The sequence below is a fragment of the Pongo abelii genome, chromosome 10 (genome assembly GCF_028885655.2).
Source record: "Pongo abelii isolate AG06213 chromosome 10, NHGRI_mPonAbe1-v2.0_pri, whole genome shotgun sequence".
In the NCBI taxonomy this organism is placed as follows: Eukaryota; Metazoa; Chordata; class Mammalia; order Primates; family Hominidae; genus Pongo; species Pongo abelii.
The window spans coordinates 32768065-32912243 of NC_071995.2; the positions used below are offsets into that span (position 1 = coordinate 32768065).

The following is a 144179-nucleotide window of genomic DNA, read 5'->3' on the forward strand; positions in this document are numbered from 1 at the left end:
CCGCCTCCCAGGTTCGAGCGATTCTCCTGCCTCAGCCTCCTGAGTAGCTGGGATTACAGGCATGGACCCCCATGCCCAGCTAATTTTTGCATTTTCAGTAGAGACGGGGTTTTTTTTTTTTTGAGACGGAGTCTCACTGTCTCCCAGGCTGGAGTTCAGTGGCGCAATCTCGGATCACTGCAAGCTCCGCCTCCCAGGTTCTAGCCATTCTCCTGCCTCAGCCTCCTGGGTAGCTGGGACTACAGGCGCCCGCCACCATGCCCAGCTAAGTTTTTGTATTTTTAGTAGAGACAGGGTTTCACCATGTTAGCAAGGATGGTCTCAATCTCCTGACCTTGTGATCTGCCCGCCTCGGCCTCCCAAAGTGCTGGGATTACAGGCGTGAGCCACCATGCCCGGCCCTGTGACAGGGTTTCACCACGTTGGTCAGGCTGGTCCTGAACTCCTGACCTTGTGATCCACCTGCCTCAGCCTCCCAAAGTGCTGGGATTACAGACGTGAGCCACCACGCCCGATCAATAGTTGTATTTTTTTTGGAGACGGAGTCTCGCTTTGTCACCTAGGCTGGAGTGCAGTGGCGTGCAATTGGCTCACGGCAACCTCTGCCTCTCGGGTTCAAGCAATTCTTCTGCCTCAGCCTCCCAAGTAGCTGGGATTACAGGCGCCCACCACCACGCCAGGCTAATTTTTTGTATTTTAGTAGAGACGGGGTTTCACTGTGTTGCCCAGGCTGGAGATAGTTGTTATATTGTTTAGGAAATAATGACAAGAAAAAAAAGTTTATACATGCTGTTCAGTACAGACACAAATTTTTTTCCCGAATTTTTTCAACCTGTGGTTGGTTGAATCTACGGATGTGAAACCTACAGATACAGAGGTCTGACTGTACTTATTCATTCTACAACATGCATGAAGAAAACATTATGCTCAATCAAAGAGTCAGTCACAAAGGACTGCATATGGTGTGATTCCACTCACAGGCATCCCTCCTTTTACTGTGCTTGGCTTTATTGTGCCTCACAGATATTGTGATTTTTACAAATTGAACGTTTGTGGTACCCCTGTGTCAGGCTAGTCTATTGGTGCCATTTTTTTTTCAAACAGAGCGTGCTTACTTCGTGTTTCTGTGTCACATTTTGGTAATCCTCAAAGTATTTAAATTTTTTTCATTATTATTAAAAGTAATGGCCAAAACAACAATTACTTTTGCACCAACCTAATATGATTATCTGTTCTGGTGATCTGTGATCAGAAATCTTTGATGTTTCTATTGTAATTGTTTTGGGGCACCCATGAAAGATGGCGAACTTAACGGATAAATGTGTGTGTTCTTTTTTTTTCTTTTCTTTTCTTTTCTTTTTTTTTTTTTTTGGAGACAGAATCTCTGTAGCGAAGTACAATGGCATGATCTCGGCTTACTGCAACCTCCACCTCCCAAGTTCAAGCGATTCTCCTGCCTCAGCCCCCCGAGTAGCTGGGATTACAGGCATGTACCACCACACCCAGCTAATTTATGTATTTTTAGTAGAGGTGGGGTTTTGCCATGTTGGCCAGGTTGGTCTTGAACTCCTGGCCTCAAGTGATCCACCCGCCTCCCAAAGTGCTGAGATTACAGGCATGATCCACCACACCCGGCTCCCACCCCCCAGCTTTTCTTTTTTTTTTTTTTGAGACAGAGTCTCACTTTGTCGCCAGGCTGGAATGCAGTGGTGAAATCTTAGCTCACTGCAGCTTCAAACCCCTGGGCTCAAACAATCCTCCCACCTCAGCCCCCCATGTAGCTGGGATTACAGGTGGGCGCCACCACGCCCAGCTAATTTTTGTATTTTTAGTAGAGATGGCGACTCGCCATGTTGGCCAGGCTGGTCTCGAACTCCTGAGCTCAAGCGATCCATCCACCTTGGCCTCCCAAAGTTATGGGATTCCAGGCATGAGCCACTGCACTCAGACCTGCTGTCAGAGGCCTTTGTACCAGAGCAACTCCATCTCGAATAGGGGCTGGTTAACCTGAGGCTGAAACCTGCTGTGCGACATTTCCAGTAAGATAAGGTATTCTTAGTCACACAATGAGATAGGAGGTCGCTGTAAAGACCTTGCTGATCAAACAGGTTGCAGTAAGGAAGCCAACCAAAACCCGCCAAAACCAAGATGGCAAAGAGAGTGATCTCCAGTCGTCCTCACTGCTACACTCCCACCAGTGCCATGACAGTTTACAAATGCTGTGGCAACATCAGAAAGTTACCCTATATAGTCTCAAAGGGGAGGCATAAATAATCCACCCTTTGTTTAGCATATGTCATCAAGAAATAACCATAAAGAATGGGCAACCAGCAACTCTTGGGGCTGCTGTGTCTTTGGAGTAGCCATTCTTTTATTTCTTTACTTTCTTAAACTTGCTTTCACTTTATGGACTTGCCCTGATTTCTTTCTTGCATGAGATCCAAGAACCCTCTCTTGGGATCTGAATTGTGATCCCTTTCCAGTAACACTACTAGAGGGTTTTGAGTGGAAGATTGAAATGACCTGACTTTTGTTTTTCTTTTTTTTTAAAGAATCACTCTGGCTTTTCTGTTGAGAATAGACCAAAGGAAGCAAGGAGGGATAAGGAGGTTAGTTCAAAGACCTTTGCAACGAAAGAGTTAAGGACATGCCACCCCCAAATATGCCAGTTTGGCATACTGATTATTTCAAGCTGAAGGTACTTGAGAGACTGTCATTGCAGGAAGAGCTAGCTCACTGTTTCACAGTGGGCAGGGTCTATGCAAACCCGCAGCCGAGGAAGCTGAGAGGCGGAAGAAATAGGCTGACACATCCAGTTTCTTAGGAAGAAACGTTTACTAGGGACTTAGAACAGAAGCCATGTCTGTATCTCAGGAAGCAGTGAGACAAGATGGTGGATCCCTGCACCATTACCCCTCAAACCCAGGGCTTATATACCCCAGGAGAGGAGTGATTCAGAAGGGATGTGGAGAACAACTTAAGTATGATAACATCAAGGCCACTTGACCTAAGGGCAGGATTTACAGTCAGTACATGCTCTTACACAAGGAACAATAGATAAACTGGAAGTCTTACAAGACTTCCTGGAACTGGCGTTAATCAGAAACCAAGATGGATTAGCATCCAGGATGGAGTTGCTTTGCCCTCCCCACTGACGTGTCCATTCCTACCTTTAGGAAGACATAAAAATTCCTTTGAGAAAGATGCCTTCCCTTTTTTTTTTTTTCTTTTTTGAGACGGAGTCTTGCTCTGTCGTCCAGGCTGGAGTGCAGTGGTGCAATCTCGGCTCACTGCAACCTCCACCTCCCGGGTTGCAGTGAGGCAACCCGGGTTCAAGCAATTCTCTGGCCTTAGCCTCCCGAATAGCAGGGATTACAGGCGCGTGCCACCACGCATGGCTAATTTTTGTATTTTTAGTAAAGACGGGGTTTTACCACGTTGGCCAGGCTGGTCTCGAACTCCTGACCTCAGGTGTGATCTAGCCGCCTCCGCCTCCCAAAGTGCTGAGATTACAGGCATGGGCCACCGCGCCCGGCCAATGCCTTCCCTTAGTAGAAAGAGAAAATAACCCTTATCTCCAGAGACTGGGAATTGATGCTACAACGGACCTATACAGATAAACTTACTAAACGAACACTTACCTTTCACTAGCTTTGCACTTCACTGATATGGGAGTTTAGAAGAAATCACTTAGGAAGATAGTAGGAGTATGGGAGTCCTCAGTAAGGCTTTTCTTTTTCGTGAAAAGCAGCCCCAAATCATTTTCTAACAAAGAGCATCCTGTAAAGTCGAGCTGCAGACACAGACAAGCAAGCTGGGAGCTTGCACGAGTGAACGCAGGGAGGAACTTCGGAGTACATATGTTCAAATTGGAGGCTCCATCTTCCCTTCCCTTTGTTAGCCACGTGTACTGTAAGGAGCAGACAAGACGGTGTTGATCAATTAGAAAGTCTATTTCCATAAGAAGATTAGGGTGGGGTAATCAGGCTTCCCCTGCGCACTATGTAAACGTCATACCTGATCAAACCAATCTATGAGCCCTATGTAAATCAGACACCGCCTCCTCAGACCTGACTATAAAATTCGTCGCATCCACTGCCGGCTGGTCCTTTCCACTCGCAGATCCATTTCTCTGTAGAGAAAGCTGTTACTCTTTCCCTTCTCTTCTGCCTATTAAACCTCTGCTCCTACACTCCTTGTGTGTGTCCGTGTCCTAAATTTTCCCGGCGCCTGACGACAAACCCCGGGTTTATACCCCAGACAGTGTAGCTGCTTCATCACCATATATTTCCTAGTGATTCCCCCACAATTTACTGTCCCTAGTCCAAATCTGTTTGTGTTATCATTTCTTCATAAATTTATCATTTCTTTGTCTAAAAGGTATAAAAGCTTTCTGTTCTGGCCATTTTCTTTAGGTCGTCGCCCCTTTCATCTTGTGAGAGTCTTCATGTGCAAGTAAAAATTAACAACACTTGTATGCTTTTCTGTTAATCTGGTTTATGTCCATTTAATTCTTAGACTTAGCCTTAGACGATCCCAAGGGAGTAGAGGAGAATTTATCCTCCCATCAGCAATAATCCAGGCTAGAGATGATGGTGATTTATATTAGAGGAAAGCAATGCAAGTGGTGAAAAGTGGTGAGATTCTGCATAGACAGTGTTTTGGATTTGCTAGTGGGTTAGTTGTGGAGTGTGCACGTGTGTATGAGAGAGAGAAAGATTGAGAGAGAATGTGTTATAGATTATACCAAATCTTTCTTAAGCTTTAAGCCTGAACTATTTATTACCAATGATAAGTATTTCCATCATATCTTACAACTAAAGAAATGTGCCAGGCCGGGCGCGGTGGCTCACGCCTGTAATCCCAGCACTTTGGGAGGCCGAGGCCGGCGGATTGCCTGAGCTCAGGAGTTCGAAACCAGCCTGGGCAACACGGTGAAATCTCGTCTCTACTAAAATACAAAAAATCAGCCGGCCTTGGCGGCATGCGCCTGTAGTCCCAGCTACTCAGGAGCCTGAGGCAGGAGAATCGCTTGAACCCAGGAGGCAGAGGTTGCAGTGAGGTGAGATCGTGCCACTGCACTCCAGCCTGGGCTACAGAGCGAGACTCCGTCTCAAAAAAAAAAAAAAAAAAAAGGTACCAGTGTGTAGTAACATTGTGGGTGAGAATCTTTGCTCTTTATACATAACTGTTTCAGTTTCAGTTTTGTTTTTGCTTTTACCATTTTAGCTGAAACACACTTGGCCAATGTTAAGCTAAATTATCAGTAGATGGCACCACAGTCTTAGTTAGCTGAAGATTTCTGGGTTTTGCAGGGAGTGAGGATTCCCTTTTGTAGCCAACTGGTCTTATATAGTGTCAGTTGTCGGATGTTTAGGTGTGACTTAGTGACCTGTGCTTAAAAGTTGGCCTGGTTACTAACTGAGGGAGCAACGAGTACAAACTGCAGATAAGGAACTGAAAAAAGGAAACACACAAATTTACGTAGACACGGTGCCATAGATTTGTTGCAAGGGCAGTTTGGTAGAGAGAAGCTAGAAGGAAGCTGAAGCTCCAGAAAACCCAAAACTACAAACTTCCTTCAAAAGTCTAGGGAGAGGCTGGGTGCGGTGGCTCAGGCCTGTAATCCCAGCACTTTGGGAGGCTAAAGTGGGTGGATCACTTGAGGCCAGAAGTTTGAGACCAGCCTGGCCAACATGGTGAAACCTGTCCCTACTGAAAATACAAAAAATTAGCTGGGTGTGGTGGCGGGTGCCTGTAATCCCAGCTATTTGGGAGGCTGAGGTGGGAGAATCACTTGAACCTGGGAGGCAGAGGTTGCAGTGAGCTGAGATAGCACTACTGCACTCCATCCTGGGTGACAGAGTGAAACTCTGTTTCAAAAAAAATAAACAAAAGAAGACAAATAATAGCAAATGTTGGCTAGGATGTGGAGCAATTGGAAATCTCATACAATGATGGTGGAAATGTAAAATGACACAACTATTTTGTTTTATTTTATTTTATTTCTGAGACCGAATCTCACTCCGTCGTCCAGGCTGGAGTGCAGTTGCAGGATCTCGACTCACTGCAACCTCCACCTCCCGGGTTCAAGTGATTCTCCTGTCTCAGCCTCCTGAGTAACTGGGATTAAAGGCACACGCCACCATGTCCGATTAATTTTTGTATTTTTAGTAGAGATGGGGTTTCACCATGTTGGCCAGGCTGTTCTCGAACTCCTGACCTCAGGTGATCCTCTCACCTTGGCCTCCCAAAGTGCTGGGATTACAGGCATAAGCGATGGTGCCCAGCAGGCACAACCATTTTAGAAAAAGTTTGCAGTTAATCATACACCTACCATATGATCTGGCCATTGCACTCCTAGCTATTTATGCAAAGGAAAGAAAGCGTAAGTCTGTACAAAGGCTTGTACACAAATGTTCAAAACAGCTTTATTTGCAATAGTAAAAGAAAGAAAGAACTCAAATGTCCATCAACAGGTAAATGGATAAACATGGGAGCTTATCTATACATACAATGAAACACTACTTAGCAATATAAAGGAGTGAATTATTGATGCAGGAAACATGGATGAATAAAAATAATTACTAGTGAAAGAAATAAGACAAAAATGGTATAAACTCTATACAATTGCATGCATATGAAAATCTAGAAAAAACAAAGTAATCTGTAGCGACAGAAAGCCAAGAATGGTTGTGTAGAAGGGAGAAGAACTGGATGGGTGCCATGGCTCATGCCTGTAAACCCAGCACTTCAGGAGGCTGAGGCGGGCAGATCACTTGAGGTCAGGAGTTAGAGACCAGCCTGGCTAACATGGTGAAACGCTGTCTCTACTAAGAATACAAAAATTAGCCAGATGTGGTGGTGCGCGCCTGTAATCCCAGCTACCCAGGAGGCTGAGGCATGAGAATTGCTTGAACCCAGGAGGAGAAGGTTGCAGTGAGCCAAGATCGCGCCACTGCACTCCAGCTTGGGCGACAGAGTGAGACTCTGTCTCATGAAACAAACAAACAAAGAAACAAAAAAACAGAACAAAAAGATTAAAAAAAAATTGGGGGAAGAACTGGAGGGAGGAATTACACAGGAGCACTGATATATTCACTATCTTGATTTTGTTGATGGTTTCATGAGTATACACTGTAAAGGAACATAAAAACTCTCAAAACCCCCAAACTCATTATGCCAAAGGGAAAGTTAAGCCTGCTTACTTCTCAACCTTGTGTCAAAGCTCTACACATTAGCCAGATCCCTACAAACCTACAAAAGGAAAAGGTCTCAGGCATTTCCAGATGACTGCCCTCACAAATCGTTCATAAGAAAATTCTTTCCTGGCTCCTAAACCTTTCAAGGTGTATAATAAATCCTCCCATAAACAAGGACATGTCAACTGTCACTTTAAGTCTGCGACTTAAGTCTAACTCCTTGTCCAGGAACCTAAAGTCTGGTAAATTTCACACTGACTGTGTCAATTATAAGCCTTATCTTCCCAAGTGCAAAAACAAAGATGAGATCCATTATTCTTCTACCTATCCTGAGAAGTCTGAATAATGAATTCTTCCTTTACTCCCTATTTTCGAATGTTTGCCTTATCTCATGTATAGCATAGATTTACTGGGCACTAATTAAAATCTCACAAGAATGTCATCATTTGCCTCACTGCCTATCTCCCTTTTCCTGCATGTCTTTTCTCTTAAAGAAATGTGTAAATACCGAGTCTCCTGAAGTCTTTCCCAAGGAGCACAGGCCACAGACTCATGTTTCTGTGACTCAGGGTTTTCCTGGGCACACCTTTAAGCTCTGGCTCAATAAACCTGGATTGATTGAGATTCTTGCCTCAGTCTCTCATTTGGGTTGACAATACATATGTCAGGACATTAGATTGTACTCTGTAAACATGCAAAGTTGCCAATGCGAAGTCAAATATACCACAATAAAGCTGTTAAAAGTAAATTTTTAAAATGAGATACTGATATGTAATGTTTGTTATTTTACTCACGTATTTGCCTTTTCTTTCATTTAACAGAGTTTATTGAGTGTCTGTGCCAGAGGCTAAAAGAGGAATGAGATGGTCTGCTTTTAAGTCTAGGCAGTGACAGTTCTGCTTGATATGCTTGTTGTACATGCCCATAGGAAGCTAAGAAAATAGGAAGATTAGTGTGTAGGCTGGCGTGTTGGGGAAGGCTTTTCAGAGGACCTTAATGTTGAGCTGAGTTCTGAAGGACGAGTAGGTGGTTTGGACAGTGAGGAGCGGTTAGGGGTGGGAGGCAGTGGCAGCTTTCTGTCTTCAACAAGGCCTAGGGATGAGAGAACAAGGCGCTGTGGGAGCAAAACAAATTGCAGCAGAGAGGGGAGAAGAGGAGTGTTTTGAAAAGAGGCAGGATAGGTTAAGTCGGGACGAATCAGCATGGTCCAGGAAAGCTGTGGTCAGGAATCCGGCTGTACTATTGAAGGTCTGGGGAGCTAGAGAAGGTTTTAAGCAAGGGAGAACACAGATAGCCTGCTGATGAACAGCACAGGCCAATCAAGTGGAGCAAGAGAAACCATCTTGCCCTTAGATTGGCTGGCATTACGGTTAAATGAGTGTATTTAATTAGTCTCCAAGTCCTGCTAATAGCTCATCCTTAATCATTTTCAAATGTTCCAATTCTTTCCATCCCTATTGCAGTTACCTTAGTTCTGTCTCCATTATTGTTTGCTTGGATTACCATAATATCCTCCAATGGCAGTTTTCTTGTCTTCAGTCTTGCCCCCCTTTTAACTCTGCTACCTGCAGCATAAAACATTTTTCTAAAATTCAAGTCTGATCCTCTCACCTTTAACTGAAAACCCTATCTGCTGCTCATCAACACTATCTCTGTGTTTCTAATAATGATCATCACTGTAACAGCACACTTAGCAAGCATTTACTACATGCCAGGAACTGGGCTAAACAAGATGTGCTTTTATCTTATTAAATCTTCCTAAAACATTATTATTATCATCACTATTTTACAGATGAACAAACTGATTATTAAGAAGGTTTAGTAATGTGTCCAAGATCATACAGCTAATAAGTGTAATTGAATAACTTGTTGAAAAACCAAAAAACTCTTAAAGACAAAGTTGGGTAGGGAACAGAATTTTTCACTTGCACCTGCAAGAGGAACCAATTATTAGAGAACTGGCTTTGTAAACAAAAAGGTAGGGCAGGTATTTAAAGTAAAAAAATCACAAGGATAGACAACAGCTCAAATTGTTATCAGTTCACAAGTCTGCTTGGATGTATGTGGGTCAATTTTGTTAAAATCTAGACGGTCCTTTCTATTAAGAAATTACAACGCATCAACACCAAACAACAGAAAAGAAAATCCATATATCCCTGTTTTTCATGCTTTATCTGGGACTACTGGAAGGGTAGGCCTTTTCTAGACTACGGAATCTAAGTTTCAGAAAAAAATCATTTAAACTGCAATATAAAGAATAGTCTTGGCCAGTCAAAGTGGCTGACACCTGTAATCCCAGCACTTTGGGAGGCTGAGGTGGGCGGATCACGAGGTCAAAAGTTCGACACCAGCCTGACCAACATGGTGAAACCCCATCTCTACTAAAAATACAAAAATTAGCTGGGTGTGGTGTTGTGCACCTATAATCCCAGCTACTGGGGAAGCTGAGGCAGGAGAATGGCTTGAACCCAGGAGGCAGAGGTTGCAGTGAGCCGAGATCGTGCCACTGCACTCCAGCCTGGGCGACAGAGCAAGACTTCATCTCAAAAAAGAAAAAAGAATAGTCTTAAGGAAGGCAGAATTAGAGATAGACAAGTTATAGGAACCCAGGCAAGCCATTATAATGCCAAACTAAGGCAATGGCAGGAGGGATAGAAAGAACTGGACCAGTTTTAAAACCATTATGGAACAGGAGAGGCATGCTGCAGTCCCTTCAGCCAAGTTGCAAGTTTTGAATGAGTTATCCAAACATTATTAAATGCATCTTCAGTGATGACTACCAAGCTTTTTACCAGGAGCCCTCTTGTAAAAATGTTAGGTTAGCCTGTTCGTTCTGGTTTCTTGGGCAGTGACTGTGATGTTCAAACTATTAATTGGGATAGAACACAGAAGCTGGTTAAAAACAATATTTCTTATAGAAATTGATCTTGAACATGGATCAAGGTTCACTGCTAGCAGGAGAATCGGAGAGTGTGTGGTAATGAAAAGTTATTATAGTTGAGAAAACAAGAGTTTACATCAGCAACTAATTAAGAAAAAAGCAGCTCATAAGTGGATGAATGCAGTTCATAAACACATTATATCAGTTATTACACAGGAAATCTAAGGCAGAATACTGTGAAATGCAAGGTGTATAGCTTATCAACAAGAATATAGCAAATACACCATTCAACTAAGAAGGAAATGATAAGGCTGCATCTGGGGCTGTTGATTGGAAGCACAAAGTTTCCTTTCCTTGTAGTAGTTCCTAAAGATTCCAGTTTACATGGAAAGACAGAAAGCTGTCACACCCATGGCAGGAGCGCAGAACCCAAGCGACAAATTCTAATTTTGAACAGGCAGGTGCCAGTGCATTTTTCAAACTGCAAACTAAAATGCAGAAACACGATTTTCCTATTTCTTAGTTTTGGACCATTTTCCCCCCTCTAACACGCCAGAGCAGGTGTTAATTGTTGTCAGGTGAGATGGTGAGTTAACTTTGAGTGTTGAGTTGAGGGGCTAGTGGGACGTCGGTCCAGTTGAAAGGTGGATATATGTAGATCCAGACTCGAGTGATATAGGCTGCAAATAAATTGATAGTGAATTTATGAATTATTAGAAAAGAAAGGACATTCATTATGATTTAATCGCAGTTGAATGTAGGCAGCACAAAGGGCTTATACTGTGTCTTTTTTTTTTTTAATATACGGTGTCTATTTTGCTCACCACTCTATGCCCGGTGCCTGGAAGTGCGACTGGCACATAGTAGGTGTTGCATAGTTTCAGAATGAACTTTTTAGAAATCAAAATTCTACAAACATTGCACACAGATTTAACGTTCCCTTATTTTCCAGGTGAGGTCAGGGCGCCCTTTGGTTTCGCGCTTCCGTCCCTTTAAGAAAGTGGAGGAGAAAGAAAGCGGTGCTGGGAAAAAGGGCGGGGCCGCGAGGGGCCGCCGTCCGTCCCGCCCCCTGCCGGGCTGCAGCCCTCTGCTGGAGCGTGGCTCAGTTTTGGTAGCGGGACCCCGGAAATGTAAAGCATGAGCGGGAAGAGTCGCCAGGGCGAGTGACAGGCGAGCCCTGTGCTTTACTTCCGAGGGCGGTGTCAGCAAAGCTAGGTAAGGAGACAGGGAGGACGGTGCCTGCCCCTTTAAGATCGACTCCACCCCGCCTCTGGAGGAAAATGACGCCGCTGTCTACCCGTTCTGGAACGTAACTCTTTTCATCCCGTCAGCTCTCCTTCTCATTAAGAGAAATACCAAGTGGTCACCACAGTCCCATACTTCATAACCCATGCCTCATCCGTGCTGGGAAGGGAGAGGGAAGCGCCGATCTAAATGACATGGGGTCCAAATCCCAAATAATCTCTATTTGCTCTGCGTTACCTTTAAACTGAGGCTGCGTTGTGTGATTGAAGTGACAGTGACAGCCTAGTACTGCTTAACAGAATTAGTCTAGTGGGATACCAGGCCCTGAGAGACCCCTACGATCCCAGGACACTGATGGGGGGTAACTAACACCCACTGAAAGTCTACGCTGAGTTCACAGGCTATGTATGACCTGACATGCATTTTGGCCTGCCCCGTGTTTTGATATTTGAATGAGTTGCTGATGTTTACAAGCCGAAGCTGGCCGGGCGTGGTGGTTCGCGCCTGTAATCCCAGCACTTTGGGAGGCCGAGGCAGGAGGATCGCTTCAGGTCAGGAGTTCCAGACCAGTCTGGCCAACACGGCGAAACCTCGTCTCTACTAAAAAAAAAAAAAAAAAAAATACAAAAATTAGCCGGGCGTGGTGGCACGCCCCTGTAATCCCAGGACTCAGGAGGCTGAGATAGGAGAATCGCTTGAACCTGGGAGTCGGAGGTTGCAGTGAGCCGAGATCACGGCACTGCACTCCAGCCTGGGCGACAGAGACTCTGTTTCAAAAAAAAAAAAAAAAAAAAAAAAAAAGGTGGAAGCTAATGTGTCAATATCTAGATTTTTTTGATGATTTTGAGAAATCGGAGGATCTGGCAGCATGTCCTGCCTAGCCGTTTTGAACTGTTTGAAAACAGTCTACAGCTTGCCACAGCCCTTCTGTTATTTTACAGCCAGCCTGCATCACTCATTTATGGTGTCCAGCCCCTTGTAGGGATTTGGATTTTTGACCCCTAAATACTTTAGTGGATTTAAGACCATTTAAAACATTTATGCAGAAGAGATCCGAGGTCCCCAAACAACTGGGTGTATAAGTTTTGTTTAAGTTGTTCCTCATTCTCATTTATTCTTATCCGGGTGTTTTTCTATATATATATATTTTAAACAAATCTTAGTGATCAATTGCACAGGTGTTTTTCTGTTGGAGCAAATCTTTTCAGTTTAGGCTTGTTAAAATGGAACCATCAGATACTTTTACAGAAGGAGATTTAGGAGTTGATGTTCTTTTATTACAATTAAATCCATACAGTATTTTTAAAGGAAAAAACCCGAGTCTTGATTGCATTGTTTTATGATACAACAATCTTTAATGAAATAGAGTAGTCAATATAATTTGTATTAATATATCTCTGCCCACAGACAATTATAAATTCATTAACCCCCAGAACTCTTGGCTAGACTTCATAAAGACAAAAACTGTTTGCCCTGTTAACTACTTTATCCCACCACTAGAATATAAGCTTCCTGAAGACAGAAGACTTCTGTTATTTTGTTCACAGTCACCAAGCGTGCCTACTTTGTTAAATTTATGAAAGAACTTTAAAGGTACAGTTGACCCACAGTAGAACAATATAGCAATACAAAATTACAACAATAAAAATAACACAAAAATACAGTGTAACAACTATTTATATAGCATTTATGTTGTATTAAGTATTATGAGTCATCCAGAGATGATTTAAAGTATACCACAGCATATGCCTAGTTTATATGCAAATATGACGCCATTTTATATAAGGGACTTGAGTATCCTCTGATTGTGGTATCCTGGAAGCAGGGGATACCAAAACCAATCACTTGAGGATACTGAAGGATGACTGTATGGCTGACTTCCTGTAAGAGGCATTTTCTTGAGGATTCTTTCAAAATCAAATGCTTGTATATTTGTTGTGTTAAATTACTAAAAGGATTCTGTTGTGAAAAGTATCATTAAAAAGATTGGATTTTCCCAATTGATGCACCAAAGCTTTCATCTGAAATGAACTTGCACATGTGAATCATCAGATACAGAGCTTACACTGTAATATTTTATTTTATTTTATTTTTTTTATGAGACAGAGTTTTGCTCTTGTTGCCCAGGCTGGAGTGCAATGGTGCGATCTCGGCACACTGCAACCTCCGCCTCCTGGGTTCAAGCGATTCTCAAGTAGTGGGATTACAGGTACCTGCCACCACGCCTGGCTAATTTTTTGTATTTTTAGTAGAGACAGGGTTTCACCATGATGGCCACGCTGGTCTTGAACACCTGACCTCGTGATCCACCCGCCTTGGCCTCCCAAAGTGCTGGGATTACAGGCATGAGCCACCACGCCCGGCCAATATTTTCTTATTATGTAATAGGATCTAGAAATATTGCTCTTCCTTGGAATTATCAGTATTACTTTTTTTTTTTTTCAGAGTCAGAGGTTCCGGTTGAGATCAAGTTGGGAGACACACCCTTGTTCATTCTCCTTGAGAAGCAGCCATTATCAACAGAACATTGACAGAACCTGTGTTTGGGGAAAGGACTGATGGCTTTGAGTCTAGGTTGGAAAGCACCCAGGAACCACTGTGGTCTCCTCTTGCAGGCTCTGCGAAGCAGTGGTCTTCTCTTGTTTCCCTGTGGCCATTGTCCCTGGAGAGGAGCTGGAAGCTTTTTGGACCCTGAGATAAAGGCTTTCCTGGAGGAGAACACTGAAGTCACCAGCAGTGGTAGCCTCACCCCTGAAATCCAATTGCGGCTTTTGACCCCCAGATGCAAATTCTGGTGGGAGAGAGCTGACCTGTGGCCCCACAGTGATCCTTACTGGGCAATCTACTGGCCAGGAGGCCAAGCCCTGTCTAGGTACTACCCTAATGAAACCTTTAAGGCACTACAGATCTTTGCTGTTTTCAGTTCCCTCCAACTCCAACCTCTACGAAAAACCAGAGCAATGCTGGGCGTGGTGGCTCATGCCTGTAGTCTCAGTACTTTGGGAGGCTGAGGCTGTAAGCTGTGATCCTGCCACTGCACTCTCACCTGGCCTGTCTCAAAAACAAAACAAAACAAAAGAGAAACCAGCAAAACTCAGTCTTCTTGTTTTTTTTCTTTCTTTTTTTTTTTTTTTGGTAGAGACAGGATCTTGCTATGTTGTCCAGGCTGGTCTTAAACTCCTGGTCTCCTCAACCTCCCCAAGTGCTGGTATTACAGACATAAGCCTCTGAGCCTAGCCTCAGGTTAGACATATTTTTTGTTTGCCTTGTTGCATAATTTCCCGTTGTAACCCAAGCTTATCAAGCTATTTTCCCAAGTAGCTGTCTCCCCAAGAGAAATCCTAGAGTCAGCTGTCAAGACCTTGGATAGCTGTAAGTGATCCAGAAATCTCACCTATTAGGAGGTTCATGGTTCATAGCGCATGACCATTGCAGAGTTCCTAGATGGAAGCTAAACACCCAGTCCTTCCGCTCTCCTTTAATTCAGTGAATGTCGCTCCGTAAACCTCACATTCCTTCCAGAGTTGCTTCTTTTCCCATAAAACAGGAGCTGTGAGTGAGTGGGCTGCTCAAAGTTTCCCTCTTCTGTTGGGTGCAGTGCCTGTAATCCCAGTGCTTTAGGAAGCCAGTGCAGGAGGACAGCTTGAAGTCAAGAGTTCAAGACCAGCCTAGGCAACATAGTGATACCCCTATCTCTACAAAAAAAATTTTTTTTTTTTTTTGAGATGGAGTCTCACTCTGTCACCCAGGCTGGAGTGCAGTGGTGTGATCTCGGCTCACTGCAAGCTCCGCCTCCCGGGTTCACGCCATTCTCCTGCCTCACCCTCCTGAGTAGCTGGGACTACAGGCTCGTGCCACCATGCCCGGCTAATTTTTGTATTTTTAGTAGAGACGGGGTTTCACCATGTTGATCAGGCTGGTCTCGAACTCCTGACCTCATGATCCACTCTCCTCGGCCTCCCAAAGTGCTGGGATTACAGGCGTGAGCCACCGCACCCAGCTTAATTTTGTATTTTTAGTAGAGACAGGGTTTCACCATGTTGGCCAGGCTGGTCTCGAACCCCTGACCTCAAGTGATCCACTGGCCTCAGCCTCCCAAAGTGCTGGGATTACAGGCATGAGCCACTGTGCCTGGCAGTAGCAGCTATTTAGACAGGGCATGTATACCTCTACTTTGCCATAGTGTTAACTGGTTGATGTTGTCAAGTCCCAGGTTCTTGGTGCCATGAACAAAGAATTGGACATGACACACATACAAGTAGCAAAGCAGCAAACAGTTAAGCACAATGTGATCAGCAACGGATCAGGCTGACCTGCGAGTGGTATCAGCCCCGGTTTGTTACAGTTCATGGCCTTTTATATGTTTTTTCCTCATTTGCTTAACCTTACTTGATCTTTCATAAGTTGAATTGCTCATCCTTGCCTTTCCCTCATTGTGCCTAAACCGCACTTTATTTCTCATAAGCTAATTGTGCATCCTTGCTTAACCTTATTTTATCTTTTCTGACAAAATTGCTCATCTTTACTTTTATTTCTTGTAACCAAATTGCTACTGCAAGCCCTTTCCACTTATTTTCCTTATCTTGCATGTTCCAACTTATTGCTTACTCCCTTATCTCTTACTGCTTACTGTCTTATTTAATATGTCCTGTTTCTGCTATCTTGTATGTTTTGCTTTTGGTATTGCTTCAGCTAGCCTATGTCCAACGGGGTCCCCTTCACCCCTGACTTCCTCTGCCATTCTCCTGCCTCAGTAGTACCCACTGTTCCTTATTACTCCAATCCTAAGATCAAGAGTCAGCTGAAATTTGTTATTTCAGCGTTTCCCCATCTATCTTCACTTGCTTGGTAACTATTTAGCTCCAGTCCAAATCCCTTGGTTGAATTGGACTTTGAGTTTTACCAGAGAGGTCATTATACTACATTTCAAGCGGCAGGAAAATCACTCTATGATGGAGTCAAGAGGAGACAGTGACTCTTGGATTGAGTTTACTTAATTTTAGTCTTTGTTTTAGCAGTGTTTTGTCAGTCTTAATTCCTGGTGCTTGGTAGTTTCTGGAACATACTAAGTATTCAATACTTTGTCAGCCCAAATGAGAGACTGAGGTATGAGTCTCAACCAGTCGAGGTTTGTTAAGCCCAAGAAAAATACAAGTCACAGAAAAGTTTGTGGCCTGTGCTCCTCTAAGAGGTTTTTAGGAGGCACAGTATTTATACATTTCTTTTTCTTTTTTTTTTTTGAGATGGAGTTTTGCTCTTGTTGCCCAGGCTGGAGTGCAATGGCACAATCTCGGCAGACTGCAGCCTTCCCCTCCCGGGTTCAAACGATTCTCTGCCTCAGCCTCCCGAGTAGCTGGGATTACAGGCATGTACCACCATGCCTGGCTAATTTTATATTTTTAGTAGAGACGGGGTTTCACCCTGTTGGCCAGGCTGGTCTCGAACTCCTGACCTCAGGTGATCCACCCACCTTGCCTCCTAAAGTGCTGGGATTACAGGCGTGAGCCACCACGCCTGGCCATTTATACATTTCTTTTCTATGTTTTTTGAGACAGAGTCTTACTCTGTCACCCAGGCTGGAGTGCAATGGCTTGCTCTCTACTCACTGCAACCTCTGCCTCCTGGGTTCAGGCAATTCTGCCTCAGCCTCCCGAGTAGCTGGGATTACAGGCGCCCACCACCACACCTGGCTAATTTTTGTATTTTTAGTAGAGATGGGATTTCACCATGTTGGCCAGGCTGGTCTCGAACTCCTGACCTCAGGTGATCCACCTGCTCAGCCTCCCAAAGTGCTGGGATTACAGGCGTGAGCCACTGCGCCTGGCTATAAATTTCTTTAAAGAGGAAATGGCATGTAGGAAATGGTGGGATAGGCAGTGAGGCAAATTATTACATCCTTGTGAGATTTTAGTCAGTGCCCAGTAAATCTATGCTCTACATAAGGTGAACATTCGAAAATAGGGAGTAAAGAAGAGTTAATTATGTAGATGTCTTAGGGTGGGTGAAGGAATGATTGCTGTCATCCTGTTTTTTTTTTTTTTCTTGAGACAGGGTCCCACTTTGTCACCCAGGCTGGAGTGCAGTGGCACAATCATTGCTCACTGCAGCCTTGACCTCCTGGGTGCAAGTGATCTTCCCACCTCAGCCTCCCAAGTAGCTGTGACTACAGGCATGTACCACCATAAGCAACTAATTTTTGTACTTTCTGTAGAGACAGGGTCTCACTGTGTTGCTCAGGCTGGTCTCAAACTCCTGGGCTCAAGTGATCCTCCTCACTTCAGCCTCCCAAAGTGTTGAGATTACAGGTGTGAGCCACTGCACCTAGCCTCGTCCTGTTTAGACAGGGCATGTACCCAGTAAGCTAAGCTTGTAATGGACATTGTTAGTATGAAATTTAACACTTTAGTTTTGTGGACAAGCAGTTAGACTTAGGTAGCAGACCTAAAGTTACAGTTGCTATGTTCTTGTTTATGGGAGGAGATACATCTCAAAAGGTTTAGGGGTCTGCAAAGAATTTATGAGCAATTTGTGATCTCCAGTCATCTGGAGGCCCCTGAAACCTTTTCCTTTTGTAGGGGTCTGGCTAATGAATAGCGCTTTGACACAAGGTTGTGAAGTAACAGCTATCTATTCACGAGAAAAGGACAGTGTTCCCTAACTCGGCCTCCAGGCTTAACTTTCCTTTTGACATATTGAGTTTTGCGGGTCTTGAGACTTTTTTTTTTTTTTTTTTTGAGACGGCGTCTTGCTCTGTCGCCCAGGCTGGAGTGCAGTGGCGCAGTCCTGCTCACTGCAAGCTCTGCCTCCCAGGTTCACACCATTCTCCTGCCTCAGCCCCCCAAGTAGCTGGGACTATAGGTGCCCGCCACCATGCCCAGCTAATTTTTTCGTACTTTTAGTAGAGATGGTGTTTCACCGTGTTAGCCAGGATGGTCTCGATCTCCTGACCTCGTGATCCACCCGTCTCGGCCTTCCAAAGTGCTGGGATTACAGGCATGAGTCATCGCGCCCGGCCTGAGACTTTTTATTTTCCTTTACCGCTTTTTTTTTTTTTCAAACAGTCTTGCTGTGTCACCCAGGCTGGAGTGCGGTGGTGCAATCTTGGCTCACTGCAACCTCTGCTTCCCGGGTTCAAGCAATTCTCCTGCCTCAGCCTCCTAAGTAGCTGAGATTACAGGCACCCACCACCATCCCTGGCTAATTTTTGTATTTTTTATTTTTATTTTTTAATTTTTTGAGATGGAGTCTTGCTCTGTTGCCCAGGCTGGAGCACAGTGGCATAATCTCAGCTCACTGCAACCTCCGCCTCCTGGGTTCAAGTGATTCTCCTGCCTCAGCCTCCTGAGTAGCTGGGACTGTACGCACACGCCACCATGCCCAGCTAACTTTTGGATTTTTAGTAGAGATGGGGTTTTGCCAGATTGGCCAGGCTGGTCTTGAATTCCTGGCCTCAAGTGATCCGCCTACCTTGGTCTCCCAAAGTGCTGGGATTATAGGCATGAGCCACCGTGCCCAGCCTACAACTTTTTTTTGAAAAAAATTGACTTGAATAGCATAATCAGTCAGTTGTGTGGTACTGTGCTTCACACCTGCTGAAGAGAAAGACCAAATGACTAGGTCCTTTCTTCTGCCACCTCTGCCCAGCTCTGGAGATGGACTTTTTGTGTCACTCTAGTGGGACCAAACTTGCCAAGGTTGGACCAAGTTCTTCTGCTACGTTTCACTATTTCTTTTGTCCAGTCAACCTAAAGACATCTCTTTTCTTTCTTTTCCTTTTCTTTTCTTTTTTCTTTTTTTGGATACCTCTTATTTGCTGAGACCAGCTCGGTTGGGGAGACCCTAACCCAGTGGCGCTAGAGGAATTAAAGACACACACACAGAAATGTAGAGGTGTGAAGTGGGAAATCAGGGGTCTCACAGCCTTCAGACCTGAGAGCCCCGAACAGAGATTTACCCACGTATTTATTAACAGCAAGCTAGTCATTAGCATTGTTTCTATAGATATTAGATTAACTAAAAGTATCCCTTATGGGAAATGAAGGGATGGGCTGAAATAAAGGGATGGGTTGGGTTAGTTATCTGCAGCAGGAGCATGTCCTTAAGGCACAGATCGCTCATGCTATTGTTTGTGGTTTAAGAACGCCTTTAAGCAGTTCTCTGCCCTGGGCAGGCCAGGTGCTCCTTGCCCTCATTCCGGTAAACCCACAACCTTCCAGCGTGGGCGTTATGGCCATCGTGAACATGTCACAGTGCTGCAGAGATTTTGTTTATGGCCAGTTTTGGGGCCAGTTTATGGCCAGATTTTGGGGGGCCTGTTCCTAACATTTATTTTTCCTCATCTCTCTGAGACATGTTTCTCCTTTCTTTTTAATTTAGGTATCTTTTGGATAATCCTGATGTTGTCAGAGGAAAATCTGTATTAGATCTTGGGAGTGGATGCGGAGCTACAGCTATTGCTGCTAAGATGAGTGGGGCATCAAGGATCTTGGCCAATGACGTAGACCCTAGTAAGGATTCATATTTTAAAATATTTAAGGCTCATCTTTTTTTTTTTTCTCCGGGATAAATATGTACATGTGCTCAGTGTGGTAGCTTATCATTATATGTATTTTGTGATCGGACATTGTGAATCTCTGTGCACTGGGACATTATCTGTAGGAATCCCCTGAGGTCTGAGTAGATGGTGCATTTTTCCCAAGAGGATCTGTGTCTGCCAGACATCCCAGAGGGAGCACTTATGTTAATTTATGGGCTAGGAATTTCTTGAAATATGTAAATAGTGTTTATTTGACCCAAAACCCAAGTGAGTATTGGCCTGTCTTTGAGGGTTATTTTTATTCCATTAGAACCCAGGCTGAGACAGGTAAGTTTTTATTTGATCTGATTTTCTTCTGGTCTACCCTTTCACTGAGAATATAGTCCTTGAAAACCTTTATTTTATTTTATTTATTTATTTATTTTGAGACAGAGTCTCCCTCTGTCATCCAGGCTGGAGTGCAGTGGCACAGTGTCAGCTCACTGCAAGCTCTGCCTCCTGGGTTCACACCATTCTCCTGCCTCAGCCTCCCGAGTAGCTGGGACTATAGGTGCCTGCCACCATGCCTGGCTAATTTTTTTTTTGTTTGTATTTTTAGTAGAGATGGGGTTTCACTGTGTTAGTCAGGATGGTCTCAATCTCCTGACCTTGTGATCTGCCCGTCTTGGCCTCCCAAAGTGCTAGGATTACAGGCATGAGCCACCACGCCTGGCTGAAAACCTTTATTTTATAAAGGAGCCTCAGTTCTTTTTTTTTTTTTTTTTTTGGATACGGAGTCTCACTCTGTTGCCCAGGCTGGAGTGCAGTGGCACGGTCTAGGCTCACTGCAACTTCCACCTCCTGGGTTCAAGTGATTCTCCTGCCTCAGCCTCCCGAGTAGCTTGGATTACAGGCATGCACTACCACGCCCAGCTAATTTTTGTATTTTTATTAGAGACAGGGTTTTACCATATTGGCCAGGCTGGTCTTGAACTCCTGACCTCAGGTGATCCACCCGCCTCGGCCTCCCAAAGTGCTGGGATTACAGGTGTGAGCCACTGCGCCCAGCCAAGGGGTCTCAGTTCTAATTTATTACCATGCTGAATCAAGCCCAAGTCTTGTTTCCCTGTCCACAGTAAAAAACCAAAATCTTTTGGTTAATGAAATCAGCAAATATTTGTAAAAGTCCCAGCATTTCTAGGTGTTTTGAATTGTTTGTTTTCGAGATATCCAGTCATGTATTTGGAAATTGTGGTATAACTTATATTGGGATAACCTTTACACTTCTTTACTTTAAAAAACAACTTTCATCAAAAAGGAAGAAAAATATATTGTTAGCAGATCTTCTAAATTATTTAATCAACATGGAATTATAACAGCCTAGCATATACCAATTCATTTTGTGCTTTTTTTTTTTTTTTAAGTTGCAGGAATGGCTATTACACTAAATTGTGAATTGAACAGACTGAATCCTTTTCCTATTTTAATCCAAAACATTTTGAATTTGGAACAAGATAAGTGGGACCTTGTTGTTCTTGGCGATATGTTTTATGATGAAGACCTTGCAGATAGTCTTCATCAGTGGCTGAAGAAGTGCTTTTGGACCTATAGAACTCGAGTACTGATTGGTGACCCTGGGCGGCCCCAGTTCAGTGGACACAGCATTCAGCATCACCTGCACAAAGTGGTAGAATATTCACTTTTGGAGCCTACTAGGCAGGAAAACAGTGGACTGACAACAAGCACAGTGTGGGATTTTCAGCCTTGAGTTGTCAAAGTGCTTCCAAGTATGAATATAGTAATATTTGGATCTGACTCTAAAAGTTTTCTGTATAGGAGATACTCTCCAGTTTAATGAATGTAATTCTTGTTAAATGGAAAATCTTGTTTTTAAAATATGAAGGTTTAGAATTTTGTTTACTTTTGTCATGTAACTGGTTCTGTATTTCTCTGCATGCCAATTATACACATCTCTATCTGCATTTTTTTTTCTATTTTAACCGCTGAAGGAATATGATTATACAATGCCATACTCAATGGTGGCAGCATTTAATTTAAGTAGTGGAGAAGAATTAAACATTATAGCTGGATCTGTTTCTGTAGTTGAGGACAATTGTGATGTAACTTTGAATTAAACAAAACAAAACATAGAAGAAGACTATATATATTTTTTCTTTTTTTAGAGACAGTCTCACTTTGCTCCCAGGCTGGAATGCAGTGGCTATTCAGAGGCTTAATCATTGGGCACTGCAGCCTCGAACTCTGGGCTTTTTTTTTTTTTTTTGAGATGGAGTCTCAGCTCTGTCGTCCAGGCTGGAGTGCAGTGGCTCATATCTCAGCTCACTGTAGCCTCCACCTCCCCCGTTCAAGCGATTGTCCTGTCTCAGCCTCCGGAGTAGCTGGGATTTTAGGCGTGCACCACCATGCCTGGCTAATTTTTGTGTTTTTAGTAGAGACGGGGTTTTGCCATGTTGGCCAGGCTGGTCTCAAACTCCTGACCTCAGGTGATCCACCTGCCTTGGCCTCCCAAAGTGCTAGGATTACAGGTGTGAGCCACCACACCAGCCTGACAATGTTTTTTACTTCTATCACTTCCTTTTGATTTTTTCTCATAGCTTCTATCTCTGCTTACGTCACCCATCATTCTTGCGTGTTGTATGCTTTTCGCATTAGAGCCCTTTGCATGTTGATCAGTTATTTTAAATTTATGATCTGGTAATTCTAAAATGTCTGCCATATCTGAGTCTGGTTCTGATGCTTGTTTTGTCTTTTCAGACTGTTTTTTTGTCTTTTACCATGCCTTGTAATTTTTTGTTGATAGGTAGACATGATGTATTGGATAAATAAACAAGTAAACTAAGGTAGCATGAGGTTTTAAAATCTGGGTAGGGCTACTGTTTGCTGTAGTGTAGATATTACAGGCTAAATTTTCCTCTAGTGTCCTTGCTATTATCTCCTCTGTTATCTTTGAGTTTCCCTAGAGATTCCTTCTTATATAGAGTCTGAAACTTGCAGTTTTTTTCACCTGTAATTCCCTGTTATTATACAGTAGCCTAATTGATGTGATAAGGTATGGGAGAAGGTATGTTCTATAGCCCTGTGATTAAGTCTCAGTCAGTTAAGTCAGCCTGTGCCCCTGCTGTGACCTTCACAAGTGCTTTCAGCTTTTCTTTTGTCCCTTTGGTGAGACAGGAAGGCTAGAGGCGGCTGGAGTTGGGTGCTTCCTTTCCCCCAGGTCAATGAGGCTCTGGTAAAATAGTTTCCCTTGAGAACTGGCTTTTGTTAAGGATAATTGAATGCTTGGGCATATTTCAAAATGGTTATTTTCCCCATCCTCATACCAGAAGAGGGGAATTTTCTCTGATCCTCACCCTGAAAACCTGGTAGGTATCCTGGAGGTAAAACTATGAAAGTGTGGTGTCTCCCCTAGGAGTGGGTCCCCTAGAGTTTGTTTGTTTTAATTTAACAAAGTTTAATTGAGCAAAGAACAATCTGTGAATTGGGCAGCTCCTAAAAGCAGAATAGGTTCAGAGTGACTACAGGGTTGCCACATCTGGTTAGATAACGTTTATGGACAGATTCCTGGAGCTTTTGATTCTTTTTTTTTTTTTTTTTTGAGACAGTTTAACTCTTATTGCCCAGGCTGGAGTGCAATAGCGCGATCTTGGCTCACTGCAACCTCCGCCTCCTGGGTTAAAGTGATTCTCCTGCCTCAGCCTCCCGAGTAGCTGGGATTACAGGCATGCACCACCACACCCAGCTGGGATTACAGGCATGCACCACCATGCCCAGCTAATTTTTGTATTTTTAGTAAAGACAGGGCTTCGCCATGTTGGCCAGGCTGGTCTCGAACTCCTGACCTCAGGTGATCCACCCACCTCAGCCTCTCAAAGTGCTGGGATTACAGGTGTGAGCCACCGTGCCAGGCTGGAGCTTTTGATTCTTAAGTCCATCCACATGGAGCCTCCAGCAACTCAGGAATTACAGCATAAATGTTCCTACTGGTACTGGCTCCAGCAACAGGCTTCTGCTCCCTGTAAGCTATGGTTCTTTGTATTTAAGTTTCTAATTTGTAAGGCATTTTCTCTTTAACCTTAATTCTCTAATGGATCTAAGTGTTGTTGATTTTTCAGTTTATTGAGCTTTTTTCTTATTGTGAGAATGGGAATGATGACTTCCAATCTCTTTATATTAGAAAATATAAATCAGACTAGAGACTGGAAATTTTTGTTGTTGTTGTTGGGTTTTTTGTTTTGTTTTGTTTTTAGACAGGTCTCGCTCTCTCATCCAGGCTGGAGTTCAGCGATGCGACCGTGCTCACTGCAGCCTTGACTTTCTAGGCTCAGGTAATCCTCCCACTTCAGCATCCTTAGTAGCTAGGACTGTAGGCATGCACCACCATGATGCCTGGCTAGTTTTTTTATTTTGTATTTTTTGTAGACATGGAGTCTTGCTACATTGGCCAGGCTGGGTATTACTGGGTATTTCTTTCTTTCTTCCTTTATTTCTTTCCATATTTACTTATTCAATGAATATTTGAGTGCTTATTATATATCAGGCACTGTTCTAGGCACTGGGGATATGGGGATACAGCAATGAAAAAAAAAGATAAATATTTTGTCCTTATGAAATTTGTATTCTAGAGTAGGGAGACATAACAAACAAATGAGAACAGGCATCAGATGGTGATAGGTAGTAAGGAGAAAAAGAAGTAAGGGTGATTGATAGGGAATACTGGGTACTGGATGGGGTACAGATATTTTAAACAGAGTGGTGAGAAATAGTTGATACAACTAGCAACATAAAAAGGAGAAAGATCAAACTGCAAACTGTTTTAGGAAGATAAATCCTTCATAGACCCAAAGAAGCTCACAATTTAGATGTTGAAACTAGTTTCTGCAAAAAGGGGAAAATGTGATTGACTTGGTTAAATATTCAGTATTAAATTTTATTGAATTTGTCTTTAGAAAAATTTCACAGATAGAACAGGCCTTACCCATTTTGCACATATATACATATGCACCACCTTTGCAGTGGCAACATATATATCCACACTATAAACATACCACATTTATAAATCTTGTAAGGACAAGAAATGGAGTTGAATAAGTACCCCCCAACATATACAAGAAAGTTAGCATACTTACCCCATTTTTCACTACATCAGAGGCAAAATAAGAAATCTTTTAAGAAAATCTCAAGACAGGCTCATGGCAAAATGAATACACTAAATTTGGGGGTTGGTTGAAGCATGGTATGTGTCAGGTAATTTTGTGATTACCAAAAAGTTTTCACTTGAAAACTAAGACCTTTGCTGTTTATTTCACAATGTGAAATCAATAAACCTGAGGATACAAGTCTCTGTAGTGATATTCTGTATTTACTCATTTTTACACATTTTTGAATGCAATTTTGATAAGGAAGGAAAGCTTACAGATGAATAAAATGTAATTGGGAAGAGTAGCCATAAAAATCAATGAAATAAGTGGCTGGGCAAAACCCTCTGTAATACTAATACGCTGAATGGCTAATAAGTCACTTCATTTCGGTGAAACAAATACCTAAATTCTTTGAAGAATTAACAGGCTTGATGTTCAGGTCTGCTTTTGGCAAATGGGCATTTAAATACTCCAAGAAGGCAAGAGCCAGAAAATAGGAAGGTAACTATGCTTTTAGAAATATGTTTACTTAGATTCTCCCAAGGTTTATACTTACAGGTAAACTTAGAACAATAGCTCAAATACCTACATGGGAGAAGGAAATCTCAAGGGAAAACAGTTAATTTTAAAGTTATTTAAGAAACAGAATCCAACACCATGATCAGAGTTCATGCTAGGATTATCATTTCAAAAATAATGACTCATCCAACAGATATAGAATAATAGCACTATTAAGATGTTTTAAGAGTAAAGCACAAACCATGTATATACCAAGACTTAGCTCATTCTCTGAGAGTTATAACTTAAGACAATAAAATAATTAAAAATAGTGTTAACATTAAGTAGAATGCAAATCTCTATAGATGGTTTCCTGGGGAAGTAGTTTTGATAAGCTTTCCTAGCATTGATCATCTTCAAAAAAGCATCAATAAACAGTCCATGTCACTTGCTTTAGTTTGTTTGGGCCTACTAATTGCTCCAACACTTCTCGGGAATGATCTATAAAAGAAAACAATGACAATATATTACTTGACAAAAAATGTTTAATGTTTCCTCATGTCTAACTGGAGGTGATGTTAATTATTATACAGTTATTTAAAGGATTAAAGGAAGTGATCTATAAAGCACAATATACAACTAACTAATAATTAATTAATGGTAGCCCTCACTATTATTAGGTGTAGTGCACCTATCATGGTATTACTTGTTTAAAAAAAAAACAGGCATTTGTTGTTTTCTCTGTAATTTCATCATAATTCCACCAACCAGAGTAATGGTCTAATTTCACCATTAACCTGTGTTAATGGTTAATAACTTTTTTCAGGATCTTAGCCGGAAATAGATGATTCACTAAAGTGGGGTGACTGAACAGCATTTAATGAAGGGAATATTTACCAAAAAAGTAGGATTAAAGAAAGCCAATAGGTACGGTAAACCACCTTGGGAAGCTGCAACACACCCAAAGGGTTAGAGGAGGTAGTAGTCACCAGAACTTGACAAGTTGACCTGTAGTTGAACATTTTTCCATGTCTGTATAATACTATTATAAAGCATGATTTTAAATAGATAACCATTATATAAATACACTGTAATTTAACCAATCTATATTATTGGACATTTAGATGTTTTCAGTTTTTCACAATGTACAGTCGTGATTTTGATATGGTTTCCATCCTAGTTTTAGGATGTCTTTGAAAAATCTGAATTAAAGCAAAAATACTGATAAAATTTTGTTAGTTTAAATATTACTCATAAGTTTAATAAACTTGTTTCCATAGATACAACCTATGTTTTATGTACAACCTATCTCTAACCCAGTCTTGGAAATCCTGTAATTTGGTGGTTCCTAGACAGATTTCACAGACCAGTAGAAAAAAAAAAAAAAAAGATGGGCCCAACATATACGGTGACAAAATTTTATTTTAAGTTAGACAAAATTAAGCAAAAATACCAAGGTTTATTGCCAGCAAGAGAACCAGAGAGTGTATAGAAATGAAAAGTTATTATCATTGGGAAAACAAAGGTTTACGATTTTTTAAAAAAAGCAGCTAGTAAGATAAATGCAGTTTTATTCATGGTCATAAAAATATTATTGGTTATTGTAGAGGAAATCTCAATCAAAGATAGGTTCAAATTATGTTGAAAGTAAAAGAATGGACAAAGACATACGATTTAAATGGCAACCATGACAAAGCTGGGTGGCTATAGAAGAAGGGGGAAACACTTTCCAACTCTTTCTGTGAGGCCAGTGTTACCCTGATACCAAAGCCAGACAAAGACATCACATAAAAAGAAAACTGCAGACAAGGATCTTTTATTAATGTAGACTAAAAGATGCTCAACAAAACACCAGCACACCAAATACAGCCACTAGAAGAAAGGATTACATACCATGACCAACTGAGATTTATCATAGGAATGCAAGGTTAGTTTAACATCTGAAAATCAATTAGTATAATATACTGTGTTAATGTCCTATTGCTGCTGTAACAAATTACCACAAATTTAGTGGCTTAAAGCAACAAATTTGTTATTGTACAGTTTTGAAGGTCAGAATTCCAAAATGGGTCTCATTGGGCTAAAATCAGGTGTGGGCAGGTCTGCATTACTTTTTAGAGGAAAGTCTTATCTTTTTTTGGAGGCTCTACAGGAGAATCTACTTCCTTTACTTTTCTAGCTTCTAGAAACTACCACACCTTCCTGCTTATTTAAAGTGAACAACATTGGGCTGGGTGCGGTGGCTCATGCCTGCAATCCCACCACTTTGGGAGGCTGAGGCGGGCAGATCGTGAGGTCAGGAGTTTGAGACCAGGCTGGCCAACATAGTGAAACCCCCATCTCTACTAAAAATACAAAAATTAGCTGAGCATTGTGGCATGCGCCTGTAGTCCCAGCTACTTGGGAGACTGAGGTAGGAGAATTGCTTGAACCAGGGAGGTGGAGGTTGCAGTGAGCCGAGACCATGCCATTGTACTCTTGCCTGGGTGACAGAGTGAGACTCCGTCTCAAAAAAAAAAAAAAAGTGGGCATCATTGGGCACAGTCCTTCTCAAGCTGCCATCTCTATGGTCCTCTCTCCTTCTACTTTCAAGGACCCTTGTGATTATTTTGGGCCTACATAGATAATCCAGGATGATCTCCCTACTTAAAAATCAACTGATTAGCAACTTTAATTCCATTGGCAACCTTATGTAACATAACATACTCACATTTTGGGCATTAGAACATGGATATCATGGGGTGGGTGAGAGCATTATTCAGCTTACCACCTACACCATTCTAATAGAACAAAGAACTAAAACCACATGATCATCTTAATAGACAAAGAAACACCATTTGGCTGGGTGTGGTGGCTCATGCCTGTAATCCCAGCACTTTGGGAGGCCGAGGAGGGCGGATCACCTGAGGTCAAGAGTTCAAGACCAGCTTGGCTAAGATGGGAAAACCCTGTCTCTACTAAAAATACAAAACAAAAATTAGCCACGCATGGTGGTGGGTGCTTGTAATCCCAGCTACTCAGGAGACCGAGGCAGGGGAATCGCTTGAATCCAGGAGGCAGAGATTGCAGTGAGCTGAGATGGTGCCACTGCACTTCAGCCTGGGCAACACAGCAAGACTCAGTGTCAAAAAAAAAAAAAAAGAAACACCAGTTGACAAGAACCAATGCTCATTCAACCAACTAGGAATAGAAGATAACTTCCTCAACCTGATAAAGGGCATCTATGAAAAACCCATAGCTGGCAGGATGCAGTGGCTCATGCCTGTAATCCCAGCATTTTGGGAGGCCAAGGCGGGAGGATCACTTGAGCCCAGGAGTTCAAGACCAGCCTGGGAAATATAGTGAGACCCTGTCTCTGCAAAAGAAATTTAAAAATTAGCTGAGTGTGGTGGCACATGCCTGTAGTCCCAATTACTTGGGAGGCTGAGGTAGGAGGATCCACTTGAGTCTGGGAGGCAGAGGTTGCAGTGAGTGTGTTCACACCACTGCACTCCAGCCTGAGCAACAGAGCAAGACCCTGTCTCAAAAACAAACAAGAAAAACCTATAGCTAATAGTGAAAAATTAAATGTTTTCTCCCTAGGATCAAGACAAGGATATCCACACTTTTTTTTTTTGAGACAGAGTCTCACTCTTTGCCCAGGCTGGAGTTCAATGATGTGATCTCGGCTCACTGCAACCCTGGCTTCCGGGTTCAAGTGATTCTCCTGTCTCAGCCTCCCGAGCAGCTGGGATTACAGGCGCCCGCAACCACGCCCAGCTAATTTTTTGTATTTTTAGTGGAGACGGGGTTTAACCATGCTGGCCAGGCTGGTCTCGAACTCCTGACCTCAGCAGTTTGAGACCTGATCCACCCGCCCTGGCCTCCCAAAGTGCTGGGATTACAGGCGTGAGCCACCGTTACCCGCCAGGATGTCTACTCTTGCCATTTCTATCCAACATTGTACCAGAGGTTCTAGCCACGGAAATTAGGCAAGAAAAAGAAAAGGCATTCAGGTTAGAAGGAAGAAGTAAAACTATCTATTTGTAGATGTTATATCGTGTATACAATATCCCAAGGAATTCACTAAAAAAATAGAATAAATGAGTTCAGCAAGGTACAAGAACAATATATAAAAATCAAATGTATTTCTGTACATCAACAATGAATAATCCAAAAATGAACTAGAAAATAACTCCGTTTATGTTACCATCAAAAAGAATAGAATACTTAGGAATAAATCAAATGAAAGTGAAAAACTTATACTCTGAAAACTATTAAGACATTATTGAAAGAAATTAAAGACCTAAATAAACAAAGAAATTCAAACCAGAAGACTTAATATTATTAAGATAGCAATATTTCCCAAATTACCTACAGATTCAATGAAATTCATATCAAAATACAAGCTGGCTTTTTATTTTTTGCAGAAATCAATAAGATGGGGCCTGGTAAGGTGGCTAACACCTGTAATCTCAGCACTTTGGGAGGCCAAGGCAGGTTGATCGCTTGAGTTCAGGAGTTTCAGACCAGCCTGGGCAACATGGTGAAACCCCGTCTCTACTAAAAATACAAAAATTAGCCAGAATTTGGCCCCCCCCAGCTAATTTTTTTGTATTTTTAGTAGAGATGGGGTTTCACCGTGTTAGCCAGGATGGTCTCGATCTCCCGACCTCGTGATCTGCCCGCCTTGGCCTTCCAAAGTGCTGGGATTACAGCTGTGAGCCACCACGCCTGGCCAACACTTCCCAATTTCATTTTAGCTGGTGTGTCTACAATCATTTTGGCATTTTTCCAAGTTGTGAATATGTTATCAAACATATATAAATATTTGTCTTCTGTCTACATTTGTCACTCTTCTGTTTTGAATTCACTATTGCACATTATAGGAAGATGCTTTTCCCTCCAATAGTAAGCATGTAACATTTTTATGTAATTAAAAATTTTTGATGCCAGATGGCAATATTATATTACAGTCTCCTTAGGCAGCTTCTTCCCATGAAGATAGAGTATTTAGGACTGTGGGTTTAAATAAGAATATTCAATGCCTTTATTATGCTACAGGAAAAACTATGGGGTCGCTAAGTATTTCATAATCTCTTGGCAGAACATTTTATAGAAACACATACTCTCTTGGCTGGGCGCGGTGGCTCACACCTGTAATCCCAGCACTTTGGAAGGACGAGACGGGCGGATCACGAGGTCAGGAGATCGAGACCATCCTGGCTAACATGGTGAAACCCCGTCTCCACTAAAAATACAAAAAAATTAGCTGGGCGTAGTGGCGTGCACCTGTAGTCCCAGCTACTTGGGAGGCTGAGGCAGGAGAATGGCGTGAACCTGGGAGGCGGAGCTTGCAGTGAGCCGAGATCGCGCCACTGCACTCCAGCCTGGGTGACTGAGTGAGACTCCATCTCAAAAAAAAAAAAAAAAAAAAAAAGAAACACAGACTCTCCAGACTGAAAAAGGGCTAACGGGTCATTTATGCTAATCACCCGACTGATGCTTGATGTCACCTTCCTATTTGTTTCCCTATCCTAGTAACAGTTAAGCCACTTTACACTAAAGGCTCAGGAAGGAATTATAGATTGTGGTTCAGATGACTTAGGTTTTACTTCCAGTTCTATCAACTATTTCTAAGATGTGGGGCAAGCCACTTAAATCAATTGTATCTCTGTTCCTTTATCTTTAAAATGAGGGAGTTGTATAGATGACCTTGTTGGGGATCAGAAAAGGATTCCCCAAAGTATGGCACTTTGGAATGCTGAGTACTTTGAACTAAAGGACATAGGAAGGCCTCAGAATCCACCTCAGAACCAAGGTCTCTGACCTTCTGCTGCCCTCCTATCTCTTACCCTTCATTCTCCGCAAGTGAGTCACAGAAACCAGGATTCCTCTTCCCCAAAGTGGGTCACAGAAACTAGAACCCTTTTCCCCAAAGGAAGACATAAAACCTACAAATATTACTCTAAACTTCCCCAGCCTTTCTGCCTAGGAGCTGGCCATAAAGAAATTCTCTGATGTACCCTTGTCAGATAGGAGATTATAAGGCCCTCATTCCAAAGTGGCCCCGCCCTATACCCTGGAAAAAGGAATGTCACACAGAAAGGCCAAGAAGAATCTGAACAAACAGGCCTTGCTGGGTTTCTCCAATCTTACTGTTAGTTCATTCTCTTTTCCAGTCACATCTCTACATGGCTGTCCATGCTTCATAAGCAGTTTTCCCTGGGTGTTTGGCTCTTCATTTTTGAAGTCTCCTATAAATCTCTATAATCTCTGACCAAATAACCCGTTACGCCTTTCTCTTATTAACCTCCCTTTTCCTATAGGACTGTCAGCCTTGATCCTTATGATGGGTGAGGAAAGGTATACCTTTCTGCCTCCCAACCTCTAAGGAACTGTTGACCACCTCTGTAAAAATCTATGACAATATAGATGGAGAGCATTTTTTGAAAGATTCATGGCAAGAGCACTTGGAACACCAAGAATAAGAAGAAACTATGGGAAACACAAACTTTTTTTTTTTTTTTTATGTTGAGACGGAGTCTCACTCTGTTGCCTAGGCTGGAGTGCAATGGTGTCATCTCAGCTCACTGCAACCTCCGTCTCCTGGGTTCAAGTGATTCTCCTGCCTCAGTCTCCCGAGTAGCTGGGACTACAGGTGCCCACCACCACACCCGGCTAATTTTTGTATTTTTAGTAGAGACGGGGTTTCACCATATTGGCCAGGCTGGTCTCGAACTCCTGACCTTGTGATCTGCCCACCTCCGCCTCCCTCCGCCTCCCAGGTTCAAGCAATTCTCCTACCTCAGCCTCCTGAATAGCTGGGATTAAAGGTGTGTGCCACCATGCCTGGCTAATTTTTTTTGTATTTTTTTAGTAGAGATAGGGTTTCACCATGTTGGCCAGGCTGGTCTTGAACTCCTGACCTCAGGTGATCCACCTGCCTTGGCCTCCCAAAGTGCTGGGATTACAGGCGTGAGCCACTGCGCCCGACTGAAAAATACAAACTTTTAACAAAGTATTTTTTTCAAATGTTCAAGGAAAATGTAATTTAGACATTTTTATAGAACACACAGTGAAAAAAGTATGGCTGAACACATTTCTACAAATAATGATCAAAGTCCTAATGTTTCAGTACAGTGATCTGGCAAAAATAAACATGTCATGCAGGATGAGTAATGAATGAATGAATGAATGGATAATGAGGAAACAATAATATAGAATTAAGAAAAATATGAAATAAAAAAATGAGTTATCCTTTAAGCAAGGAATCAGCTTTAATTAAAGGGAAACCCTGAAGCAAACCACTTGAGTCTTAAAATACTGTTTTGGCTGGGCATGGCAGCTCACGCCTGTCATCCCAGCACTGTGGGAAGCCAAGGTGGGTAGATCTCTTGTGCCCAAGAGTTCGAGACCAGTCTGACCAACATGGCTCTTTTTATAAATAAATAAATAAATAAATAAATAAATAAATAAATAAATAAATAAATAAAAATTTAAAATACTGTTCTGGCTCTTTGTGGTAAATCTTGACATCTATATTATCCAGAATCTAAGTAAAGAACTTGCTGGCTGGGTGCGGTGGCTCACACCTGTAATCCCAGCACTTTGGGAGGCCAAGGCAGGTGGATCACCTGAGGTCAGGAGTTCAAGACCAGCCTGGCCAACATGGTGAAACCCTATCTCTACTAAAAAAAACAAAAAAAATTAGCCAGGCATGGTGGCACACACCTTTAATCCCAGCTATTCAGGAGGCTGAGGTAGGAGAATTGCTTGAACCTGGGAGGCGGAGGTTGCAGTAAACTGAGATGGTGCCACTGCACTCCAGCCTGGGCGACAGAGTGAGACTCCATCTCAAAAAAAAGAACTTGCCTTTAAATCAGGTTGAAACAAATCCTCAGATAAGATTAAAATTCAAGTCGACTAAATTGAAAGCGGCAGATTTCCTGTTGGATTCTCCTGCCTCTCAGGGTAAAACATAAGGACTCTCTAACTGCTTTATTGCCCTTCTAAAATCCTCCATGTATTTGAATACTGTGAAACATGCTTAGATAATTATGAGAAATGGCAATGCATGTCTGTTGTAGGAAATTAGCAAAGGTATGTAAGTTGAACTTACTGATAATCATTGAAGACCTAATTAAAATGCTTTAGTAAGTTTTAGGACAGGCTCGGTGGCTCACGCCTGTAATCTCAGTATTTTGGGAGGCCGAGGTGGGCAGATCACCTGAGGTCAGGAGTTCAAGACTAGGCTGGCCAAATGGTGAAACTCTGTCTCTACTAAAAATACAAAAAATTAGCCAGGCGTGGTGGCACCCGCTTGTGATCCCAACTTAGGAGGCTGAGACAGGAGAATCCAGGTTGCACTGAGCCAAGATCACGCCACTACACTCCAGCCTGGGCAACAAAGAGTGAAACTCCGTCTCAAAAAAAAAAAAGATTTAGTAAGTTTAAAAATTGTTTTCATGTTGTTATAACATCTATAAAACTATAATTTTCTTTTCTTTTTTTTTTTTTTTGAGATGGAGTTTTGCTCTTTGTTGCCCAGGCTAGAGTGTAGTGGTGTGATCTTGGCTCACTGCAACCTCTGCCTCCCGGGTTCAAGCAATTCTCCTGTCTCAGCCTCCCAAGTAGCTGGAATTACAGGCGCCCGTCACCACGCCTGACTAATTTCTGTATTTTTAGTAGAGATGGGGTTTCACCATGTTGGCCAGGCTGGTCTCAAACTCCTGACCTCAGGTGATCCGCCTGCCTCAGCCCCCCACAGTGCTGGGATTACAGGCGTGAGCCACCATACCCAGCCAAAACCATAATTTTCATATTTCTAATAGCAGCTTAGTTTTTATCTCTTCTGCAGACACCAACTCAGAGTACTTCTAACAGTTTCAAGTCCTAATTCATAATGTGAAGTTATGTTTTAGTCTGACTAGGGTTAAGAAATTTTATAAATACTTAGAAACATAGTCGAGAAAACAGGTTAATTCAGGAGATCTGATGGGAAATTACAGTGAGCAGTGCTAATCTGGGAGGCAGGTTGCTTTGAGGGTAACAATATTATAATTGCACATGCATATGCAATTATAGTAAATACTTTCTATATAATATAAATTTTATGGTCTTAAATACTCATATGTGAGCAACCATATGAATATCTAAGAGGAATCATGTTATATAAGGTGTCATGAAAGAAGAAAGGGCTTCCATGTATCAAACAAAAAACCCCCACAAACACAACCAGCATTTATCTTCCTTGGGAAAAGAAGAAATTAAAAATCAAATATAAGGTGAACATGTTAGCCCACTTTACTTCCATTCAATGATGTTAGCAAAAATATATCATTATAGAAGATTTAGGGGCACTGATGGTTAAGTGGGAAGAGTAGAAATGATCTGGGTAGTTAAAATTTCTTCAGCTTTTTTCTCTTTAGTTTATTAATAAAAGCCATTTTATATGAACTATTTTAAAAAATTTATTTTTTTTCATGTGATGACTCAAGGTAGAATATATTGTATGAACTCTTGCATTATTATTTTTATTTATTTATTTTTTTTGAGATGAAGTTTCGCTCTTGTTGCTCAGGCTGGAGTATAATAGTGGCGTGACCTTGGCTCACTGCAACCTCTGCCTCCTGCGTTCAAGCAATTCTCCTGCCTCAGCCTCCCAAGTAACTGGAATTACAGGCATACATCATCACGCCTGGCTAATTTTTGTATTTTTAGTAGAGACAGGGTTTCACCATGTTGGTCAGGCTGGTCTCATTGTCCTGACCTCAGGTGATCCACCTGCCTCGGCCTCCCAAAGTTCTGGGATTACAGATGTGAGCCACCATGCCCGGCCTCTTGCATTATTATTAATATTAGATCTCTCAATGTTGTGATAATTGGCCATTATGCACAAGGCAAAGTCGAGATCCATAAGAGTTAAGTGATTTATTCGATGTTCTGGAGAGACGGTGGGGATGGGATCAGTGCTCGTTTTACTATGTCTTAAGATTTTAGTTTTAGTCTTAGCACTATTATTATTTTATTAGACAGAGAGTCTCAGTTAATGTTGTGCAGGCTGGTTTCAAGCGATCCTCCCATCTCAGCCTCCTGAGTAGCTGGGACTATAGGTGTGCACCACCATGCCCAGCTAATTAAAACAATTTTTTATAGAAGCAGGGTTTCGCTATGTTGCCCAGGCTGGTGTCAAACTCCTGCATTCAAGTGATCCGCCCACCTTGGCTTCCCGAAGTGCTGGGATTACAGGCATGAGCCACTGCACCCTGACACAAATAACATTTCAATATCTCACTTTCCTATTCTGTGAAATCAGGGATCAAAAAAATAACATAATAAAATGTGATGGAGTTGGCTAGGTTAATCAAAAAAGTGTTCTGTGCTACAAATTTGGAAATGCTTGGACAAACGAAGTTAAACAGTTTCTTAGCTATAGTATTTCTCAGAGCCTTTGACAAATTAACATTCATAATAGTGGCATGTTGCACTTCACAAACTTTTTGGACATACAAACACTTTTTGTTTTATGTTATGGCATACCATGTAACTGTAGTGAATCTGAAGGATTTCAGGGCAGAACAAAGAAAAAATGTGACCACAAGGTGGCAGTGGGACACAACAAGCTCTTTTTGGACAGCACTTTGACAGGTTTGTATGCCGGGAAGTCCCTCACAGCATGAGACCTTCCAAAGGCAATGACAGTGTAAGGCGGCCACTACTCAGAAGGGGGAGGGTAAGAGAATTCCTGGAGGACTAGAGAGAGGGTGTATGTGTCATGACGTTGTTTAGCAGCAAGATCGGGGGGAGGTCTCTGGGTTAGAGAGCTCCAAAGGGCAGCAGTGGGTTGGGGTCTTTTATAGCCCGGGGTTCTTATCTATGGATAGTAGACGTTGAGTGTAGTTTGCAGGGTATGTAAAGCAGGTGTGCTCTAGATAGATAGCTAATAATTTGGTTATTTAGGCTATACTTAAACAATTGGATGTATAAAAATTTGATTTGGTAATGATGGGCTTTTGAGCTAACAGTTCTGGTTGCTGTGAAGAAGTAAACAACACAGGGCCCCAAAGGTCATTTTTAGATCATTTATGTAACAGTAACACCTAGTCCAGCATTTACCAACTGTGATCTTCCAGATCAAAAATATTTTTATTCTATTCCAAATATTTTGAACTGCTGCCATTTCAATGTCTACTTCCACCACTTCTGGCAGCCACAGAAAAATATAAGAAGTGATTTGAAAGTGGTATGCTATTCTTTTTTTTTTTTTTTTTTTTTTTGAGACAGTGTCTCACCCTGTCACTCAGGCTGGAGTGCAGTGGCACAATCTTGGCTAATTGCAACCTCTGCCCCCCAGGCTCAAGTGATCCTCGTGCCTCAGCCACCAGGGTAGCTGGAATTAATAGGTGTGCGCCACCATGCCCAGCTAATTTTTGTATTTTTAGTAGAGAGGGGGTTTCACCATATTGGCCAGGCTGGTCTCAAACTCCTAATCTCAAGTGATCTGCCTGCCTTGGCCTCCAAAAGTGCAAGACTATAGGCGTGAGCTACCGCACCTGGCCAGAAAATGATATGCTATTCTTGCTACAAATGTTGAAGTTGACTGATAATTTTTCTTTACCATAAAGCAGTGGTTCCCACAGTGTAGTCTGCATATTCTGTAGTCTGAGACCCTTTCAGGGTTGTGAACTGAACTAGTTACTTTTTTCATGGAACACCATTTTTACTTTTTAAAAGAATGATTGATATGGTTTGGCTGTGTCATCACCCAAATCTCATCTTGAATTGTAGCTCCCACAATTCCCATGTGTCGTGAGAGGGACCCGGCGGGAGGTAATTGAATCATGGGGGCAAGTCTTTCCTGTGCTGTTCTTATGATAGTAAATAAGTCTCATGAGATCTGATGGTTTTAAAAGGGGAAACTCCTTTCTCTTGGCTCTCATTCTCTCTTGCCTGCCACCATGTAAGACGTGCCTTTCGCCGTCAGCCATGATTGTGAGGCTTCCCCAGCCACATGGAACTGTGAGTCCATTAAACCTCTTTTTCTTTATAAGTTACCCAGTCTTGGGTACATCTGTATCAGCAGTGTGAAAACGGACTAATACAATGACTACAGTGTACGGTTATTCTTATTTGAGTACTTGGCAGACTATTTCATGAAAATAGAAGAAATGAGGCTGTCATTTCAAAGAAAACAAATGACAGAATTTGTTGTCAGTGATAAAGCTTTAGCTTTCAAGTGAATTTTGGAAGCCTCGTAGCTGCCACTGTGATCTTGAAAGCTATCCAGGACCTTTCTAATGACATCAGTCATTATATTAACAACTGATTTTTCTTTTGGATAATAAAATGTGTCAATATTTAAAAGATCTATATAACTCAGAGAACCAATATTTTCTAAACTGCCAATGCATGATGTTACAAAATCATGCATTGGTAAAGATCAACTCAAAATTCAAGACAGACTAGTGCATCATAACACAAATGTATGAAAAGTTCATTGATATGTTTTCAAGTTCCACATTGCAACAACCCATAAGAAATTACCACTTGCTGAGTTTTGGGGTATCAAAGAAGAGTATCCACAATGATCTGAAAAGTGATGATCTGAATGAAAATATATCTCTTTTCTAGGTAATAGATTTATGATTTTTAAAAAATGAATGTCTATTAAAAATTTATCTGTTTTAATAGAAATTTTAATTTAACAAATAAACATAAACAAAAACTTTTTGGGATCCTCAATGATTTTTTTTTTTTTTTTTGAGATGGAGTCCCACTCTATTGCTCAGGCTGGAGTGCAGTGGCGCAATCTCGGCTCACTGCAAGCTCGGCCTCCCAAGTTCATGCCATTCTCCTGCCTCAGCCTCCCGAATAGCTGGGACTACAGGCTCCCGCCACCATGCCTGGCTAATTTTTTTGTATTTTTAGTAGAGACAGGGTTTCACTGTGTTAGCCAGGATGATCTTGATCTCCTGACGTCATGATCCACCCGCCTTGGCCTCCCAAAGTGCTGGGATTACAGGCGTGAGCCACCACGCCCGGCCTGGAATCCTCAATAATTTTTAAGAATGTAAATGGGTCCTGGGGTCTATTTGAAAAATACTACCAAAAAGTATTATTTCAATTACTGAAACCTACAAATGGTTAAGTGTTTTCTCATCACCAACATAAAAATATGACGGTAAAACCAATAGAATTGCTCTGAAACATAAGGGGAATACAAAATCTAAGATGCTTCTTAAGTGAGTTACATTTATATCACGTATCTTTTAGATTTTTATAAATTTTGTTTTCCATAATTTTTTTTTTTTTTTTTGAGATGGAGTCCTGCCCACTCTGTTGCCCAGGCTGGAGTGCAGTGAGGCGATCTTGGCTCACTGTAACCTCTGCCTTCCAGGTTCAAGCTATTCTCCTGCCTCAGCCTCCCAAGTAGCTGGGATTACAGGCGCCCAGCACCACGCCCAACTAATTTTTGTATTTTTAGTAGACACGGGGTTTCACCATGTTGACCAGGTTGGTCTTGAACTCCTGACCTCAAGTGATCTGCCCACCTCAGCATCCCAAAGTGTTGGGATTACAGGTGTGAGCCACTCTGCCTGGGCTATAATGGTATTTTAATTTGTATGTTGAACAAGGATGGCTCTTAAGGTTCAACATTAACAGCAACTCTACTTTTGTCTCTCTTGGTCCCTCCAAAGCTGTCCATTGAGGGATCATTCTTCCCACACTCTTAAATGAAAATTTAGTTAATACCATGTCTTTCAAATTTTTTCCACTATAGAACGCTCAAACAGCTGGGCACGGTGGCTCACGCTTGTAATCTCAGAACTTTGGGAGGCCAAGACGGGCGGATCACCTGAGGTCAGGAGTTTGAGAACAGCCTGGCCAACATGGTGAAACACCATTTCTACTAAAAATACAAAAATTAGCCGGGCGTGGTGGCGGGCATCTGTAATCCCAGCTACTTGGGAGGCTGAGGCAGGAGAATCACTTGAACCTGGGAGGCGGAGGTTGCAGGTTGCAGTGAGTCAAGATTGCACCACTGCACTCCAGCCTGGGCGACAGAGCGAGACTCAGTATCAAAAAAAAAAAAAAAAAAAAAAAAGGAAAGAAAAAAAGAATGTTCAACCGCATTTGTTACTGTTTTTTTTTTTTGGAAACGGAGTTTCACTCTTGTTGCCCAAGCTGGAGTGCAATGACGTGATCTCAGCTCACTGCAATCATTTAGTGTGATTAAGCTCATTGTACTCATTAATCATTTAGTGTCATTAAGCTTTCCTGGTGTCTGGAATCAAACCAACTAGGCATTTATCTTAAATCCATGATCTGTTAACATATCTTTGGTTGCTAGTGATCTCCATAATGACATAATTTATCTTAAAAGACTCCTTGGTTTGAAAATCTGATTAACCACTCCAGTATATTTTCCAGACTTGAAAACTGGTATTTAGGCCAGGCATGGTGATTCATGCCTGCAATCCCAGCACTTTGGGAGACTGAGGCAGGTGGATCACCTGAGGTCAGGAGTTCCAGACCAGTCTGGCCAACATGGTGAAACCCTGTCTCTACTAAAATACAAAAATTAGCTGGGTAGGGTGGTGCAAGCCTGTAATCCCAGCTACTTGGGAGGCTGAGGCAGGAGAAGCACTTGAACCCAGGAGGTGGAGGTTGCAGTGAGCCAAGATCATGCCGCTGCACTCCAGCCTGGGTGACAGAGTGAGATTCTGCCTCAAAAAAAGAAAAAAGAAAATTGGTATTTGTTGCTTCTGTCTACAGATGTTTCTCAATTTATGATAGGGTTACACCCTGATAAACTCTTTATAAGTCGAAAATACACAAAGTCGAAAATGTGTTCAATATACCTAACTTACTGAACAACATAGCTTAGCCTAGCCTACATGCTAGAACACTTATATTAGCCTACAGGTGGGCAAAATTTTCTGACACAAAGCCTATTTTTTAATATAGTGTTGACTATCTCATGTAATCTATTGAATAGTATACTGAAAGTGAAAATAATGGTTGCACAGGTTCTTGAAATATGGCTTCTACTGAATGCATATGGCTTTTGCACCATTGTAAAGTCGAAAAACTGTAAATTGATCATTTTAAGTCAGGGATCATCTGTGTGCTGACAGCTACCACATCCAACCAATTAATTTTTAATAGTTTAAAAATAATCCACACGATATAAAATTCAAAAGATACAAAAGGGTATACAATGACATTTTTTTTCCTACTCTTGTTCCTTTACAACTTTCTGTGGAGCTAACCCCAGTTAACAGTTTCTTTTTTGCTTTCTTCTTTTTTTTTTGACACAGGGTCTCACTCTGTTACCCAGACTGGGGTGCAGTGGGGTGATCATGGCTCACTGCAGCTTCGACCTCCCAGGCTTAAGTGATCCACCCACCTTAGCCTCCCACAGTGCTGGGATTACGGGCGTAAACCACTGCACCTGGCCACCAGTGTCCTTGCTGGCTCTAGTTTCTTAAGAAATGTCTTGCATAAAAATCTAATCTTCACTACAGATGTCACTGATACCCAGATACAACCTATGGTTACAGCCTTGGTTAAGGCTGGCAACCTAAAAATAAAAGAGAGAAGTTGTCAAAGGGACTTCCTAAAAATAAAAGAGAAGTTGTCAAAGGGACTTCCTAAAAATAAAAGAGAAGTTGTCAAAGGAACTTCCAGGATAATAACTTAACCTACAGAATAATTGTTTAGACTGGCTGGGCATGGTGGCTCACGCCTGTGATCCCAGCACTTCGGGAGGCTGGGGTGGGTGGATCATGAGGTCAGGAGCCTGGCCTGGCCAATATGGTGAAACCCCGTCTCTACTAAAAATACAAAAATTAGCTGGATGTGGTGGCACATGCCTGTAATCCCAGCTACTTGGGAGACTGAGGCAGGAGAATCACTTGAACCTGGAAGGCAGAGGTTGCAGTGAGCCAAGATTGCACCACTGCACTCCAGCCTGGGCGGGCGACAGAGCAAGACTCTGTCTCAAAAAAAAGAATAATTGTTTAGACTGTAATAAGAAAAATGAGCTGGAAGGACCGGGCATAACTACTGATTTACAAGTTAGATCCAGTTTCTATTACAGTGTGGACCTATTATGGGGTAATATGAAAGGGTGCCGTGGTTTCTAGGGTAGGAGAATATACACCATGGCTCTTATACAAGCAAAATGGGCTATTGCTATTTTGTTCTCCTCCAGTGAAGAGCCACATTAGCCTAAGAGTCCAAATTATTCTTTTTGTTTGTTTGTTTGAGATGGAGTTTCGCTCTTGTTGCCCAGGCTGGAGTGCAATGGTGCGATCTCAGCTCACTGCAACCTCCACCTCCCGAGTTCAAGCGATTCTCCTCCTTCAATCTCCCGAGTAGCTGGGATTACAGGTGCGCACCACCACGCCTGGCTAATTTTGTAATTTTAGTAGAGATGGGGTATCTTCATGTTGGTCAGGCTGGTCTCAAACTCCCAACCTCAGGTGATCCACCCGCCTTGGCCTCCCAAAGTAATGGGATTATAGGCATGAGCCACCACGCCCGGCTATTCTGATCCTAATGTCTGCAGTTTGATAATAGTTAACAAGTCATTTAGTGTATTCAATAGATGTAATATTATAAACTTGAAATTTTCTTATTGTTTACTTAAAGCATCATGTTCAATATCATGAACACAACCACTGCTGCCATCATAATCCTCTTCATAGCTAACATTTATTGAGCACTGGCCACCACCACCACCTTCATTTATCGTTATCATGACTAACATTTATTGAGCTCTTACTATGTGCAAGGCCACCATATAAAGAATTGTCAGAGGCCGGGCGCGGCGGCTCACATCTGTAATCCTAGCACTTTGGGAGGCTGAGGCAGGCGGATTGCCTGAGCTCAGAAGTTCGAGACCAGTCTGGGCAACACGGGGAAATCCCATCTCTGCTAAAAATACAAAAAAAAAATTAGCCTGGCGTGGTGGCATGCTCCTGTAGTCCCAGCTACTCAGGAGGCTGAGGCAGGAGAATTGCTTGAACCCAGGAGGTGGAGGTTGCAGTGAGCTGAGATTGCACCACTGCACTCCAGCTTGGGTGACAGAGTGAGACTCCGTCTCCCAAAAAAATAAAAATAAAAATAAAATAAAATAAAATAAAGAATTGTCAGATAATCATGACTAAGTCTATGAGGTAGGTACTCTCATTATGCCTGTTTTACACATGAGGAAACCGAACAATGAAATGGGTTAAGTAATGTACTCAAGGTCAAAGAGTAAAAGACGAAGCCAGAATTTGAACCCAAGCAATCTATCGCACTAACCTGTTATCAAGGGGCATCCATGGAAGAGTAATATACGTATTTGAGGACAGTAAGTAAGGACAGCTTCAACAGCCCCATCAGTCAGATTTACACAATGTCCCATATGAATCTCCTATGCAAAAATAGAGAAAATAAAGTCAAATGAAAACAAAGATCTATAATAACAGTATGAACAATTTTGAGAAACATTCTGATACAAAAAGAACCAGACATCTACTTGCAAAAAAAAGTATATAGAAAAGACCAATATAAGTCTGAAGTAATTTGTAAGGAGCAGCTTAAAAAGTTAAATGCCCATTTTATAAAGTAATGTGTAATAGCTGTTAAAGCTAAAGATGAGTATGCCCCAGAACCCAGCAATTCCAATTGTTGATCTACAGAGAATCTCTTCTACATGTGCACAAGGAAACAATTTATAAATATGCCCTTTGCAGTATTACTTGTAATAGTAAAAAAAGTGGAGAATGGGAAAATCAATGCTTTATAAATAGAATAGAATAAGAGAAAACAGCTAAAATGAAAAATATCTACTTGTATTAATAGACATAAATCTCAAACATGTTAGTTCAGACCCTTTGGCAAACAGTATGGTAGTATCTTATAAAGCTAAACATGTACTTGCTATATGACCCAGCAATTTCACTCGTAGGCATTTACCCAAGAAAAATGAAAACATAACATCTACACAGAGGTTTGTATGCAAATGTCTGTCGCAGTCCAAAATTGGAACCCAAATGCCCATCAAATGATAAAATTATTTAAAAAATTTTTTTTTAATTTCCATAGGTTTTTGGGGAACAGGTTGTATTTGGTTACATATTTGGTTACATAAAGAACATAAGTTCTTTAGTGGTCATTTGTGAGATCTTGGTGCACCCATCAACCAAGCAGTATACACTGAACTCGATTTTTAGTCTTTTACCCCTCACCTCCTTCCCACCCTTTCCCCCTGAGTCCCCAAAGTCCATTGTGTCATTCTTATGCCTTTGCATCCTCATAGTTTAGCTCCTACTTACGAGTGAGAACATATGATGTTTGCTTTTCCATTCCTGAGTTATTTCACTTAGAAGAATAGTCTCCAATCCCATTCAGGTTGCTGTGAATGCCATTAATTCATTCCTTTTTATGGCTGAGTAGAATTCCATTGTATACATATACCACAGTTTCTGTATCCACTCGTTGATTGATGGGCATTTGGGTTGGTTCCACATTTTTGCAATTGCAAATTGTGCTGCTATAAACATGTGTGTACAAGTATCTTTTTCGTATAATGACTTTTTTCTCTGGGTAGGCACCCAGTAGTGGGATTGCTGGATCAAATGGTACTTCTACTTTTAGTTATTTAGGGAATTTCCACACTGTTTTCAATAGTGTTTGTACTAGTTTACATTCCCACCAACAGTGTAGAAGTGTTCCCTGTTCACCACATCCACAACAACATCTATTATTTTTTAATTTTTTTTTTATTATGGCCATTCTTGCAGGAGTAAGGTGGTATTGCATTGTGGTTTTGATTTGCATTTTCCTAATCATTAGTGATGTTGAGCATTTTTTCATGTTTGTTGGCCATTTGTATATCTTCTTTTGAGAATTGTCTATTCATGTCCTTAGCCCGCTGTTTGATGGGACTGTTTGCTTTTTTCTTGCTAATTTGTTTGAGTTTGTTCTAGATTCTGGATATTAGTCCTTTGTCAGATGTATAGATTGTGAAGATTTTCTCCCACTCTGTGGGTTATCTGCTTACTCTGCTGACTATTCCTTTTGCTGTGCAAAAGCTCTTTACATTTAATTAAGTCCCAGCTATTTATCTTTGCATCAAGTGGTAAAATTATAAATAAATTATGGCATATCCATACTATGGAACACTACTTAGCAATAAAAAGGGGCTGAGTGTGGTGGCTCACGCCTGTAATCCCAGCACTTTGGGAGGCCAAGGTGGGTGGATCACGAGGTCAGGAGACCGAGACCATCCTGGTTAACATGGTGAAACCCCCCGTCTCTACTAAAAATACAAAAAAATTAGCTGGGCATGGTGGCACGTGCCTGTAGTCCTCGCTACTTGGGAGGCTGAGGCAGGAGAATCACTTGAACCTGGGAGATGGAGGTTGCAGTGAGCCGAGATCATGCCACTGCACTCCAAGCCTGGGCGATAGAGCGAGACTCCGTCTCAAAAAAATAAGGAATGAAATATTAACATATGCAACAACATGGATCAATCTCAAACACTATGCTAAGTGAAGGAAGTAAAATAAATAAAAACCAAAATAGTATATTATATTCTGCAGAATTCCATTATATAAAATTATATTTATATAAAATTGAATTTATATACAATTATAGAAAAGCCAAAACAATGACAAAGTAAATCAGTGGTTGCCTAAGAGAGGGTCACAGAAGGGGATCAACTACAAAGGACCAGAGGCAAAAAAACAAAATAAAACAACAGAGAAAACAGACAACTTTTTAGGGTGATGAAAATGTTCTATACATCAATTGTGGTGGTGGTTATATGGCTGTATAACAATTATCAAAATTTATCCAACTATGCACATAATATGAGTGAATTTTCTTATATGTAAATTATACCTCAATTACACCTGAAAAATTTCAGAAAACATAATTTTGAATAACACAAATGTAAAGGGATATATATTATGAAGCTATTATGTAAAATTTGAAAACATATAAAACAAGGCTATATCTTATTTATGGATTTATACATAATAGAAAAAGTATCCATTTCTGTCTAAGCAGGGTCCACAGGAAGAAAAAAAAAAAGAAAAGGTATCCAAACATGCAAGGAGAGATACATAATCATATTTAGGATAGTGGTTACCTCCGAAGGCGGAAAGGGAGAATAATTGAGCGGGGCTTTAGATGTAACATTATTTTATTTTATTTTACTTTATTTATTTTTTTGAGACAGAGTTTCATTCTTGTTGCCCAGGCTGGAGTGCAATGGAGCAGTCTCGGCTCATTGCAACCTCTGCTTCCAGGGCTCAAGTGATTCTTCTGCCTCAGCCTCCTGAGTATGTGGGATTACAGGCGTGTGCGACCATGCCTGGCTAATTTTTGTATTTTTAGTAGAGACAGGGTTTCACCATGTTGGTCAGGCTGGCCTCAAAGTCTGACCTCAAGTGAGCCACCCGCCTCAGCCTCTCAAAGTGTTGAGATTACAGGTGTGAGCCACTGCACCCAGCTTTAACATTATTTTAGAAAAAGAACAAATCTAGCACTTTGGGAGGCCAAGGCGGGCAGATCACCTGACGTCAGGAGTTCGAGACCAACCTGGCCAACATAGTGAAACCCCGTCTCCACTAAAAATACAAAAATTAGCTGGGCATGGTGGTGTGCACCTGTAGTCTCAGCTACTTGGGAAGCTGAGGCAGAAGAATCGCTTGAACCTGGGAGGTGGAGGTTGCAGTGAGCCGAGATCACTGCATACCAGCCTGAGTGACCAAGTGAGACTCTGTCTTAAAAAACAAACAAACAAACAAACAACAACACATTAAATTAAGGCATTAAAAAAAAGAAAATATTTCTGGCAGATTAGGGTCTTACTGAAATTGCATACTCATAGCATAACTTTTATGGAAAACAATTTAGGACTGTTAAAAAAATATTCATACCTATTAATCCATTTGTTCCATTTTTGGGAATTCATTATAGCAACGGAAGGAAAAGTGACTGTCCCAATATATAATTATTTCTAATAGCTAAAAACCAGAAACAATCTGAATTACCAACAATAAAAAACAAGTAAAGTATGTTACATTATATGGACAGTCTGTTCTCTGATATGCCAGGATCTAGAACAGTAAATGCTTAATAAATATTTATTAATAAATGAAATTTTATACAGCAAATTAAATTTTAATTATAAGGATTAAAGAAACTTATGAAATGACTGTAATATAAGGCTAAGAATGTGATAACATTTATTGAGGTACTACCACACATCTGGAATTGTATTAAAAGCTAAGGATAAAATGAACAAAATGATGAACACAATGATCAACAGAGATTTCAGAAATGATCATGATATTTGCTAAATGCTGTAACATAAGTTTGTACTAAGTGCTTGTTGATCGTTTTTTTCTTTAATTTTATAATTTTTTTGAGACAGTCTCACTCTGTTCCCCAAGCTGGAGTGCAGTAGTGCAAACACAGTTCACCGTAGCCTCAACCTCCCAAGTTCAGTTGATCTCCCCACCCCAGACTCCCTGCAGCTGGGAGTACAGGCATGCACCACCATCTCTGGCTAATTTTTTTCTTTTGAGATGGAGTTTCGCTCTTGTTGCCTAGGCTGGAGTGCAATTGCGTGATCTTAGCTCACTGCATCCTCCACCTCCCAGGTTCAAGCCTCAGCCTCCTGAGTAGCTGGGATTACAGGCATGCACCACCATGCCCAGCTAATTTTGTATTTTTAGTAGAGACAAGGTTTCTCCATGTTGGTCAGGCTCGTCTCTGAACTCCCAACCTCATGTTGATCCACCTGCCTCGGCCTCTCAAAGTGCTGGGATTACAGGCGTAAGCCACCATGTCCAGCCAATGTTTGTATTTTTCTTTTTTCTTTTTTTTTTTTTTTTTAGATGGAGTTTTGCTCTTCTTGCCCAGGGTGGAGTGCAATGGTGCGATCTCAGCTCACCACAACCTCTGCCTCTTGGGTTCAAGCGATTCTCCTGCCTCAGCCTCCTGAGTAGTTGGGATTATAGGCATGCGCCACCACACCCGGCTAATTTTGTATTTTTAGTAGAGACGGGGTTTCTCCATGTTGTTCAGGCTGGTCTCAAACTCCCAACCTCAGGTGATCCACCCACCTCAGCCTCCCAAAGTGCTGGGATTACAGGTGTGAGCCACCGCGCCCAGCCTGTATTTTTCATAGAGACAAGGTTTCACTATGTTGCCCAGGATATTCTTGAAATCCTGAGCTCAAGGGATCCACTTGCTTGGCCTCCCAAAGTGCTGAAATTACAGAAGTGAGCCACCGCATTCAGCTTCTTGTCAATCTTTAGGAAAGGTCCTTAGACCTTTAATCAAATTGATTTCCAAATTATAAATAATTTAGCAACATTAATAATTTAATTTCCCAGAATAGAACAAATTAAAAGCAACAGATTAAAATGTGATGAAAGGTAGGCCTCCGCATTACCTATGAGAGTAGTTAGTAAAAAAAAAAAAAAAAAAGTTAGGGCTGGGTGTGGTGGCTCACACCTGTAATCCCAGCACTTTGGGGGGCCAAGGAGGGTGGATCACCTGAAATCAGGTGTTTGAGACCAGCCTGGCCAACATGGTGAAACCCTGGCTCTACTAAAAATACAAAAATTAGCTGGGCATGGTGGCAGCTGCCTATAATCCCAGCTACCTGGGAGGCTGAGGCAGAAGAATTGCTTGAACCCGGGAGACGGAGGTTGCAGTGAGCTGAGATCACACCATCGCACTCCAGCCTGGGCCACAAGAGCGAAACTCCGTCCCCAAAAAAAAAAAAAAAAATTAAGGCCAGACATGGTGACTTATACCTGTAATTCCAGCACTTTGGGAAGCCAAGGCAGGAGAACTGCTTGAGTCCAGGAGTTCGAGATCATCCTGGCCAACATGGCAAGACCCGTCTATACAAAAAATAAAAAAGTAGCCAAGAGTGGGGGCACATACCTGTAGCCCCAGCTATTCAGGAAGCTGAGGTGGGAGGATTGCTTGAGCCAGGGCAGTCAAGGCTGCTGTAAGCCATGATCGTGCCACTGTACTCCACCCTGGGTGACAGAACAAGACCCTGTCTCAGAAAACAAAATTTAAGTTTGTCCTTCAGTTTGAGTCAGAGGATGCTATAAACCAAAGGTTAAAGTATATTCGCTCAGGCCAAGCATGTGGCTCACACCTATAGTTCCAGCACTTTAGGAGGTCAAGACAGGAGGATCACTGAGGCCAGGAGTTTGAGACCAGCCTGGGCAACATAAAAAGACCCTGTCTCTACAAAACAAAACAAAACAAAACAAAACAATTTTTTAAAAAAGTATATTCACTCTACTTTGTTTAAAGAGGGCATTAAGTTCTCATAAATTTTAGAGACATTTCCATTAAAATGTTTTGGCACTTTGGAATAATCTTTGGAAAACTGAAAAAATAAAAAATGTAATGATATGGCAGTATAATCACCAACACGCTGGTTATTGCATTTTCTTCTCATTCTACTTAGGTTGGTGCTTAATTTTATAATGTTGAGGTAAATAGGTCAGTATATTTACTATCATGCATAACGACTAATTTCTTGGTGGTTTTATTTGAAGGTGATAAACTAATTTAACTGAGAACTTTATTTAAAATTATAGTAATTACAGGATAATGTTGTAAGCATTACATAACCTAGTGAATATACGGCAGTTAGTATACAGCCTGGCATAACAGTAAGTGCTTGACAAATGTTTGCATTTAAAATACCAAAAATTACTTCTCCTGCATTTAGGATGCAATTTGGAATTCAAAACTTGGTATAATAATAAATATGGTAATTTCTTTCTTTCTTTCTTTCTTTTTTTTTTTTGAGATGGAGTTTCGCTCTTGTTGCCCAGGCTGGAATGCAATAGCGCAATCTCGGCTCACTGCAACCTCCCACCTCCCAGGTTCAAGCGATTCACCTGCCTCAGGCTCCCAAGTAGCTGGGATTACAGGTACCTGCCACCATGCCCAGCTAATTTTTGTATTTTTAGTAGAGATGGGGTTTCTCCATGTTGGCCAGGCTGGTCTTGAACTCCTGGCCTCAGGTGATCCACCGGTCTCGGCCTCCGAAAGTGCTGGGATTATAGGCGTGAGCCACCATGCCCAGCCTAATATGGTAATTTCGTAATAAAATATTTAAAATATATATATGCTACCAAGACCCAGATATATAAAATCACAAAAAAGAATCTCTTTGGGCAATAACTCAAGGATAAATATTTTGGCAAAAACATGGCATTGTCATTCCATTACAATAGTTGGCTTTTTAAAAAATGTATTTATGGCAGGGCATGGTGGCTCACACCTGTAATCCCAGCAGTTTGGGAGGCCGAGGGGGGCAGATCACCTGAGGTCAGAAGTCTGAGACCAGCCTGGCCAACATGGCAAAACCCTGTCTCTAATATAAAAATTAGCTGGATGTGGTAGCACATGCCTGCAGTCCCAGCTACTCAGGAGACTGAGGCTGGAGAATCGCTTGCACTTGGGACACGGAGGTTGCAATGAGCTGAGATCATACCACTGCACTCCAGCCTGGGCGACAGAGCAAGACTCCATCTCAAAATAAATAAATAAATAAAAATTAAAATAAAAAAGTATTTATTTATTTATTTATTTAAGATATAAGCTCTCACTGTGTTGCCAGGCTGGACTCCAACTCTTGGGTTCAAGGGATCCTCCTGTCTCAGCCTCCCTGAGTAGCTGGGACTACAGGCGTGCACCACTGTGCCCTATTAAAATAGTTATTTTTACTAACATTTTTATAATTCATTTACAGCCTGCCTACTTCCAAAAAGGATTTGATGTAGCTTACTGTTAAATAGCACAGTTATATTAAACCCACTTGTCAACTGGGGAAGACAGAAACCAAAATCCTGGGATAAAAGGCTTCTTAATATATTTAGAAATAGGTTACAAGTGCATTAGTGATTCAATTCAAAGGATGAACAGAAATTTAAGATCTTTTTTAGGCTGGGTGCAATGGCTCACTCCTGTAATCCCAGTACTATGGGAGGCCGAGGTGGTCGGATCACCTGAGGTCGAGAGTTCGAGACCAGCCTGGCCAACATGGTGAAACCCCGTCTCTACTAAAAATACAAAAATTAGCCAGTGGCACATGTCTGTAATCCCAGCTGCTTGGGAGGCTGAGGCACAAGAAGTGCTTGAACCTGGGAGGTGGAGGTTGCAGTGAGCCGAGATTATGCCACTGCACTCCAGCCTGGGCAACAGTGCGAGACTCCGTCTCAAAAAAAAATAAATTTTTTTAAATGATCGTACAATGTGGCTATCAAGAAAAATAGGACGACAAGATGTCAAGAGAATTAATACTCCTGGTAGAAATATCATGAAGACCTGAAATCCTATTATAAATAATATCACTTTACACTGATAAACATTCATAATCTTCATCCTTAATAAGATGATTCTTAAATCTGTTAGAAGCTAAAACTTCTGGGAAATAAGGCCTTTTATTGGAAGTAAAATGAGTTTTCATTTTAAAGCATCTTTATTTTATATCCTAACTTAACAATTTTTATTTACTCTGGCAATAAAGAGATAGAACACCCACCAACAAAGTCCCTAAAATATGTAATTGATAAAGCATTGGTTATCTGCTAGGTTTTAAACATAATTTCTGAGAATATAAAAATTTAATCACCACCATCTTTATAATTATTTTTAAATTACCTCTAATTTCTTCGCACAAGGTCCACTAACAAGTGCAATCACACCACTGTCAGATACCTAAGCAAAGGGAAAAAGAAACAGTCCATGAATCCAGACAACGGAAGTAGAATTTTCCAAAATGTATTCATTATTTAGATATAGTCTTAATGCCTCCCATTCATCAAACATGTGTTTTAGCCATACATACCTTTCACCCTTGTTACTTAATTGAGAGGAATATGCCAAAATATATCGCAATGACTTAACCACTAAAAGCATGAAGTGGTCAATAGTTTCAACAAAAACAAAATGAACTCATTATGATATGTTCTCATTAGTCATGAAAATACATTTGGTAAACACATAGTCTATATGTTTGAAGCCTATATGTCATTTACCTGAGTAGCTGAAAAGTCAACACACTGCAAAAATGGGCAGTTTTTTCCTAATGCATGTAAGGACACATCAGTAATACTTAAGCAGCCACCTAAATCGATGATCTTTAGCAGCTGGCAATTGAGTGCAAGAGCAACGACTCCTTCGTCAGTGAGATTGCAGCATCTTTTCAAAGAAGCTTCGTGTAGGTATGAACAAGATGAAGCCACAGCTTTTATTCCTGGGGGAAAATATAATTATATATCAATGAGCTATATGTGTGTATATGTATACATGAGAAATGTGACTGATTTTCATTTTAGCAATCACCAATTCAATGTTAGCCCTTTTCAAAGTAGTCCACCTGTGAGGAAATACTGATTTTCCAGTGATGCTGTCATTATTGAGAACTCTTTTGGAATGTTTCAGGAATTCTCTACACAGTCTGTAGTATCTGCAATTAATGGCAAGGCTTTATTGTCCACAGGTTGAATTGCTTTTAGGAAATAGGCAAAAGTCATTCAGAACCCAATTAGATAGTGAAATAGCAGGCAATTCTCCTTTTGGTTAAAACAAAAATTTTCAAGTAATCAAATTACTTTTCTAGTGGACTTTGGAGGGAAACCAAAAGTTAAACTGCCCAAATGGTTTCGGTCATGGTCTTCATGCTTATGGTTAGAAATTTATAGCTATGCCTATGTGTTTTCTCTCGCTCCTGCCTCAGCCTCCCTGAGTAGCTGGGACTTTGACTCTGTTCTCAAAAGTGATTTCTTTTCTACCACCATGCTCCTTCTGTTAGCCTGGACCAATCTTACATTTTCCTGAGGGTCAAAAAAGAGAAGTCTTTAAATCCAATTAAGCTGATATAAGTGCACATTGGAGATGGGTACACATAAATAAAAGAGTACTTCGGGGATCCTAGGCCCTTTGGTCATAAACAAACATGGTAGCACTGTTAAAAGATACCTTTATGGGCAAAATACACAGAAGGGAAGATGGTAAATTCATGGGTAGGTCATTTTTACTGTTTTCCATATCTTAAGAAAGAACTTTTTTTTTTTTTTCTTAAGACTAGTTATTTTATCAGTGTCCAGCATGGAAGTTGTGATACAATAAGAACTGCATTTGATCTTTGTTCCCAGTCCCTGACACAGAGCTCCGAAAAGCCTTGGAATTTCCTGAGTGACAGGAGTGCCTTTTGTTAGTCATAATAAGCCCCTTTTGATCATACCTGAGTTTAAGCTAATGAGGTGACAGCATGTAACTCCTAGATAGCCTAAGGTTGGGGCCTGTCTCCAGAAAAATCAAGTGAGTAGAGGGTTAGAACATTCAGCTCAGTCCACAGACCTTTGGCGAGGTGGGGGTCAGGGATGGCAGGGAATAGGGGATGGGGATTAAGCTCTATAAAAACTCTTGGGCTGGGCGTGGTGGTTCACACCTGTAATCTCAGCATTTTGGGAGGCCGAGGCGGGCAGATTACTTGAGCTCAGGAGTTTGAGGGCAGCCTGGCCAACATGGTGAAACCGCGTCTCTACTAAAAATACAAAAATTAGCTGGGCATGGTGTTACACACCTGTAATCCCAGCTACTCCGGAGGCTGAGGCAGGAGAATCAGAATCACTTGAACCCAGAGGTGGAGGATGCAGTGAGCCGAGATGGCACCACTACACTCAAGCCTGGGCAATATGGTGAGACTCTGTCTCAAAAAAAAAAAAAAAAAGAAAAGAAAAAGGAAGAAGAAAAAACAAAAAACCTCTTGAACAAGGAGACTTGATGAGCTTCTGGGTTGGTGACTGCATCCACATTCTGGGAGGGCGGTGTATCCCAACTCCACAGGGACAGGAGCTCCTGCGCTTCCAGACCTCACCCTACGTACTCTTCATCTTGCTGTTCATCTGTATCCTTTATAATCTTTTAGAATAAACTGGTAAATGTAACAAAAGTGATTCCCTGAGTTTTGTGAGCCGTTCTGACAAATTACTGAATGGAGGAGGAGGTCATGGAAACCCTCCATTTATAGTTGGTCAGTCATACGTACCAGAGGCCTGGCCTTGCAATTGGCATCTGAAGTGGGGATAGTCTTGTGGGACTGAGCCCTTAACTTGTGGGATCTGATGCTAACTCCAGGTAGATAGTGTCAGAATTGAATTAAATTATAGCGCACCCAGCTGGTGTCCAGAGAGTTGGAGAATTGTTTGGTGTGAAAAAACCCCACACATTTGCTGTCAGAAGTGTGGTGTGAGTGTAGAGAAATGTGGTTTTATTGGAGAAGTTCCTTTTTGTGAGTTATTATTTATGTAAACATTTTAAAACTTATGCGTGTTTGCAATATTATGAATATCCTAACTCGCTAACCAAGATGACTGCAAAATATACTCAACTACCCACACAGTTTTCCGGAATCCTAAGTAGGCCAAAAAGTCCCTCTTTCTTATATTAAGAAAAAAAAAAAAAAAGCCTGGGCAACATAGTGAGACCTCGTGTCTACTAAAAATAAAAAATTCGCAGGGGGTGGTGGTGCACACCTGCGGTCCCAGCTACTTGGGAGGCTGAGGTGGGAGGATCGCTTGAGCCTCGGAGGTTGAGGCTACAGTGAGCCAAGATTGTGCCACTGCATTCCAGCTTGGGTGACAGATCAAGACACTGTCTTAAATAAATAAATAAAAATAAGTATTAATGCAAACCAAGTATTGAAAAAAAGAGGTCTATAGAGGGGAAAAAAGGTAAAGATTCACTAACTCATGTAATAGTGACACTGAACAATGCAGTTTGTCTAGCTATAAAAAGCTATGCATTACACAAACTGATAGGAGAGTACCTAGTAAATTTAATCTGATGATTAATTCTTTTGTAATATGGCATCAAAAAAGCCTTAACAAAATATGAACTGGTCATTTCTTGTTCCACTATACCAGGCAAAATATTTAAAATACAGACGTACGTATCCATGTTTTTGTTTTTTTTTTAGTTTTAATTTTATTTATTTTTTTGAGATGGAGTCTTGCTCTGTTGCTCAGGCTGGAGTGCAGTGGCGCAATCACGGCTCACTGCAACCTCTGCCTCCCCAGTTCAAGTGATTCTCCTACCTCAGCCTCCCGAGTAGCTGGGACTACAGGCACGTGTCACCATGCCCGGCTAATTTTTTGTAGTTTTAGTAGAGACGGGGTTTCACCATGTTAGCCAGAATGGTCTCGATCTCCTGACCTCGTGATCCACCCGCCTAGGCCTCCCAAAGTGCTGGGATTACAGGAGTGAGCCAACACGCTTGGCCAATTTTTTTTTTTTTTTTTTTTGAGAGACAGTTTTGCTCTCATTGCCCAGGCTGGAGTGCAATGGCACAATCTCGGCTCAATGCAACCTCCACCTCCTAGGTTCAAGCGATTCTCCTGCCTCAGCCTCCCAAGTAGCTGGGATTACAGGCATGCACCACTACGCCTGGCCAATTTTGTATTTTTAGTAGAGACAGGGTTTCTCCATGTTGGTCAGGCTGGTCTCGAACTCCTGACCTCAGGTGATCCACCTGCCTCGGCCTCCCAGAGTGCTGGGATTACAGGTGTGAGCCACTGCACCTGGACCTATTTTTTATTTCTTTGTGACAGAGTCTCCCTATGTCACCCAGGCTGGAGTAGTGGTGCAATCTCAGCTCATTGCAACTGCTACCTCGCAGGCTCAAGGGATTCTCCTGCCTCCACCTCCTAAGTAGCTGGGACTACAGGGTGCACCACCATGCCTGGCTAACTTTTGTATTTTTTGTAGAGATGAGGTAGGGGTCGGGGGCAGTTCATCATGCTGGCCAGGCTGGTATCGAACTTCTCGGCTCAAGCAGTCTGCCGGCCTCCCAGCTAAAAAAGTGCTGGAATGACTGGCATAAGCCACCTAGCCTGGCCCATGTTTATTTTACATATGTTTAAAATACAAGGTAGTGACTTACCCAGTGTCTTTCTTAACTTTGAGCACTGATTATAAGCAAGAATTCTAACTTGGATTATTTTCTTAGCCTGAATGTTTTTACTGATAAATATAATTCATATTTCTTTGACTTCTTCATACTCTCTTTTGATGTATTTTCTCCCTTACTCCACAATTTTACCAAATAGTGAATAGTAATCTACCAATGTATTCAGTGTTAATAAACATACCTTCTGAAGTTACAGAAACTCGGTTCCCTTTTGAAGCATTTAAATTTAATTTCTTCAGTTTTCTACAGTTAGACAGGTGCAGGAGAGCAGCATCTGATATATCACAGCTCCGTAGATCTAGAGTTTGGACTTCAGGATGTAAAATCTGTAACAAATAAGTGATTTTGAAAAAATTATTTCTTTCTATAAATACAAATATTTATTCCATATTCAGTGTTTTGGTAGTCGTAACAGACAAGTGGCTGATGTAAAATACAGCAAAGAATACAGAAGCATATCCATGTGGAGACAGACACACAAAGCAGGAAAAAACCACATCTACTTCCAGCGGGAGGTGCAGCTTTCAGTGCTGGCAAAGTCCTTCTTGGGACACAAAGCACTGTTGAGATGGCTAATTCAGGGGAAGGATCTGTAGACCTGAGAAGCTTAACCAATGTGGCAGTGAGTAATAATCTTCTGGTAGCTGCTAGCATTAGAGACTCTCCCTATGGGCCTCTGTGCTTAGGAAGTACGAGCCTTTAATCACTTGTGTACCAAGGGCTTACAGAGCACTAGTACTGCTTATCTAGAACATTTACCTTCTATATCATTATTTTTGGGAGCTAATACAATACCCCAGTATTATTGGGTGTTTTCTTGAGGTTGACAAATAATAGATTAATTCCTAAGAATTCTGAGCTCTTTCCTGTGAGTATTTTTCTGTTCTTTATTTTTTTTTTCCAAAATAGAAATGGCTTTACCTTTCTGAAAATAAAATAAGGTACTATTATTGTAAAACACTCAGACAATTTAGAAAAATTATAATAAGTTATAAGAATAATGATTTCTATTTATTAGATGCTTACCAGGAAAGGTACTGTTATATACATTATATTATTTTTTATTTTATTTTATTTTTGAGATGGAATTTCACTCTTGTTGCCCAGGCTGGAGTGCAATGGCATGATCTCGGCTCACTGCAACCTCAGCCTCCCGGGTTCAAGTGATTCTCCTGCCTCGGCCTCCCAGTAGCTGGGATTACAGGCATGCACCACCATGCCTAGCTAATTTTGTATTTTTTAGTAGAGATGTGGTTTCTCCATGTTGGTCAGGCTGGTCTCGAACTCCCGGCTTCAGGTGATCTGCCCGCCTCGGCCTCCCAAAGTGCTGGGATTACAGGCGTGAGCCACCGTGCCTGGCCTATATTATGTTATTTAATATTCTCTCTCTCACTCTCCACTGCCCACCACCACCCCACCCCGCCACCCCCAAGGGATTGGTCATTGCCATTTTACAAATTGGGAATTAAGACCCTGCGAGCTTAAGTAGCCAACGTAAAGAACATAGCCAAAAGGAGCAGAGCTGGGATTGGAACCCAGGTCCTTTTAATTCCAAAGCCTAAACTTTTAACCTCTATAACTAAAATTACCCATAATACCAATACCCAGAGATAAAATTATATTAGCTTTTTAAAAATGTTAGATTCAGGGGTTACCTGTGCAGGTTAGTTACAGGGATATACTGCATGATGTTGAAGTTTAGGCTTCAATTGAACCCATCACCCAAACAGTGAACACAGTACTTGAACAGGTAGTTTTTCAACCCTTGCTTCCCTTCCTCTTTCCTCCCTTTTGAAGTCCCCAGTGTGTATTTTTCCCATCTTTATGTCTGAGTGCACCCAATGATTAGCTCCCACTTATAAGTGAGAACATGCAGTATTTGGTTTTCTGTATCTGCATTTATTCATTAGAATAATGGCCTCCAGCTGCATCTATGTTGCTGTAAAGGACATGATTTTATGGCTGTATATATTCATTTCGATGTTTTTTGAGTTTAAAAAACACTTTGAAGAACAACAGGATCAGATCACATATAAGATGAGCACTTTTTATAAAATCAGTAGATTGTGGTTATATATTATTCCATTTTCTGCAAGTACCATAACTTATTAAATGCATCCTACACTGGCAAACACTTGAGTTGAACATTTAGGTTGCTTTAGGTAGGCAGTGTTGTGCCGTGATTAAGAACATGTGCTTTGCAAGCAGACTGCCCAACCTGGAACCCTATGATTGCCATCAAGCTCAGTTTTCTCTCTGTGCTTTACTAGCGTTATTACTGAAAGGGGATATGTTGTGAGAAATAAAGGTGTCTTGCTTATAACATATGCTATACATAACTATGCTTACTATCATAAATGATATTATAATGAATATATGTGCGTACTTTTCTATTATCTTCCTGAGATTTCTACAGGAAGTAAATTGTTGAATTAATAATAAGCAAATCTTTAGAATTTTTAATAATGCCAAACTGTCCTTCTAAAAGGTTTTTTAAATCAATTTACACTCTCACTAGCAGGAGATAAAAGTGACAGTTTCTCCACACTATTGCTAACATTGGGTTTTGGGATTTTTTAAAAGTCTCTGCCAAACTGAAAGGCAAACTGTCACTTTGATGACTAGTAAGGTTAAATATCCTTTGACATGTTATTGGAGATTTGTATTTTTTCCTCTGAGTATTTCCTGATTCTTCTGGTTTTTTATTTGGTTGTTTTGTTTTTTCTTATTGGTTTGGAGGGATTCTTTATATTGTCAAGATAAAAAAGCCCCTAGATTTTCATACATATTGTAAATATTTTTCCAAGTTTTTGACTCTGTTTCTTTTTTTTTTCTTCTTGCCATAAGGAAGTCTGTATTTTTATGTGTAATCAAATCCATCCATCTTTTTTTTCTTGGTTTCCAACTTTAGTATCATGTTTTAAAAGGCCTTCTCCATCCAGAGAGTATAAAAAGATTTATGAAATACTTCAAAAACAGCCATCCAAAGATGTGTGTCACTTTGCAACAGATGTTGTATCTGGCTTTTTGAATAATGTCATAAGCAGGACTCTTGTTAAGGATGGAGACTAGAGGGAGAGTACCTAGAAGAATCATGTCTTGTTTTTCTCTCATTCACCCTCTTCACCCCTCCTTTTTAATTCAGCTAAAATTAGGTTTAAAAAATGGTAAGGATTGCCATCAAACAAAAACCTAAGTCACTGAAGGATAAGCTAAAGGGATAGAAAGAAATGTGGATGGTGGAAAAGTGAAGAAAACCACCATTTTTCTACAGTGTCATTATGGTTCATCTATGAGTCACATATAACATTACATACTTCAACAGAACCATCAACAATAAGAACTCGGAGATATTATTCTACTTCCACAGAGCCAAGCAAACTACACCACTAAGATACCTATGTTCAAATGCAAGCTAACATGAAGAAAATAAAACATTATAATAAAGATATATCAGGTTAATGCAGAAGAAACGTTAAAGACAGGTTGAAGTGCAATTCCAATGTAAAGTCACAGGGTTAGTCACATGCTCTAGCATGTAGGCTGGGCACTGTGGCTCACGCTTATAATCCTAGATCTTTGGGAGGCCAAGGTGGGCAGATTGCTTGAACCCAGAGGTTCAAGACCAGCCTGGGCAACATGGTGAAACCCTGTCTCTAAAAAAAATACAAAAATTAGCTGGGTATGGTAGTGGGTGCCTGTAGTCCTAGCTACTCAGGAGGCTGAGGTGGGAGGATCACCTGAGCCCAGGAGGTTGAGGCTGCAGTGAGCCATGATTATGCCACTGCACTCTACCCTGGGTGACAGAGTGAGACCCTGTCTCAAAAAAAAAAAAACAAAAAACAAAAAACAAACAAACAAAAACTACAGAAAAACATATGCTGGAGTGCTATCATCAGAGCTTGCTTCCTTTTGATTACAGGCTTTAGGCAGAAGGTGAAGTGAAGTCAGAGCAATTGTGGAGTCCTAATTAGGGAAAAGGAGTCAGGCTGGCAGGACAAGGGGAAAGCAAATAAGCTACAGGTCTGCCTTTCTTCATGGTCCAGAACATATAAACAAAAAGAAGAAGCAGGTAAGCCATAGGTCTGCCTTTCTTTATGGCCCAGAACATATAGCCCTCCTGTGCAGACAACATACAAAACTCACAAACCTCCTGCTTATCACCAAACACTTTGATCTATCATCAAACACCTCGGCTGACAGAAGGATGCAAGTTAGTTCCCTCCTAGCTTGGTGCTGTCAATCAGCCCAAGTTCTATTCTATAAAATCCCCAGCAAGCCTTTGTCTCCTGGCAGTTGGGTCCTCTCTTGCTGGTTCTGCCCGTTGCTCCCTTGCAATGTATTTTCATATTTTCTCTAATAAATCTGCCTTTCTTGGCCAGGCGCGGTGGTTCACACCTGTAATCCCAGCACTTTGGGAGGCCAAGGCGGGCGGATCACAAGGTCAGGAGATCGAGACCATCCTGGCTAACACGGTGAAACCCCATCTCTACTAAAAATACAAAAAATTAGCTGGGTGTGGTGGCGGGTGCCTGTAGTCCCAGCTACTCAGGAGGCTGAGGCAGGAGAATGGCGTGAACCTGGGAGGCAGAGGTTGCAGAGCTGAGACTGCGCCACTGCGCTTCAGCCAGGGTGAAAGAGCAAGACTCCGTCTCAAAAAAAAAAAAAAAAAAAAAAAAAAAGTCTGCCTTTCTTTACCTACAACTGTCTTGGTAAATTCTTTTACCACCATCCCACCAGCCTGGATAGATGCCGCTCACCCCCAACAGCAATTGGCAGTTCTAGTCTCTGCAGAGTAGATGGTGATGGCTGCAGAGTGGTGGTAGCTGCAAACCCAAAGACAATATTTAAATATAAGTAGTGTAGAAACTACCAACTAGCATTTTCACTTTTTGAAACACAAATAGCAAAAATACAAAAGATAACACAGGAGTAGTATCGAAGGAAATTATCTACTCTGCTGTTTAATAACCTTTAAAAATCAGGGTCTGAAGGTTAAGCCCTAATCTGAGGGACTGTTTAGCTGAAGGAAGAGTGATTAACTATCTTTTTCTAGTGCTTGGGGCTCTCTGCCTTGGAGCTCATCACTCCAGCCCCTCTCCAGGCCTCCACCCCCTATGTCAGCTCAGTAGGGCTGAAACAGACTTGGGTCTGGCCTCCTTTACTCTTACCACTACCAGAGAGTATACAGAGATATGATCACAGGCCAAAACAAGACGCCTAGAGAACACCACTATTTCAAAAGAAAAACAAAGATTACTGATTTCATCAGGAGCAGAGGAATTAGAACAGAGAGGCCAAATATATTAATAAGCGTAATAATATGCTAAAAGAAATAAGAAAAGATTAATAAGATAAAACAAGAAATCATAAAAAAGGTGAATTGGAAATATTAAATATGAAAAATATAGCAGTTGAAAAAAGAACAGTATAGATGAGAAGAGTGATTTTTTAACTACTGGTCATTATCCATGAATGGATTACAAAATCAGTTTAGCAGACTGTGATCAATATTTTTTCAGTAAAATAAGACTAAATAGAATAAAATTAAATAGAAAAGACCAAAATGTACTATACATTATACTGTTACACCTAAGTGTGTTTTGTGTACTACAGTCACAATGTAACGTATATTTCTTATTGTGAGTCTTGACCAAAAAGTTTTAAACTTTTTGAAAACATGGAGGTCAAGGGTACAGGTACCATGAAGACAAGTGTATATGGAAGGCTAATGGGAGCTGACCAGAACAACACCATTTTGTTCCTGAATCTCATTCTGCAACTGCCTGACTGTAGAATGTACTTGCTGATGCTGCAGATGAAATTGCTGCCACTTGTGAAAAGACTATGCTATGCTGATGACTGAACTTTTTCCAAACCCCTGAATCAAGGACTTCTGCCTAGAAACCCTTATTCTAACTAATGAATTGTTTGATAACCCTCTCCCACCTTTCTCTTTAAAAGACCTCATATATCTCTTAGGACATATGAATTAAATAGTTAGGACATGATTTCAGATGCCTCTGGAATCTGTGTTCCTTGACTTCAATTCTAAAACCACCAATAAACATTTTTGCTTGGATTTTCAGTCTCCACGACTCTGTGTCTCTGTGTCTCCACGACACAAGAGAAGTAACTGAGACAATGGTAGAAGATTTTTTAGGATCTATTACATGTTGCGGGAAGTCAGGGACCTCGAATGGAGGGACCAGCTGGAGCCACGGCAGAGGAACATAAATTGTGAAGATTTCATGGACATTTATCACTTCCCAAATAATGCTTTCATAATTTCTTATGCCTGTCTTTATTTTAATCTCTTAATCCTGTTATCTTCGTAAGCTGAGGTTGTACATCACCTTAGGACCACTGTGATGATTGCACTAACTGTACAAATTGATTGTAAAACATGTGTTTGAACAATATGAAATCAGTGCACCTTGAAAAAGAACAGAATAACAGCAATTTTAGGGAACAAGAGAAGACAACCATAAGGTCTGACTGCCTGCAGGGTCGGGCAAAAAGAGCCATATTTTTCTTCTTGCAGAGAGCCTATAAACAGACGTGCAAGTAGGAGAGATATTGCTAAATTCTTTTCCTAGCAAGGAATATTAATATTAAGACCCTAGGAAAAGAATTGCATTCCTGGGGGGAGGTCTATAAATGGCCACTCTGGGAGTGTCTGTCCTATGCAGTTGAGATAAGGACTGAGATATGCCCTGGTCTCCTGCAGTACCCTCAGGCTTACTAGGATTGGGAAACCCCAGCCCTGGTAAATTTGAGGTCAGACCGGTTCTCTGCTCTCGAACCCTGTTTTCTGTTAAGATGTTTATCAAGACAATACGTGCACTGCTGAACATAGACCCTTATCAGGAGTTCTGATTTTGTCCTTGCCCTGTTTCCTCAGAAGCATGTGATCTTTGCTCTGCTTTTTGCCCCTTAAAGCATGTGACCTACTCCCTGTTCGTACACCCCTTCCCTTTTGAAATCCTTAATAAAAACTTGCTGGTTTTGCGGCTCAGGTGGGCATCACAGTCCTACTGATATGTGATGTCACCCCTGGTGGCCCAGCTGTAAAATTCCTCTCTTTGTACTCTTTCTCTTTATTTCTCAGATCAGCCGACACTTAGGGAAAATAGAAAGAACCTACATTGAAATATTGGGGGCAGGTTCCCCTGATAATTACATATGGACATTTTGGTTATCTTATCTGGAGGGAAAAAAACAAACCCTCATACTTTATAATATTCTAAAATGTGGGCCAGACATGGTGGTTCACACCTGTAATCCCAGCACTTTGAGAGGCTGAGGCGGATGGATCACTTGAGCTCAGGAGTTCGAGACCAGCCTGGGCAACATGGTGAAACCCTGTCTCTACAAAAAATGCAAAAATTAGCCAGGCATGGTGGTGTACACCTATAGTCCCAACTACTCAGGAGGCTGAAGAGGGATCACCGAAGTCCAGGCAGCGGAGGTTGCAGTGAGCTGAGATTGCACCACTGTACTCCAGCCTGGGCAACAGAGCGTGACCCTGTATAAAAAAAAAAATTAAAAATGATTACCAGTCTTACCATATACCATTGTTCCAAAAATCTAAAACCATATCTAAACAGCAAATATAATATGCATGCTTTACAGTTATTCATACTCTTACCTCACTTATATTTGAATCTGTTATCCGTCCCTGCATGCTCATTATTTTAATCAGTCTATCTTTTATGTTGGGAGGCAAAGGCTTAATGTCTGTGAGATATCTGGAAATATTCTTCATGAAGCACCAAAGGCATCTGAAATACAAATACAATATAGTAAATCACACTGGGCCTGTACTGATTCCTAACACTTGTCTTAATGCTATTTGTTAGCACTTAGCCCTTTCATAAAAGTGTGTACATTTTGGCTGGGTGTGGTGGCTCACATCTGTAATCCCAACACTTTGGGAAGCCCAGGCAGGAGGATGGCTTGAGCTCAGGAGTTCGAGACCAGCCTGAGCAACATAGTGAAATCCTGTCTCTACAAAAAAAAAAAAAAAAAAATACAAAAATTAGCTGAGCATGGTGATGTGGGCCTGTAGTCCCAGCTACTTGGGAGGCTGAGGTGGGAGGATCGCTTGGGCCCAGAAGGTCGAGACTGCAGTGAGCTGTGATTGTGCCACTGCCCTCCAGCCTGGGCAACAGAGCAAGATCCTGTCTCAAAAAAAGTATATACATTTTATATTAATACTATATTTACAACTTTAGCTCTGTAAGCTTCAAAAACCTAGTTTGTGTTAAATTACGGACAAGATGCTCTTCCTCTACAATTTTTTTCTATGCATACCTCATTTATCAAAATGCATTTTAAATGACCAACAAGGGTGTTTTTCCTAAGTGTCTAATTTCTAAGACACATACTCCTAAATAAGCATCATATTGGGACCCACTAATTGAAAAGTTTTATCTGTTAATCCAGCAAACTTGTTTCACTATTTTTCTTGAAAACTATGTGGATAATGAAATCACTAGAGAAAGAACCATAACCACAATGATTCAGCAAATATTACAAATCACAGAGATATCAAACTCAGTGCCAGGGTTGTATAGGCAGAAAGTAGAGTTATCAGGCAACAACCAAGAATCTTATGACCAATATATCGTATATGTGGCCTGAAATTCCAAGCATCTGAAAAACTCATACTTTAAAGAAACAAATACGAATCTTATTAATTTCTGTCTACAAATATCCCCACATATACAAAATTTTACATTCATGAGTGAATGTGATCATATACCTGTGATTAATTTTTTAGTGCAATTTTAATTTTTTTCTTTTTCCTCTTTTGGTTTCCTACACGGTTTCCTCTCTTGTCCTTCCCCCTCCATTAGTTTAGCTCTCCACACCAATGTAGCATATATTCTTTCTTATTTTTCTCTGTTCTTGTACACACACACACACACACACACACACACACACATTTAAAGGCTTGTGTGGGGGAGGGGTCATTGTTTCCTAAAATGGCACCACAGTACACTTACTTTTATACACCGTCTTTCTTTCAGTATCTTATGAAAGCCCTTCAAGGCATCCAACACAGTACTGATTCTCCTTTAACGGCCACATCATATTTCACGGTACGGATGATCTATTTAGTGACTTGTATGCTGACAAGCATTACCACTATTTCTAGGATATGTTGTCAGATTATTTTTCAGAAAGTCTGGAAAACACTTCATATTTCTATTAGTAGTGTCAGAAAGCTCCTTTCCCTCTACATCCTTCCAGCAATAGATATCATGGCTAGTTTATTTATTTTTTGAGACAGAGTCTCGCTCTGTCGCCCAGGCTGGAGTGCAGTGGCATGATCTCGGCTCACTGCAACCTCTGCCTCCCGGGTTCAAGCAATTCTTCTGCCTCAGCCTCCCAAGTAGCTGGGACTATAGGCGTGCACCACCACACCTGGCTAATTTTTGTATTGTTAATAGAGATGGGGTTTCACCATATTGGCCAGGATGGTCCGAACTCCTGACTTGGGATTACAGGCATGAGCCACCGCACCTGGCCCTGTTTATTTATTTTATATTTAATGTTAATTTTATTTATTCTTTCCATTTCTTTGTTATCTCCATTTCCCACTCCCATTCCCCACCCCTCTAGGAAACCATTCTCATGTTTAATGTGTATCCTTTCATTGTGTATTTCCTTTTAACATGTTTGTTGTATGCATGCATGTCTAATTTATAAACATGGGACTTGTCATAGATTTGTTTAGTTTTTCACTCAGCACTATGTTTTCAAGATCACCTACTCTTAAATGTTGGAAGGCCTAACAGGTGAAAATGATGTCTCACTATTACTTTAACTTGTATTTCTCTAATTACCAGTAAACTTAACATCCTTGCATGAGCTTGCTGGCTATCTGGATATGCTTTTCTATAAACACTCTATACATATCCTTTGCCTGTTTTGTTATTTTTAAAAATTGATACATAATAGATGTACATATTTTCAGGGTACATGTGATAATTTGATACATTCATATAATGTGTAAAGATCAAATCAGGGTAACTGGGTTATCCATCACCTCAAATATTTATCTTTTGTTTATGCTAGGAACATTCAAATTATTCTCTTCTAACCATTTTGAAGTGTATAATAGATTATTGTTAACTATAGTCACCCTACCCATCTATTGAACACTATTTTTTGTGTATTTATACCCATTAATCAACCTCTCTCTATGCCACCATCCCCTATCCTTCCCAGCCTCTGTTAGCCACCCATCTACTCTCTATCTTCATGATATCCACTTTTTTTTTAGCTCCCACATATGAATGAGAACATGTGACATTTGTCTTTCTGTGTCTGGCTTACTTAACAAAATGACCTCCAGTTCCATCCATGTTGCTGCATATGACAGAATTCATTCATTCCTTCCCTCCCTCCCTTCCTCCCTCCCTCCCTCCCTCCTTCCCTACCTCCTTCTCTCCCGAGATGGGGTCTTGCTCTGTTGCCTAGGTTGGGGTGCAATGGTGCAATCACAGCTCACTGCAGCCTTAACCGCCTAGGCTCAAGAGATCCTCCTGCCTCAGCTTCTAGAGGCATGCTTACCACACTTGACTAAGATTTCATTATTATTTTATTTTATTATCATTTTTTTTCAAGATGGAGTCTTGCTCTGTTGCCCAGGCTAGAGTGCAGTGGTGCGATCTCGGCTCACTGCAACCTCTGCCACGGGGTTCAAGTAATTCTCCTGCCTTGGCCTCCCAAATAGCTGGGATTACAGGCGCGTGCCACCACATCCAGCTAATTTTTGTATTCTTAGTAGAGATGGGGTTTTACCATGTTGGCCAGACTGGTCTTGAACTCTTGACCTCGTGATCTGCCTGCCTTGGCTTCCCAAAGTGTTGGGAATACAGGCGTGAGCCACCGTACCCAGCAGATTTCATTATTTTTTAATGGCTGAATAATATTCCATCGTGTATATGTATTATACCACATTTTCTTTATTCATTCATCCATTGATGGGGACTTAGGTTGATTCCATATTTTGGTTATTTTTATTTTTTTGAGACAGAGTCTTGCTCTGTTGCCAGGCTGGAGTGCAGTGGCACAATCTCGGCTCACTGCAACCTCTGCCTCCCGGGTTCAAGCGATTCCCCTGCCTCAGCCTCCCGAGTAGCTGGGACTACAGGTGCATGCCACCACACCCAGCTAATTTTTTCTATTTTAGTAGAGACGGGGTTTCACCATGTTAGCCAGGGTGGTCTCAAACTCCTGACCTCGTGATCCACCCGCCTCGGCCTCCCAAAGTGTTGGGATTACAGGTGTGAGCCACCATGCCCGGCCCATATTTTGGTTATTACAAATAGTGCTGCAATAAACATGAGAGTGCAGATATCTCCTTTATATATTTATTTATTTTCTTTTGGATATTTACCCAGTGGTGAAATTGCTGAATCATAGGGTAGTTCCATTTTTAGTTTTTTGAGGACCATTTTGTTATTTGTTGACAAATTTGTAAGAGCTCTTTGATGTGGCCAAATACATGCTCTATATATTCAGAGAATGTATATTATCTACATGAGAGATGTAATGTTCTCTCTGTGTGTTATATATATATGTGTATATAAGTATCTCTCTCCATGTATGTATATGTGTTTGCACATAAATATGTTTAATGTATATATGTTTATTTACAGTATTATCTAATTCTACTATATTCTTATTTTTCTACTAAATATGTGGAATTTCTAGTTTATGATATTTGTAATTTAAAATCAAGTTTTCTTTTCATTTCTGCAAGTTTTTGCTTGTTGTTTTATAATAAAAAATTTCAAAAATACAGAAATATAAAACAGGATGATATACATCTATGTACCTCAAACCTAGAATTTTGTTACTTTTATCATATTTGTGTCAGATATCTCAAGACATAAAACATTTCTGATTAAGGCTGAGCATGGTGGCTTATGTCTATAATCCCAGCACTTTGGGAGACTGAGACAGGAGGCTCACTTGAGCCCAGGAGTTCAAGACCAGCCTGGACAACATGGCAAAACCCTGTCTCTACAAATAATACAAAAATTAGCTGGGTGTAGTGGCATTCACTTGTAGTCCCAGCTACCTGGGGTGCAGGGGTGCTGAAGTGGGAGGATTGTTTGAGTCCAGGAGGTGAGGCTGCAGTAAGCTGTGATGGTGCCACTGCACTCCAGCCTGGGTAAGAGAGCTAGACCTTGTCTCAAAAAAAGAAAAAAAAAAATTTCTGATAAAATTAAAGCCCCTTTTATATACTTGCCTGGTTTACTCTATGTATCTCTCTTTGTAGAGACAATTACTACCATAAAGTTTTAAAAATAGTTCCTGTCCATTATTTAATTATACTTTTAATACTAATATATATATATATCTATAAATAAATTATTGATTTTTAAAATATAAATAAAGTTCCCTTAAATCATTTCACAGGAGTTGCTACAGCAGCACAGAAAGCTTTTTTAATATTATGATATTCTCAAAGCTGTACTATGAGTCAGGGGTAAAGAAAAAAGGCCAAAAAAATTTCCAATTCTCAAATTATAGCTTCTATGGTAGGAAAGTATTAGAATACACCTCCACCTGTAACATAAAGCAAGCAAACAACCAGATATCTCCAACTAGGATCTTAAGATTCCCTCTAAATTGTTCTCTAGAAACACCATTTGTGCCTTTAATCTGCCTTTAAAATTTTTATTTATTTATCTTGAGACAAGGTCTCACTCTGTTGCCCAGGCTGGAGTGCAGTGGCACAATCACAGCTCACTGCAGCCTCAACCTCCAAGGCTCAAGTAAGTGATCCTCTTACCTCAGCCTCCCAAGTAGTTGGGACTACAGACATGCACCACCACAATCAGCTAATTTTCTGTATTTCTTGTAGAGATGGGGTCTCTATATGTTACCCAGGCTGGTCTTGAACTCCTGGGCTGAAGTAAGCCTCCTGCCTTGGCCTCCCAAACTGCTGGGATTACAGGCATGAGCCCTGCGCTTGGCCTTAATCTGCTTTTTAAACAGGAACACAGAACAAAAAAGATTGTTTGCAAATAAACATTTGAAATAATATAGCAACAGCTGATCAGGGTCCAGGCATTGAAACAAAGCAATGGTTGTAGAAGAAGACAATACAAGCAACTCTGGAGCAAGAAACTCAAAAGCAGAGACTTTGCAGTAATGTGTGTGCTGGTTATTTCCATTGACCTAAAAGCTCTACCTGAAACAAATATAAACTAGGAGGATCTTTTTAACTTATTACCTGAACAGAAATAAGTCACTGCTACCAACAACACTGTGCAATTTTATTAACCATTCAAGTCCAGTAGCATCTGGTAAAATTAGGACAGAATTGGGATTAAAAAATGAACAAATATTCAGTACCAAACAGTTCAAAAGAAGCCACTACATACTCTTTTCACAAATATGTTTCACAAAGCCAGTACAGTACTAGCCATTAACCCAAGTGTACTGAAGTAGTAAAGATGCAACAAGAAAAATAGCTATGTTAGAAAGACCAACATTTTAGAAAAAGAGTAAAGCTCTTTCAGTTTCTTCCCTTTAGCTCCTAAAACAACATCGTACAGTCTGGATTTACCTATCTAGTCCTACATCAGCTTCTAGAATATTTGTCAGGAGCAAAAAATAAAATGACACTGGCCAGCATAGTCTGGATATCTAGGAAGAAGAGCGGGGAGAAAGTCAGTTCTTAGAACAAATTAGTCGCTTCAGCCTCATCACCAGGATTTTTGGATTCTTTGCGCTTCCGCATTTCTTCAATGTGCTTATCTTTCTCTGCAAACACTCTAGTGTGGTAGTCATTTGCGCCTTCCTGTTCTCTTTGTTAGCTTCCATTTTGTGGGTCAGTTTCTCTTCTGCTGTTTCACTGAAGCTGTTCTTTTATTGATTTCTGAAGCACTTCTTTCTCCTGCTCTCATTTTTCAGCAAGCTGCTTCAAGACCTCAGCTTCGCAGGGCTTGTGTCTTTCTTCTGAAGCTTCTGATTTATTCTGAATTTCCTCCAGGGAAAGATCTTTCTTCTTTGGAGGGGAAATAAGGAACTCTGGGATGGATTCTTTTGATGGTGTCTGAGAATCAGCTCAAAAGCCTAGCCTGAGGCACACTTCTCCAGTGCTTTCACCTGGATATCAGAAGAAGCCATGATGAATGAAAGACAAGAGACTGGCAGTGTATTCTACAAAATCCACTGGGATAAGGAAAACTCTGCTAGGTCTGAGCAACCTGACCACATTCTGAGCTGTTTTCTGTATTTATAAAATGTAAGAGTAGTTTATTAAGTTTCCTAACGTGACTAAAATTGACTAAACTACATGACAGGTTTCCTTTTTGTAAGACTGGTGATAGTTGCAAATTCATGATATTTTCTTGTGGAATATTCCTTTTATCATTAAGTAATGTCTCTATCCGTATTCATGTTTTTCACTTTAGAGACTATTCTGTTTGATTCCAGTATTGCTCCATCATTTTTCCATGGTTTCTTTTGCTCAACATCATGTTTGTGAAATTTATCTGCATCGTTGCATGTAGCTATAGATTATTCATTTCCATTTTCACGTTGTTCATGTCCATTTTCACTAATGTATAATATTCTGTTGTTTGACCAATTTATTCTACAGTGAATATACAGTTGGGTTGTTTGTAACTCTTATTATGAATATCAATATGAATATTCTTAGACATGTCTTTTGGTACACACGTATCAACTGAGTATATATATCTAGTAGTGGAACTGCTGGCTCATAGGGTAGGCATATGTTTAGCTTAATGCCAGTTTTTCAAAGTGGTTGTACCCAATCACAATCCTACCATTGGTGAATGAGCATTCTTGTGGTCCATATCCTTGTCAACACTTGGCATTGTTAATCTTTTAAATTTTAGTCATTTTAGTGGGTATATAATAGCAATGCAATGTGGCATTAAATTGCAATCTCTGATTAATATGGGTACACATTCATCTTTTTATTGTCTGGTTGGATATCCTCTTTTGTGGAGTATCTACTCAAGTATTTTGCCCTCTTTCATTTTGGATTAATTATGTTTCTTACTGATATATAGGAATTCCTGTTATATGCTGGATATGAACCTTCTGTTTGTTATATATGTTGCAAATATATTCCCCCATTCTGTGAATTGCCTTTCCACTTTCTTAATCATGTCTTTTGCTGAAGAGAAGTACATTCTAATATAGTCCAATTTATCAGTGTTTTCCATTACAGCAGGTGATTTTTTGTCCTGTTTATAAACTTTCCCTGTCCTAAGTTCATGAAGATATTCTCCTATGTTTTGTTCTACAAGAATTCACTAAGCTTATTGTTTCACTTTTACTTTTTGACTTACAAACCACCAGGAACTGATTTTTTTTTTTACATTTTTATTTAAGTTCTGGGATATTCACCTAGGTATTAAGCCCCATATGCATTGTCTATTTGTCCTGATGCTATCCCTCCCCTTGCTCCCCCCAACCACAGGCCCCAGTGTGTGTTGTTCCCCTCCCTGTGTCCATGTGTTCTCATCATTCAGCTCCACTTATGACATGCGGTGTTTGGTTTACTGTTCCTGTGTTAGTTTGCTGAGGATGATGTCTTCCAGCTTTATCCATGTCCCTGCAAAGGACATGATTTCATTTCTTTTTATGGCTGCATAGTATTCCATGGTTTATATGTACCACATTTTCTTTATCCAGTCTATCATTGATGAGCATTTGAGTTGGTTCCATGTCTTTGCTATTGTGAATAGTGCTGCAATAAACGTGTGCAATAAACAAACATTCATTGTAATAGAATCATTTATATTCCTTTGGGTATATACCCAGTAATGGGATTGCTGGGTCAAATGGTATTCCTGGATAAACACATTCGTTATGAAGAAAGATTAAATAAATTCTTCTCTAGTGTCAAGCTACTTTAAACTTGTTTTAATTCAAGACTCTTTCGTGGTACCTTCTAATCTGTCTACAAACAGTCTAATTTAATTCAGTCTAATTTAATTCACAAGAGGCAGTATCAGAAACTGGGATTTCTTGGTAACTAAGATTTATAGTTAACTTTTTTTTTTAATTTTACTTTAAGTTCTGAGATACATGTGCAGAATGTTCAGGTTTGTTACATAGGTATACATGTGCCATGGTGGTTTGCTGCCCCCATCAACCTGTCATCTAGGTTTTAAGCCCTGCATGCATTAGGTATTTGTCCTAATGCTCTCCCTCCCCTTGCCCCCAACCCCCTGACAGGCCCCGGTGTGTGATGTTCCCCTCCCTGTGTCCATGTGTCCTCATTGTTCAACCTGAATTTGAATGTTGGCCTGTCTTGCTAGGTTGGGGAAGTTCTCCTGCATAATATCCTGAAGTGTGTTTTCCAACGTGGTTCCATTCTCTCCATCACTTTCAGGTACACCAATTAATCATAGGTTTGGTCTTTTCACATAGTCCCATATTTCTTGGAGGTTTTGTTCATTTTCATTCTTTTTTCTCTAATCTTGTCTTCGCACCTTATTTCAGTAAGTTGATCTTCAATCTCTGCTATCCTTTCTTCTGCTTGATCAGTTTGGCTATTGATATTGTATATGCTTCATGAAGTTCTCATGCTGTGTTTTTCAGCTCCATCAGGTCATTTATGTTCTTCTCTAAACTGGTTATTCTAGTTAGCAGTTCCTGTAACCTTTTATCAAGGTTCTTAGCTTCCTTGTGTTGGGTTAGAACATGCTTCTTTAGCTCGGAGAAGTTTGTTATTACCAACCTTCTGAAGCCTACTTCTGTCAACTCGTCAAACTCATTCTCTGTCCAGTTTTGTTCCCTTGCTGGCGAGGAGTTGTGTTCCTTTGGAGAAGAGGTGTTCTGGTTTTTGGAATTTTTAGGCTTTCTGCTCTGGTTTCTCCCCATCTTTGTGGTTTTATCTACCTTTGGTCTTTGATGTTAGTAACCTATGGATGGCGTTTTGGTGTGGATGTCCTTTTTGTTGATGTTTATGCTATTGCTTTCTGTTTGTTAGTTTTTCTTCTAACAGACAGGCCCCTCAGCTGCAGGTCTGTTGGAGTTTACTGGAGGTCCACTCCAGACCCTGTTTGCCTGGGTATCACCAGCGGAGGCTGCAGAACAGCAAATATTGCTGCTGGGTTGTTCCTCTGGAAGCTTTGTTCCAGAGGGGCACCCACCTGTATGAGCTGTCTGTTGGCCCCTACTGGAGGTGTCGCCCAGTCAGGCTACACAGGGGTCAGGGACCCACTTGAGGAGGCAGTCTGTCCGTTATCGGAGCTCAAACGCTGTGCTGGGAGAACCACTGCTCTCTTTAGAGCTGTCAGGCAGGGACATTTCAGTTTATAGAAGCTGTCTGCTGCCTTTTGTTCAGATATGCCCTGCCCCAGAGGTGGAATCTAGAGAGGCAGTAGGCCTTGCGGAGCTGTGGTGGGCTCCGCCCAGTGTGAGCTTCCTTGCCACTCTGTTTACACTGTAAGCATAGAATCGCCTACTCAAGCCTCAGCAATGGCAGACGCCCCTCCCCCCACCAAGCTCCCACATCCCAGGTCGATCTCAGACTGCTGCGCTAGCAGCGAGCAAGGCTCCGTGGATATGCGACCTGCTGAGCCAGGCACAGGAGGCAGTCTCCTGGTCTGCCGATTGGGAAGACCGTGGGAAAAGCGCAGTATTTGGGCAGAAGTGTACCGTTCCTCCAGGTACAGTCACTCAGAGCTTCCCTTGGATAGGAAAGGGAAATCCCCCGACCCCTTGCACCCAGGTGAGGGGACGCCCTGCCCTGCTTCAGCTGGGCTGCAGTCACTGTTCAACCAGTCCCAATGAGATGAGCCAGGTACCTCAGTTGGAAATGCAGAAAGCACCCATCTTCTGCGTCAATCTTGCTGGGAGCTGTAGACTGGAGCTGTTCCAATTTAGCCATCTTCGAAGTGACCTCCCAATTTATTTTTAATGATATAAAATCTTTCCTAAGCATCACTAGGATCAGAAATGCAAATTTTTCAGAAATTTCAAAAATGTAGAGAAAAGGTTAGACATTTTGTTAGGGAAGTAAAAATCTATACAATTATATACATATAAAATTATATTTGTTCTGGAATATACAATATGTTATTTGTATTGCTCACTGTAGATCTAGTGGTTGTAAGAACTTATGTAGCATTTTATCAAGCCGCCATATCTCTTTAGAGACTTCAAAGACTTCAGAAAGGTATGGAGAACATCAAATGTTGGTCAAGATAGTAGTCAACAGGAACTCTCAAACACTGAGAGCAGGCATGTAATTTGGTACAAGCATCTTGAAAAACTGTTTGGCCTTATCTAGTAAAGCTAAAGATGTATAGATCCTAAGATCTAGCAATTCCAGTTGTAGGTATCAACCCTGGAAAACCTTGTACTTTTGAGTCAGAAGATGTAGACAACAAAACTCACAGCAGCACTGTTGGTAACAGAGAAAACTAAAAACAACTCAAATTACCATCCACAGTAAATAGAATGAATTACAATATAGTTATACGATGGAACCGTATGTTTGTGCAATTTATTCAAGTGGTTGCAAGTGGCCACAGTTCATTTCGTTCTCAATATGTGTTATAATATATAGATGATACCTGTATGTGTGTATACATATATTTCATTGTGTGAATATACTACATTTAATTTTTCCATTCTGTTGTCATTTGACATTGCCAACATACATTGATTTACTTCTTTTTTCTTTAAAAAAGTTGAGATTAAAAATAATATGAAATTAATCATTTTACAGTGTGCACTTCAGTGGCATTTTGTACATTTACAATGTTGTGTAACTACCACCTGTATCTAGTTCTAAAACATTTTCACCAGCCCAAAAGAAAACTTATCTCTATTAAGAAGTCAGTCCCTGCCGGGTGTGGTGGCTCCCGCCTGTAATCCCAGTACTTTGGGAGGCTGAGGCAGGTAGATCATCTGAGGTCAGGAGTTCGAGACCAGCCTGACCAACATGGTGTAACCCCATCTCTACTAAAAATACAAAATTAGCCAGGTGTGGTGGCAGGCACCTGTAATCCCAGCTACTTGGGAGGCTGAGGCAGGAAAATCGCTTGAACCATGGAGGAGGAGGTTTCGGTGAGCTGAGATCGTGCCACTGCACTCCAGCCTGGACAACAAGAGTGAAACTCTGTCTCAAAAAAAAAAAAAAAAAAAAAAAAAGTCAATCCCCATTCCTCCTTTTTCTCACAAATACCAATTATGGGTTTTTAATACCTCAGAACTACCAATTTGCTTCCTGTCACTATTGATTTATCTGGATTTATACAATATGTGGCCTCTGTGTCTGGCTTCCTTCAATTAACATCATGTCTTCAAGGTTCATCCACATTGTAGTATGTATCAGTTTTTCATTCCTTTTTACAGCTGAATAACATTCAACTATACAAATATACCACATTTTGTTTATTGATTCATCAATTGATGGACATCTGTCTGGGTTTTCCCACCTTTGGCTAATATGAATAATGCTGCTATGAACATTCATGTACAAGTATTTGAGTATCCAGTTTTGATTCAATTGAGTATATACTTGGAAGTCAAATTGTGGCAGAATTGTAGGCCAAGTGTAGTGGCTCGTATCTATAATCCCAGCACTTTGGAAGCCAATGTGGGAATATCTCTTGAGTCCAGGAGTTTGAGACCAGCCTCGTTTATTTGGTTGAGCCACAGGTGAGCAGTCTCTCAAAACAAAAGTGAATGCAGAGCCTTGCCTAACAGTGCAAAGCCAGCTGCTTATATATCTGGCTCCTGCGACAGTCTGATTTGATTGGTGAGGATGATGGGGTGCTGGGCATACGGGTGGCGAAAATTATCAAGGACTGTGGAGTAAAATGTAGCGGTTTCCACTGGGGCAGAAAAAGAAGGACTTCTGGGCTTGGTTGCTCAGTGGGAGGTACCCAGGGGAGGAAGCTGGGTATCTGATGCTCAGGCATCAATACTGGGGTGGCATCAATACAGGAGCGGACAGCAAGAGGGAAATATCATCCTCACCACCCTCAGCATTCCCTCTGAGCCAGCCTCCCTGCCACTCTGCATTCCCCACACTTTCAGCTGGTGAACAGCAGTCTCCTGTTGGCTGTTGCTATAATTCATAACTTGGGCACACATTAAGCTCCTTGGTCTCTGATCCCTTAGGGGAAAAAGGCAACCAAATGCAACTGATGGGGTCTGGGTAAAGTCCTCAGTGGGGAAGAGAGGCTAAAGTGACTCTGTAGGTGGAGCCTACAAAGTTTGCCAATATCTGTCTTAGTCAACAAACAACACCTCCTTGGTCAAGGCATATTATATTTTTACTGACTTTTGGGCTGTTGACAATGTTACCTGGTCTGCCACTTGGAAGAAAACAAACTAGCAGATTACAGACACTCCTCTTTAGGACTGTGAACTGTGAAAACAAATCACAGCAGAGAATCAGACAGATGTCCATGGTAATGGCTCATCCTCTAATGGAATAGACTGCAATGATGCTGCTAATCAAGTATACACCATCCAGACTGCTGCCACTGCTGCCAGGATCAGCAGTCTGCACACTGCAACAACACACTGCACATAGCAACATCATCTGCCATCATGGCCTAGGAACAGAGTAAAGATTACATGTATCTGACGCTACCACTGCATGCTGGTCTTGTGCTTCCTTTCAAAAGTCAGCCTGTTTTGTCTCAGTGAAATAGACCGTATTGCATGGGGTGTGGTCCCTCTTACTTCTGACAAGTTGACTATATCAGGCCTTTGACACACACACACACACACACACACACACACACCTGGGGCTACTGTTAATGTGTTACAGTTGTTGACATTTTTTTGGGTTATAGTTTCATTGTTCCAGTCTGTTCAACCAACTCCAGTCACACTGATGAAAATGTGTTATGTTTTTGGTTTTCCAGACCACTTTCACTCTGACAATGATATGTCTTTCACTGCGCAGAGGTTGCTCAACAATGAGCCAATAGTCAAGGTATTCAACGGATATTTCACACCCCTTATCATCCTTAGGGTGTTGGCTCCAACAACAAGTAAAACGGACTTTTTAAAAATCCACTAAAAGAAATTTCTGACTCTACCTCCTTCACACTCTCCTGGTCCATGCATCTTAGTAAGGTAGTTTGGTCACAAAAAAGGCACCCTGAAAGGGTTCATAGTCTCCTATCCGCCTCCTATATAATGATCAGGATGAAAAGGGGAGGGTTTGCTAGACTTAGTCTGAAATTCTGGATTCCACTCTGAAATTCTGGATTCCAGTGGAATCTGCATATCTGGGCATGATATGCAGCTTTCTTTCTCCAAACAATGACTCCAAGCCAGCCTGGTTGGTATACTCTGGGTGGCAGTCTGGCAAAAGGGAACTTAGGAAATTCAAACTTAATTCTGGTTCTGCCACCTGGATTCTCTTGTTGTACTGAAACCTGGATCAGGGGTCAGCAAACTATGACCTGTGGGACAAACGTGGCCAGCTGCTAGTTTTCAGAAATCAAGTTTTACGCCTGGCACGGTGGCTCACACCTGTAATCCCAGCACTTTGGGAGGCTGAGGCGAGCAGATCACCTGAAGTCAGGAGCTCAAGACCAGGCTGGCCAAGCTGGTGAGACCTGGGCAACCTGGGCAACAGAGTGAGACCTCATCTCAAAAAACAAAAAAGAAATCAAATTTTATTGGAACACAGCCTTTGACTGACACACACACACATACACACACACACACACAATGCACACACACACCACCCCTGGGGCTATTGTTAATGTGTTACAGTTGTTGACATTTTTTCAGGTTATGGTTTCATGGTTTCAGTCTGATCAACCATCTCCAGCCACACTGATCAAAGTGTGTTATGTTTTTGGTTTTCCAGACCACTGCGATCTCGGCTCACTGCAAGCTCCGCTTCCTGGGTTCACGCCATTCTCCTGCCTCAGCCTCCCGAGTAGCTGGGACTACAGGCGCCCGCCACTATGCCCGGCTAATTTTTTGTATTTTTAGTAGAGACAGGGTTTCACCATGTTAGCCAGGATGGTCTTGATCTCCTGACCTCATGATCCACCCGCCTCGGCCTCCCAAAGCAGACCACTTTCACTCTGACAGTGATATGTCTTTTACTGCAAAGGTTGCTCAACGATGAGCCGATAGTCAAGGTATTCAACAGATATTTCACACCCCTTATCATCCTCAGGCTGCTGCCATTTCTTTATGTGTTGTCTGTGGCTGCTTGTGTTCTACAATGGCAGAGCTAAGTAACTGTGTCAGAGGGTGTGTATCCTACAAAGCTGAAAATATTACTATCTGGTCCTTCACAGAAAGTTTACCAACTCCTGCCCTAGGTAACGAAGATAACTACCACTTGATTGAGGACACTGCTCACCAAGTACCCCTACAGTGACCCACACCAGTCAAGCAAGGAAACAAGGTAAGTCTGTGTAAACTTTATAAAAATGCTCTTGTTCCTCTTGCACATGACCTCTGTGAGTAGGGGATTAGAGAAAAATAAAGCATTTGAAGTGACTGACAATCACTCCTGTTATATAGCAGATCCCCCTTATCCATGGGAAATACATTCTAAGACTCCCAGTGGACACCTGAAATCATGGATAGCACTGAATCCTAAATCCTATATATACCCTGCATTTACTATGCATACATAACTGTGGCAAAGTTTAATATATAAATTAGGCACAATAAGAGATGAACAACGACAACAGTAAAATAGAACAGTTATAACAACATCTACAGGGATTGGGTGGAAAAATAAAAAATACATGTAACAATATGCCAGCATCAGTACTCTTGTGCTCTGGTGCAATTGTTAAGTAATATCAGGGTTATGTGAATGCAGTAGCCCTGCGACAATAGCTCTGATAACCAAGAAGGCTACTAAATGGACAGCATGGATATGCTGAACGAAGGCAGAATTCACATCCTGGGCAGACAGGGCAGGGTGGCATGAGATTTCATCATGCTACTCAAAATGGTGCACAGTTTAAAATTTATGAATTGTTTCTTCCTAGAATTTTCCATTTAACATATATTTTTTTCTACCATGGTTGACTGCAGGTACCTGAAACTGCCGAAACAAAACAGCAGATAAGGAGAGACTACTGTATTTTGCTTCATGCAAGATTTCAGGTATATTTCAATATGTTACCTTTTTCCTACAACATGGCTCTCTGCCCCCCCCCACCGCCACCTTTTTCTCTCAGTCTCTTTCATCTTAGCCCTTTAGTATGCTCTTCTCTGAGCTCAGCAGTGCAGAGGCTGTACCATGTGTTTCCCAAAGTAAATGGTTTCCTCTTTCTGCTCCAGTTCCCTCCAGCTGCAATAGCAGGGAGTTGGGACAGAAACAAATCAAATAGTTCTTAAAATTCCGGGAGGACTATTAAATGGCCACAAAGCCCATCCAGAAACCCTGCTGGTCAAACAAATTGATTAAATTTGTCAAATCATGTATTACATTTACTACAGCAAGGGAGATCATCTTGACAGGGTTTTGGTAGCATTTCAATAGAAGAATGTTAGGCAAGAGTATACATAAGTTTCTGGGATATAAACGCCACCAGTTTAAGTGGGTGCTTCTCCCCCCATAGTGGCGCATGGGTAAGGATTAGGCAAAGTTGGTGACTTAGTAGTTTAAAACGGATGGACACAAAAAGCCAGCCTTGATGAGCAATCTGTCCAGATAAACATAATGTTTGTCCTAAAAATCAAAATGTTTGTCCTGATAGCTGTTTATTTAGATAAACTGATTTGCAAAAATTTCCTAGAGCAAAAAGTTAGGTTGACATAAGTGGTGTTGATTCTCAGACCCCACAGTTGGCACAGGCAGTCTCATTTCTCAAGACAAAATGAAAAGAAGTCAGCTAAAACTTACAATCTTTAAAAGCTGTAAAACAACTGGGGAGACAGGTGGATATCCCAACCAATATTAGTTGCTCTACGTTTTATACTTAAAAGAAACAACCTATTACTATTTAGCCAAATCATCATATGGTGAATTGATCTAACAAATAAAAGAGTTTTGGCAACATGGACTGCTTCTAATGTAAGTGTTACATAAAATTTTGTCCTTGACTTTCTTTTTTTCTCTCTATAGCCCTCTTTTAAACTTAACCATGGCTTCCTATCATCTACAAAGTTATACCCCCAATCTTAGTTTCAATCCTTGATCTCTCTTCATTTTATTTGTGTATTTATGTATTTATTTATTTAGGACGGAGTCTCACTCTGTTGCCCAGGCTGGAGTGCAGTAGCACCATCTTGGCTCACTCCAAGCTCCGCCTCCCGGGTTCAAGCAACTCTCGTGCCTCAGCCTCCCAAGTAGCTGGGAATACAAGTGTGCACCACCATGCCCAGTTAATTTTTTTTGTATTTTTGGTAGAGACAGGGTTTCACCATGTTGGCTAGGCTGGTCTCGAACTCCTGACCTCCAGTGATTCGCCTGCCTCGGCCTCCCAAAGTGTTGGGATTACAGGCGTGAGCCACTGCGCCCAGCCTAATTCTTGATCTTTCTTTCAGATTCAAAATTATATTCTAACTGCCTGCTTGATATTTCTACTGGATATTCTGATTAATTTTCCCCATAAGACACTTCTTCCTCCATAATAGTCTAATCACCATTCTACCTGTCAACAAAGCTAAAAACTAAAAGAGTAATTTTTTTTTTTTTTTTGAGACGGAGTTTCGCTCTTGTTGCCCAAACTGGAGTGCAATGGTGCAATCTCGGCTCACCGCAACCTCTGCCTCCCAGGTTCAAGTGATTCTCCCACCTCAGCCTCCCAAGGAGCTGGGATTACAGGCATGCACCACCACGGCCGGCTAATTTTGTATTTTTAGTAGAGACAGGGTTTCTCCATGTTGGTCAGGCTAGTCTCGAACTCCCAACCTCAGGTGATCCACCTGCCTCGGCCTTCCAAAGTGCTGGGGTTACAGGCGTGAGCCATGGCGCCCAGCTAAAAGAGTAATTTCTAATTCTTCTCTTTCCTTGGTCCCTCTATTCAAAACTATTCATGTCCCAGATCCAAAGGATTCTCTAAGGCAGTGTTAAAGTGCTGGTCAGTGAGGAGATAAGGAGTTTATGCAAGAACATAAACCAAGCCCTGTTTCCTTCATGGAGAAAGCCTTATCAGCTGGACTAAATAATGTGCTTAGTGACACAGTTAATTACTAGTCTGGCTCAAGCTTCTTACTTTGTTACAAACCAGAAATAGCTTGCTGACCAATTGCCAGTCTCAGACTGTACCTTGTCCCAGAAGGGTACAAAATTAGGTTCTAAGGACAAATATGGACCTTTACCTAGGGACCACACTCTAGCATGACAATGAAGATCATGTAGTCATCCCTTTGTCTTAGCCCCAAGTTCTGAAGAATTTTTCTTAACATTGTTAGTCTGTTTCCTCTTTTTTTCACTCAGCACTGTGTTTTAAAATTCTATCCAAGTGAATCTACCCTTTGCTCTTCTTTCATTTATTTATCTATTTATTTATTTATTTATTTATTTTGAGACCAGGTTATGAGATTGGCTGACTTTTTATTTTTGGTAGAGACATGGTTTTGCCATGTTGCCTAGGCTGGTCTCCAACTCCTGGCCTCAAGCAATCCACCCTCCTCAGGGTCCCAAAATGTTGGGATTACAGGTGTGAGCCACCATGCCTGGCCTACCCTTTGCTTTTCTAACAGCTGCATAATATTCCATGGTAACTCTCCCATTGAGTTCTGCAAAGAACATCTTCACGTGTCTCCTGGTTTGGGCTCTTCACCTCTTAAGATTTTGTAACAGTCTTCTAAGTGTCTCCCTATTTCCAACTTCTGCCTAATTCAAATCTCTCTCTGCTCACAGTACAGTTCTAAAACCTTTGATAGCTCCCCATGACTAAAAGAGGAAATGCTCTTACTTCATCCTGGTCCCTAAGATTCTATTCCCAATGACTTGGCTTTATGTCTCACTACTGTGCTATTCATATTGTATCTTCCATTCACATTGGAGCGCTACTTTCTGGTCTTCTCTCATATTTCTACCTTTCCTGCCTGTCAAACCTTTACTCTTTATTTCACTCTCTCCGATGCATTTCCTCCCATTTGCAACTGTCAGATACTACCAATGTTCAAAAATAACCCCCTTGACAAAGCTTTCTCCTATTCTTTTCCTTATTAGAAATTTCAAAAGTTTGTTACTCTCCCGCTTGTGATATTATTCTACATATATTATAGTTATTTATTTATTTAATTTTTCTGAGACAGTCTCGCTCTGTCGCCTAGGCTGGAGTGCAGTGGCGCGATCTCAGCTCACTGCAACCTCTGCCTCCTGGGTTGAGGCGATTCTCCCGCCTCAGCCTCCGGAGTAGCTGGGACTACCGGCGCCACTACTACTGCTGGCTAATTTTTGTATTTTTAGTACATGCCGCAGTTTTGCCATGCTGGCTAGGCTGGTCTCCAACTCTCCTGATCTCAAGTGCCTCGGCCTCCCAAAGTGTTGGGATTACAGGCGTGAACCACCGTGCCCAGCTAATTTTTGTATCTTTAGCAGAGGCGGGGTTTCGCCACGTTGCCCAGGCTGGTCTCGAACTCCTGAGCTCAAGCAGTTCTCCCACCTCGGCCTCCCAAGTTTAACGTAAAATATCAGATGCCATTGTTTCAGAAAGCCTTCAGTAGATTAAGGAGATTGTTCTCCTTATCCTTAAGATGTCTATTTTTTACATGGCAATATTAACGGACCGAAAGCTCCTGGAGAGGCGCAATTGTCCTTGTAACTTCCATTTCCGTACAATTTCTGGTAGGAAATAATAATAACAATAACACTTAGTGGTGTTTATTATTTGCTAAGCATCCTTATAAGGGTTTTACATGTTTTAAATTTATCCCTCAGGACAACTCCATGTGATGGGTGCTATTATCACAAAAATTTTATAGATAAAGAACCTAGGCACAGGGAGAGGTTACGTTACCCGTCCATGGTCACGTGGCTGGTGAATGGCAGAGCCGGGGGCTGAACCCAGCAATCTCAGCCAGGGATCCGTGGTCTTAACCACTTTGCTACCTTTATCCCAGGGTCTGTCAATGTTTATTCCAGTTACAGGGGTGGAATTCTGCTAGAAGCTTTTGAGAACCTCATCTAGTGTTGTGTTTTTTTCTACCAAGGCTTTTAGCTGCTAAGAGAGAGGCCACTGCCAGTAACAGCCGGGGCGCCGAGCTGTCAAGGCTGACCGAGGAATGGACGCTCATCGCGCAGCGGAGTGTTGGAGGGGCAAGCCCGCCAAGACACCCACTTTGCACAACTGTCCTCAGCCAGGAAACGACAGATCAGGAACCCAGGGACAGAAACACAGGCGGGGCCTCTTCAGAGGTCGGGTTGGGGGGGTGGGAAAGGGGCGGGGAGGAAGAGCAGCGCAGGGCCTGGCCGTTTGGAGGAGGTGCTGGGGCGGCGCGAAGGGAGGTGGCACAGGGTAGACTCACAGATCCAGGAGCTGACTGACCCGCCGTGGGCGAGGCATCGCTGCAGCGTCTGAAGCCTCTTCCGCGGTCCCAGGGCCTCCAGAACCCAGCCAGGGACCGTCCGCCAACTCCCGCCCACCGCGCGACGCGTAGGTTTTTGTGACGTCACACGGATTTTTCCGGTGACCGGGGCGTGGCCACGCTTCAGACTCCACAAGGAAAGAAGAGAACTCCCCTTGGGGCGGAGCCACTGAGGGCTGCGCGGAAGAGGCTGGGTGTCATAAAATATAAAGAGGCCCTAAACTCGGATGCAACGTGACGGGAGTTGTAGTTTTTTAACCTGGCTGGCGTCTGCTGCAGTTTAGCTGCAGGAGGTTTCTCGGGAGTTCAGCCCAGCGCGCAGCCCCGCCGCGACGCCGCGAGCCGAGAACTCTCCTGGGACGAAGGGAGCGCTGAGAAGTCGCTGCTCTTACTAAAAGGATGCGTTGGATGCTGGGCCCTACCCTTGGCGATGCACACTGGAGACCCGCTCGGATACGGACTCCATTAACATCAAACGGAGCGTGTTAGAGGATCCGAGTTTACTGAGCACTTTCTAGGAAGCGTGCACTGAGCTACGTGCTTTCTAGGCCTTGGTTCAATACTTAACCATATTCCTTATAATCCGGTGAAGTCGTAATTATTTAGCCTTATTTTACAGATGAGGACACTGCGTACCAACAAGTAACCTCACTAAGAGTTTCGTCATGGAGCAGAAGGGAACCTGTATTCAAATTAGGAAGGATCCTGAAGAAAGGGCACCTTTAGGTGGAATTTTATCTTTGGTTCTGCTGCAGAGTACTTGCTGCTTTTTAGTGCTCCCTCCACCACCCTCATTCTTCCTTGTAGATTAATCTGTTGTTTATATGCTGAGTTCCTTTTTTAAGCTCCTTGAAAGTTGGAACCCACTGCTGTTCGTCTGTTCAGGATGCTGCACATTCAATCAACATGCATTTATTAAGCGCTGAACGAGGGCTAGGGATCGTGCTGGGTGCTGAGGATTGAGTGGCGAACACTTGGGTCAGACAAGTAAAAGGGCAATTAGAATAACTGTTAAATGCTTAGATGGGGTTAGTTCTATGGAAGCACCCATGGTTGGGGGGGGGGTGGGATACAGATCAGAGAGAAAAGGGTGGTCTGCAAATAGTTTGGGATGGCTACACTGGAGAGTGATCAAGAGTGAGTGTAGGGCAGGAGTTGGCTGACTTTTTCCATAAAGTGCTCTGAAAGTTGCAGATTCCAGGAGAAGTAACTATTGTCAGACCCAGACAAACTGGAGCCCAGAGACCAGAAAGGAAGGGAACTCATGCTCGTTTGTCTAAGAACTGTCTCAAGGCCGGACGCGGTGGCTCACACCTGTAATCCTGGTACTTTGGGAGGCCGAGGCGGGCGGATCACGAGGTCAGGAGTTTGAGACCAACCTGGCCAACGTGGTGAAATCCCCGTCTCTACTAAAAATACAAAAAAAAAAAGCCGGATGTGGTGGCGGGCGCCTGTAATCCCAGCTACTGAGGAGGCTGAGGCAGGAGAATCGCTTGAACCCGGAGGAGGTTGTAGTGAGCCGAGATCGTGCCACTGCACTCCAGCCTGGGCGACAGAGCAAGACTCCGTCTCAAAAAAAAAAAAAAGAAAAGAAAGAACTGCCTCAAGGACTTTAAAAAATAAACCAAAAAACCCGCAATTTCTTCACATCTTTCGTGCATTTAATATTTTGCACAACTTGCTCGTTTTGCAAATATGCGCACATTTCAGATAAGATACTGTCGAAAGGACGTTTGGCCCAGCAGCAGCACCTCCACCAATGAACGGACTCCAATTCTTGATTTGAGCCTTGGGAACCAATCAACTTTGTTTCCAAGACGTTTATGTCAACTTCTCTCCTTTACCAGTAAAATCTTCCCCCTATTCTTCCCTTCTGCCGACCTGTGGCTTGCCATAGCTGTACATCTTGGATTATAATTCTTTTTGTTCACTCCCAAAGAAACTCAGTATCTTTGGAGAATTCTTTCTTTGTTGTCTTTTAGCTTCCCAGAGCCAAACAAGAAATATTTTAGGTTTTGTGGGTCATGCTGGCTTGGTCACAGCTATTCAACTTGTATCTTAAAATTAGCCATAGACAGTATGAATGGGTGGGTCTGTGTTCCAATAAAACCTTATCCTAAACACTGAAGTTTGAATTTTATGTAATTTTCAACTGTCATGAGATACTCATCTTTTGATCTTTTTCAGCCACTGAAAAATGTAAAAGCCATCCTTAAGTTGCAAGCTATACAAAAACAGGCAGTGGACTGGATTTGACCCTTGAGCCATTTGTCCATGTGCCCTCACCTGATCTAGAAAGCTAAAATGCACATGCCTCACGCCTGTAATCCCAACACTTTGGGAGGCCGAGATGGGCGGATCAGCTGAGGTTAGGAATTCGAGACCAGCCTGGGCAATATGGCGAAACTCCGTCTCTACTAAAAGTACAAAAAAAATTAGCTGGGTATGGTGGCAGGTGCCTGTAACCCCAGCTACTCAGGAGGCTGAGGCAGGAGAATTGCTTGAACCCAGGAGGCGGAGTTTGCACTGAGCCGAGATCACACCACTGTACTCCAGCCTGGGCGACAGGAGTGAGACTCTGCCTCACAAAAAACAAAGAAATTACGAATTTTAAGATGGTGATAGCAGAGCACTAAACCCAGAGTGGGGCCCATGTGACTGCACATTTTGCCCACCCATGAAGCCAGCCCTGGGTGCGTCCAACTTCAGGACTTCCCCCCCAAAATTCAGTTCAGGAACCCTTTGTCAAAATAAAATTCAAAGACAAATATGAGCACAGAGAGACATTTTTACTTGCAGTTCAAGAAAATCAGACTTTCAGAGAGTGGCTCGCTAAATAGAATAGAGGAATTTATAGCTCAGATGAAATGGCAGATATTTATAGCTCAGATATGGCAGTTCATTCCAATTGGATAAGAACAAGATGTTCCTGTTTTTTGGTAAGGAAAACAGGATGTTCTTGTTTTTGTGGCTTATCTCTGGAGGCAAAGCTTTTAGGATTTCCCGTTAGTCAAGGCTTTTAGGAGGTTCCCGCTATTCATGGTTTATCTTTGAATGCAGTTTCTGGGAATGAAAGTCTTTTCTAGTGTATGGTAAGTGATTTGTAGGCAGGGCTACGCTAAGGGCAAGATATTTTCCTTTTCTCCTCTCTGTTTGCTGTGCCCACTTTAATATAGTTTCCTCTAGCTCAGAATCTCCTCCACTTCCTACCATAGCTACCATACAAAGTAAACGTTATCATAGATTGTTGCTTTGGGTTTGTTTTATTTTATTTTATTTTTGAGACGGAATCTCGCTCTGTCACCCAGGCTGGAGTGCAGTGGCGCGATCTCGGCTCACTGCAACCTCTGCCTCCCAGATTCAAGCAATTCTCCTGCCTCAGCCTCCCAAGTAGCTGGGGTTACAGGCATGTGCCACCACGCCCGGCTAATTTTTTTGTATTTTTAGTAGAGATGAGGTTTCACCATATTGGCTAGGCTGGTCTCGAACCCCTGACCTTGTGATCCACCCACCTCGACCTCCCAAAGTGCTGGGATTACAGGCGTGAGCCACTGTACCTGGCCTCTGGGTTTGTTTTATAAAAATAATTAACAAAATTACTTTTCTTAAATCATGCCGTTAATTCATAATGTAATATATGAGCTGTATGTGGACCCATGTTTTAAAATATAATAAATATATATAAAACAAGTATATCTTATTTATATGAATGTGTGCTTTCGCAGGAACAGAACGGAGCTAAGCCAAGTGAGCCCCTACTTTATTATCCTACCATGTGTAGGTTATTTTCAAATAGGATTGCTCTTAACTCTCAAAGTGTCCTTTGAGAAAATAACACATGCTCTTTTTATTTCGTTTCTTTTCATAGCTTGTTTTATAATATCACACTCCAAATTGGAAATAACAGTGCCCATGCTCATGGATTGTTATACATTGTTAAAATTTCCCATTGGCTAGAAACACTTGCTTTGTTTCTAGGTTAGAGATCTGTGACTTTCCAATTCTCAGGAGTCTGAGTCATACAATGGATGACTCAGGATCCAAGCAGGTTAAGAGTTGGGCAAGTTCAAACAGGAGAAGAAAGGAGATGTTAATAAAGGAGCTGTTCCCAAAGGTGTGGACAGAGTTAGGGCAGAGCAAGGGTAAGGGTAGTTCAATACTGTAGCACTACAATAGCAGGAAGGCCTTACCTCTTCTAGTCCTGGAGGGCAAAACCAAAACCTTGCCAGAGTGACCACAGGTGAAGCCACCTGAAAGGAACTGTGGCCTTTGAATTTGTAACCGCCTAAGGGGTTGGTTCACCTTGTCCCCTGCCTAGAAAGAACTGATTCATCAAGACGGGGGAATTGCAATAGAGAAAGAGTCATTCACACTGAACCAGCTGTGCGGGAGACAGTTTTATTATTACTCAAATCAGTCTCCCCAAGCATTTGGGGAGCAGAGTTTTTTTTTGTTTGTGTTTTTTTTCAGAGTCTTGCTCTGTCACCCAGGCTGAAGTGCAGTCGTGCTGTCTTGGCTCACTGCAACCTCTGCCTCCTGGATTCAAGTGATTCTCCTGCCTCAGCCTCCCAAGTAGCTGAGATTACAGGCATGTGCCACCATGCCCGGCTAATTTTGTGTTTTTAATAGAGATGGGGTGTCACTGTGTTGGTCAGGCTGGTCTCGAACTCCTGACCTTGGGTGATCCACCCACCTCAGCCTCCAAAAGTGCTGGGATTATAGGTGTGAGCCACCGCGCCTGGCCAGGAGCAGAATCTTTAAGGATAAATTAGTGGGTTGGGGGAAGCCAGTGACCCGGGAGTGCTGATTGGTCAGGTCGGAAATGAAATCATAGGGAGTTGAAGCTGTCTTCTTGTGCTGAGTCACTTCCTGGGTGGGAGCCACAAGATCAGATTGCCAGTTTATCCATCTGGGTGGTGCCAGCTGATCCAGCAATTGCAGGGTCTGCAAAATATCTCAAGCACTGAGATATTTGAAGAAAATCTTGAAGCCTCCAGTTGCATGATTCTTAAACCATAATTTCTAATCTTGTAGCTAATGTTAGTCCTACAAAGGGAATCTAGTCCCCAGGCAAGAAGGAGGTCTACTTTGGGAAAGGGCTGTTATCATCTTTGTTTTAAACTATAAGTTTCTCTCAAAGTTAGTTCAGCCTATGCCCAGGAATGAACAAGGAGGTTAGAAGCAAGATGGAGTCGGTTAAGTTATATCTCTTTCATTGTCTCAGTGATAATTTTGCAAAGGCGGTTTCAGTTTAATAAGGCAACCTAGCCAGCCTGTTGTGATCCAGCCAGGAAGGGGCTACAGGAATATCCTTCAAGCTCCATTCTTCATCCCCTTTTTGATGTCCTGCTGTCGGCTGTCATTGCTTCAGCCAACCAGAAGTTAGAGCTCAAAGCATCCCCGTTTATGCGGTCGATAAAAGCTTCTCAGAGCCCAGAGTAGAGAAGGAGAGAAATTGGAAAATATGTAACTCATCAACAGATTACTGATTTTTTTGGTAAAGCAATTAAATATCAAAAACATTTTTGAAAATTAATAAGAATAGCTTCATCTGAGCCAAAATAATAATTATTATAGTTTCCTTTTTTTTTTTTTTTTTGAGACAGTCTCACACTCTCGCCCAGGCTAGAGTGCAGTGGCGCGATCTTGGCTCACTGCAATCTCCGCCTCCTGGGTTCAAGCGATTCTCCTGCCTCTGCCTCCCAAGTAGCTGGGATTATAGGAGCCCACCACCAAGCCCAGCTAATTTTTTTTTGTATTTTTAGTAGAGATGGGGTTTCACCATGTTGGCCAGGCTGGTCTCCAACTCCTGACCTCAGGTGATCCTCCCGTCTCAGCCTCCCAAAGTGCTGGGATTACAGGCGCAAGCCACTGTGCCCAGCCTATTATAGTTTAATAACAGTGAGAGGGATGACAATTGTGGTCTTTCACTAAGATGCTGGGAGCCAGTGCAATGACAGCTTAAACCACTGTCTTTTTTTGATTAGCTTCACTTGTTATTTTTGTTTTTAGAAAGTTATATAATTCCTAACTCACAATTACTGGTCATTGCAATGGAATCAAATGCCTGGCATTTCTGTCAGATAATCAGACTTTCAAACCCCATTACTTACATTCATTCAAACAAATATTTAATACCTGTTATGTACCAGGTGGGATGTATCAGTACATGACTATGTCCTCCAGGAGCTTACATTCTAGTGTGAGAGATAGGAAGGCACACAAACAAAACAGCATATGGAGATATGAACTATAAAGAACAAGATGGGAAGGATAGATTGAGAGAAAGAGAGATTTACTTTTGCTCAGGTGGTCAGGGAAGGCTTCTCTGATGCTGTGACACTTTTGCTGAGATCTGAGGATTAAAAAGGAGGCAGCTATGCAGAGATTTAGAGACAGAGGGAAAAGAAAGACACTGAAGTAAAAATGTGCTTGATATCATTTGAAGGACAGAAGGTGGTCAGTGTGGCTGAATGGAGCAGGGAGTAGGAGGAAATGGGATTGGCTGAGCCTGGGCCCAAATCAGGTAAAACCTTGACAATCAAAAAACTGTCTTTGGGCCAGGCCTGGTGGCTCATGCCTGTAATCCCAGCACTTTGGGAGGCTGAGGCAGGTGGATCACTTGAAGTCAGGAATTTGAGACTAGCCTGGCCAACATGGCGAAACCCCATCTCTACTAAAAATACAGAATTTAGCCTGGCTTGTGGTGGCAGGTGCCTGTAATCCCAGCCACTCGGAAGGCTGAGACACAAGAATCTCTTCAACCTCAGAGGCAGAGGTTGTAGTAAGCCGAGATGGCACCACTGCACTCCAGCCGGGGTGACAGAGCCAGACTCTGTCTCAAAAAAAAACAAAAAAACAAAAAAACAGCTGGGCGCAGTGACTCATACCTGTAATCCCAGCACTTTGGGAGGCTGAGACAGGCAGATCACTTGAGGTCAGGAGTTCGAGACCAGCCTGACCAACATAGTGAAACCCCGTCTCTACTAAAAATACAAAAATTAGCCGGGTGTGGTGGCACGCACCTGAAGTCCCAGCTACTTGGGAGGCTGAGGCAGGGGAATTGCTTGAACCCGGGAGGTGGAGGTTACAGTGAGCCAAGATCGTGCCACTGCACTCCAGCCTGGGTGACAGAGTGAGACTCTGTCTCAAAAAAAAAAAAAAAAAAAGAAAAAAAAGAAGCCAGGCGCGGTGGCTCACGCCTGTAATCCCAGCACTTTGGGAGGCCGAGGTGGGCGGATTACGAGGTCAGGAAATGGAGACCATCCTGGCTAACACGGTGAAACCCCGTCTCTACTAAAAATACAAAAAATTAGCCAGGTGTGGTGGCGGGTGCTTGTAGTCCCAGCTACTTGGGAGGCTGCGGCAGGAGAATGGCATGAACCTGGGAGGTGGATGTTGCAGTGAGCCAAGATTGTGCCACTGCACTCCAGCCCAGGCAACAGAGCCAGACTCCATCTTAGAAAAAGACAAAAAAGACAAAAAAAACCCCACACTGTCTTGGATTCAGGCATGGTGGCTCATGCTTGTAGTCATAGCTGAGGTGGGAGGATCCCTGGAGCCCAGGAGTTTGAGGTTGCTGTGAGTTATGATCATGCCACTGCACTGTAGCCTAGACAACAGAGTGAGTGAGGCCCTCTTTTTCTTTTTTTCTTGCTGAAGTCTTTGACAGAGCAGAGAAAGACCTTATCTCTAAAAAAAAATAGCAACAAAAAAAAACCAAACTGACTTTGATGCATCAGGGCTGTGAAGAAGCAACACACACACACTCACCTGCACACCTGACTTTGAATCTTATTCAAAACGAAATGACAGTATTGAAGTTTTAAAGAAGGGGAATGATACCCGTGCAAGACAGGTGAGCCCCAAAATTGGGGCTTAGCCTGGGGAAGTCCTTGGATTTGCCCAGGAAATAATTCAAGGGTGAGCTGATAGTAGAAAACAGGTTTGTTTGTTTGTTTGTTTGTTTTTGAGACATGGTCTCGCTCTGTCACACAGGCTGGAGTACAGTGGCGTGATCTCAGCTCACTGCAGCCTCTACCTCCTGGGTTCAAGAAATTCTCGTGCCTCAGCCTCCCAAGTAGCTGGGATTATAGGCGCCCCCCACCACGCCTGGCTATTTTTTGTATTTTTAGTAGAGATGGGATTTCACCATGTTGTCCAGGCTGGTCTCGAACTCCTGACCTCAGGTGATTCGCCCACCTTGGCCTCCCAAAGTGCTGGGATTACAGGTGTGAGCCACCATGCCCAGGCAGAAAACAGCTTTTCTGATGTGGCAGTGTGACAGCTCTGTGACTGCTCCTGCAGAGCGGAGCTACCCCATAGGCAGTGCATTGAGAGCAGCAGCTCAGAGGCAGTTCTGTAATCATGTTTATACCCACTTCTAATTACATGCAAATCAAGGGGCAGGTAATTCAGAAATTTCTAGAAAAGGGGTGGTAATTTCCAGGTCATTGCCATAGAAAGTGGTGCTAACTTCTAGGTATTGCCACAGCAATGATAAACTGTCGTGTCACTGGTAGGAGTGTCTTATGAAGAAGTGCTTTCCATGCTTCGCTGTTTCAGCCAGTCTTCAATCTGGTCCGGAGTTGAGTCCCGCCTCCTACCTCAATACCATTTGGGCGGCAGTGTGAAGAATGGAGGGGGCTTTGGGGAGTGAATCGCAGCATGTTTTGAACAGGTTAGAGCCTGGTGGTGGCTTCCCCGAAGGCTATGCCTCTCCTTAACCCCCTCTAGAATCTTTAGCTTCCTCACAAGGTGGGAAGCCCTTCAGGGACCGAGAAGGAGGTGATGGTGGTGGCAAGCAGCATTGCATCTGCAGGACCTTTGGGCCTGGCTCTGTTGCCTTCAATCTTGCATTGCTGTGATGACAGTGATAGCACTTGATATCTTAGTATCACAGGCTCCTGAATCTCAGAACCACGGAGCCTGTGTCACTAAGAGCTTGGTCTCTGACTACAGCTTCTGAATCCTTATTTTGGCCTAAAATGAGTCACTTGACTCCTTAGTAATTCTATTTTTTCACCTGTAATATGGGGATAGTAATATAATGCCTTATTCAAAGTGCATGAGGACAGGCAATTCTCAGAATTCAAAATTTTCAAGATTTTAGAAAGCTATTATGGTACATATGACCGGATATTATGAGACACCCCATTTTGGGTTGGGTTTTCAGCCACATGTATTCTTCCTAAAAATCTGTTACATCACCCTCTTTTACCTTTCTCTTAGCAGTTAACATTCCATAATATCTTGTTTGTTTGTTTGTTTCTTGTCTCCATCAATTAGAATGTAAGTTCCTTGAAATCAGGGACCTTTCTTTTGTTTGCCTCTGTGCCTGAAACACTTTAAACAGTACGTGATACCTAGTCAATAACCAATAATTACTAATTGAAAATGAATGAATGAACAAAGCTTTGATTTGTCTCTTTCCAATCTCTACCTCCTTGCCTCATCTTTCAATGAGTTTCTGGGCTCAGTCTTCGAAATGTACTCAAATTTGACCACTGCTGAACATCTCTGGGGCTGTCAACTGAGTGCATGCCCAGGCTGAAAGTGCTGTCTGACTCTCCTGTTCACCTGGTAAACTCCTCACTCCTCTTCCCATTTGTTCATTGATTCCACATTTATCGAGGTACACGCAGGGTGCTAGGCGTGAACTCACAGTCTGGTGGGGGAGGTGGGAGAGGAACACTGATAGAGATCATTAGTGCATAAGAAATGGGGAAGCAGTGGCTCACGCCTGTAATCCCAGCACTTTGGGAGGCCGAGGGGGGAGAATCATTTGAGGTCAGAAGTTCCAGACCAGCCTGGCCAACATGGAGAAACCCCGTCTCTACTAAAAATACAAAAATTAGCCGTGTGTGGTGGTATGCGCCTGTAATCCCAGCTACTTGGGAGGCTGAGGCAGGAGAATTGCTGGAACCCTGGAGGTAGAGGTTGCAGTGAGCCGAGATCCTGCCATTGCACTCTAGCCTGGGCGAGAGAATGAGACTCTGTCTCTAAATAAATAAATAAATAAATAAATAAATAAATAAATAAGGAAAAAAAGACATGGGGAATGCAGAAGTGGGTGTGGTGGTCTGGACAGGTGAAGACCTGCAGCCCTCACTCCAATTGCACAGAAGACTAGGCCAGAGACAAAGAGTCAATCCTCTCTGCTCTGTGCTGTGGTAGAGATGGGGGTTAGGATTAGGGTGGCGGGGGGTTCTTTTGTATATGAGGAGAAGCCAGGCAAACCCTTGCATCTGTTCTTCCCCTCAAATGATATTTTAAAAAACAAGCCCAGTCCAGAGTGAGTACACCTTGTCCTGCCTCTTTTCTCATGTGTTTAGGTGGGAGTGACCTTCTGGCCCCATTTGACAGTAAAGAACCTGAGATTAGGCAAGGAGAAGCTATTTCCCCAGGCTTGCCACAAACTAAGGCCGCAAACAGACTGTGCACCATTCGCTCAGGAGCAATTCATATTGCAGCTCCTGAGCACCCAGTCCAGAGCCGCCTCCAGAACAGGAGCTCAACCCTCTTTTTGAGAGCTTCTCTGAGGGGCCCTCCTATTAAAAATGGGGAAACTGAGGCCCAGAGAAAGGCAGTGACTTGCAGGGAATAACAGAGCTGTCAGAGAGACCTGCCCCAGGAGTTCTAATTCTAATCACCATAACAGCTATTATTTATTGAGCCCTTCCTGTGTGCTGAATCGTGTTCCAAGCCTTTACAGATAGTGTCTTCTTCCATCCCCCAGTGATTCTATGGCTATATACTAAAAGCCCACAGTCCCTTATCTGCAATTTGGAAGCCCAAAAAACTCTGAAGCCAAAATACTTTCCTATATTTGCTGCCCAGACTCTTCTGTGTGAAGAGTGGATAAATGTGGAATCAATTAATGAATGGGAAGAGGAGTGAGGAGTTGAACAGGTGAACAGGAGAGTGAAGCTATTTAAATTATATTTTTTTGGTTTGTTTGTTTGTTTGTTTGATTGTTTGTTGAGATGGAGTCTCGCTCTGTCACCCAGGCTGGAGTGCAGTGGCGCGATCTCGGCTCACTGCAACCTCCGCCTCCCGGGTTCAAGTGATTCTCCTGCCTCAGCCTCCCGAGTAGCTGGGATTACAGGTGCCCACCACCATGCCCAGCTAATTTTTGTATTTGTAGTAGAGACAGGGTTTCACCATGTTGGCCAGGCTGGTCTCGAACTCCTGACCTCAGGTGATCCACCCGCCCGGCCTCCCAAAGTGCTGGGATTACAGGCGTGAGCCACCGCGCCCAGCCTATTTATATTTTTTAATAATAATTTTTATGGATAAATTTTAAAAATTAGGGGGAAAAGGTGTGAATAGCCATACCTTTATTAGCGTTTCATTGTTTTGTAACAATACACATTTACCATGGAGCAGGAGTCTGAGCATGGCTTGACTGGGTCCTCTGCTTACGGTCTCACAAGGCTACAATCAAGCTGTCATCAAGGACTGCAGTCTCACCTGGGTTCAGATGGGGAAGGATTCACTTCCAAGTTCACTCATGTTAATGGCAGAATTCAGTTCCTTGAGGTCGTAGGACTGAGAGCTTCAGGTTTTTTGTTGGCTGTTGGCTGGAGGCTGCCCTCAGCTCTGAGAGGCTGCCCATATTTCTTGCCATGCAGAGTCCTCTAGCATGGCCATCTGCACCCTCAAAGCTAAACTGGGGGAGGAGGAGAAAGATGGGTGCTACCATCTTATGTAACATGACCCCAATCATGTACACACAGTCACATACATCCCATCATCTTTACTGTTTCTTTCAGTTAGAAGCAAGTTACAGATCCTGCCCACACTAAGGGGAAAGGATCACATAAGGGGAGGCAAGGATCGTGGGGCCAACTAAGAGTCTTTCCACCACAAACCACAAAGCCTTCCACTGCAAATATTATTGTGTTTGGTTATGTCCTAGAAAAAAATAAGGTTTTTATCTCACATGAAAAGTCAGAATGCCAGCCTGGGCAATATGGGAAAACCTCATCTCTTCCAAAAATAAAAAATAAAAAAAAAATATATATATATACACACATATATCCAGCTGTGGTGGCACATGCCTGTGGTCCCAGCTACTTAGGAGGCTGAGGTGAGCGGATCGCTTGAGCCTGGGGGGTCAAAGCTGCAGTGAGCCAAGACTGTGCCACTGCACTCCAGTGGACAACAGAGTGAGACACTGTCTCGAAAAAAAAAAAAAAAAGAGAGAGAGAGAGAAGGAAGGAGGGAGAAGGAAGGGAGGAAGAGAGGGAGGGAGGGAGGGAGGGAGGTCAGAATAAGAGCAGGGAGGTCAGAATAGGATAGTTCCAGGGTTGGTTGTTCAGTGGCTTAATGACATTATAATTCCCACTCAGAACCTCTGTGATTCCCTTGAGTTTTCCTCTCATGCTTTCAAGCTGGCTCTGCAGGTCCAAGCAATACATCCTTGCACTGCGGATGCAAATTAGGAAAATTCTAGTTCATTGCTTCACTTTGAGCCTCTTATTTGATTTATTCCATTTTACTTGTGAAATATGCATGTGACAGCTGGAATTGGCATTAGACATGTTAGACAGAAAGTAAAATTGAGTATATTTCTGATTCTCAAGCATTTGTTGTTGCCACTGTTTAAGAAATAATGCATTGTCACATACTAAGCACTCAGTTGTTTGTTGAATGAAATATAACACTGTAGGGGAGGGTAGGAGAACACTAAAGTTTCTGGAGGCAGGTAACATGTACTTGTATTTTTCTCACATCTCTCTTGTTAAGAACACAAAATCTTTGCCTAGAAGAACTCACAGCAGCATCCTCAGTACTATGGCACTTGCTATGATTAAACCAATCATTACCAAGGGAGATGAGATATGACTTAGATTAATCATAATTCATCCCTCAGGATGGGCATGAGTCTGAATACCCCTATAGCACATGGCCATCTGATACCTGAACAAAATCAGGATTCTGTTAAAAAAGAAGAGGAAGGGAGAAGGAATGACTATAAACAACAAGCACCATCCTCCACAGATTCAGGGAAGAACCAAAAGGGGTAGTAAGGTGGTCTCTCTAGAGAGGCAGTGTTTCACTTGAGATTTGCCAAGAAATTGTCAGACTTGTGAAATCTACGGACTAGCAATCCGTGGGGTGGGTAAAGAAGAGCAAATGTACTGCTTAGGGGTACAAAGTTTCTTTTTGGGGTATTGAAAATGTTCTAAAATTGATCGTAGTGATAATTGCACAATTCTGTGAATATACTAAAAATATACACTTTAAATGGGTGAATTGTATGGTATATGAATCATATGTTAATAAAGCTGCTATTTAAAAAAAGAATAGTAATGCAATACCTTGAGACAAGACAAGCTTGATATGAATTATAAGAATGGTTTGACTGGGTCAGATTCAGTGAAAATTTTTCATAATAGACCTTTAATTATTGTTAATCTATTAAAAAATGGAATGGAACTTAAGTACCGAACTTCTAATGGAAGATAGAGAAATACCCTATATTTTCAGGTGGGATATTTCCTATTGGTGTTTCTTTCCCAGGAATGCAGTTTTCCTAGGCTTCAAGCTGCTCAGAATATGTGGCCTTCAATAGACCTGCAGCCAGGATTAGGTGGGACTTTGCTTCATCTGAAGGGCTTCTTCTTATTTTATTTATTGTAATTTTTTGTAGAGATAGGATCTTAATATATTGCCCAGGCTGGTCTTGAAATCCTGGCCTCAAGTGATTCTCCCGCCTCAGCCTCCCAAAGTGTTGGGATTACAGGTGTGAGCCACTGCACCCGGCTTATAGGGCTTCTTCTATACTTAGTAATTCTCCTAATGTGTGACATCTGGTCTACTACTTAAACTGGTGATTTTCCATTGGATATAAGCCCTAGCAATAGATATTACCTAATTTTCTCTTACCTGTTTATGGGTGGGGTTATTTTCGTTGTGATTTCTTTTTTTTTTCCTGGTTTTGCACAACTGCAAGAAAACATTTTATCAGAGCTAGGTTATGCACATTGCAGGTGGGCCTTTCAACTTCCTGCAGAAGTGCAGAGGTGCAACTGAGCATTCGCTAAGAACTGGCACTTGTCCAAACTGTGCAAAAGAGGGAGTGCAAGTCTGTCTCACATGCATAATTGAGGAAGGAAAAGAAGGCCAGTGTTGCTGAAGCTTAGGGAAGGAGATAAAGACAGATAAAGGGCCTTGAGAATCATAGAGATTTGGTTACAGCTAAGTGCAATTGGGAGAATGTTGGAGGGTTGCTCTGAACAAGGACATGACAGGATCTGATATGCATTTTTAATAGATTAATTTTGGGGAAAATATATGTAACACAAGTAACTGAAGAGGATGTGTATCTAGATTTTAAAAGGTACTGCAAATCAATATGATAAAAACACACACACACACACACAATTGGAAAATCAGCAAAATACTTAAGCAGGCACTTCCCCACAGAGGAAATCTAAATGGTCAAAAGCATATGAAAAATGTTCTGTCTTGTCAATCAACCAGGGAAAGGCATGTTCGAACTTCCACATGTTGGCCGGGCACAGTGGCTCACACCTGTAATCCCAGCACTTTGGGAGGCAGAGGTGGGCGGATCACGAGTTCAAGAGATTGAGACCGTCTTGGCCAACATGGTGAAACCCCGTCTCTACTAAAAATACAAAAATTAGCCGGGTGTGGTGGCACACGCCTGTAGTCCCAGCTACTTGGGAGGCTGAGGCAAGAGAATCGCTTTAACTTGGGAGGTGGAGGTTGCAGTGAGCCGAGATCGCGCCACTGCACTCCAGCCTGGCCACAGAGTGAGACTCTGCCTCAAAAAAACAAAACAAAAAACGAACTTCCACATGTTAAAACTTGTACAAGGCCGGGCATGGTGGCTCATGCCAGTAATCCCAGCACTTTGGAAGGCCGAGGCTGGCAGATTACGAGGTCAGGAGATTGAGACCATCCTGGCTGACATGGTGAAAGTCCATCTCTACTAAAATACAAAATATTGGCTGGGCATGGTGGCACGCACATGTAGTCCCAGCTACTCAGGAGGCTGAGGCAGGAGAATCGCTTGAACCCAGGAGGCAGAGGTTGCAGTGAGCCAAGATAGCACCACTGTACTCCAGCCTGGCGACAGAGCAAGGCTCTGTCTAAAAACAACAACAACAACAAAACAAACAACAACAAAAAAAACTTGTACAAAAGCCAGGGGCAGTAACAGGCACCTGTAGTCCCAACTACTCTAGAGGCTGAGGCAGGAGGATCACTTAAGCCCAGGAGTTTGAGGCTGTTATATATAAAGGTTCGGTGCCACAAAAGAAATAGCACTGGAATATAAAATTTTCTTTTTAATTCTCAGCAAGGCAAGGTACTTCAATAGAAGGGTGTGCCCTTACAGATGGAGCAATGGTGAGCGCACACTTGGATAAGGGAGGGGGAGGGGTTCTTATCACTGACACACATGGCCCCTGCTGCTGTGTGGTTCCCCTATTGGCTAGGGTTAGACCTCACAGGCTAAACTAATTCTGATTGACTAATTTAAAGAGAATGACAGGGTGAGTGCTTTGGCAGGAGTCAGGGCAGGGCAGCTAACAGGTAATCAGAATGAGTTAGGGTGGAGCAGGTGATCAGAATGAGTCAGGGTGCAGTAGGTAATCGAAAAAAGGTGGCTTTACGAGGAAGTTACGTTTAAAAGTAGAAGGCAAATAATTGAACATACTGACATTAATTCTTTGAAAAGAAATTTAGAACTCATATCTAACAAGGCTATGGTGCAATATGATTATGCCTGTGAATAGCCACTGCACTGCAGCTTGGGGAACATAGCAAGACTCCATCTCCAAAAAACTCCCCCCAAAAAACTGTAGAAGCCACTAGGATGGTGAAAGTAGGAAAAACAATCTGACACTCTCAAGGAACTTTGACAATACCAATGGAAACTCACCCTTTGGTAGAGTGTTAAACTGGTTATAACCATTTTGGAAAAGAAAGGCTGTGCATCTTCAGGTTTATTAGACAGTCTGATATCTACATTCTCCTAGTTATATATCTTAGAGAAACTCTTGCATGTAAGTGCCAGGAAGCATGTATCAAAGTGTTTATTGTAGCACTAATAATAACTGAAAACATCCAAAAGTCCATTAAAGAGTATAATAAATTATGATATTAATTATGATATATGAAATTCTATACAGAGCTACAGCTATATGCATAAGGACAGATGAAGCTCACAAACATTATATTGAGCCAAAAAGCAGCAAGTCACAGAAAAAAAAATACAGTGAGATTCCATTTATATAAACTGAAGATGGGTAAAACCTAAACTATATTGTTTAGGTTGTAATATTGGTGATATTGCTTATGGATTTAAGTATGAGATAAAACTAAAGCAAGAGAATGTTCATCACACACACACACACACACACAAATACATGCACACAAAGAACTGCATTTATCTTTGCAGAAAGGGAGGAAATGTGAGCAGGAAGAGGTCTTATGATGTCCTGAAAGTGTTCCGTTTCTATGAAGCATGAAAATTTTTAATTTTGTTGAAGTCCAACCTATCTATTTTTTTTCCTTCGATTGCTTGTGCTTTGGAGGTCATGTTTAAGAAATCCTTGCTAAATTCATGGACACAAAGATTTACACCTACGATTTCTTTGAAGAGTTTTATAATTTCAGCTCTTACATTTAGATCTTTGGTATATTTTGAGTTAGTTTTTGTATATGGCATGAGGTAGGGGGTCCAACATTATTCTTTTGCATATTGTGTTCCAGTTCTAAACCTGTGTGTTTGGATACATGGATATTTACTTTATAATATATTTTATATACTCTTATGTATGTATATTTTATAGATTGAAAAGTGTAAGAGACAATGGCTTTGGGTACTGTTTGGAGTATCCTGTCTGTGGAGAATAAGTTGTGAAACAAAGAAAAAATCAGAAAGACCAACTGGGATGTTTCAAAGGTTTCTGGCTAAGTAACAGTATGGATGGTGGTGCCATTAGCTAAGACAGCAATGAATGCAAAAAGAGCAAGTTTTGTGGGGAGACACAAAATTATCTTTAGGATATGTTAAATTTGAGAAGCATTTTAAACATCCAAGTGGAGAAGTCAAAATGTAATTGGAGCCTGGTGTGGTGGAACATGGATGTAGTCCCAGTTACTGAGGCTGAGGTAGGAGGATTGCTTGAGCTCAGGAGTTCAAGACCAGCCTGGGCAAAATAGTGAGACCCCCATCTCCACAAAAATTTAAAAATTAGCCAGCTATGGGTGGCATGCACCTGTAGTCACAGCTATTCTTAGGAGGCTGAGGCAGGAGGATCACTCGAGTCCAGGAGTTCAAGGCTGCAGTGTGCTACAATCACACCTGTGAATAGCCACTGCACTCCAACCTGGACAACATAGTGAGACCCCCTCTATAATAATAATAATAATAAAGCAGCAAATGATATATGAATTCAGAGTTCAGGGAAGAAAACAGGGCTCTAGGTATTCATTTGGGAATCCGTAACATGCTTGTCATAAAGCTATGGTACTGACTGAGACTAAACAGGGAAAGAATGTACACAAAAAACAGAACAGCATCAAGGACCCAGCTCTAGAGAGTCCTAATATTTAGAAGATAAGGAGAAAAAAGAGGCGGGTACTAGCAAGGAGATTGAGAAGGTGCAGCCAGTGATAAAGAGGGGAAACAGTGTGGCTTCAGGAAAACTTCAAGAACAAAGTGTTTCAAAAAGAAAGTAATGGTCAGCTACTACTGAGAAATTAACTGTGATTTGGATAGAGAACCAATCATTAGATTTGGCAAGATAAAGATGGTTGGCAAGCTTGATAGGGGATGTTTAGTGGCAGATGGCAAGTGTCGGTGGCTTCATCCAATTCTGAACAGGATATTTGCTAGCATGCACACAAGACCGTAATTCCTCTTTCATAATGAATGCTACTAATGTTACACCATGTCAGATGAGTCACTTGACAATGTAATTTTCCAGTAGCAGTGTGTTTTGCTTTCTCTCTGAGCATACTTTGAATAATTTCACATCAGGTTTTTACAAACCTTTTGACAGCAGTGAGAACTGTCTGTTTTAGGATATAAGAAGTGCAAATCTGAATGGATATCTGTAGTTTTGGCCTCTTTCTGACTTTAGCAAAAGAATTATTTAATTTTTTACTATGCTGTTTTGTTTTAGAAATGAAAAATTTAATTGGTTTACCAGAGCTCAGTGTTTTGTTAGAAATCAAAATGAAGGCCGGGCGCCGTGGCTCACGCCTGTAATCCCAGCACTTTGAGAGAACGAGGTGGGTGGATCACAAGGTAAGGAGATCGAGACCATCCTGGCTAACATGGTGAAACCCTGTCTCTACCAAAAATACAAAAAATTAGCCGGGCATGGAGGTGGGCGCCTGTAGTCCCAGCTACTCTGAGGCAGGAGAATGGCGTGAACCCGGGAGGTGGAGGTTGCAGTGAGCCGAGATTGCGCCACTGCACTCCAGCCTGGGCAACAGAGCAAGACTCCATCTCAAAAAAAAAAAAAAAAAAAGAAAAGAAAAAAAGAAATCAAAATGAAAGCATCATTAACTTCATGTCAAAACTTGACAGACTTACTTAAAAGATAAACATGGTGTGAAAAAAAAGAGTAGCTGGATTGCTCATTTTCAGATATCCACTTTCATACTTCTATTCACATTTTTCTTTACTTGTTTCTACAAAATTATCATATTCACCTATTTCCTCAATGAAAATGGGGCTCTTGTTAATTTTTTATATTTGTGACATTCTCTACTTTAATATTCACATTACTATTTTCATCACTATGTTTTGGTTTAGTGAAACACTTTCAAAGTCCTTGATAACATTTTTTTCTATAAATTTTTTATTTTTTAATTATCTGGGCATGGCGGCTTTGCCTGTGGTCCTAGCTACTTGGTAGGCAGAGGCGGGAGGATCACTTGAGCCCAGGAGGTCGAGGCTACAGTGAGCCATGATCACACCACTGCATTCCAACCGGGGCAACATACGTAGCAAGACCCAGCAGTGTTGTCTTGAGCATGTCACTTAACCTCTCCAAGTCTGTTTCCTCATCTTTCCTTTGCAAGCACAGCAAGTCCCTGTAATAAGATAGGCACAACTGTCTGATCCAGGTAGGCACGAGTTGGCAAAGACTGGAGATCTACCTTCTGCTTTGATGACTTTTCTGCATTAATCTTCTCATTTTCTACTATCCTCTGGCCGGGCGCGGTGGCCCATGCCTGTAATCCCAGCACTTTGGGAGGCTGAGGTGGGCGGATCATGAGGTCAGGAGATCGAGACCATCCTGGCTAACACAGTGAAACCCCGTCTCTACTTAAAATACAAAAAATTAGCCAGGCATGGTGGCAGGCACCTGTAGACCCAGCCATTTGGGAGGCTGAGGCAGGAGTCGATAACATTTTTTTAAACATTGGAGATATAAGGCCACACTGGTGACCACATGAAAAATTAAAGTGTTGTGAAAATATTTTAAACCAAGATGACTTTTACCTGGTAAATTTTTTTTTTTTGAGACCGAGTCTCGCTCTGTCACCTGAGCTGGAGTGCAGTAGCACCATCTCGGCTCACTGCAACCTCCGCTTCCCAGGCTCAAGAGATTCTTCTGCCTCAGCCTCCCGAGTAGCTGAGACTACAGGCGTGAGCTACCACGCTCAGCTAATTTTTGTATTTTTAGTAGAGACAGGGTGTCACCATATTGGCCAGGCTGGTCTTGAACTCCTAGACCTCATGATCCGCCCATCTCGGCCTCCCAAAGTGCTGGGATTACAGGCGTGAACCACCGCGCCCGGCCTTACCTGGTAAATTAATGTTAGTGGAAACACATTGCCAAACTCAATTTTTCAAGTACATGTATCTTCAAAATACAAATATACTTCAAAGCTACTGTACTTTGAAATATGTTATCTTCAAAAATGACATCATCACTAAGAATATAGAAGGCCTTAAGAATTGAATATGGTAGTTCAAAGTTAGTATTTTTCCTCTTTGTAGGGGAAATCACCCAAAAGTAACAATCAGAATTGTTACCACCTGACTGGTTCTTGCCCACTGCACAGATAAAACCAAAACACTGAGCCAGCAGGAGTTGCAGCAGAGAAAGAGTTCGATTATTGCAAGGCAATAGAGTGAGGAGGACGGGATACATTTCCCAGATCCACCTCACCAAGAATTCAGAGGCTAAGGTTTTTAAGGATGATTTGGCAGGTAGGGCATTAGGAAACAGATGTTGTGGATTGGTTGGGGGATGAAATCATAGGACTGTTGAAACTGTCTTCGTGTGCTGAGTCATTTCCTGCAGGGGAGTGGTCAGAGGACCTGTTGAGTCAGTTCCTTTGTTGCAGTCACAGGTCACTGTTCAAGCTGATGTCAGTTGATTCACCTGAAGGCAAAGTCTGAAAAATATCTCAGAGATCAGTCTCATGTTTCACAATAATGCTTGTGACTGCCTGTTACATAACTCCTGAACAACAAGCAATTATAGAAAAGCAAACAAGAGAACAATGATGGGCTATCATTCAACTATGCCTACAGCTTAAGAGGTGAGCTCCCCGGTGATTGAAACTGCTTGCACTCCTCAGTTGATCCAACTTCTGGAAAATACAAAGGCAGTCTGCATGACTTAATGATCATTGTTTCTTTTTCTTTTTTTTTTGAGACGGAGTCTCGGTCTGTTGCCGAGGCTGGAGTGCAATGGCACGACCTCGGCTCACTGCAACTTCCGCCTCCCGGGTTCAAGCGATTCTCCTGCTTCAGCCTCCCGAGTAGCTGGGATCACAGGCATGTGAAACCACGCCTGGCTAATTTTTGTATTTTTAGTAGAGGCGGGGTTTCACCGTGTTGGCCAGGCGGTGGCTCATGCCTGTAATCCCAGCACTTTGGGAGGCAGAGGCTGGCAGATCACCTGAGGTCAGGAGTTCGAGACCAGCCTGGCCAACGTGGTGAAACCCCGCCTCTACTAAAAATACAAAAAATTAGCCGGGCGTGGTGGCACACGCCTGCAATCCCAGCTACTCGGGAGGCTGAGGCAGGAGAATTGCTTGAACCTGGGAGGCAGAGGTTGCAGTGAGCCGAGATCGCACCACTGTACTCCAGCCTGGGCGACAGAGCAAGACTTCATCACAAAAAAAAAAAAAAAAAAGGACTATGTGTAAGTAATCATGCCTGGTAGATGAAAATGTCAAAGGGAAAGAAAGTAAGTGTAACAAACATCTATTAGCTTTGCCTCTATTTTAACAAAATTTAGGTCTCTCTAAATTACAAAGTAAGTGGAATGGTTGAGTGTGGGAGGGCATTAGGGGTGCAGATTTTAGAAATATTTTATTAGATTTAGGGTTTGGGATTAGATTAGATGAGGGGTAATAAATGATTGCTAAGGAGAATGACTGGATCAGGGAACAGAAATTAACTTGTAGGTAGTTCTCTTTGGAATTTAAATGATCCTTGGAGAGAGTCAGTCATTATCTTGAAAAAGGGTCTGTTCAGGTGTGGTTACATTTTCGGTCTTATAGATGTTACCAAAACACCCGAGATTCAGTCTAGGTCCTGTTGCTCCCCTCACAGAAAGCCAATCATTAAGACAATGAGTATTGCCAGGGAAGAAGGCTGTAATCCAGTGCTGCAGCAGAGGAGATGGGAGATCAGTCCCAAATCCAACTCCCTGACTGTCTAAAATTTGGGATTTGTATAGCAAGGAAGAAATGTAACTATGTGTGGAAAAACGGGAATTTCAGGGAGGGGTAAGGAAGAGAAAGTGGTCAACAGGAAGCAGGCAATCATGATTGGTGAGGGGTCTGGCTCCCCTTGTCCAGATGTGATGATCTGGTAAGTTTCAGCTCCTTGATACTGTCTGGGAGGACTGATGGTTTCTTTTCTGAGAAAGCAACTCAGATAAGACAGATGTAATTTTCTCAAGTTTTAAGACCAGGAGGATAAATTTCTATGTCTATTAAAAGGAACCATAAACATCACTTCTATAGGACAATTGGGCAGGTTTCCCAGGGAAGGGAAGGGAAGAAAACTATTGTTCTCCTTGGTGGGTCTGGATCTTAGGCAGGTAAAGGAACTTGAGCCTCTTTGGAAGAGCTGGTGAGGGGTGGGTAGATCAGAGAGACCTTGAGTCTTCTTAGTTCAGGATGTAAAACTGCCATATTTTGGGGAATTGGTTTCTGAGCCTCAACATTACAGACAGGAATGAAAACCAACCTTGTCTGGAGGAGAACTTTCCAAGTTTGGTACAGAGGACTCCCACAGATTATGACGAAGCCATCAACTCACAAACAGGATTACCAAACACACAAGAAGGCAATCACTGTGAGAGTCAGCAGAAACAACTGATTTAGATTTCTCAAATATTTCTAGTATTAGAATTATAATTACATATATACGACATAAAACAGCTGTGTATGAAGTGTTTAAAGAAATAAAGTGTATAATTTAAAAAGTGAGCCTTCAACTAGAAACAGGAATGAACAGAAACATTTTGGAAACAATCCAAAAAGAACCAGGAATTAAAAATATAATGGGGTGACTCACACCTGTAATCCCAGCACTTTGGGAGGCTAAGGTGTGTGGATCCTTTGAGGTCAGGAGTTTGAGACCAGCCCAGTCAACATGGCAAAACCCCATCTCTACTAAAAATACAAAAATTAGCCAGGCATGATGGCAAATGAGGCCAAAGGGTGGATCATTTGAGGTCTGTAGTTCAAGACCAGCCTGGCCAACATGGTGAAACCCCATCTCTACTAAAAAAACAAAAATTAGTCAGGTGTGGCAGTGTGCACCTTATAATCCCAGCTGCTCAGGAGGCTGAGGCAGGAGGTTGCAGTGAGCCGAGATTGCACCACTGCACTCCAGCCTCGCCACAGAGCAAGACTTTGTCTCAAAAAAAAAAAAAAAAAAAAATGAGGTTGGGGGGATGGGGAGGTGGTAGTAAGAACTCAGTGGAGGGATGAACTAGCAGATTAGATAACTCAAGTGAGAATTTGTGCACCAGAAAATATATTTAAATAACTGATCCAGAATGCACAGGGAGAAACAAGGAAATGGAAAATATGAAAAAAAGGTTAAAAGATATGTAAGATAGGATGAGAATGAGACAGGATAGTTCCCTTGACCTTGACCCCCTTTGTGGGCAGGAACTGGAGTGGCTCGTTTCACTCAGCCTGCAGTCTGTGGATGGCTAAGTGTTAACAGCCCAGGCTGACGGCCTTCTGCACCTGCCCTTCTTGACACCCGAATTCTTGAATTCTTGTTCAGAGTCCAGGAAGAATCAGGTCACATAAACTTTTCGAAGGGTAGTGTATATGGAAGATTTTATTGGGTGATAAAAGTGGCTCTCAGCAGGATGGGGAATTGGAAAGGGGATGGTATGGGAAGAAAGTGCTCTTTCTCTGAAGCCGTGTCTATCTGTAGTTTCCGATGCTCAGCTGCATGTGTTCCTGATGCTCAGCAGCTTGTATCCCCTACCACTTGCATCAGCTGCTGGGGTTGCTCTTTTTCCTCCTTTTGTTCTGCTAGCTGGTCTGGTATTTATAGGCATAGGACAGGGGGTGGGGTGGGCCAAAAAAGCAATCATTTGGGTGGAAAAATGGGGTCAGCTGCTTTCACTTAGGACTGAGGTTCCAGGCTTGAGGGTGAAGTTTAGCCTGGAGCCCAGCAGTTCTGCATCAAGAAGATTTAACATACACTTAGTTTCAATTAGAAAGATAGTGAGAAAAGAGTAGAGGCAATGTGTAAACAGATAATGGCTGTGAATTTCCCAGAACTGGTGAGAAGCATATACCCACAGATCTTGAAAGCAAAGAAGAAAAAAAAAAATAAGGAAACAGGGAAACAAATTTAAAATATAATTTTTAAAAAATTGCAGAGAAAAAGGAAACTTGAGTCTAAAAATGTAAAATGGCATTATTACTAAAAAAGATTCCAAGTAGTCAAGAGCAATCTATGTCCTGATAAAATTATTAGATTTCAAAAATAATTATTTAAAAGCCAGAGAATAAATCACTTATAATGAGAAAAACAGGTTAATTTCAGATTTCTCCACAGCATTTGTTCTTAGAAGACATTATATATACATACCAATAAAATCCTCCAGCAAAGAGATGTGACCCAGGAATTTTGTATGCAGTCAAACTGTTGCTTAAATATAAAGGTAGGTGGTGTGGTGACTCACATCTCTAATTCTAGCACTTCGGGAGGCTGAGGCAGGAGGATTCCTTGATCCCAGGAGTTCAAAACCAGCCTGGGCAACATGGTGACACCTTGCCCCTACTAAAAATAAAATTAAAAAAAATTTAGCCAGGCATGATGATGCGTGCCTATAGTTCCAGCTACCTGGGAGGCTGAGGTGGGAGGATCACTTGAGTGCAGGAGATTGAGGCTGTGGTGAGCTGTGGTTGCACCACTGCACTCCGGCCTGGGTGACACAGTGAGACCCTGTCTCAAAACAAGACAAAACAAACACACACACACATATATTTGTTTATATACATACAAGCCAAACAGTTTTGAAAACACAACATCTTAAGGGTATTGTTTCTATTAACTCACATGAAGAATCCACCAATGGACAAATGTTGTCAAACCAGAGATGACTAGAAAGCACTGGGTAGATAGCATAAGCACTGCTGGTAAATTGGCTTAAAACTAAAACAAATGTGGGATTGTTGTTATTAAACAGAACAAATATAAACATTAAGAAACATAATATAATTAACAAAAATTGAGAAGTAGTAGAAAAAGGAGGTGGAAGGAAGAAGAAAGCTACTAATTTAATTATTAGCAATTATCAGAATAGGGCATTGATAATAGTGGTTAAAGAAAGAATATCAGGGCCGGGCGCAGTGGCTCATGCCTATAATCCCAGCACTTTGGGAGGCTGAAGCAGGTAGATCACAAGGTCAGGAGATGGAGACCATCCCGGCCAACACGGTAAAACCCCGTCTCTACCAAATACAAAAATTAGCTGGGCATGGTGGTGCACACCTGTAATCCCAGCTACTCAGGAGCATGAGGCAGGAGAATCGCTTGAACCTGGGAGGAGGAGGTTGCAGTGAGCCAAGATCGTGACACTGCGCTCCAGCCTGGGTGACAGAGCGAGACTCCATCTCAAAGGAAAAAAAAAAAAAGAAGATCAGACATTTGACAAAATACAAACATTCATAATTATCAGAAGAAATGGACATACAACAAAAACATCTCACATACGAAAATATTTTTAACTTTGAAACCATGAATTATAACATGAAATAACATGATATAGTCGTGACCAAACATGTCTTTCATATCAAAAATTTTAAACAATTGTAATAATTGTAAATGAGCTTAATTCATCTAGTAAAACGGGGAAAAGTCAGATAGAACCACAAATCAAAAATAATTCAATACCGTAAAAACAAAGACAAACCTAAAACTAATGGATTCAGAAGGACAGAAAATGAAAAGAAAAAAGATAAATGGGCAAACCTGTACTAGGCTAATGCAAACAAAAGTAATTGTTATCTTAATTTCAAATACGGAGAAAACGAAACTACTGGGGAAAGGGAGGGTCCACTGGGAACCATCCCAGTAACCCGACCACGGCTGGTCTTCGCTGGACACCATGAACCACACTGTCCAAACCTTCTTCTCTCCTGTCAACAGCGGCCAGCACCCCCAAGTATGAGATACTCAAGGAGGAGCACAAGGTGGCTGTGCTGAGGGTACCCCACAACCCTGCTCCCCCGACGTCCACCGCAGCGAGACCTCCGTGCCGCACCATGTCGTCTGGTCCCTGTTCAACACCCTCTTCAGGAACCCCTGCTGCCTGGGCTTCATAGCATTCGCCTACTCCGTGAAGTCTAGGGACAGGAAGATGGTTGGCGACCTGACTGGGGCCCAGGCCTATGCCTCCACCGCCAAGTGCCTGAACATCTGGGCCCTGATTTTGGGCATCCTCATGACCATTCTGCTCATCGTCATCCCAATATTGATCTTCCAAGCCCATCGATAGATCAGGAGACATCACTGAGGCCAGGAGACCTGCCCGTGACCAGTATCCCGCGTACTCCACCTTCCATTCCTCACCCTGCCTCCGGAGCCAAGTCCTGTATCAACCCTTTATCCTCACACACTTTTTTACAATGGCATTCAATAAAGTGTACATGTTTCTGGTAAAATAAATAAATAAATTCAAATATGACTGAGTTTGGGGGAAAAAGCGCTAAATGAGACACGGACACTTTATATGCTAAAGGTTGAAATTCACAAAAATAACCCTTATGACTATCTATTTACAAATAACATGGCATTGATATAAGCATAGCCCTTAAAGCAAAAGTTAAGGTGGTGGAGGCCATGGGCTGTTGACCCCCTAAAGGTTTGCTAAAAAATCACTGACATGAAGCAGATTGATGAATAGAAGAAAAAGCATGCAAATTTATTTAACATGCATACACAGGAGCCTTCAGAATGCAGACCCAATTTCCCAGTAAGTAACAGAAGCTTATATACCACCTTGAAATTGCAGAAACAATGCAGACCCAATTTCCCAGTAAGTAACAGAAGCTTATATGCCACCTTGAAATTGCAAAAACAATGCGGAGTATGTCCAAAAACAGGTTTTAGTGGCAAGGCAGGTTATGAGAGGAAGAAAGGAAGAGGCTTTGCTAGCAAGGGTGGCCTTGTTGTATAGAGAAGCCTCCCTCAGAGGGAATACATGTTAAATGTTTATTTCCACGCTTTTAAAGGTGCCAGACTGTCAATCTCTCCTGGATCGGGAAAGGAATAGAAAAGGGAGGCATGGCTGCATTAGTGGAGATTCTCTACAGATGCAAATTTTCCCCACAAAGGACAGCTTTGCTAGGCCACTTCCGTTTTCTGACCAAGGGGCAGCCATTTCAAAATATGTCAAAGAAATATATTTGGGGGTAAAATATTTTAATTTCCTTCAAGGTCTACAACAGAAAAGTAGAGGGAAATACATTAATGGTGGGATACTTTAACTCTTCTCAAAAGTATGCAAAAAGCCAAACAAGGGTATAGTGAACTTAAAATTAGTAAGGTAGATATATGTCAAATTCTGTGCTTCTGAAAACAGAAAATACACATTTTTATATTTCAAATAAAAAAAGAAACTTCAATAAATTTCAAAAAGATAAAACAGTACAGCTGGGCACAGTAGCTCAAGCCTGTAATCCCAGCACTTTGGGAGTCCGAGGCAGGTGGATCGCCTGAGGTCAGGAGTTTGAGACTAGCCTGGCCAACATGGTGAAACCCCGTCTTTACTAAGAATACAAAAATTAGCCGGGCAAAGTAGAAGTCACCTGTGATCCCAGCTACTCCGGAGGCTAAGGCAGGAGAATTGTTTGAACCTGGGAGGTGGAGGTTGCAGGGAGACGAGATAGCGCCACTGCACTCCAGTCTGGGTGACAGAGAGAGACTCTGTCTCAAAAAAGAGAGAGAGAGAGAAAAAAAGGATAAAACAGTACAGACAACCTTATCTAGTACCAAGGCAATAAAACTAGAAGACAATAATATAAGGAGGAAACCAAAGCCCCTACATATTTGGAAATAAAATATCTTGGTTTTAAATAGCTCTCGGGCCCAAGAGAAAAATCCAAATGAAATTGCAGACTATCTGAAAAGTAATGATAATAAAAATATTGCATATCAGACTCCATATGATACTGCTGAAGCAGTGTTCAAACATATTTTAAATATCTTTATTACAAGTTATGAACAATGAATTTCTGAAATTCTTTTCTACACTTATCTTAAAGAATATTATATAGAATTACTGTAATCACCTGTTGACTTCTTCCAGCCCATTGCACAGACACAAATCAATTTACTGAGACCTCAGCATTGCAGTAGAGAAAAATTTGACACAAGGCCAGGCACACAGAAGATGGTGTTACTCCTCAAGTCAGTTTCCTTGAAGGCTCAGAGGTTAGGGTTTTTAATGGACAATTTGGTGGGCAGGGAGCTAGGGAATGGGTACCGCTGAGTGGTCAGGGATGAAATCACAGGGGAGTGGAAAACAGTCCTTGTGCACTTAGTCCACTTCTGGTGGAGCCACAGGACCAGTTGAGTCATGAGTCACGAGTCCAGGTGGAGTCAGTCTGCGAAAATCTCAAAAAAAAAAAAAAAAAATCTCAGGTTTTACAGTAGTGGTGTTATCTATAGGAGCAATTGGAGAAGTCACAAATCTTGTGACCTCTGGCCACAGGACTCCTGAGCAATAAGGGATTGTAGAAACTATGCCTACATTTTAGCAGAACTCAGGCCCCTCCCATAACCCTAATCTTATGGCCTTTCATTAGTTTTACAAAGGCAGTTTCAGACCCTGAACAGGGACTGAATTCATTTTAGGGAGGGATTATTATCATCTTTGCTTCAAAGCTAAACTATATATATATATTTTTTGAGACAGAGTCTCACTCTGTTGCCCCTGAGCTGGAGTGCAGTGGTGCAATCTTGGCTCACTGCAACCTCTGCCTCCTGAGTTAAAGCGATTCTCCTGCCTCAGCCTCCCAAGTCGCTGGGACTATAGGCGTGTGCCACTGTACCCGGCTCATTTTTTGTATTTTTTGTAGAGATGGGGTTTCACCATGTTGGCCAGGCTGGTCTTGAACTCCTGACCTCAAGTGATCTGCCTGCCTCGGCCTCCCAACGTGCTGGGATTACAGGCATGAGCCACCACACATGGCCCAAAGTTAGACTATTGACAACTACATTCCTCCCTAAATTAGCTTGGTCTGTGCCCAGGTATGACCAAGAACAGCTGGGAAGTAAGAAGCAGGATGGAGTCAATTACATCAAATTTCTTTTACTGTCATAATTTTGCAGGGGCAGCTTCATTACAAATGCAGAACTTAGTAATAAAAGTCATATTGTTAGATATGAATTCTAAATTTCTTTTCAAAGAATCAATATGTCAGTATGTTCAATTATTTACCTTCTACTTTCAAACTTCCTCATAAAGCAACCTTTTTCGATTACCTGCTCCACCCTGACTCATTTTGATCACCTGCTCCAACCTGACTCATTTCAATCACCTGCTCCACCCTGACTCATTTCAATCACCTGCTCCACCCTGACTCATTTCAATCACCTTGCTCCACCCTGACTCATTTTGATCACCTGCTCCACCCTGACTCATTCCCATTACCTGCTCCACCCTGACTCATTCCCATTACCTGCTCCACCCTGACTCATTCCCATTACCTGCTCTGTCATAACCATTTTTCCCACCAAACCACTCACCCCATCACACTCTTCACTCTCTTTAAATTAGCCAATCGGAATTAGTTTAGCCTGGGCGGTCTAACCCTAGCCAATAGGGGAATGACACAGCAGCAGGGGCCACGTGCGTCAGAGATAAGAACCCCTTCCCCTCCCTTGTCCAAGTGTGTGCTCACCATTGCTCCATCTGTAAGGGCGCACCCTTCTATAGAAGTACCTTGCCTTGCTGAGAATTAAAAAGAAAATTTTATATTCGAGTGCTATTTCTTTTGCGGCACTGAAACTTTATATATAACAATATTAATAAACAAAGCAAGGCCGGGCGCAGTGGCTCACACCTGTAATCCCAGCACTTTGGGAGGCGGAGGTGGGTGGATCACGAGGTCAGGAGATTGAGACCATCCTGGCTAACATGTTGAAACCCCGTCTCTACTAAAAAAATACAAAAAAATTAGCCGGGCGTCGTGACGGGCACCTGTAGTCCCAGCTACTCGGGAGCTGAGGCAGGAGAATGGCGTGAACCCGGGAGGAGGAGCTTGCAGTGAGCCGAGATCGTGCCACTGCACTCCAGCCTGGCCAACAGAGCAAGACTCCATCTCAAAAAAAAAAAAAAAAGAAACAAAGCAAAAAATTTGGCTGGGCATGGTGGCGCATGCCTGTAATTCCAGCATTTTGGGAAGCCGAGGCGGGTAAATTGCTTGAACCCAGGAGTTTGAGAGCAACCTGGGCAACATGGCGAAACCCTGTCTCTACAAAAAAATTAGCCTGGCGTGGTGGCGAGCGCAGGTAGAACCAGCTGCTGGGAAGGCTAAGGTGGGAGAATCACGTGAGCCCGGGAAGTTGAGGCTGCAGTGAGCCATGATTGCACCACTACACTCCAGCTTAGGTGACAGAGCAAGACTCTGTCTCAAAAAAAAAAAAAAAAAAGGAAGAAACAAAACAAAAAATGTAAAAATAAATACTTTAATAATATGCCATAATGACATGTATACTGATCCGGATTTGTTTAAAGTAGCTAGGGATTGTACTGTGGGAGTCCAAAAACCTGCTGCATATGTAAAATATTTATACTATTTAATAAGCAAAAGTCACTAGCAGCAAAATTATCCAAAAATCAGTGGAGTTGTAGGAATCAAAGTATCTCTTGTGGTGCCAAAGCAAAAATGCAAGTCTAGACCTTAGCAAGGCAAGACTTTATCAAAGGAGGCTATGACAATAGGAAGACACTCAAAGCCTAAGCTAGAAACATCTCAGGGAAGGGGTGTGTGAGCAGAAACTGTGGCAAAGGCAGCTGTGGAAAGAGAAAAGAAAAAGGGTCGTATTCAATTTGCTAGGGGAAGTCTTGAACTTAATGAACTGTGTCCAAAAAAAAAAAAAAAAAGGGAAGGACAAGGCAGCACAGTTTAGTTGGTGGATAGGTATATGGAGTGGGGTTTGTGTCTGAGAGACAGCAAACAAGTTACAATGCAGAAAGTTTGCATAAAGCTCAGGGCCTAGCTGTCCTTGTCAAAGCAGACTGAAGTTACATGAAGCACTAAGTTTAACCATCCCTGTTACTGGCTATCAGTGCACACTTAAATGATTTTGGCTTTTAAGCAGATATAAATTGCATATATTCCAAGTCATGTTGACACAAACATATCTTAGAATCTGGCTCTACAAATATTCAAAGTAGGTCACATCCACAGGTGAACAAATCATAAGGCAGCTGGAAAACTTCACTGTATTAGTTAATAAGAGAATAGGCCAGGTGCAGTGGCTCACTCCTATAATCCCAGCACTTTGGGAGGCCAAGGTGGGTGGATCACTTGAGGTCAGGAGCTCAAGATCAGCCTGGCCAACATGGTGAAATCTTGTCTCTACTAAAAAAATAGGTGAGGGCCGGGCATGGTGGCTCACGCCTGTAATCCCGGCATTTTGGGAGGCTGAGGTGGGTGGATCACGCAGTAAGGAGATGGAGACCATCCTGGCTAACACGGTGAAACCCCGCCTCTACTAAAAATACAAAAATTAGCCAGGCGTGGTGGCACATGCCTCTAATCCCAGCTACTCAGGAGGCTGAGGCAAGAGAATTGCTTGAACCCGGGAGGTGCAGGTTGCAGTGAACTGAGATCATGCCATTGCCCTCCAGCCCGGGCAACAGTGTGAGACTCCATCTCAAAAAAACAAAACAAACAAACAAAAAAGAAACAAAAAAAAGAAATGGATGACTCATACTGAAAAAGAGATCATTGAAAGAAATGACTCAGGAGGCTGAGGCAAGAGGATCAGGAGTTTGAGTTTGTAGTTAGCTATGATCGCACCACTGTACTCCAGCCTGGGTGACAGAGCAAGATCCTACTCAAAACGAAAAAGAGAAGCAAGAAAAAGAGAAAAAGAAAGAAGACTAATTGAAACAACATCTATTTTCATGGATTGGAATATCTAATATTGTTAAGATATCAGTACTTCTTAATCTGCAGATTCAACACAATCCCTATCAAAATTCCAACTGCCTTTTTAATCTTTTCAGAAATGTAAAAGCTGATCCCCAAATACATATAGAATTGCAAGGGGCCCTGAATAACCAAAACAATCTTGAAAAAGTTAAAAATGGAAAGACTCACACCTCCCCATTTCAAAACTTTGTTTAAAGCTATAATATTCAAGACTGTAGTATGGGCATAAGAATAGACATGTAGTTGAGGACAATGAATTGAGAGTCCAGAAATAAACCCAGGCTCTTGCATCAATTGATTTTCAGCAAGGTTGCCAAGACAGTTCAATGGAGGAAAGAATAATCTTTCAACAAATGGTTCTGAACAATTACATATCTACATACAAAAGAATGAATTTGGCACCTGAGTACCATACACTATATACAAAAATTAACTCAAAATAGATCAGGACCTAAACATAAGAGCTAAAACATAGACGTAAATCCCTGTGACCTTGGATTAGGTAATGGTTTTTTAGTTACGGCACCAAAAACACAAACTATAAAAGAAAAAAAATAGAAAAATTGATCTACTCCAAAATTAAACACTTTAGTGCTACAAAGGACATTATCCAGAAACTGAAAAGACAACCTATAGAAAGGGACAAAATATTTGCAAGTCATATATCTGGTAAAGAACTTGCATTGGCCGGGCACGGTGACTCACACCTGTAATCCCAGCACTTTGGGAGGCCGAGGCAGGTGGATCAAGAGGTCAGGAGATAGAGACAAGCCTGGCTAACACCGTGAAACCCCGTCTCTACTAAAAATACAAAAAGTAGCCGGGCGTGGTGGCGCATGCCTGTAGTCCCAGCTACTCGGGAGGCTGAGGCAGGAGAATGGCGTGAACCTGGGAGGCGGAGCTTGCAGTGAGCCGTGATCGTGCCACTGCACTTCAGCTTGGGGGACAGAGCGAGACTCTGTCTCAAAAAAAAAGAACTTGTATCTAGAATATATAAAGAACTCTAACAACTCAACAATAAAAGACAACCCAACTAAAAATTTGACGAAGAAATTTTTTTTTTTTTTTGAGATGAAGTCTTGCTCTGTCCCCCAAGCTGGAGTGCAGTGGCGCAATCTCCACTCACTGCAACCTCCCTCTCCTAGGTTCAAGCGATTCTCCTGTCTCAGCCTCCAGAGTAGCTGGGATTACAGGCGCCCGCCACCACGCCCAGCTAATTTATTTTTTGTTTTTATTTTTTATTTTTAGTAGAGACAGGGTTTCTACTAAACACCCTGTAATCCCAGCACTTTGGGAGGCCGAGGCAGGCAGATCATGAGGTCAGGAGTTCGAGACCAGCCTGGCCAACATAGTGAAACCCCATCTCTACTAAAAATACAAAAAAAATTAGCTGGGTGTGGGGGCAGGCACCTGTAATCCCAGCTACTCGGGAGGCTGAGGCAAGAGAATTGCTTGAACCCGGGAGGTGCAGGTTGCAGTGAACTGAGATCATGCCACCTACATTGGCCAGGCTGGTCTGAACTCCTGACCTCAAGTGATCTGCCTGCCTCGGCCTCCTAAAGTGCAAGGATCACAGGCATGAGCCACCCACAGGCCAAGACAAAGGATTTGAATAGGCATTTCTTCAAAGAAGACAAACAAATGACCAATAAGCATATGAAAAGATGCTCAATGCCGCTAATCATTAGGGACTTACAAATCAAAACTAGGAGATAGTAAGTCATACCCACTATGATGGCTACTATAATTTTTTTTAACTTTTAATTTTTTTTTTTTTTTTTTTTGAGATGGAGTCTCACTCTGTCGCCCAGGCTGGAGTGCAGTGGTGTGATCCCATCTCAGCTCACTGCAACCTCCGCCTCCCGGGTTCAAGCAATTCTTATGCCTCAGCCTCCTGAATAGCTGGAACTACAGGCATGTGCTATGACGCCCAGCTATTTTTTAAATTTTTAATAGAGACAGGATTTCACCATGTTGGCAGATCTGGTCTCAAACTCCCAACCTCAAGTGATCTACCCGCCTTAGCCTCCCAAAGTGCTGGGATTACAAGTGTGAGCCACTGGGCCCAGCCGTATAATAATTTTTTAAAACAATTACAGGTGTTGATGAGGTTGAGGAGAAATAGGAACCCACGGAAATTGCTGGTAGAAATATGAAATGGTAGTAAAAAACAGTTTGGGAGTTCCTTTAAAAGTTAAACCTAGAGACCGGGCACTGTGGCTCACGCCTGTAATCCCAGCACCTCGGGAGGCTGAGGCAGGTGGATCACGAGGCCACATGGTGAAATCCCATCTCTACTAAAAATACAGAAACCAAATTAGCCGGGCATGGTGGCAGGCACCTGTAGTCGAATGGCGAGAACCTGGGAGGCGGAGCTTGCAGTGAGCCGAGATCGCGCCACTGCATTCCAGCCTGGGTGACAGAGGGAGACTCTGTCTCAAAAAAAAAAAAAAAAAAAAAGTTAAACCTAGAGTTGCTAATATGATGAGCAATTTCACTCCTTGGTACGTACCTTAGGGAATTGAAAACATGTTCATATAAGATAGCAAAAAAAGGAAACAACTGAAATGTTCATCAACTGATGAATGGATAAACAAAATGTGGTATATCCATAAAATCGAGTATTATTAAGTCATAAAAAGGAATGAAGTATGAAGGATGCTAAAACATAGATGAACCTCAAAAACATTGTGCTCACTGAAAGAAGCTATATACAAAAAGCTTCCCTTTTTATAGGAAATGTCCAAAACACGTAAATCCACAGAGACAAAAATAATAGACTAGTGGCTGCCAGAGCTTAGGGGGAAGGAAGGATGGGAAGTGACTAATAATGGCTATGAGTTTCACTTTGGGATGATAAAAATGTTTTGAAACTAGTGGTGATGGTTGTACAACCTTGTGACTATACTAAAAATCACTGACCTACACACTTTAAAATGGTGAAATTTATTGTGCTTGAATTATATCTCAAAAATATGGTTAAGTTTTAAGTTTATTATAACAGAATTAAACTTTTCAGAAAAGGAAAAAAATGGTTTTACAGGGAAATGATGTGGTAATTTTATAAATTATTTCTAGATGATATGATTATATACATGGAAAAACCTGAGAGAAAAACACAAAATGTTATAGATCATAAGAGAATTCAGGTGGACTAGCATGACATTAACAGTCAAAATCAATCATTTTCATATATACAAACAATAAGCAGTTTAAAAACATCTATTTACAATAGCAACAGAAAAATAATTTCTGGGAATAATCTAACAATAAATGTGCAAAATCTACACGAAGAAAACTTTAAACTCGCTACCAAAGGAAATAAAAGATGGTTTGCAGCCAGGCGTGGTGGCTCACACCTGTAATCTCAACACTTTGGGAGGCCAACGTGGGTGAATCACTTGAGCTCAGAAGTTTGGGACCAGCCTGGCCAACATGGTAAAACCCTGTCTCTACAAAAAATACAAAAATTAGCCGGGCGTTACTGGCTTGAGCCTTTAGTCCCAGCTACTCAAGAAGCTAAGGTGGCTTGAGCCTTTAGTCCCAGCTACTCAAGAAGCTAAGGTGGAAGGATGGCTTAAGACCAGAAAGCAGACGTTGCAGTAAGCCAAGACTGTGCCACTGCACTCCAGTCTGTGCAAAAGAGCCAGACTGTCTCAAAAAAAAAGAAGGTTTGAACAAATGAAAAGGCATAACTTGATAATATAGGATGCCTCAACATGATAAAACTTCAATTCTTTCTAAATTAATTTATAATAACTTCTCTCCCAAATCCTAAGGATTTTTTAAAAAAGAGGCTGATTTTAAAGTTCAAACAGAAAGAAATAAAAAGTCAACATACGTTTGATGAAGAAGGGAAATGATAGAAAAGTAGTCAAAACGAAGAGGAAAGCCTAAATTGACATTTGTACAAAGTTATTTATTAAAACCTTCTTTGTAATTAAGAAAACAATCTTTGTATCCATTCAAGAATTCTCTGCAGCTAGCCGGGGGTGCGGTGGCCCACGCCTGTAATCCCAGCACTTTGGGAGGCCGAGGCGGGCGGATCATGAGGTCAGGAGATTGAGACCATCCTGGCTAACACGGTGAAAACCCGTCTCTACTAAAAATACAAAAAATTAGCCAGGCGGGGTGGCGGGCGCCTGTAGTCCCAGCTACTCAGGAGACTGAGGCAGGAGAATGGCGTGAACCCGGGAGGTGGAGCTTGCAGTGAGCCGAGATTGCGCCACTGCACTCCAGCCTGGGGGACAGGGAGACTCCGTCTCAAAAAAAAAAAAAAGAATTCTCTGCAGCTATGAAAAAGAATGAAGCTGTTCTTTGTCTACTGATATGGAAAGTGTCCTAGGCCAGTAGGCGTGGTGGTTCATGCCTGTAATCGAAACACTTTGGGAGGCCGAGTCAGGCAGAATACCTGAGACTAGAAATTTAAGACCAGCCTGGCCAACATGGTAAAACCCAACCTCTGCTAAAAATTGAAAGAAAGGGGAGGGGAGGGAGAGAAAGAGGCCAGGTGTGGTGGCTCACACCTGTAATCCCAGCACTTTGGGAGTCCAAGGCGGGCAGATCACTTGAGGTCAGGAATTTGAGACCAGCCTGGCCAACACGGTGAAACCCCGTCTCTATTAAAAATACAAAAAAAATTAGCCAGGCATGGTGGTGTATGCCTGTAATCCCGGCTACTTGGGAGGCTGAGGCTGGAGAATCACTTGAACCCAGGAGGCGGAGGTTGCAGTGAGCCGAGATCACACCATTGCACTCCAGGCTGAGCAACAGCAAGAATCCATCTCAACCAAAAAAAAAAAAAAGGAGAGAAATAGAGAGAGAGAGAGGGTCCCAGACAAGAGAGAGAAAGAGAGAAAAAGAAAGAAAGAGAGAGAGAGAAGGAAGGAAGGAAGAAAAAAAAAAAGACAGAAAAGAAAGAGTCCTAGATGAGAGTCCTAGATGAGAGACAGCAAAAGCAAGCAAGCAAGCAAGCAAGAAAGAAAAGAAAAGAAAGGAAAAGAAAAGAAAAGAAAAGTCAGTCAGTCCTAGGTGAGAGAGAGAGAAAGAGAGAAGGAAGGGAGGGAGGAAGGAGAGTCCTAGACCAGGGGTCCCCAATCCTACTGGTCTGTGGCTTGTCAGGAAGTGGGCCCCATGGCAGGTGGTGAGCAGTGAGCAAGCAAGCAGAGCTTCATCTGTATTTACAGCTGCTCCCCATCACTCACATTACTGCCTGAGCTCCACCTTCTGTCAGATCAGCGGTGGCACTAGATTCTCATAGGAGCATGAACCCTATCATGACCTGAGCATTCAGGGATCTAGGTTGAGTGTCCTTATGAGAATCTAATGCCTGATGATCTGTCACTGTCTCCCATCACCCCCAGATGGGACCATCTTGTTGCAAGAAAATAAGCTCAGGGCTCCCACTGATTCCACATTATGGTGAGTTGTATAATTGTTTCATTATATATTACAATATAATAATGATAGAAATAAAGTGCACAATAAATGTAACGTGCTTGAATCATCCTGAAACCATCCCTCCCCGCCCTGATCCATGGAAAAGTTGTCTTCCACAAAACCAGTCCATAGTGTCAAAAAGGTAGGAGACCATTGTCCTAGATATACTGTTTCATGAAACAAGTAAGGTGCAGAAAAGTGTATAGCTTATGTTGCTTGTGTAAAAAGGGGCAAAATGGGCCGGGCGCAGTGGCTCACGCCTGTAATCCCAGCACTTTCGGAGGCCGAGACGGACGGATCACGAAGTCAGGAGATTGAGACCATCCTGGCTGACACGGTGAAACCCCGTCTCTACTAAAAATACAAAAAGTTAGTCGGGCATGGTTGCGGGCGCCTGTGGTTCCAGCTACTCGGGAGGCTGAGGCAGGAGAATGGCATGAACCTGAAAGGCGGAGGTTGCAGTGAGCTGAGATCGTGCCATTGCACTCCAGCCTGGGCGACAGAGTGAGACTCCATCTGAAAAAAAAAAGGAGGGGGGCAAAATGTGTGTGTATTTGTGTATGTGTGTGTGTTTTCTTGTATATTGTAAAATATCTCTGTAAGTGGATACACATGCTGATCAATACTGGCTTAAGGGATGTGGTTACAGGGAGACCTTATACGGTTTATCTTTAATCTTTTTCAATTTTGAGTCTTATGAAAGTCACATCTAATTTAAAAATAAATAATGGACCGGGTACAGTGGCTCACGCTTGTAATCCCACACTTTGGGAGGCCAAGAGGGGAGGATTGCTCTAGCCCAGGAGTTCAAGACAACCCTGGACAACATGGCGAGATCCTATCTCTACAAAAAACTTTAAAATTAGCGGGGCATGGTGGCACACTTGAGATTCCAGGTACTCAGGAGGCTGAGGTGAGAGGATTGAGTGAACCTGGGAGGTCAAGGCTGCAGTGAACCATGATCTCACCACTGCACTCCAGCCTGGGCAAGAGTGAGACCCTGTCTCAAAAAAATAAAAACAAATAATACACTGACAATATAGCAGAATTTCTGTAAAAATAATTTTTTTTTTTTGAGACGGAGTCTCACTCTGTTGCCAAGTCTGGAGTGCAGTGGTGTGATCTCAGCTCACTGCAAGCTCTGCCTCCTAGGTTCACCCCGTTCTCCTGCCTCAGCCTCCTGAGTAGCTGGGACTACAGGCACCCGCCACCTCACCCGGCTAATTTTTTGCATTTTTAGTAGAGATGAGGTTTCACTGTGTTAGCCAGGATCATCTGAGTCTCCTGACCTCGTGATCCACCTGCCTCAGCCTCCCAAAGTGCTGGGATTACAGGCGTGAGCCACCGTGCCCAGCCAAAAATAATTCTTAATCTTAATTTCACATTGATAAAATGTATTTGAACAAAATTATTATACTTCTTTATTTTTTTCCTCTGAAATGACCAAACTCTCTTGACTACTTGATAGACCACCAGCTGACTATTCTCTGAGCAAGGCTGTCCCCAGAACTTTAAACATTCAGATGCCAGAAAGGCTACTACAGTTAGATCCAGTATCTGAATCCACATCTCATTAGGGCCACAAATTATATTCTTATACCAGAGATTAAGTGGGATCTTATTAGAGAAACTCCTAATTCTTAATTCAGTTAGTTAGTATTTGCTGGAAACCTATTATTTAATATTATCTGTTATACAGAGATTAATGTATCCTGGCTGCTGTTCTCAAGAAGCTCACAAGCATGCTGAAGTTACTAAACTATATCTAATTACATAAAATAGGTTCTAAAGGCCCCAGCAACTATGGCAGTTGGTTAAAATAGATTTATTATAACACCCCTTGCCTAAGTGTACATCTGAAAGGATACACACCACTTTTTTATTTTATTTTATTGAGACAGGGTCTCACTCTGTCGACCAGGCTGGAGTGCAGTGGCGCAATCTCGGCTCCCTGCAGCCTCCGCCTTCTCGGTTTAAGCAATTCTCCTGCCTCAGCCTCCTAAGTAGCTGGGACTACAGGTGTGCGCCACCACGCCTGGCTAGAATTATTAATAGCAATTACATCTGTTGGATGGGATTGCTAGAAAGGAGACAAGGGGAAGACTTTTACTTTTTTAAATATTTCAAATATGAAGATGGTGAGATCATGAAGGATTTTATTCATTTTTAGCATTTTTGTTTTTCAAATAAAAACATAGGAAAAAATCAAGAGTTTCAAACCAATACATAACGTTATTTCTTCACATAATTAAAACAAATTATCATATACCACTTTCCTACCTCCCTTCATTGAATAGTACAAAACTTGGTACTCTGCTTTTATCTACCAGATATTCTGTATTTGCCTTGACCCTTGTTAAATGAAGTCTCCCTTTGTTTAGGAAAAATATACAGTATATCAAAGGATGAGATCACCACCCCAAAGCTATGCTGATCAGTCTTGTTGAACAAAGAAAATACAGGCTTTGGCTGGGTGTGGTGGCTCATGCATGTAATCCCAGCACTTTGGGAGGTTGAGGCAGGTGGATCACGAGGTCAGGAGATCGATACCATCCTGGCTAACACGGTGAAACCCCGTCTCTACTAAAAATACAAAAAAATTAACTGGGTGTGGTGGCGGGCGCCTGTAGTCCCAGCTACTCAGGAGGCTGAGGCAGGAGAATGGCGTGGACCCGGGAGGTGGAGCATGCAGTGAGCCGAGATCACGCCACTGCACTCCAGCCTGGGCAACAGAGTGAGACTCCGTCTCAAAAAAAAAAAAAAAAAAAAATACAGGCTTTATGGGAAGGGTTTGTTATGGGGAGTATTGGTTACTGAGGCAGGAGTAATTTGGAAAATCAGTCATAAAAGCATAGGTTACAGAAGTTCATTTTCTGTTACCTAGATGTGTTTGCTGAATGAGCTATCACTGATCAATTATAACAGGTTTAAAACCAGCATTGGTGTTTAGTTGTTACCATGCTATAAAAATTTCAGTCTCGGCTGGGCACAGTGGCTCACGCCTGTAATCCCAGTACTTTGGGAGGCTGTGGCGGGTGGATCACCTGAGGTCAGGAGTTCAAAACCAGCCTGGCCAACATGGTGAAACCCCGTCTCTACCAAAAATACTAAAATTACCTGGGCATGGTGGTACATGCCTGTAGTCCCAGCAACTCGGGAGGCTGAAGCAGGAGAATCACTTGAACCCAGGAGGCGGAGGTTGCAGTGAGCCCAGATCACACCACTGTACTCCAGCCTAGGTGACAGAGTGAGACTCTGTCTAAAAAAAAAAAAAAAAAAAAAAAAAAAAATCAGTCTTTTTCTAGGTTTGTGGGGATTTTTTTTAATTCTAAAAAGGAAGGCCGGTCACGGTGGCTCACGCCTATAATCCCAGCACTTTGGGAGGCCAAAGTGGGCGGATCATGAGGTCAGGAGATTGAGACCATCCTGGCTAACACAGTGAAACCCCGTCTCTACTAAAAACACAAAAAAAATTAGCCAGGTATGGTGGTAGGCGCCTGTAGTCCCAGCTACTCGGGAGGCTGAGGCAGGAGAATGGCGTGAACCCAGGAGGTGGAGCTTGCAGTGAGCTGAGATAGCACCACTGCACTCCAGCCTGGGCAACAGAGTGAGACTCCATCTCAAAAAAAAAAAAAAAAAAAAAAAAAAGAGTTACATCTTTTTTTGCTTGGTCTTGATTTTAAAAACTAGAGGAATCTTGCACTGAAAATTTTAATTTCTTTTGACCTATCATAATTTTATATTAAAAGGTCATAATATAATGTATTAATTTTCTCTTCCTACTGTAACCAAATTACCACAAATTTAGTCACTTCACACAATACAAATTTATCATCTTATGGTTCAGTAGATTAGAAATCTGACACAGGTCTCACTAGGCTAAAAACCAAGATACTGGAAGAGCTGAATTCCTTCTCGAGGCTCTAGGGAAGAATCTGTTTCCTTTCTTTTTCCAGCTTCTACAGGTTACCCACATTCCTTGGCTCACAGCCCCTTTTCTCCTTCTTCAAAGCGAGCAACATACGTTTCTCTGACCCTACTTCTGTTGTCATATCTCTTTCTCTGACAACCCCTTTGTCCTCCCTCTTTCAGTTGTAAGGACCTTTACAATTACCTTGAGACTGCCTGGAGGATCAAGGATACTCTTCCTACCTTGAGGACTTAATTTAGTCACACCTGCAAAGTCCCTCTTGCCATGTAAGGTAACATATTTGCAGGTCACAAGGAATAGGACACAAACATGTTTAGGGGACCTTTATTCTTCCTACCACACGTGGAAATTGAATTTATAAATATATCCGTTAGAATTGCACTTGACTGCTTAAACAAGTAAGGGATCTCTCTGTCTCCTATAGCAGGAAATCTGGGAACGGGAAGCCCAAGGCTGATTGTGATGGCCTCAACAATGCCAGCAAGGAAACTGACCCCTAGTGTCCCGATCACTACCATGCTTAGCAATGACTGCTGAGCCTCGGGCATCCTCACGGGTTCCAAGCAGGAAAAAAGAAATGGAAGAGGCAGTACCAGCAAAATTCAGCTTACATTTTGTTAGCCAGAATTGAGTCATGGGAGCACCCCTAGCTACAAGGAAATCTGAGAAGGGAAGTTTTTAGCTTTCCTCCTTCTCTAAAGAAGGAAGGAAAATTGAAATAAGAGTTGGAATGAGTGACAGGCGAGCTAACCTACAGACTTGACTACAAGTAAGTGATTGAGAAAACAACTTTAATAATCCAATTATTGAAGGGCAAGACTCAGGTGTAGGAATTTAGTGGAGTATTTGCTACATGTGTTACTCAATATCTGTTGGTCCTAAGATCAAAATTGATTTTTAAAAAAAAGACTCACAAGTCACAGTTTACTTAGCCTTAAAAGGTACACGGTAAACAATGCACACGGCTAAACAGCAGAAACCTTCTGATGTCTGGCAATGCTGGGTGCAGCTTCCATGCCCCTCCACCACACAGCATGCTCAGCTGCGAGAGGTGAGGCTGAAGCACGTGCAGAAGACTTGACCTCTGGGCAGCCACCCTTTCCATTCTCTACCTATGTGTAGTCCATGCTTGTTGCAAAGCCTCTGGGAGAAAGTGCTAAATCACATGCCTAACAGGGCAGCTGCAACTCATCAATCAGGGGTTTCACAATGAATGCTTCTTTAAGCCAGGGGCAATCTGACCTGCTAACATTCCAAGTTTATCTTGTATCAATACATTCTGGGGAGCAGAGTGGCAAGAAGGTAAATCTAAGGTCATATCCCCAGGGTCCCTGGGTCTGGGCAAGAGTTTAGACCAGCCAAAAATTCCTTCCTTGGTGGGCTAATATATTTATCTTTCTTTCTTCCTCTTGAATTCAGAGTATCTTCCTCTTGAATTCAGAATCAATTGAGAGAAATACAGGAGTCAGATAGGTGAGCCTCAAAATATCACCTTAATAAAGTCAACTGGAAGATGTGGCCAAGTGGGCAGGCTCACACTTTCCCCAGACATCCCCGCCTGGTTGCTGGCACAGCTGAACAACACAGGCTTCTCAGCAAAGGCAGGGTCATAGGAAGCAGATCCACTCCCTGTAACACACAGGTCTAGAAAGGTGAAGGGCTGAGCTCAGTCTGTTCTTCCCAACTCACATGTCTGACTGCTGACTCCTATTTCCCTGGGGAGGGGTGAATGAGGAACAGGGAGATACGCAGTGATTCTCAGCCAATCTCACAGTTCAAAGCCACCCAGGAAACCAATGTGCAGTGAGGTAGAAAGCCACTCACCTACCTGAAGTTGCTGTATCTGGAAACATAAGGGATGGAGATACCGTTCTTCCCTATAACTCAGAAGATTCATTTTAACTATGCTCTACTTTTCTCATAAATGGTAAACTTCCTCTGAGATAGTTTCTTTTTTTTTTTTTTTATTTTTTGAGATGGAGTCTTGCTTTGTCGCCCAGGATGGAGTGCAATGGCACGATCTCAGCTCATTGCAACCTCCGCCTCCCGGGTTCAAGCAGTTCTCCTGCCTCAGCCTCCCAAGTAGCTGTGATTACAGGTGCCCGCCACCACGCCTGGCTAATTTTTTGTATTTTTAGTAGAGAGAGGGTATCACCATGTTAGCCAGGATGGTCTCCATCTCCTGACCTTGTGATCTGCCCGCCTCAGCCTCCCAAAGTGCTGGGATTACAGGCATGAGCCATTGCGCCCGGCCTTTCAATTCTTTTAATACAAAGCAAATGAAAACACCTGTTTTCAATTTCTTTTACCAGTCAGGCTGTCTTTCGGAACCTAAGACAGTTTGCTTCTAGGTTTCTGCTAGCACTCTTGTTGGAGGGCATTCCCTGGAGTCACAAAGGGCAGTTCTTTGGGAAGAAGGGATGGGAAGAAAAAATAATGTCAGTTCATAAAATAATCGTCAGACATTCTTATTTATAAAGGCCATCATCAGTAGAGTTTTCATTTTTTCTTTGCTCAACGAAAAGCTATCAAGTATCTTCAGTAGCTGTTTTTGGGTTTTTTTTTTAAATAGTTATGGCAGGGGCCAGCACGGTGGCTCAACCCTGTAATCCCAGCACTTTGGGAGGCTGAGGTGGGCAGATCGCCTGAGGTCAAGAGTTCGAGACCAGCCTGGCCAACATGGAGAAACCCTGTCTCTACTAAAAATACAAAAATTAGCCAGCTTTGGTGTTGCATGCCTGTCATCCCAGCTACTTGGGAGGCTAAGGCAGGAGAACTGCTTGAACCCGGGAGGCGGAGGTTGCAATGAGCCGAGATCGTGCCATTGCACTCCAGCCTGGGCGACAGAGTGAGACATCCCAGCTACTTGGGAGTCTGTGGTAGGAGAATTGCTTGAACCCGGGAGGCGAAGGTTGCAGTGAGCTGAGATCACGCCACTGCACTCCAGCCTGGAAGTCGGAGGGAGACTCTGTCCCAGATTTAAAAAAAAAAAAAAAAAAAAAAAAAAAGGCTATGGTAATGACCTGTCTCCCTCTTGCTTAAGTTTTCTTTTTTTCTTTCTTTCTTTTTTAACCTATCTTTCTTTCTTTCCTCTTTCTTTCTTTCTCTCTCTTTTTATATTTTTATTTTTCAGAGTCTCCAACCCAGGTTGGAGTGCAGTGGTGTGATTATAGCTCACTGCAGCCTCAACCTCCTAGGATCAAGGGATGCTCCCACCTCAGCTTCCCGAGGAGCTGGAACTACAGGTGCACACCACCATGCCCAGCTAATTTTTTATTTTTTATAGAGATGGGGGTCTCTATGTTGCCCAGGCTAGTCTTCAACTCCTGGGCTCAAGCAATCCTCCAGCCTCAGCTTCCCAAAGCGTTGGGATTACAGATATAAACCACTGCACCTGGCCTGAGTTTTCAGTAAACCAAATAATTAATGTACTTCTGACTGTATTAGAACCTAAAGCACATTTTCTAGCTATGGGTCCCCAAGTGGAGCAGGAGGCCTGACCAGTTCATGGATTCCCTGCACCAGGTCTGGCAGAAAGCCACAGAACTCGTTTTATTAGGTCTCCCCACAGGTACTTGAAGATACGGTCTTCATATCTCTTCAATATTCCAGGGGAGGGGACCCTACTTGTTTCCAAGATACTGACTTCTCATGTTAATAGCAATGCTCCCATAGATATTATATTGCATCCCGGAACTTTTCAAATCTGTAGTTCCACCTAAAATTTTATCTAGTGAATTGTTACTTACTGCCTAGGTGCCAACCAGTACAGCAGTGCGTGTTCATCTTACTTAGACTTCAGAGCCGCCCACTGGCTGTAATGGATGAGCATGCACCCAAGCTCCCCTTCCACCACTCTGCTTGCTGGCATTTGAGAGTGCTCTCCTCTACAGGGTCCTGAATCTTATTTCTCATTGGCTACTAATATGTAATGGCTTTTGCTCAGTGCTGTTATGACAATCACCTTGTTGGCCTTCTGTGTCTAGGAAGAATTACAGTCACTACCCTAAAGAGCTCAGAGTCTCAATTTGCAGAAGGCCTGTCATTGAACATAAAATGAATATTGAACCATTGAGAAGACTTTCTGCTTCTCTTGAGCCAGTGGTTGAACAGTGTAATCCCAGGTGTGCCTGTAATCCTTGGCCTTTGGGAGGCCAAAGCGAGAGGATCACTTAAGGCCAGGAGTTTGAGACCAGCCTGGGCAACATGGGAAAACCCCATCTCTACCAAAAATACAAAAAAAATTAGCTGGGCATGGTGGCGCACAGCTGTAGTCCCAGCTATTCAGGAGGCTGAGATGGAAGGATGGTTTGAGCCCAAGAAGCAGACATTGCAATGAGCTTAGATTGTGTCACTGCACTCCAGCCAGGGCAACAAGGCCAGACCCCATCTCATAAAAATGGCTGGGCATAGTGGCTCATGCCTGTAATCCTAGCACTTTAAGAGACTAAGGCAGGAGGATTGCTTAAGGCCAGTAGTTAGAGACCTGCGTGGCTAACTGGCTAAGTTAGTGAGACCCTGTCTGTTTTTTTTTTTTTTTTGGAGACAGAGTCTTGCCCTGTCACCCAGGCTGGAGTACAGCGGTGGGATCTTGGCTCACTGCAACCTTTGCCTCCTGAGCTCAAGTGATTCTCTTGCCTCAGCCTCCTGAGGGGCTGGGACTACAGGTGTATACCACCACTCCTAGCTAATTTTTGTATTTTTAGTAAAGATGGTGTGTCACCATGTTGGCCAGGCTGGTCTTGACCTCAGGGGACCTTCCCGCCTTGGCCTCCCAAAGTGTTGGGATTACAGGCATGAGCCACCATGCCCGGCTCCCATCTGTATTTTCAAAAAAATAAAAATAAATGACAGTATGCTTATTCTATTCTATTCTACTCATTTGAGACAGGGTCTTGCTCTGTTGCCCAGACTGGAGTACAGTGGCATGAACATAGCTCACTGCAGCCTTAATCTCCTGGGTAGAAGTGATCCTATCTCAGCCTCTAGAGTAGCTGGAACTATAGGCATGTCTCATCATGCCTGGCTAATTTAATTTAAAAATTTTTTTATAGAAACAGGGTCTCGCTATATTTCCCAGGCTGGTCTCAAACTCCTGGGCTCAAGCCTCAGCCTCCCAAAGTGCTGGGATTATAGGGGTGAGCCACTGTACCTGGCTCTATTTTATTTTATTTTATTTTATTTATTTATTTATTTATTTTTTTGAGACGGAGTCTGTCTCTGTTGTCCAGGCTGGAGTGCAGTGGTGCGATCTCAGCTCACTACAAGCTCCGCCTCGCAGGTTCACGCCATTCTCCTGCCTCAGCCTCCCAAGTAGCTGGGACTACAGGCGCCCGCTACCACACCCAGCTAATTTTTTGTATTTTTAGTAGAGACGGGGTTTCACCATGTTGGTCTGGCTGGTCTTGATCTCCCGACATCGTGATCCTCCTGCCTCAGCCTCCCAAAGTGCTGGGATTACAGGCATGAGCCACCGCGCCCGGCCCTGGCTCTATTTTAAATAAATAAATAAATGAAACTAAAACACAATTGGAACTTTATTTGCTCTTTGATGACCCTTCATAGCACCTCAATTTCTCATGGCATGCCTCTTGCTTGGTTTACATCATAGAATTTCTGGCATAATAGGCCGGGCATGGTGGCTCATGCCTGTAATCCTAGCACGTTGGGAGGCCGAGGCGGGTGGGTCACCTGAGGTCAGGAGTTTGAGACCAGCCTGGCCAACATAGTGAAACCCCAACTCTACTAAAAATACAAAAATTAGCCAGGCGTGGTGGTGGGCACCTGTAGTCCCAGCTACTTGGGAAGCTGAGGCAGGAGAATTGCTTGAACCTGGGCACAGAGGTTGCAGTGAGCCGAGATCGCACCACTTCACTCCAGCCTGGGCAAAAGGGCAAAACTCTGTCTCAAAAAATATAATAATAATTTCTGGCATAATCTCAGAAAATTCGGCCAGGCATAATGGCTCACTCCTGTAATCCCAGCACTTTGGGAGGTCGAGGCAGGCGAATCACTTGAGGTCAGGAGTTCGAGTCCAGCCTGGCCAACATGGTGAAACAATGTCTTAAAAAGAGGGAGACTCTGTCTCAAAAAAAAAAAAAATCTCAGAAGATTCCTAGAAATTTCTTACCACTGTTAAAAGAAAAAAACTTCAGCTGAGTTAAATGTAAAGGAGTTTAGCTGAACAATGAACAATTTGTGAACAGGGCAATCCCCAGAATCACAGCAGATTCATAGCGAATCCAGCGTAGCTACGTGGTGGAAGAAGATTTATGGACAGCAAAATGAAAGTGACGAACAGAAAACAGAAGTGAAGTACAGAAACAACTGGATTGGTTACAGCTTGGCATTTGCCTTACTTGAACACAGTTTGAACATTTGGCTACATTTGATTGGCCAAAACTCAGTGATTGGCACGGGTGTGGGCTTTACACCTCCACTTTTTACAGTTCATGATGTACAGAAAAACCTTTAGGCCAAACTTAAATATGTGAGAAGGCAGCTTCAGGCTAAACTTGATTTAAACCCACCTTGTCTCAGTTCTCCTGGTTTCCAAATTATCTTCTGGCCTCATTTTCTTCCCTAGCTCAGAAGTATAGTGATTATCCACCACTATTTCCGGCATTAACGACTTCAAATCTCTCACTCTTCTGTTTTACTTGTGCTATAATCATCCAGACGACAACAGACCTAGCTAAAGAACATATAACATTAGGTTTCACATCTGACAAATATAGATTCTGCTATTTGATCTGTAGTGGACATATGCTCATTTTTGCTCACCATTATCCAGCCTCCTTTCTTTGGCAAAACCATCTTAATCTGCACCATGCTGTATTCCAGTCTTGGAGGCAGCTCCCCAACTAAGAACATGACTCTAGCTAACCCAGACAGTGTCTCCCCACCATCCCCTCTCTCTGGAATTGGACTCTGGGGTGGAGTGATCCAAAGATATTAAGCAATATACAGGCAGCTATGTCCTAAATAATCAATCTATTCATTTCTACTACTGAGGCCTGTGAAATGCTTTGGTTTTGTTTTTTACATATTGGTTCATTAACCTCCCCCTTTGTTTTGCCCCTCTTGTTTCCACATATTTTTCCAATGAAATCCCTTTTATCTTGTGATAAAAGTGATTTGCTGTTGTTTGCAACCACAAAACCCTAACTAGCGGTGGCAGCTTGTATTAGTGACTTAAATCCTGCATAATCAGGAATATCATATTTACATATTTAGATGTCATGAGGCGCAAATGTGAAAACAAACTCAAGAGGTCTAGTATGCAATAGCCACAATAAATCCATGCCCTCTAAACTCAGGTGAACCTCCAACACAGCTTGGCAGTCTTTTTATTTGGTCTGGGCCATCTGCTTCACCAAATCCCCTCAGAGGGTTTTACAAACATTTACAATTTTCTTCAGGCTGCCCACTCTATCTCTGCCTCAATCTCAACAGCCTGTCTGGAATGTTACAGGAGAACGTCAAGGAGATAGAGATACCATGTTTGCAGAATCTCAGAAGGCTTTTTTGATCTTGCGATTCATGCCAGGGTCATGATGTCTTAAAATTAGGTTTGCAAGAATATACTTTTGAAAAAACACATTAGGACATTGATTAGAATCGCCTTACCAATACCTGCATCCTATAAGTGTTATGCAATACTCAGAGTGGCTCAGTGGAGTGAGTGAGGTTGTAATCCGAGCTGCTACTGAAATTCTTCTTTATAATTTGATAGTGTTGGACTTGAAGGTCACATCTGGTTACACAGGAATTTACCATCTTACTGTGGGTTCTGGTACGCCAAAGAAGGCAGTACTCTCCAGTCTTTGTTTAAACAACTCTAGGATCAGAATGTTCCTGGTTTGTCCTGGTACCAGAGACATTATTTGAAATTGTTTGTGTCTTCTTTTCAGTCGATCATTCAAATATTCAAACATCGAGATTACATGCAGCTACAAAAAATGTATGTATGTCTTAATTATGAAAGCATTCTCAACATACCAAACTACAAACATATCAGCCATAAATTTCTGCAATCTCAATATATATAAAGTAGCACTATGAGATGAAGGAATGTTGATCAACTTGAAAAGATAGTTTTGGGGTATCCAGAACCAAAGCCTCCAACCTTTCTCATTGATTTCTGGATAAGGAGGCCTCCTTTATGTATTTTTTCTTTTTACCCTCTTTCTTTCCCTTCCTTCCTCCCTGCCTTTATAAAGCTACCTAAACAATCTAGGACTAGCATTAAGTTTGTTGGACATGGCATTTTTCTCAGTACAAATATTTCAATTTTTCTTTCTGTTTAAAAATTAATTTTATTTATTTTTAAATTTATTTATTTATTTATTTGAGATGGAGTCTCGCTCTGTTGCCCAGGCTGGACTGTGGTGATGCAATCTCAGCTCATTGCAACCTCCACCTCCTGGGTTCAAGCTATTCTCCTGCCTCAGCCTCCCAAGTAATTGGGATTACAGGTGTAAGCCACCATGTCTGGCTAATATTTTGTATTTTTAGGAGAAATGGGCAGGGGGGGGTCTCACCATGTTGGCCAAGCTGGTCTTGAACTCCTGACCTCAAGTGATCTGCCTGCCTTGGCTTCCCAAAGTGCTGGGATTACAGGTGTGAGCCACCATGGCTGTCCCCTGAATTTTTTTTTTTTTTTTTTGAGACGAAGTCTTGCTCTTGTCCCCTAGGCTGGAGCGCAATGGTGCGATCTCGGCTCACTGCAATCTCCGCCTCCTGGGTTCAAGCGATTCTCATGTCTCAACCTCCCCAAGTAGCTGGGATTACAGGCACCTGCCACCACGCTCGGCTAATTTTTGTATTTTTAGTAGAGACGGGGTTTCACCATGTTGGCCAGGCTGGTCTCAAACTCCTGACCTCAGGTGATCCGCCTGCCTCGGCCTCCCAAAGTGCTGGAATTACAGGCCTGAGCCACCGTGCCAGGCCGAAAAATTTTAACGCTTAGAAACCCACGTTTCTAGCAGAGCGTGGTGGCACACATCTGTAGTCGCAGCACTTTGACTGGGTGAGGCTGGTGGATCGCTTGAGCCCAGGAGCTTGATACCAACCTGGGCAATACAGTGAGACCTCACCTCTATAGTTGAAAGAAAGAAAAAAAGAAGGGCAGGGTAGGGCAGAGGAGGGGAGGGGAGAGGAAGGCAGGGGAGGGGAGGGATGTTTCCTTGGATGAAATGTGTTTCTTCTTGTGGTCCCTGACCAGTTTTAAACTTTAGAACTGTGGCACTACTAACTGGCTTCTAGGCAGCCTCTCCCACTAGATGGGTTTGAAGTACAGAAGTGATTTCATCAGCCTGAGAATGGAGGCTCTAGAGATTCAAGCAAGTGGAGAAGTTCTGAGTGCTCAATCTCAATGCCAATCATTTCACTGGTGAAAATAAGGTTCATAGCTTGAATAAGAGGAAACATCTATCCACCTGACATCAGGTTTTGTTCCTGATTAAGGGTACATTTTGATACTGGAGTGCTGGAAAGGGAAGATTGTGGTCCCTTTAAACAATACAAAAGGGAGGAAGGGAAGTGCTGGGTGGAGAAAGGTGTGGTCCCTGCCTAGGGCTCCACCCTCACGGACCTAGGTGAGGACAGGAATTTCCGGCCCAAATGTTGCATTTCCCAAGACCACCCTGGCCTGCCACGCCCCCATCCTGGGCCTGTAAAAACCGGAGACCGTAGCAGGCAGACACAGTGGCTGGACATTGTGAGGAATACGTTGGTGGAAGAAGATGCAAGTGGTTGGTCGTTGAAAGGAGCACACCAGGAGAAGAGCATACCAGCAGGCACCAGCATGTTGGCAGGCCATCGACTGGTGGGACGCCACCGGCAGGCGGGAGGAGATGGAGTTTGGCCAGGACAGTCGGAGGAGAGCCAGGGCTGCCCAGTGGCCCAATTCCAGGGGAAGACTATCTCCCTTCTGGCTCCCCCATCGGCTGAGAGCTGCTTTCGCTTAGTAAAACTTTGCACTCATTTTCGAAGTCCACGTGTGATCCGAGTCTTCTAGTACACCAAGGCAAGAACCCGGGATACAGAAAACTCTCTGTCCTTGCAACAAGGTAGAGGGTCTAATTCAGCTGGTTAACACAAGGCGGTAAACTAAAAGCATCCTGTAACATGCCTACTGGGGCTTCAGGAGCCATAAACATTCACCGCTAGACACTGCCGTGGGGTCGGAGCCCCGCAGCCTGCCTGTCTGTATGCTCCCCTAGAGGTTTGAGCAGCGAGGCACTGAAGAAGTGAGCCACACCCCCATTGCTTGCTCTGCGAGGGGGACAGGGAAACTTTACCGTTTCAATATCGACTTGCAAGTGAAAACGGTTGCTGATATTGTATGTGTATGAGCAGGCTACTGCTGCATGTAGCTTGTGATTGGGCCTTATGATGTTATTCCATAATTATAATATTTAGTGCATAATTATTGCATTATACGCAAATGTTGTACTGCATTATGAACTCTTGCTCACAGGACAGTTACATCATAGAAATGTGGGGACAATAGCTGCAGGATGTAGACTGTCTATGCTAGAGACACCCTGGGGGACACAGCTCTTAGAACTTGGTTTCATAACATTGGTTTAGGAGAAATTTAGGTCTGAAATCTAGAGCATTCCAGGGAGGAGTTGGTCTTGAACAAATTGAATAGGAGTGGATTTGGTAACGTTCTGAGTCTTGGGATAGGCACCATGAAGTACCTGAAAAAGGTGCTGGCAGACAGAAGTGGATTATGAGGCTGGGCGCAGCTCTTTTATGTTTTCTGCATAAACTGGTAATTAGGGTGAGCCTTCTGCTTTTATGATGAGCTAAAACTATAAATAATGGTTTGGTGCACATATCAGTGGCGTCCTCTGAAAAAAAAGGGAAACTTTTGCTGTTCCCACATTCCATCTTGCCTTTGCCCTAGGGATTGTACCAAACAGACGCAACTCATTTTGGAGTTAAATACTTTTTAAAATATTTGTTCGTTTATTTATTTGTAGAGATGGAGTCACCCTCTGTTGCCCAGACTGGTCTGGAACTCCTGGCCCGAAGTGATCCTCCCACCTCAGCCTCCAAAAGTGTTAAGATTATAGGGATGAGCCACCACATCCGGCCTGGAATACTGTTACTAAAAAATGTTTCTATTCCTAATCAAAAGCCCCTAGAAGTAATCAATCCCCTCAAACAGAGCCAACACAGCTATCAGTTGGGAAACCTGTGGGACTTTCAGACTCTTGAGCAAGGAGTTGGATATAATAATGGAACTAAAAAAAGAGAACAAATTCGCATTTTGAAGTCATCAGCATACCAATGGCAGCTAGGGGCAATGACATAGAAAAAGAAAGGGAGAGTGTTTAGAATAAGAAAAAAGAGATGAGGACTAAATTGTGAAAAATACCAGCATTTATAGAGAGCTAAAGGAAGAAGGTCAGCAGCGGATAAAAGCCAGGGAACAATGGTGTCACACTAGTCAAGGCAAAAGAGAGTCAAGGAAAACAAGAAGGCATAGAGTGAAACCTCAGAATATAGTTTCAGAGTATCTAGAACCAAGATAGGGGAACTAGTAAAGAGGAATTAGTCAAACTGTAAGAGCAAGAGGGTAATGGATGCAGCAAAGTTCCTGAAGAGATGGGAGAAGATCATAAAGAATACAAGGGAAGTTTGGTAGTCAGCCTCCAAGATGCCCCCAATGATCCTTCCTCCTGGTAGTCATGCCCTTTTGTCAGCCCCTCCCACAATGGTCTGAGTGACTAACTGAATATGGCAGAAATGGCATTATGTCATTTCTGAGATTAGGTTATAAAATATACTGTGGCTTCTGTCTTGGTGACTTTCGCTTGCTTTCTCTCTGTTCCCTGATCATTTGCTCTGGGGGAAGCCAGCTGCCATCTGTGGAGAAGCACATAATGGCGAGGAGCTAAGGCTTCTTGCCAACAACCGTGTGAGGGAGCTTGGAAGGGAATCCTCCAGTTCAGTTAAGCCTTCAGACAATGGCAGCCCTGGTTGACATCTGGCTGTAACTCTCATGAGACATTCTGAGCCAGAACCACTCCACCATGTTGCTCCCAGATTCCTCATATCCAAAATGGTGTGAGGTAATAGACGTTTGTTGTTTTAAGCTGTGAAGTCTGGGTAATTTGTTATATAGAAATAGATAATACAGGAGGGATTGGCTTTGAACAGGAGGGTAGACTGCTTCCTCTGAGAAGTTACCATGTAGGGTCATTTTTGTAAAATCTCGTTCTTCAAGTTTACCCTTTATTACTTAGGCTTGGTATCTTAAAATATTTCAAATTCTAAGTTACAACTAGACTTAAGCCATTTGTATTGCTCATCAAGAAATATTTTAGGCTGGATGTAGTGGCTCACGCCTAAAATCCCAGCACTTAGGGAGGCTGAGGTGGAAGAATTGCTTGAGGCCAGGAGTTCAAGACCAGCCTGGGCAACATAGCAAAATTCCCTCTCTCCAAAATATATATATTTAAATATATATCTTTAAATAAATATATGTTTACATTAATGTATATATTTATATATAAATACATATATAAAATAAGAATTTCCTACTTTTTGTAACATCCTGCTCAAAGTTGGCTATAATACCTATTTTCTTAGCTGATATCCATTTAATCATTAATTTGATAAATATTTATTGTACGTGACATTAGTATTAACTTTATAGAAAGCAACGTTGCTTTTAAAGTGATTAGTAGGGTGATAAATGAGCTGTTTGCTAGTATATCCAAGTTATCTAGTAAGAAGGGTTTACTGAACAAAGAAGTATGGGTAATAGCATAAAAGTATAAACAAATACCCAAACAGTATACATGAGAAGTTAATCATCTTGTCAGAAGAAAATGATACATACAAAAAACCCAAGCATGTGTGAAGAACAGTGTGAGAATGTATCCAGCCAAAATTATATTCAGAGTAAAAATCATGTGTGCATGACGAACTGTATAGCATGAGTTAAAACAAATGAATACCCTGATCACAGAACAATGAGAAATTCCTGCAGCAAGTGAGCATAACTGCCAAATGGGATAATATAAAAGAAGTATGAAGGGAAAACTAATTTTGAGGCTGTAACCATGTGGAACTGAAGGTAATTCTTCAAGTTCTGCTTCAGGTTATCAGGAATTGTGCTCCCGTAATTTAACCATTTATGATAAGTATAAGATTTTCACACAGAAAAAATTATTGTGCTGGTGGAATGTGAACTATTACATCAAACTTGTAAAATTTTCTATAATTTTCATTATTTATCTCAGACTTTGACTCTTGTATTCTTTTGAAGAAGGACTTGTATGGAAACCATGGTGCAAAGTTTAAAATACCAAATGCGTGTTAAAGAAATTAGAGTTGTTAGCTACCTTCTGTTCTCCTTTGTTGTATTTTGGGTTTTACTGGGTGCTGGAGCCGCTGTACCACAGTGATAGCCTGAGGTTTGACCAGGTCGTGGGGCTGGGCAAAGGTGGTGAGTTGATGAACAGATCTAGCTGTCAGCACAGCAAGGAGGTCCAATCCTGTGGGCCAAGGACAGTCCTCATGGTTTTCAGTTCATTATCTGTAAGAAAAATTGTACTGCTTGAAAGACCTTGATTTAAATTCTTGCTTTACCATTTGATAACTGTGATACTGAGCAAGAGACTTTACCTCTGTGAGCTTTAATATCTTCTCCACAAAATAGAGCTGAAAAAAAATCTGCTGTAATTACATCCTGTTTTTCTTCTTAAAGGTCAAATGAGCCTGGCATCAAATATATGTGAAGCCATTTTTTTTTTTTAGATGGAGTTTCACTCTTGTTGTCCAGGCTGGAGTGCAATGGCACGATCTTGGCTTACTGCAACCTCCATCTCCCCGGTTCAAGCAATTCTTCTGTCTCAGCCTCCCGAATATCTGGGATTACAGGCATGCACCATCATGCCCAGCTAATTTTGTATTTTTAGTAGAGGCAGGGTTTCACCATGTTGGTCAGCGTGGTCTCGAACTCCTGACCTCAGGTGATCCACTCGCCTCGGCCTCCCAAAGTGCTGGGATTATAGGCATGAGCCACTGTGCCAGGCCTATGTGAAGCCACCTTTTAAAACTTTACACTACTATAAGCAGAATTTTTTCTTTTTTCTTTTCTTTTTTTTTTTTTTTTTTTGAGACGGAGTCTCACTCTTACCCAAGCTGGAGTGCAGTGGCGCGATCTTGGCTCACTGCAACCTCTGCCTCCTGGGTTCAAGTGATTCTCATGTCTCAGCCTCCCAAGTAGCTGGGATTACAGGCATGCACCACCACACCCAGCTAATTTTTATATTTTAGTAGAGATGGGGTTTCACCATGTTGGCCAGGCTGATCTCGAACTCCTGACCTCAGATGATCCACCCACCTCAGCCTCCCAAAGTGCTGGGATTACAGATGTGAGCCACCATGCCCGGCCTTAAACAGAATAATACTGTTATCATTCCTTTTTGCTTAAATCTTTATGTTATTGGCAAAAGCTCAGATAGGCTTTAAGCTATGAATACAACTTCAGAAGGGCTAATATCTAATTCCAAAAAAAAGAGGCCGGGTGCAGTGGCTCACACCTGTAATCCCAGCACTTTGGGAGGCCGAGGAGGGTAGATCATGAGGTCAGAAGTTCAAGACCAGCCTGGCAGAGATGGTGAAACTCCATCTCTACTAAAAATACAAAAATTAGCTGGGCATGGTGGCAGGTGCCTGTAATCCCAGCTACTTGGGAGGCTGAGGCAGAGAATTGCTTGAACCCGGGGGCTGGAGGTTGCAGTGAGCCAAGATCACGCCACTGCACTCCAGCCTGGGTGACAGAGTGAGACTCCATCTCAAAAAAAAAAAAAAAAAAGGAAAACCATCTTTTCTAAAAATCATTAAAACAATTGAAGTTAGTTTTTGAATAAGAAAATAATGCCTAAAACAAATCTATATCACTAGGTAACATGAAATCTTTATCTCCTCGAGATTCCAAGGACTTTCTATTTAGTACACAAGAAAAGAACCAATTTTTCCAAAACCAAAAAGCCAAGCCTGTTAGCACTTACTATCACAAATGGTTACCACAAAAACAAAATAATGAAGGTTGAATTTATGGCTTACGTAAAAGGGAAGCCTCTAGGATCTTTAAACGTATTTTTTTCTATTTTTAAATATAACACATTCATTGTAGAAATTTTGGAAACATAGTACAAGGAAGAAAATTTTTATAACTTATAATCACATTGCTCAGAGATAACATTTTGTTAATGTTTTTGCATAGTTTTTTTTCCAACTTTTGTCTTCCTCTTGTCTGCTTTTTTCTCACATATTTTTTATTATGAGCAGTGCCATAGCATACATAAGCTTTTCTCTTTTCTTTTTTTTTTCGAAACGGAGTCTCACTCTGTCGCCCAGGCTGGAGTGTAGTGGCACAATCTCAGCTCACTGCAAGCTCCGCTGCCCGGGTTCACACCATTCTCCCGCCTCAGCCTCCCGAGTAGCTGGGACTGCAGGCGCCTGCCACCACACCCGGCTAATTTTTTGTATTTTTAGTAGAGACAGGGTTTCACTGTGTTAGCCAGGATGGTATCGATCTCCTGACCTCATGATCCGCCCACCTTGGCCTCCCAAAGTGCTGGAATTACAGAGGTGAGCTACTGCTCCCGGCGCTTTTTTCTTTTTTTTTTAAGATGGCATCTCACTTTATTGCCCAGGCTGGAGTGTAGTGGCTCAATCTCTGCTCACTGCAGCCTCTGCCTCCCGGGTTCAAGTGATTCTCCTGCCTCAGCCTCCCCAGTAGCTAGGATTACAGGCGCCCACTACCGAGCCTGGCTAATTTTTGTATTTTTAGTAGAGATGAGGTTTCGCCATGTTGGCCAGGCTGGTCTCGAACTCCTGACCTTAAGTGATCCGCCTGCCTCAGCCTCCCAACATGCGTGAGCCACCGTGCCCGGCCAGCATTACATAAGCTTTCAAAACATGATTTTTTACTATCATATTCTAAAAGATTTTTTTTTTTTTTTGAGACTGAGTCTCACTCTGTCTACCAGGCTGGAGTGCAGTGGTGCGATCTCGGCTCACTGCAAGCTCCGCCTCGCGAATTCACGCCATTCTACTGCCTCAGCCTCCCGAGTAGCTGGGACTACAGGCGCCCACCACCACGCCTGGCTAATTTTTTGTATTTTTGGTAGAGACGGGGTTTCACCATGTTAGCCAGGATGGTCTCCATCTCCTGACCTCGTGATCTGCCTGCCTCGGCCTCCCAAAGTGTCGGGATTACAGGCGTGAGCCACCACGCCGGGTCAAAAGATTATTTTTTAATCTGAAATTATTTCCAAGGTAAATATTTTTCTTCCAGGTATTGTCCTAAGGACCCAAGTTCAAAACCTTGCATTACTCTGGTCGCCCTTTCTTTTTTTTTGTCTTATGAGAAATCAAGTCTGAATTGATTTGGTTCAGAATCAAACCTGAATCTGATCACTAAATTCTATTAATTCTTTTCTTTCTATGTCTATCCACATAGCTCTGGCCCGGCCACGCCCCTGTTTCCTCAGCCCAGATTTTTGAAGTACTTTTCTGACTTTATTTCTTTGTAGCCTCTTTTCTCTATGGTAATCTATTTTATATATCTCTGCATCATCACCCTGACAAAAATATTGACTGCCTCTACCTTGTATGGCAGAGGTCCCAAACTTGAGCTCCAAGGCTGAACATAGTCTACAAATTTGTTTTACTACAACTCCACAGTGCTCTGACCATTATTTTTAAATTTGTTGGAATCCTTTCAATGGGCCCTAGGTTTCACTGATTTGCGTTACCTGCCTGGCCTCTAGGCTTCCAGGTATGGCTAAGTAGACTTTGCTTTTTTTTTTTTTTTTTTCTGAGACAGAGACTCGCTCTGTCTCCCAGGCTGGAGTGCAATGGCGTGATCTCGGCTCACTGCAACCTCCACCTTCTGGGTTCAAATGATTCTCCTGCTTCAGCCTCCTGAGTAGCTGGGATGACAGGTGCATGCCACCACGCCCAGCTAATTTTTGTATTTTTAGTAGAGACGGGTTTTCACCATGTTGACCAGGCTGGTCTCAAACTCCTGACCTTGTGATCCGCCTGCCTCGGCCTCCCAAAGTGCTGGGATTGCAGGCGTGAGCCACCGCGTCCAGCCGACTTTGCATTTTATAACTCCAGAGGGCACTGTGCACATAACATAAAAAGTTGTGCAGTGCACAGCCTATACAATCTGCACAACTCTACCTGGTGGCCCTATGGGAGCCTATGGACGTTTAGTGTGAACTCTAGTCTGTAAAACTAATACCATGTCTAGCCCTGCGCACTGTATCGACTAATCAAGCCCATCCTGTACCATAGTCTGGAAAAGGCTGACATTCCTAAAAGCTTTGCACTCTAAGATAAGCCACGAAAACCAGAAATATTTGGAAAGCCTTGAATTCCAAGATAAGCCATAAAGTTATTTTTTACGCAAAAGACAGAAACATATTGTTTTTCTTTTTATCAAGACTGACCCCAAAGTTATCCACTCAGAATTGTTGATTAATATATAACAATCTGAGCTGTCTCCTGACTTTGTGATTTTTTTTTTTAGACAGAGTCTTGCTCTTGACACCCAGGCTGGAGTGCAATGGTGCGATTTCGGCTCACTGCAACCTCCACTTCCTGGGTTCAAGCAATTCTCCTGCCTCAGCCTGAGAGTAGCTGGGATTACAGGCGCCCACCACCACATCCAGCTAATTTTTGTATTTTTAGTAGAGACGGGATTTCACCATGTTATAGTTCCAATACTTTTTAAAAAATTAGATGTGCTAGTTCTGTACTAACTTGTCTTTTTTTGCAAGTTAAAATGCTAGTCAGTTCTCAAATTTGTCTCTGAATTTTGCAGGATAGAGTATAAAATTCCTTAAATCCTAATTCCAGGCTCTTTACAACGTGGGCCCTACATCCCTAAAGTTTTCTCCTTTGCATAAATACTACACTTGAGACAAACTAATTGTTTTCCCCCAACGTAAACTTTACAATTCTCTTCTGTTGCATTTCTACTCTCCAATATTTCTGATTCTTTTCCTCTCTTTTTTTTTTTTTTTTTGGATAAACAAGTTTATTTGTAAATTTAGTCAACATACATAATTAACCTAAAAACTTCAATAAGATAAATTTTAAAACCACTTGGAAGGCCATCTCTATAAAAATGATTTTCCCAAAACAGTAACCAGATGTAGCCTAACCCAACACCATCTTAACTGGCAGAGGTTCAGTGGGCTGGAGCTTTGTGTTCCTCCCCAACACCAAGTTTTTATAATACAAATGCCACAAGAAAAAGAACTTCAGTACTGTTTCCTCTTAGCAGAGGAGAAAGACTCAACCTAGTTATGAGACCAACCACACAACACAATGAAAAGCTGCACTAACTAGTTCAGAATATTAGTTAACAGATGATGCTGGTGTGAATAACTCATATTTTTTTCTAGAGCCCTTATAAATAAAATCCCCCAGTTAGTGTTTGCATTATCAGCTAAAGGGTTAGTTAACATGCGGTAGAATGAGGACTTAAGCAAGGTATAAATGCGCATAGCATTTTACTACTATGAGAACAAGTGCAGTCAGAAGAAAACCAACTGGACTCTAAATTACACACACCTTAATGACAAGACTCCCCCACCACTTGTGAATGTAAAACATTTAATTTGAAAATGTTGACACTACAATATATAAAATAGCTATTATAAATGCACATAGTGTATTCCATAGCTGCCAGGTTTACTTTTTTTTTTTTTTTTTAAAGGAAACTGTAAGTTACACTGTGGTTAAGGTTTGTATCTTCACCCTTGAAAAAGCCTACATTCTATCACAGTGATGTATGGTCAGACTTAACAGCTCCAATTGTTAAACACTTGGATCAAGTCATAACCAGTTTTATTGCAAAAGGACCCTGTACACATTTATCAATTCTAGTACCTTAATAGCTACCCAACAAGTCATTAACATACAGAAACATGCATCATGAGAAGCAAGAAATATCACCCATCCCTTCTGCGTATTAGCAACTTGTCATTCCTGAGCAACAGTGCTCACATCACTGAGGTCTGTGAACAGTCACTTTTCGCATTCATCCTGAGTGAAAAATGGACTGACTTAAGTACAAATGCAACATATTATAAACAATTTTTTACAAAAAAGTCACAAACCAAAGTATTTTACAGAATTTACTACAAAACGCCATAAAAACTGCCTTCACTTAAGCTCTCTCTCCCCGTATCCGGCGAGCCAACTGGATGTCTTTGGGCATGATGGTGACTCTCTTAGCGTGGATGGCACACAGGTTAGTATCTTCGAACAGACCCACCAGGTACGCTTCGCTAGCCTCCTGCAGCGCACCGATGGCTGCGCTCTGAAACCTCAGGTCGGTGTTGAAATCCTGCGCGATCTCCCTCACCAACCTCTGGAAGGGCAGCTTCCGGAGGAGCAGCGCGGTCGACTTCTGATAACGACGAATCTCTCGAAGCGCCACGGTCCCGGGCCCGTGGCGATGAGGTTTCTTCACCCCGCCGGTAGAGGGGGTGCTTTTCCTGGCGGCTTTCGTGGCCAGCTGTTTGCGGGGGGCTTTCCCACCGGTGGATTTACGAGCAGTCTGCTTGGTTCGGGCCATTTTCTTTCACCCAACGCCGAAGTTTCAGGCCACTTCTCCGACCTCCGCGCCGCTTCCGCTGCCCGAGGAAGAGCCTCAGTCGCGAGCGAAAAACCGACACTGGTCCAACGAACGACCAAACCGCTCTGCGCTCTCCTCTGTCTTATATCTTCATCCCTTCCATTCTTCAAAGCCCATTTCGGTGTTTTGTTTTTTGTTTGTTTTTGTTTTGTTTTTTGAGACGGAGTCTCGCTCTGTTGCCCAGGCTGGAGTGCAGTGGCGTGATCTCGGTTCACTACAACCTCCGCCTCCCAGGTTTAAGCGATTCTCCTGCCTCAGCCTCCAGAGTATCTGGGATTACAGGCGCCTGCCACTACACCTGATTAATTTTTGTATTTTTAGTAGAGACGGGGTTTCACCCTGTTGGCCAGGCTGGTCTCGAACCCGTGACCTCAGGTGATCCGCCCGCCGCAGCCTCCCAAATTGCTGGGATTACAGGTGTGAGCCAC

General features: G+C 42.3%; 3 protein-coding genes, 1 long non-coding RNA gene and 2 pseudogenes across 9 annotated transcripts in view; 2 read left to right on the plus strand and 4 right to left on the minus strand.

Moving 5' to 3' along the window:
* Positions 1-11119: 11119 nt before the first annotated feature.
* Positions 11120-22707, plus strand: ETFBKMT (electron transfer flavoprotein subunit beta lysine methyltransferase). Of its 2 annotated transcripts, none has more exons than XM_002823085.4 (4): positions 11120-11298; positions 13774-14200; positions 19705-19835; positions 21268-22707. In XM_002823085.4, exons 2-4 carry the CDS (start codon positions 13887-13889, stop codon positions 21609-21611), a joined length of 789 nt encoding a protein of 262 aa, XP_002823131.1. In that variant the 5' UTR covers positions 11120-11298; positions 13774-13886; the 3' UTR covers positions 21612-22707. The 2 variants fall into 2 exon arrangements, with proteins under 2 accessions (XP_002823131.1, XP_054383047.1); XM_054527072.2 differs by lacking the exon at positions 11120-11298 and adding an exon at positions 11315-11733.
* A 2054-nt stretch (positions 22708-24761) lies between these two features.
* On the minus strand, positions 24762-83101 carry AMN1 (antagonist of mitotic exit network 1 homolog). Of its 2 annotated transcripts, none has more exons than XM_009247596.2 (7): positions 82981-83101; positions 63159-63291; positions 55689-55833; positions 51573-51790; positions 51196-51252; positions 42796-42907; positions 24762-26001 (listed from the first exon to the last, which is right to left on the minus strand). In XM_009247596.2, exons 2-7 carry the CDS (start codon positions 63273-63275, stop codon positions 25928-25930), a joined length of 723 nt encoding a protein of 240 aa, XP_009245871.1. In that variant the 5' UTR covers positions 63276-63291; positions 82981-83101; the 3' UTR covers positions 24762-25927.
* LOC129049097 (stathmin-like) lies at positions 68330-74628 on the minus strand (annotated as a pseudogene).
* A 25178-nt stretch (positions 83102-108279) lies between the features above and the next one.
* On the plus strand, positions 108280-109201 carry LOC100454104 (putative dispanin subfamily A member 2d; annotated as a pseudogene).
* A 1505-nt stretch (positions 109202-110706) lies between these two features.
* On the minus strand, positions 110707-138504 carry LOC129049098 (uncharacterized). Of its 4 annotated transcripts, none has more exons than XR_008511890.2 (4): positions 137426-138504; positions 131694-132010; positions 130589-130748; positions 110707-111137 (listed from the first exon to the last, which is right to left on the minus strand). It is a non-coding gene; the product is annotated as an uncharacterized LOC129049098 (long non-coding RNA). The 4 variants fall into 4 exon arrangements; XR_010135749.1 differs by having other exon boundaries at positions 130589-130752; XR_008511891.2 differs by lacking the exon at positions 131694-132010.
* Positions 138505-142704: 4200 nt separating this feature from the next.
* The window catches only part of LOC100452761 (histone H3.3A), a 1581-nt gene continuing 106 nt past the window's right edge, over positions 142705-144179 (minus strand). The window contains exon 1 of the mRNA XM_002823088.6: positions 142705-144179. This exon is cut by the window's right edge and continues 106 nt beyond it. Coding sequence (XP_002823134.1) covers positions 143281-143691 — 411 coding nt within the window. The 5' untranslated portion in view covers positions 143692-144179 and the 3' untranslated portion in view covers positions 142705-143280.

Bases quoted from the DNA above. Each gene is read 5' to 3' on its own strand.
- ETFBKMT (XM_002823085.4), top strand. From the start codon at position 13,887: ATGGCTTTGAGTCTAGGTTGGAAAGCACCCAGGAACCACTGTGGTCTC. The intron at 14,201-19,704 runs GTACTACCCTAA...TTTTTAATTTAG, and splicing joins GGAGGCCAAGCCCTGTCTAG to GTATCTTTTGGATAATCCTG. The intron at 19,836-21,267 runs GTAAGGATTCAT...TTTTTTTTTAAG, and splicing joins GGCCAATGACGTAGACCCTA to TTGCAGGAATGGCTATTACA.
- AMN1 (XM_009247596.2), bottom strand. From the start codon at position 63,275: ATGAAGAATATTTCCAGATATCTCACAGACATTAAGCCTTTGCCTCCC. The intron at 51,253-51,572 runs GTAAATGACATA...CCCTTTGCTTAG, and splicing joins TTGACTTTTCAGCTACTCAG to GTATCTGACAGTGGTGTGAT. The intron at 42,908-51,195 runs GTAATTTAAAAA...ATTTTTGCATAG, and splicing joins CTTGTGCGAAGAAATTAGAG to GAGATTCATATGGGACATTG.